Source organism: Amblyraja radiata, chromosome 24 (assembly GCF_010909765.2).
Source record: "Amblyraja radiata isolate CabotCenter1 chromosome 24, sAmbRad1.1.pri, whole genome shotgun sequence".
Lineage (NCBI taxonomy): Eukaryota > Metazoa > Chordata > Chondrichthyes > Rajiformes > Rajidae > Amblyraja > Amblyraja radiata.
The window spans coordinates 25,054,768-25,174,617 of record NC_045979.1 but is presented as its reverse complement, the minus strand read 5'-3'; the positions used below and the strand labels follow the sequence as shown (position 1 = coordinate 25,174,617).

Genomic DNA, 119,850 nt, shown 5'->3' with positions numbered 1-119,850 from the left:
ATACACATTGTATATAATGTTGCAAAGCTTTACTTTACTGGATGTTAATTGGATTAAGTATTGAGCCTTGCCTGGATTTCTTTAATATCAAGGCACATGTTATAACCATATAACCATATAACAATTACAGCACGGAAACAGGCCATCTCGGCCCTTCTAGTCCATGCCGAACTTGTTGCGATGTTTGTTTCCTCTTCGGAAACACCGTTTGAATATATTGTATTAGTCACTGTATTATTGGGTTAGGGAAATGTCTATCATATACTGTGTTAATCGATATCTGTTATTGGACTGTAAAGAGACCTATGTGGTTCAGCCCCTCAAGGTTCGGGGACCTATAAAAGACCGCTCCCACGAGGTCCTGTGTCGAACTTCTGGGAGAGCGCTTAGGACTGCGTGATCTCCTGAAGTGTCTCGGCTTGAGCGAGGCTAAATAGGGCTTGATCAGGCAGATACAAGGATCGAATCAGCAGCGGTCAGGTATAGTAGTGGAACTATAATTGTGTTTTGTCAAAACCACTCGCAAAATGTGCAAGTGCTTGACTCAGTGATTTTTGACTGAAACTAGACTGGGGGGAAGCTTAGAACAAGCTATTTACACTGGGTCCAGGAAAGATCTTCGGAAATATGCACGCCCACGAATTTGAAGTTTTTGACCCTCTCCACCACTACTTATACTGAAAAGTTGTTACATTTGCTAAATAATTGGCAAAAAGATTAAAGGGACATGAGGATTTGTTTTTGACCAAGAAGGTGGTTGGGATCTGGAATATGCTGTATCATAAGTGACTGGAGGCAGAAATTCATATCACATTTAAGTCCTTTTAACATGTACCTGAAGAGCTATGACCTGCAGAGCTCTGATTCTAACAATAGAAAATATGATCGCTAGGACAGTCTATTTTGATAATTGCAGACACAGTGGCCAAACTTCTTTGTCGAAAAAAATTCCCATGATTTTGTGATTTCAACGAGTTGCTCTGGTGTTGCTAGACCTAGCTACAAGGGTCGTCTCAGGTAGGCATTGGCCAATTAAATTAATTCTCAGTTTTGTTCCAATGATTTAGAAAATCTTATTGTGACATTAAGTAATTGAGATTATTGTGTTCATGATCTTTTTTGATCCTCCAACATACTTCATAGCGGACATTGTACTTTTTCCCTGGAACTGTTATACTACAATGCTGAGAATCATATATGGCTCTATAATTTTCTGTATGCTCTATATGTTTTGTACTCGAGTTTGGCTTGATGTGTACATGCATACTTTTATCTGATTAGATGGGATAAACAAAACATTTTCAGCCGATCTCATTATACATGACAACATTAAACCTAAACGTTGGTTGATAAATCTTTGCCTATGTGTCTATGCATCATAGAATATTAATTATTTTCGTTTTAATTTTCTTTAATTTGTTTTGGAGCACTAAAGCTAACTGAATTGAGCCACCAACTATGCTCTGAATCGAAAGCCTAGTGGTGACACCCCATGATTCAACACTTCAAATGTACTCCTTCAGCTGCAAATGGATTTGGGACCGCCTGCAGATGGGAAAATGTCCAAATCCTAACATTTTACATTTTACACCTTGGTCATTGCACCTGCTGGTCCCTCCTGGCCAAACACATGCATTTTAGGTCAGGGATATTTAATTTCAGCCTTACTTGGGAAGGTTGAAAAATAAACTGCTGGAGAAACTTTGTGGGTCAGGCAGCATCTGTGGAGGAAACCAGACAGACAGCCTTTCTGGTTGGGATATTTATTTCGATTGACGGAGTGGAGGGAAGGTGGTTGGGAGAAACTGGTGAGGGGAAAGGGTGGGGCCAGAACTGGCAAGTGATAGGTGGATGTGTGGGAAGGAACTGCAGATGCTGGTTTACAATGAAGATAGACACAAACTGCTGAAGTGACTCAGTGGGTCATGCAGCTTCTCTGGAGAAAAGGAATAGGTGACATGTCGTGTCAAAACCCTTCTTCAGGGAAGGGTCTCGACTCAAAACATCACCTATTCCCTTTCTCCAGAGATGCTGCCTGATTGGCTGTGCGTCAGATGGGGTAGTGGAGGATGGAGATGGTGAGAAGAGTAGACAAAAGGGTGTAAATGATTGTTGAGAAGAAAAGAAGCCAGGGATGAAATGTAGAACTGGAGGGAGCGAAGAAACACAAGGACAGCAGATGCTGGAGTCTTGTGTAGACACAAAGGCTGGAATAACTGGAGATGCCCTTCAGGGAACTTTACCGACTAGCCCATTCCTGACTGCAGGAGTACGTGCTGAAGCTCAGTGCAGCTAATGTGAAGACTCTGTGGGGCAGGACCACAGTGTAACAACATCCTTCTGTTGCTGGACATTGAGGGTCTGGGTCTGGTGGAGACACCCTTCAGTGAACGGAAGGGATATCACTATTGGGGACCTCATGAGTGGAAAGGTTATTTTGTTTAAAGACATCTACTGTGTAGAGAATGTATGAATAATTTATTTTGCAGATGTTTTGTTTTGTATATATATTTTATTCAGAATAAAGTTTATGTTTGAGAATTAAAGTTTTAGGCAGATTAGGCAGCCTAATTAGGCTTAGGCGGCATCTCTGGTGGTCTGGTGGTGGTAAGATCACGACCTTAAACGTCAGATGGGGTAGTGGAGGATGGAGATGGTGAGAAGAGTAGACAAAAGGGGGGGGGGGGAGATGGTGGACAACGTTTTGGAAGGCCAAGTGTTTCCCATCTCCCTGGACGGATAGGAGGGCAGGTGAGGATATTTATCGATGGGGACATTGGTACACAGGTTGCCCATGACTGAATGGTGGACACTGCGGCCCAATGGCCAGCCCTGACCCTCGCCGCACTTCCCCATTAACCCCACCTGCCTGCTCGGCAGCCAATCATCGCCGAGGAGAATGGCTTTTAAACAAAGAGTGCCGGGCGCCAGCCAGCGCCTCCTCCCCGACCGAAGATTGTATCAGAGCGCCGGCCACACAAACAACGGCAATCACTTTCCTCCCGCGGTTCCATTCCCTACCTTTCTTCGGTTCGCCGCGTGGATGTTGGCAGAGCTGAACCGGCTTCAGGCCGGTTGCCCGCAGGACGTGGGTGCGGGCCGGCGGCGGGAGCGCGCGGACTGGTTGGTGCGCGGAGGAAGCCGGTGGAGGTGGCGGCGGTGCTGCGTTGTTTGAGAGCGAGACGGAGCAACGGAAAGAAAGAGCTCGAACCCGACCGCGAGCCCAGCCCCCACCCGCCCGCCCGCCGTGAGCCGACCCAGGCCTCGGGGAGCAACAGTAGCCGCCGCTCGAGCCCGATCGCCCAGCTTCCGCGAGATCAAGTATCCCGAGTACTCCCTCCCCTCCCCTCCCCGCAGGACCAACAACAGCAGCAGCTCGAGGGCCTCGCAGGGCCAGCTCGAGCTCGAGGCCGAGCGCGAGGCCAAGGAGCACAGCTCGAACCAGAGCAACCGTCGACCGCCGCCGGCCGCGACCCGCACCGTAGGTCAGCAGCAGCAGCAGCAGCAGCAGCCCGCACCGCGGCAGGGTACGAACCCAGCCGAGAGCCGTCGGTGCCATGAGCCAGGCCGTGGAGTTTATCCCGCCACCCGAGTGTCCGGTGTTCGAGCCCACCCCGGAGGAGTTCGCAGACCCTTTCAAGTTCATCAATAAGATCCGACCCATCGCCGAGAGGACCGGCATCTGCAAGATTCGCCCACCGCAGGTAAGGCCTCACCCAAGGGCGAGCCCGGCAGGCGGCGGTAGCAGCATCCGTGCTGCACAAAACTTCCTAGGTGCCAGAGAGGCTCTCAACATGGCGGAGGCAGCGGGACCTTTCTTTGTGTGGGAGCGGGGCGGGAGGGAGGAGGGGGACTGGGGGGGGGGGGAAGATACTGGACGCGGAGGATGGTGGGGGGGGGGGGGGGGGGGGGGAGATACTGGACGCGGAGGATGGTGTGTGGGGTGGGGACGGAGGAGGGGTGATCTTTGGGGGGGGGGGCGCTGAGGGCGAGGTGGTGGAGGAGGGGGATGTGAGGGAGAGGGGGTTGTGAGGAGGGGGCGTGGGTGCAGGGGTTGGAGTGACGGGGGGGGGGGGGGGGTGAAATGTTCTTGGAAGCATTTAAGGTCATTAACATGCTCAATGGGTTTATGGAACCCAGTAAAATATATATTTTTTTAATATACAGGGCTGGCAGCCACCTTTTGCTTGTGATGTTGATAAACTACATTTTACCCCGCGAATTCAGAGGCTGAATGAACTTGAGGTATTTTTGCTTTTTGTGAAATATTTATAGGCCTTTGGTGAACTTTGCATCACATGTGGGCAAATTGTCTAGGTATTGTTTTGATATTTTATATGTAATATTTTATGTATTCTTTAAATATTTCTCATGTATGTTACCCCTGACCATTGTTTTTAAGTCTTAACGTGGGAGAGATACTCTAGTTAGGAAAACTCTACAGTGCAATAAGTTTTAATTTTACTTGTTTTAATTTGATCTAGTTTCCCCAGAGGTGCTACCTGTTGTGGTCTGATTTTTATGCATTATGTTGGCCTTTTTCATTCCATCCCCAAAATAAAAATAATTTCACACACTTTTCCTGTATGATTCGAATTACTTAATTTGATTAAATCTGGATGATCTGCAAATGGCACAGTGATATCCCCATAACACAACATCTGGGCGGGCGATGGGGAGAAAGTGAGTATTTTGTTGGATATGAAAAGATGACCCTTGCAAGTTGTGTTTCATTTTTCAATGCTGCCGATTAACTTAAATGTTCAAGCACCAGTTATCTTAAATTGGTAACGTACTTTTCACAAGCTGCTGCTGATTACTGTGTTGCTTTGGACATCACCCCCACGCCTTTGGCTCTATGTCCTGTGTGAACAGTGTATCATGTGAACAAAGGCACTGTCCCACCTACCTAGCCTGATCTGAAATCCAGTTGGGAAGAGTGCTATATTGAACCCATTTGGCATCCTTCACTGAATATTCTTGCTACACTGGGAAATGCAGACTCATAGAAACATAGAAAATAGGTGCAGGAGGAGGCCATTCGGCCCTTCGAGCCAGCACCGCCATTCATTGCTGATCATCCCCAATCAATAACCTGTGCCTGCTTTCTCCCCATATCCCTTAATTCCACTAGCCCCTAGAGCTCTATCTAACTCTCTCTTAAATAACTCTCTTAAATCCATCCAGTGATTTGGTCTCCGCTGCCCTCTGTGGCAGGGAATTCCACAAATTCACAACTCTGGGTGAAAACATTTTTTTCGCACCTCAGTCTTAAATGGCCTCCCCTATATTCTAAGTGTGGCCCCTGGTTCTGGCCTTGCCCAATATTGGGAACATTTTTCCTGCATCTAGCCTGTCCAGTCCTTTTATAATTAATAATGTTTCTATAAGATGCCCCCTCGTCCTTCTAAACACCAGTGAATACAAGCCTAGATGTTTCAATCTTTCCTCATATGACAGTCCCGCCATCCCAAGGATCAATCTAGTGAACCTATGCTGCACTGCCTCAATCACAAGGATGTTTCTCCTCAAATTAGGAGACCAAAACTGTACACAATACTCCAGATGTGGTCTTACCAGAGCCCTATACAACTGTGGAAGAACCTCTTTACTCCTGTACTGAAATCCTCTTGTTATGAAGGCCAACATTCCATTAGCATTCTTCACTGCCTGCTGTACCTGCACGCCAACTTTCAGTGACTAGTGTACAAGGACACCCAGGTCTCGCTGCACCTCCCCCTTAACTAACCTAACCCCATTGAGATATTAATCTGCCCCCTTGTTTTTGCCATCAAAGTGGATAACCTCACATTTATCTATATTATACTGCATCTGCCCACTCACTCAACATGTCCAGGTCACCCTGCAACCTCCTAACATCCTCTTCACAGTTCACACTGCCACCCAGCTTTGTGTCATCCACAAACTTGCTGGTGTTGCTCCTAATTCCCTTTTCCAAATCATTAATATATATGGTAAACAGTTGTGGCCCCAACTGTAAACAGTAAATATATGGTAAACAGTTGTGGTCTTGCATGAATGGGGTGTTCAAAAAGGCAAATTGAATTAATGCTTGAGTGAATTAATTTGATGCTGATTTTGGGGTGGGTTGGTTTGTGAAACTGGATTTTCAAAGAACCGACTTAGACTGGACAGACCAAATTACATCTTTCTGTGCTGTAACTATAATCGTTCTACCATTTCTGTGCTCACAGGCTCAGACCAGAGTTAAGCTCAATTTTCTGGACCAGATAGCAAAATTCTGGGAGCTACAAGGATCAACATTAAAAATTCCACATGTGGAGAGGAAGATTTTGGATTTGTTTTTACTCAACAAGGTAAGAGTTGTATAATGATAAAAAAAATCCTTGCAGTTGCTGGAAATCTGAAATAAATATTTTGACTATCCTATTTGCTTCTCATAATTTTATAAACTGCCGGACTCACTCCTTGGTCTATTCCATTTCGGTGAGAACCCCACCCTATGCAATCTCTCTTTATTCTTGTAGTACTTCATTTTCAGCAACATCCTCGTGAATCTCTTCTGCATTCTCTTTGCACATCCTTCCTGTAATATGCCAATCAGAACTGTACTTAACACTCTGAGGTGCAGTCTAATCAATGTATGGTGCTCATATCATCCCATTTCTTGCACACAATGCCTTGGCCTATGAAGGTAAGCAAATGTACCAAATGTCTTGTTCACTATTCTATCCTGTCTTGCAACTTTCATGGAGCTGTAGATTTGCATCCCTGTCCATCAAGACCCTTAAGGTACCTGCCTTTTAAATAATTTGACCTCTCATCTAGCATTACCTCACACTTGTTTGGTTTAAAGTACATTTGCCACTACTCCGCCAAAGTTTTCAGTTGATTCATGTTCTGCTGCACCTTTTATATATTTAAAAAAAAGAGCCTTCATTATCTGCAACCACCAATTTCTGTGTCACCTTCAAATGTACTAATTTCTAAACCAAGTGCGGGCCCATTCCACCAAAGCAATATTGGGCCCATTCCCCCAAGCGGCGTCACACACACTAACTCCCCCTCCCCCCCCACGCGCGCACACACACACACACACACACACACACACACACCACCCCCCCTTAATATTATATTAATATTATTCATTGGCTCCTTTTACCCCATCCCCGCCCTATCCACTGATGCATAGCCCCCAACAGTTATAGGCGCGGGGGGGGAGAAGAGAGAGGGGGAGGGGGGTGGGGCCAGAGACAGAGGGGAGTGGGGGAGAGAGGCCAGGGGAGGGGGGGAAGCGTAGTAGGGGGCGGGACAGAAGAGAGAGGCCGGGGTAGGGGGGGAGAGAAGAGAGAGGCCGGGGGGAGGAAGAGGGAGAGGGAGAGGGACTTGACCCGAGACGGGTTAGGGGTTCAGCAACAGATCTTTCCAATGGAGCAGGTCTGTTCAGTAGTCTGATAACAGCAGGGGAGATGGTATTTCTGAATTTGGTGGTACTTTCTTTCAAGCTTTGGTGTCTTCTGCCCAATGGGAGAGACGAGAGACTGATGAATGTGATTGGCTCTGGAATTATGTTGGCCGCTTTTCCGAGGCAGCATGGTGTGTGGGTGCAGTTATTGGAGGGAGGGAGAGAGTGACTGCAGCGTTCACGTGTTTGCAATTTCATGCAGTCTTGGGCAGAGTAGTGGCCAAACCAAATTGTGATGGGTCCATTTAGTATGCTTTTGATGTTGCATCTGAAGAAATTGACGAGAGTTATTGGAGATATGCTGAATTCCCTTGGACTTTCGAGGAAGTAGTGGTGCATGTTGTCATTGAAGATGTACAATACTTTGGAATCTTCATTAGTGCATTCGTTGGGTTATTGTATTTCAATTATATGGTGTTCTGATTTCTTTACAGTTGGTTGCAGAAGAAGGTGGTTTTGAAATAGTCTGCAAGGAGCGGCGCTGGTCCAAAATAGCACACAGGATGATATATCCACCTGGAAAAGCATTGGGCTCACTAATTCGATCTCACTATGAACGTATTTTGTACCCCTATAATCTCTTTCAATCTGGAGCCAGTTTATTGGTAAGTGTAACATTGTTAATTTTCCTTAAAGAAGCTGTTTTTTGTCAATGTGGAATTGATTTGATTTGAAAGATGGGCACAAATTGCTGGAGTAACTCAGCAGGTTAGGCAGCATTTCTGGAGAAAACGGATAGGCAATATTTCGGACTGATTGTACTGGTGGTGGGGGGAGAAACCTGAAGCAAGGACAAATTCAAGACATATTAGGGCTCGCAACAGTTTTTTTGAGGGAACGAGGCAGGGAAAATGAATGAATGAATAAATGTATTGGCCACATATGTACATCTACAAGGAATATGCCTTGGTGCTCTGCTCGCAAGTAACAACATGACATACAGTAAACAATTAAGAATAAAACATTAAAACATTAAGAATAAAACATTATAGTTTAAACATGTGAATGAAATAAAATACCAGAGCAAAAGGAGGCTACAGACTTGGTTATTGAGTAGAGCTACTGTTTGTAATGATTGTACTGGGGGTGGGTGGAGAAACCTGAAGCAAGGACAAATTCAAGACAAATTGGGGCTCGCAACAGTTTTTTAATGGAGCGAGTAAGGGAAAATGACTGAAATGTCAGTAGAGGAACACTTTGGAGTCAGTGACCTAATTCTATCAGTTTTAAAATGGGTATGGAAAGGATGGGACACGTTGGTCTTGAATTAACCAGGCAAATATTGAAATTATTAAACAGGAGCTTGCAGAGGGTGATTGGGAAATGGCATTTACAGGTAAAGGAATGTCTGGCAAGTGTGAGGCTTTTAAAGATGAGATTGGGTTTGATTTGAAGTTGGTAGTTTGTGTCTGCCTTGTGTGAATTTATCTTCAGTGTCAGTGCAAAATGGTGCCATGGAGATAGACTAACCCACCTGTCCGTATTCTTTAAAGGGGCTCCTTAATTCGTGATGTCCTTTGAAACACTGAATATCTAACCACATGATCTTAATGCTACATGGCACTAATTATTGCCACCTTCTCGAAAGAGAACCACTAGGCGCAACCTTAACTGAAACAGGCATAATTCAAGTTCAAGTGAGTTTATTGTCATGTGTCCCTGATAGGACAATGAAATTCTTGCTTTGCTTCAGCACACAGAACATGGTAGGCATTTACTACAAAACAGATCAGTGTCCATATACCATAATATAAATATATACACACATGAATAAATAAATTGATAAAGTGCATATAACAGATAATGGGTTATTAATAATCAGAGTTTTGTGTGAGCCAGGTTTAATAGCCTGATGGCTGTGGGGAAGTAGCTGTGGGGAAGTACCTGAAGGTAGCAGGGAGATGAGTGTGTGGTCAGGATGGTGTGGGTCTTTGATGATACCGCCAGCCTTTTTGAGGCAGTGACTGCGATAAATCCCCTCGATGGAAGGAAGGTCAGAGCCGATGAGGGACTGGGCAGTGTTTACCACTTTTTGTAGTCTTTTCCTCTCCAGGGCGCTCAAGGCTGGCAACTATAGGGAACCCCAGTTGATTGAGAAAAATTGAGGATCTAGGCAGAACATTCTGTCAGTTTTAGGCAACTGGGATCAAGAACATCCTTTGAGAAATATAAAACAGGTAGGAATGCATAAGAGTTGAATCATGAGAGCAAAAGGGTACACGAGATAGCTCTGGCAGACAAAATAGAGGAAAATCCTAAAAGATTCTACTGGTATAGCAAGAGGAGCGTAACAAGGGAGAGAACATCCCTTGAATTAGTCCCTTTAAGTATCGAATGTGGTTATCTGCATCCGACCAGGTGTTACATGAATGCTCCTGTTCTATTACTGAGAAGGCCATGGAAAGAAATGAATTTGGAAAATTGAATAGTGAGGTTTTGGACAGTATCCAAATTACAAAAGAGGTAAGTAAGTATATTGGCCAAGAATTCACATACAAGGAATTTGCCTTGGTGCTCCGCTCACAAGTAACAACATGACGTACAGTGACAGTTATGATTGACTCGGAAAACACTAAACATTAATAATAAGACATTAATAATAAAACACCATTGATCAAGCATGTGAACCAACAAAATACCAGATCAAAGGGAGGCTACAGATTTTTGGCTGTTGAGTAGAGCAACTACTCGTGGATAAAAACAGTTTTTATGTCTCGCTGTGGCAGCTTTGACAATCCGGAGTCACTTTCCAGGAGGAAGTGATTCAAAGAGTTTGTGGCCAGGGTGAGAGGGGTCAGAGATGATCTTACCCACGCGCTTCCTGGCCCTTGCAGTGTACAGTTCATCAATGGAGGGAAGGCAGCAGCCACTAATCTTCTCCGCTGATCGGACGATTCGCTGCAGCCTCCAGGTGTCGTGCTTGGTGGCTGAGCCAAATCAGACCATGGTGGACAAGGTGAAAACAGACTCTACGATGGCCATGTAGAATTGGACCATCATTGCCTGTGGCAGATTGTGCTTCCTCGGCTGCCGCAGGAAGTACATCCTCTGTTGCGCCTTTTTGACTGTGGAGTCGATGGTAGCCCCCCACTTAAGGTCCTCGGAGATGATGGTTCCCAGGAACTTAAAATACTCCACAGATGTGACTGGTGTTGTTGATTGTGAGTGGGGTGAGGGGAGGGGGAGCTCTCCTAAAGTCTACAATGAATTCTACTGTCTTCAGAGCATTGAGCTCTAGGTTGTTGCTACGGCACCAGGACGCCAGCTGTGACACTTCCTGTCTATAGGCAGATTCCTCCCCATCCTGGATCAGTCCAATCAGGGTTGTGTCATCCACAAACTTGGGAAGCTTGACAGAGGTGTCTGTGGAGGTGCAGTCGTTGGTGTAGAGGAGAGAGTACGCAACCTTGCGGTGCTCCTATGCTGAGCGTTTGCGGGTCAGAGATGTGCTTTCCCAGCCTCGCATGCTGCTTCCTGTCTGTCAGGAAGTTTGTGATCCACTGACAGAGGGGTTCAGGCACAGTCAACTCGGAAAGTTTGGAGTGTAGTAGCTCTGGCACAATGGTGTTGAATGCAGAGCTAAAATCAACAAACAGGATCCTCGCATAGGTCCCCTGGCGGTCTAGGTGCTGTAGGATGAAGTGCAGGCCGAGGTTGACTGCATCATCCACAGATCTATTGGCCCGATATGCAAACTGCAGAGGGTCCAGCAGGGAGTTTGTGATATTTTTCAGCTTGGCCAGCACAAGTCTTTCGAGTGCCTTCATGACTACAGAGGTCAGTGCAACAGGCCTGCAGTCATTAAAACAAGTAATCCTTGCCTTTTTGGGTACAGGGACAATAGTGGAGACTTTGAAGCAGGCAGGGACAGTACATGTTTGCAGTGACTGGATAAAAATGTCTGTATAGACCGGTGCCAGCTGTTTGGCACAGAGCTTAAGAGTAAAGGGGGAAACATTGTCGGGTCCTGTAGATTTCCGGCTCTTTTGTCCTCTGAAAAGCCTCCCCACCTCCTCTATTTTTATAGTTGATATTGGATAAGTTATGTTGTGCAACACAGAGGGTGTGGGTGATTGGAGGAGGGTGGGTGTAGAAAGGCCCAGTCTTTGCAGACTGAGGTCAGGCTGTGAGTGGGTGTGAAGTGTTGGTTGGGGTGGGAGATGGTCCAGGTGCAAACCATCTTATTATTAAGGTGGATAAATTCCCAGGGTCTGATTAAGCGTATCCTTGGACATTATGAGGCGCTAAAGAAAAAATTGTGGAGGCTCTGGCAGAGATATTTCTAGCTAAAGTGGGTGGGAGTGGAGTGCTACTGGAACTTGGGGATTTCTGAGGGCCATGATCTATCAGCATTGGGGAGGCAATGACTGATTGGGGATAGTCAGAACTGCCTTGTGAGTGAAAATTTGTGTCTCACCATTTTGATAGCCTTTTGAAGACGTTATTAAGAGGGTTGTCAAAGGTAGGGCAGTGGAGGTTGTCTGTGGACTTTAGCAAAACCTTTGACAAGATCTTGCATGGAAGGCTAGACCGTAAGGACATCACTTGGGATCGAAGGTAAGCTGGTCAAATCAATTCAAATGGTAGGGGAGGGTTGTTTTTTGATTGGAGGTGTGTCTAGTGTAGTGCTGTAGGGATATGTTCTGGGTCCACTGTGACATACATGTTAATGACGTAGTTAACATAGTTAAAATGTTTGCAGATGGTAGTGAAGACGCTAAGTTTACAAAAGGATCTGGATCAACTAGGGAAGTCGGCCAAGGAATGGTATATGGGAATTTAGCTGTAGATAATTGTGAAATGGTGTATTTTGGTAATTCAAGAACTTGCATAATCAATAGTAGGGCCCTGGAGAGTGTTGCCGAGCAGGACCAGCTGGAGGTATGGTTGTAGAAGACATTAGTGAGATCACATTTGGGATGTTGTGTGTAGTTCTGTTCACTGCAATAGGAAGGATGTCATTAAGCTGGATGGGGGTGCAAGATGTAAAAGAGATGTTAGGGGCATTTTTTCCACGCAGCGGGCGGTGCATATATGGAACAAGTTATTGGAGGAAGTTATAATTGGGTACAATGAGGCCAAGACGTTTAGACGGATACATGGATATGAAAGTTTTACATGGATATGGCCCAATCACATATATATGGGAATAATTTTGTTATAAAACCGGACTGTATGGATGGGTTGGGTTTTAGGATTTGGTTCCATGCGGTTTGATTATATGGTTTTAAAAGTCCCCTTAGATTTCATACAATAAGGAGAAATTTTCAGTGGCCAATTAATCTACTGAGATGTTTGAGGAAACTGGAGTGTCTGGTGGAAATCCATTCAGTCACAGGATGAAAATGTACATTCCCCATATGGTTCGGATGTGACCTACGTCCCTGGACCTGTGCGGCAGAAATGCTAACTGCTGCAAGAATGCTAATGCCATCAGCCCCTGTGTTGAGTATCTGTTCTGAATGAATGCCGCTTCAATGAGACAAGCATGGCGTTATTCAGCGTAAAGTGGCTTATTGCAATGATATTCTGCCCACTTTCTTGAATGTGTCTTCCCAATGCTGGTAAACACGTGTACAAATGTGAATTGGCAAAGTCTTTTCAAAATGTGTATTAAACATGGTTTTGTGATTCGGGAGTCGGGTCAGAAGCCGGAGCTCTTAATGGCCGGGGAAACGGTGGGAGCCTGGGATGGGTTGGCAGGTGCTCATTCCATTCACTTACATTTTATTTTTGTTTTATTTAAGTTTCTGGCGCTCCCATCGAGTTTTAGAGGCATGGCAGGGGTGTCATTAGCAGGCCAGGAAAATCGGATAATACAGAAAGGCTCTGAAACTTAGCGTACCGGAAAATCGGTGTTCAACCTTTGTATATATGCATGTGTACGTATATGTGTACATATGTGTGTATGCACGCATATACACACACACACACACACACATAATATATATATATATATATATATATAATATTATATATATATATAATATATATATATATAATATTATATATATATATATATTATATTATATTATGTATATATGTATATGTATGTATATATGTATATATACACATATGTATATACATGTATATATATATATGTATATACATGTATATACATGTATATACATGTGTATATATATGTATATACATGTATATATATATATGTATATACATGTATATATATGTATATGTATATATATATATATATATATATATATATATATTATGTGTGTGTGTGTGTGTGTGTATATGCGTGCATACACACATATGTACACATATACGTACACATGCATATATACAAATATATATATATATACATATATATATATACTAGACCAAGTGCAGACCCGTTGGGTCTGTTCCCCCAACGTGCGGTTGTGGGGGGGAGAGGAGGAGAGGGGGGAAAGGAGGGGAGGAAGAGGGGGGGGAGGAGGAAGAGGGGGGGGGAGGAGGATATATCATGGTATATGGACACATTTATCTGTTTTGTAGTAAATGCCTACTATTTTCTGGGTGCTTAAGCAAAGCAAGAATTTCATTGTCCTATACAGGGACACATGACAATAAACTAACTTGAACTTGAACTTGAACTTGAAGAGGGGGGGGGGGGGAGGGGGCCTTTTTACTTCAACCCAAACCACCATTTGCAGGCAGTGCTTTTTTACCTCAAACTAACCATATTTTCATTTTCAAACCAAATTAAGGGTACCCACAGTGCTGTAGACATTTGTCAGTGTCATTCAAAGCTTTGATTGAGGCACACCACTTGCAGAGACTGATTGAGGCACACCACTTGCAGAGACTGATTGAGGCACACCACTTGCAGAGACTGATTGAGGCACACCACTTCCTGGTTTTATAGTCCCTCCCCCTCCCTCCAGGAGGGGCAGCAGAGAGAATGGGGAATGTTGTAAAAACATTAATATCTCTGTCAATTTTCATCGACGGGAAAAATCCTCGGCACACATGCGGCGGAGGGGGGCTCTGAGCGAGGTGGCCAAAAATGACGGCCGTAGGTGGCGGCGTACTCTCGGAAACCGCAGCACAGAAAACCAAAACCGGTCAAGAACAGAGTTTTACTAATATAGATAGAAGATATATATATATATGTGTGTGTGTGTGTGTCTGTATATGTATCTCTCAACTAATTCTCAGCACGGGTGTCCAGCAATGATGCATTCTCATCCCCTTCATATACACCCAATACATAAATTGATACATATCCCCTTCATATACTCCCAATATATAAATTGATAAAAAATACATAGTTGCAGCCCCTGTTTGACCATCTGAAGGGGCTTTTCTTCAAGTTTTGGCTACATTTTAGCCCACATTCCTGATATTTGGGCACACAGGAGAGAGATTTGGGAGGGGGGGGGATCTGCCTGTCCATCTGCTCCTGGGCCTGACCAATATGGCCACGCACGGGTCCAGGCAGCAGGTAGTCGATGGCCGCACTAAGGTTGACTGCCTTCCCTTTTCCGGGCCTACGTCCGCGCCCGCGTGTCCCTGGAGAGGGAACCCGCAGTGTCTTCGGGGACTTTGGAGGCCTTCTGTGAACACTGGTCGCCGCAGGATGTTGAGTGTTTTGTTGATAAAGTTGCCGTTATATTTGATGATCGTTTGTTTGTAAAGCTGTTAACATAGGCAGTCTTTGATTGTGCCAATTTGTATATATATATATATTATTTTTTTTTGAATAAAAGTATTTGACATTTTTTTTTTTTTTTTAAACCTTAAATTCTGCTCTAACTCCATTTCCAAGCACTGATGAAGCCATATAACCATATAACAATTACAGCACGGAAACAGGCCATCTCGACCCTTCTAGTCCGTGTCAAACACGTATTCTCCCCTAGTCCCATATACCTGCGCTCAGACCATAACCCTCCATTCCTTTCCCGTCCATATAACTATCCAATTTATTTTTAAATGATAAAAACGAACCTGCCTCCACCACCTTCCCTGGAAGCTCATTCCACACTGAGTAAAGAAGTTCCCCCTCATGTTACCCCTAAACTTCTGTCCCTTAATTCTCAAGTCATGTCCCCTTGTTTGAATCTTCCCTACTCTCAGTGGGAAAAGCTTATCCACGTCAACTCTGTCTATCCCTCTCATCATTTTAAAGACCTCTATCAAGTCCCCCCTTAACCTTCTGCGCTCCAAAGAATAAAGCCCTAACTTGTTCAACCTTTCTCTGTAACTTAGTTGCTGAAACCCAGGCAACATTCTAGTAAATCTCCTCTGTACTCTCTCTATTTTGTTGACATCCTTCCTATAATTAGGCGACCAAAATTGCACCCCATACTCCAGAATTGGCCTCACCAATGCCTTGTACAATTTTAACATTACATCCCAACCTCTATACTCAATGCTCTGATTTATAAAGGCCAGCACACCAAAAGCTTTCTTCACCACCCTATCTACATGAGATTCCACTTTCAGGGAACTGTGCACAGTTATTCCCAGATCCCTCTGTTCACCTGCATTCTTCAATTCCCTACCATTTACCATGTACGTCCTATTTTGATTTGTCCTGCCAAGATGTAGCACCTCACACTTATCAGCATTAAACTCCATCTGCCATCTTTCAGTCCACTCTTCCAACTGGCATAAATCTCTCTGTAGACTTTGAAAATCTACTTCATTATCCACAACCCCACCTATCTTAGTATCATCTGCATACTTACTAATCCAATTTACCACACCATCATCCAGATCATTGATGTACATGACAAACAACAGTGGACCCAACACAGATCCCTGTGGCACCCCACTAGTCACTGGCCTCCAACCTGACAAACAACCATCCACCATTACTCTCTGGCATCTCCCATTCAGCCACTGTTGAATCCATCTTGCTACTCCACCATTAATACCCAACCATTGAACCTTCTTAACCAACCTTCCATGAGGAACCTTGTCAAAGGCCTTACTGAAGTCCATATATACAACATCCACTGCTTTACCCTCAACAATTTCCCGAGTAACCTCTTCAAAATATTCAAGAAGATTAGTCAAACATGACCTTCCAGGCACAAATCCATGTTGACTGTTCCTAATCAGACCCTGTTTATCCAGATGCTTATATATATTATCTCTAAGTATCCTTTCCATTAATTTGCCCACCACTGACGTCAAACTAACAGGTCTATAATTGCTAGGTTTACTCTTAGACCCCTTTTTAAACAATGGAACAACATGCGCAGTACGCCAATCCTCCAGCACTATTCCCGTTTCTAATGACATTTGAAATATTTATGTCATAGCCCCTGCTATTTCTACACTAACTTCCCTCAATGTCCTAGGGAATATCCTGTCCGGACGTGGAGACTTATCCACTTTTATATTTCTCAAAAGTGTCAGTACTTCCTCTTCTTTGAATCTCATAGTTTCCATAGCTACTCTACTTGTTTCCCTTACCTCACATAATTCAATATAGAAACATAGAAATTAGGTGCAGGAGTAGGCCATTCGGCCCTTCGAGCCTGCACCGCCATTCAATATGATCATGGCTGATCATCCAACTCAGTATCCCGTACCTGCCTTCTCTCCATACCCTCTGATCCCCTTAGCCACAAGGGCCACATCTAACTCCCTCTTAAATATAGCCAATGAACTGGCCTCGACTACCCTCTGTGGCAGGGAGTTCCAGAGATTCACCACTCTCTGTGTGAAAAAAGTTCTTCTCATCTCGGTTTTAAAGGATTTCCCCCTTATCCTTAAGCTGTGACCCCTTGTCCTAGACTTCCCCAACATCGGGAGCAATCTTCCTGCATCTAGCCTGTCCAACCCCTTAAGAATTTTGTAAGTTTCTATAAGATCCCCTCTCAATCTCCTAAATTCTAGAGAGTATAAACCAAGTCTATCCAGTCTTTCTTCATAAGACAGTCCTGACATCCCAGGAATCAGTCTGGTGAACCTTCTCTGCACTCCCTCTATGGCAATAATGTCCTTCCTCAGATTTGGAGACCAAAACTGTACGCAATACTCCAGGTGTGGTCTCACCAAGACCCTGTACAACTGCAGTAGAACCTCCCTGCTCCTATACTCAAATCCTTTTGCTATGAAAGCTAACATACCATTCGCTTTCTTCACTGCCTGCTGCACCTGCATGCCCACTTTCAATGACTGGTGTACCATGACACCCAGGTCTCGCTGCATCTCCCCTTTTCCTAGTCGGCCACCATTTAGATAATAGTCTGCTTTCCTGTTTTTGCCACCAAAATGGATAACCTCACATTTATCCACATTATACTGCATCTGCCAAACATTTGCCCACTCACCCAGCCTATCCAAGTCACCTTGCAGTCTCCTAGCATCCTCCTCACAGCTAACACTGCCCCCCAGCTTCGTGTCATCCGCAAACTTGGAGATATTGCCTTCAATTCCCTCATCCAGATCATTAATATATATTGTAAATAGCTGGGGTCCCAGCACTGAGCCTTGCGGTACCCCACTAGTCACTGCCTGCCATTGTGAAAAGGACCCGTTTACTCCTACTCTTTTCTTCCTGTTTGCCAGCCAGTTCTCTATCCACATCAATACTGAACCCCCAATGCCGTGTGCTTTAAGTTTGTATACTAATCTCTTATGTGGGACCTTGTCGAAAGCCTTCTGGAAGTCCAGATACACCACATCCACTGGTTCTCCCCTATCCACGCTACTAGTTACATCCTCGAAAAATTCTATAAGATTCGTCAGACATGATTTACCTTTTGTAAATCCATGCTGACTTTGTCCAATGATTTCACCACTTTCCAAATGTGCTGCTATCCCATCTTTAATAACTGACTCTAGCAGTTTCCCCACTACCGATGTTAGACTAACTGGTCTGTAATTCCCCGTTTTCTATCTCCCTCCCTTCTTAAAAAGTGGGGTTACGTTTGCTACCCGCCAATCCTCAGGAACTACTCCAGAATCTAAAGAGTTTTGAAAGATTATTACTAATGCATCCACTATTTCTGGAGCTACTTCCTTAAGTACTCTGGGATGCAGCCTATCTGGCCCTGGGGATTTATCGGCCTTTAATCCATTTAATTTACCCAACACCACTTCCCGGCTAACCTGGATTTCACTCAATTCCTCCAACTCCTTTGACCCGCGGTCCCCTGCTATTTCCGGCAGATTATTTATGTCTTCCTTAGTGAAGACGGAACCAAAGTAGTTATTCAATTGGTCCGCCATATCCTTGTTCCCCATGATCAACTCACCCGTTTCTGACTGCAAGGGACCTACATTTGTTTTAACTAATCTCTTTCTTTTCACATATCTATAAAAACTTTTGCAGTCAGTTTTTATGTTCCCTGCCAGTTTTCTTTCATAATCTATTTTTCCTTTCCTAATTAAGCCCTTTGTCCTCCTCTGCTGGTCTCTGAATTTCTCCCAGTCCTCCGGTATGCTGCTTTTTCTGGCTAATTTGTACGCATCATCCTTCGCTTTGATACTATCCCTGATTTCCCTTGTTATCCACGGATGCACTACCTTCCCTGATTTATTCTTTTGCCAAACTGGGATGAACAATTTTTGTAGTTCATCCATGCAGTCTTTAAATGTCTTCCATTGCATATCCACCGTCAACCCTTTTAGAATTAATTGCCAGTCAATCTTGGCCAATTCACCTCTCATACCCTCAAAGTTACCTTTCTTTAAGTTCAGAACCATTGTTTCTGAATTAACAATGTCACTCTCCATCCTAATGAAGAACTCAACCATATTATGGTCACTCTTGCCCAAGGGGGCACGTACAACAAGACTGCTAACTAACCCTTCCTCATTACTCAATACCCAGTCTAAAATAGCCTGCTCTCTCGTTGGTTCCTCTACATGTTGATTTAGATAACTATCCCGCATACATTCCAAAAAATCCTCTTCCTCAGCACCCCTGCCAATTTGATTCACCCAATCTATATGTAGATTGAAGTCACCCATTATAACGGTTTTGCCTTTGTCGCACGCATTTCTAATTTCCTGTTTGATACCATCTCCAACTTCACTACTACTGTTAGGTGGCCTGTACACAACACCCACCAGCGTTTTCTGCCCCTTAGTGTTTCGCAGCTCTACCCATACCGATTCCACATCCTGCAAACTAATGTCCTTCCTTTCCATTGCATTAATCTCCTCTCTAATCAGCAACGCTACCCCACCTCCTTTTCCTTTCTCTCTATCCCTCCTGAATATTGAATATCCCTGGATGTTCAGCTCCCAGCCTTGGTCACCCTGGAGCCATGTCTCCGTGATCCCAACTATATCATAGTCATTAATAGCTATCTGCACATTCAACTCATCCACCTTATTACGAATGCTCCTTGCATTGAGACACAAAGCCTTCAGGCTTGTTTTTACAACACTCTTACCCCTTATACAATTTTGTTGAAAAGTGGCCCTTTTTGATTTTTGCCCTGGATTTTCCGGCCTGCCACTTTTACTTTTCACCTTGCTACCTATTGCTTCTACCCTCATTTTACACCCCTCTGTCTCTACGCTCACACATTTAAGAAACCCTTTCCCTTTAACTCCATCCTCCACTAGCCCATTCGACACCCCACCCCCCTTATTCAGTTTAAAACCACCCGTGTAGCAGTGGCAAACCTGCCTGCCAGAATGCTGGTCCCACATCCTTCTCCTTGGTGAATACCGAAGAAAATAAATTGTTCAATATCTCCCCCATCTCTTTTGGCTCTGCAGATAGCTGTCCACTCTGACTCTCTAATGGACTAATTTTATCCCTCGTTATCCTTTTGCTATTAATATAGCTGTAGAAACCCTTTGGGTTTACTTTCACCGTACTTGCCAAAGCAACCTCATATCTTCTTTTAGCTTTTCTAATTTCTTTCTTAAGATTCTTTTTACATTCTTTATACTCCTCAAGCACCTCATTTACTCCATGCTGCCTATAATTATTGTAGATCTCCCTCTTTTTCCGAACCAAGTGTCCAATTTCCCTTGAAAACCATGGCTCTTTCCGATTTTTACTATTTCCTTTCAACCGAACAGGGACATAAAGATTCTGTACTCTTAAAATTTCACCTTTAAATGTACTCCATTTCTCTTCCACATCTTTCTCATAAAACAAAATGTCCCAATTTACTCCTTTTAAATCCTTTCGCATCTCCTCAAAGTTAGCCTTTCTCCAATCAAAAATCACAACCCTAGGTCCGGTTCTGACCCTCTGCCACCTGACCCGTCTGAACCTTTGCCACCTGACCCGTCTCATTTCCTAACAGGAGGTCCAGCACCGCTCCTTCTCTAGTAGGTACTTCTATGTATTGCTGCAAAAAACTATCCTGCACACATTTTACAAACTCCAACCCATCCAGCCCATTTACAGAATGTGTTTCCCAGTCTATGTGTGGAAAATTGAAATCTCCCACAATCACTACCTTGTGCTTACTACTAATATCTGCAATCTCCTTACATATTTGCTCTTCCAATTCTCGCTCCCCATTTGGCGGTCTATAATACACCCCTATAAGTGTTGCTACCCCTTTCCCATTTCTCAGTTCCACCCAAATAGCCTCCCTAGACGAGCCCTCTAATCTATCCTGCCAAACCACTGCTGTAATATCTTCTCTGATAAGCAATGCAACACCTCCACCTCTTGCCCCTCCAATTCTATCACACCTGAAGCAATGAAATCCTGGAATATTTAGTTTCCAATCACAGCCCTCCTGCAACCATGTTTCACTGATTGCCACAACATCATACTTCCAGGTGTCAATCCAGGCTCTGAGTTCATCCACCTTTCTTACAATGCTCCTAGCATTAAAATATACACATTTAAGAAACCCACCCTCTCTTATTCTCTGTTTATTGTCTTTTTCTTCTCTCTCCCCTACATTTTGGGTCAGAGTGCTACCATTCTCTGCCTCCTGCCTCACACACTAACTGCTAGCTTTCCCAATTTGAGTCCCTCCCCCCAACCATACTAGTTTAAAGTCTCCCCAGTAGCCTTTGCAAATCTCCCCGCCAGGATATTGGTCCCCCTCGAGTTCAAGTGCAACCCGTCCTTTCTGTACAGGTCACACCTTCCCCAAAAGAGGTCCCAATGATCCAGAAACTTGAATCCATACCCACTGCACCAGTCCCTCATCCACTCATTTATCCTCCACCTCGCTCCATTCCTACTCACTGTCGCGTGGCACAGGCAGTAATCCTGAGATTGTTACCTTTGCAGTCCTTCTCCTTAACTCTCTACCTAACTCCCTAAATTCTTCTTTCAGGACCTCTTCTCTTTTTTTACCTATGTCGTTGGTACCTATATGTACCACAACCTCAGGCTCCTCTCCCTCCCATTTCAGGATTTCTTGGACACGTTCAGACACATCCCTGACCCTGGCACCAGGGAGGCAAACTACCATCCGGGTCTCTTGTCTGCGTCCACCGAATCGCCTATCCGACCCCCTGACTATAGAGTCCCCTTTTACAATTGCCCTCCTCTTCTTTTCCTTACCCTTCTGAGCAACAAGACCGGTCTTTATGCCAGAGGCCCGGCCGCTGTCGCTGCCCCCAGGTAGGCTGTCTCCCCCACCTTTACTCAAACATGAGTACTTATTTTCAAGGTGTACAGCCACCGGGGTACTCACCAGTCCCTGCCTCTGCCCGTTGCCCTTCCTAACTGTGACCCAGTTTTCTGTCTCCCGTGGTCTTGGAGTGACCACCTCCCTGTAACTCCTATCTATGACCTCCTCGCTCTCCCTGAGCAGACAGAGGTCATCAAGTTGCTGTTCCAGGTTCCTAACACGGTCCCTTAGGAGCCCCATCTCGACGCACCTGGCGCAGATGTGGACATCTGGAGGGCACTCAGACTCCATGACCTCCCACATCTGACATCCAGAACAGTAAACTGCCCTGGCCCTCATTCTCCCCCTTAACCGAATACAATAAAGCCTTACCCGGGATACAAGCCAATCAGCTGCTTCCTCTAGTCCGTTTGACCAATCAGAGGCTTCCACCAGACTCCTTCTCTGGAAGTGAGATCTGCGAATGGAACGTTGCAGATTTTGGTAGTCCTCCCACTGTAGTTGGCTGAATTGCAAACAATGACAGTACAGGAAGGAGATAGAGCTTAGTAACATGGTGTCAAGACGGCAACCTCTCCTTCAATATCAGCAAGGTGAAAGCACTTGTTATTCAGGAAACGAGGTGGTGTATATGCCCAAGGCTACATCTGCTACACTGCTGAAGTGGAGATGGTCTTGAACTTCAAATTCTTGAGCACAAATATTATCAATCGTGTTGAAGCTTTGACTAAGAAAGCAACCCAATGCCTCTGCCTCGTCAGACTAAAGAAGTTCAACGTGTCCTATGACTCCTACAGTCCATCTGAAGATGTTGGTAGAAAGCATCGTATTGGGTTGCACAACAGGCTCATATGGAGCCCCCCTCCCCACTCAATTCCATTTACACTTTATACTGCTAGGGAAAGCAGACAACATAATCAAGAGTCATGTACACCCTGGTCATTCCTCCAAACCGCGAATGTGTTCCGATCCATTCCGACACTGAAGTTTCAATCATCCCGGCGAGAGGGCCTGCACATTGTGCCGTCCGTAGGGGCGACTGCGGAGGTTTCACGGCCCCGACCACGGGTGAATAAAGAGGAAGATGACTGAACTTTATTGCCTTCCATCACAGTGAGAAACGTTGATTCCACTGTGGTGGATGTTTATATTAAATTAAATTGTGTACTGTGTTCTTTTTATTCATATGGCTGTTTGGTAACTCAAATTTTGCTGTACCATTTGGTGCATGTGACAATAAATTGAACTTGAACTCCCTATACCAGACGACCAAAGCTTGGGAGAATGTACCACCAGATTTGGGAACAGCCTCATCCCTGCTGGTATCAATTGGACTGAACTGAACATTCCTCTTATCAACTAATGGTGACCTTTCTACCTTTTTTTATCTGCACATTCTCTGTCATTGTAACACTATTTTTCTCTTTGCACTCACTTGCTGTTTTACTTGTGTATGACTTGATTGTACTCAATAGTTTGTGTAGATACAGTGAAAAACTTTGTTTACATGCTATCTCAGTATATGAGACAATAATAAACCAATACCAATCATAATATTCTGCAATATTACTCTAATCAATGCAATATATAGCCTTTAATATTTTTAGCTTGCAGTAAAAAAAAAAATTGTGGGCCTGGAACACTCAAGTCCTAACCCCTTTTCCCTATTGATGCAATTGTTTTACAAACATTATTTTCTATAAAGTTAGGTTTCTTGAGAATGATCTGTCAGGTTATAGGATAACTACTTAAATACGTAAAAAGAATACCAGATGGGTTGATGAGCTGGAGTTCTGATGTAAATCCCAATGACAAGAGTGATGAAAAGTGGTTCTAGATATAATGCATATTTTCTTAACATTTTTCAATTCCGTAGATATTGGAATGTTAGCATATGTGGCCCCACTACTACTTTTGAGGAGGGTAGAAATTGAACTACCAATATGTTGCTTGTCAGGCAGCATTTTTGGAGAACATGGATAAGTGACGTTTCGGGTCAAGATCTTTCAGACTGATTGCGGGGTGGGAAGAAAGCTAAAGGAGAGGAGCGGCAGGTCAAAGCCTGGCAGGTAGTTTTGGTGGTGGGGTGGGGTGGGGGGGGGGGGTGGGATTGATGGGCAGATGTTGGACAAAGACCAGAGATGAAAAGACTAGGTGTGAGACAAAAGGCTTGAAGAATTGTGCTTTGTGAAGCATGGGGAAAGAATGGGAGGTGAGGGGGAGAAATGAGTGAGTCCAGGGGGCACAGGGGAGCGATTTACGAGGAGGTGTGAAACAAGCGTGAGGCAAGGAGGTGTGAAACAAGTATTGCGTTGCGAGCTGTGAAGCTAGAGAAAGGAATGTAGTGGAAGAGGAGTGGAGAAATTGGTATGAGTCTATGTGCCCCACCGGAGCGAAGGAAGGGAAAGGACGGGGCATCTTTCCATCAAAATTCCCCCCTTGCCTGTATCCAGTTATTAACTGCCATGCTTTATTCTGCCCCTCTGAACTTTCTTTCTCTCCCGATCGCCACAATCAGTTTCAATCAGTCCGAACCTATACCTATCCATGTTCTCCAGAGATGCTCCCTGACTTAGTAATAAAAATACTAACATTTTTATGATGTAACAGTACACCTCGAAAAGAATAATAGAATTGAGAAGAATCAGCTTGGGTTTAAGAAATCAAAATCATATTTGATTATTCTATTCGAGTTCTGTCACTGGTAAAATTAGATAATAGGGTACTATTGAAGCCATTAGGTTTTCAGAGGGTTTTGGTGAGATCAAAAGGGCTAAAGTAATTTCCAGTGAATACATCTTAATGGAGTCATTTTCTTAAACAGTTGACTGCAAATTCTTGATCTACATCTTTCAACATGATAGCCAATTGCTGCCTGCCTTGGAGCAGGTCGTCATACCTGTGATGTACATTTCCTGACTAAATTTTATTAGTAAGCACAAAGATCAAAAGTTTTGGCTCAACAAGTAATTCATCAAATGCTGCAGCAATTAATTACTGTATCCTTTTTTCAGTGTGTACAGAAGCCAAGTCTGATCAATGATGAGAAAGACCAAGAGTACAAGCCACATGATATAGTTCAGAGGCAGTCTGTGCAATCCTCAGAGATGACCGTACCAGCACGACGTGCAAAACGGATGCGTTCAGAGGTAGGTGTGATAGTCCAAGTGATGGAATAGTTTTACCTTGTTTGCCATGCAGAATGAATCAACAAATAAAAATTGATGTATGGAAGGATAACTTTATCTTAAACAGAATTTCAGACATGTCAATCTTATGTTTGTGTCATTTATTTAATGTTCTTCAAGTAGGTACACTATATTCCCATGGTGCACAATTTATTTCCAGGCAAAATCAGCTTTTCTTCTACTTATGCGATTTAATTTTTTTAAGTTGAAATACATTACCAGGTACAGGGAAGCCTGCAATACAAAGGCTTTGTGTTCCAAGAATACAGTCCATAGCGTGATTTTCTGTAACACATCAAGAAACAAGTGTTTTAAAAAAGATTTTTAATTAAAAAAATATATATACAGGTGCACAACCTTTTATCCGGAGTTCCGGAAACCGAAAAGCTCCGAAACCCAGACATTTTTTCCAGGATGTCGTCTGCACACCAAAGCTCGCGTTTGGCGCCAAACTTGACCCGAAACGACCCACGGTCAACCCAGGTCTGTACTACTGTAGCGGCTGCCTCCTCCCCGGAGACCGGGGAGACACTTAAACATCTGTAAATCATTGCTTAAATGTTAGTCAGTTAGTTTGGAAGGCTTTTATGTGAAGGGGGGGGGGGGGGGGGGTGAAGGGGGAAACTTTAATTCTTACTCCCCTACCTGGTTGGAGAGACGGGGAGCGGGCAATGCCTTACCGGGTCGCCGTGCAGCAAGCTCCGGAGCGCTGTGGCCGCCGACTCCCAACATCGCGGAGCTGGGGCTGCGGGCGTCCGGCCGTGGGCGGCGCCGGTTGTAGCTCCGACCCCGGCAACTCTACCCCTGGCTGCGCGGCGCTCCAAATCCAGCGCGGCCCGCGGCCAGACGCCCGCAGCCCCAGCTCCGCGATGTTGTGTGTCGGCGGCCACAGCGCTCCGGAGCTCACCGCACGGCGACCCGGTAAGGCATTGCCCGCTCCCCGCTGGTATCCCAGCGCTGCGACGCCGCCGACTCCCAACATCGCGGAGCTGGGGCTGCGGGCGTCCGGCCACAGGCGGTGCTGGATTTGGAGCGCCGCGCAGCCAGGGGTAGAGTTGCTGGGGTCGGAGCTCCAACCGGCGCCGCCCGCAGCCCCTAGCTCCGCGATGTTGGGAGTCGGCGGACACAGCGCTCCGGAGCTTACTGCACGGCGACCCGGTAAGGCATTGCCCGCTCTCCGCCTCTCCGACCAGGTAGGGGACTAAGAATTAAAGTTTCCCCCTTCACCCCCCCCCCCCCCCACCACATATAATCCCTCCAAACTAACTGACTAACATTTATGCAATGATTTACAATGATTCCCCGGTCTCCAGGGAGGAGGCAGCCGCTCCAGACTTTTCAAGCCGCCCGCGCTACCTACCTAATCTACGCTAAAAATCTTCCATTCGGAAATCTGAAAAATTCCGAAATCCGAGAAGTGTCTGGTCCCAAGGCTTTCGGATAAAAGGTTGTGCACCTGTATACATTACATGAGAACAAATCTTTTAATTTTTAATTTTTGAGTCGTGATTTGTGAATTCTGTAAGCGTGAATTTTCATTATGTTTTAACATGTGGATTGCCTGTAATGATAGTCTGAAATCAGAACTTGGAAAATGTATTAACAACTTTAAAATTCTGATCGCTAGTAATAATTGTCTTAAAATGAAGAGAATCATGTCAGCAGTTTTTGAGATTTAAAAAGAAACCTGAAATCATGTTTTAAAATACAAGAACTAGTGACAAAGTTTGGGTTGTTGATCCTACCAGTACCACACCTTTAAGTTTTAAAATCTACTACTATTTTGCAATTTAAGAACAGCTTTGCTAAGGATTTTTTTTAAAAGACAGTGTGCAAACAGGCCCTCTGGCCACAAGCTGGTCATCTATTTTCCCCATTCACACTAATTCTGTTATTCCACCCCTTACACATTACAAGGAATTTAGAGGCCAATTAACCTATAAACCCACATGTCATTTGGATGTGGGAGGAAACTGAAATCTGAAATAAGAACATAAAGCTGTCTGTCAGCATTTATGAAGGGGTGGAGCACAACTAAGTTATGGTTCCAGACCTCTTTATCTCCCACTCTCTCGCATCTTAAATTGCAGCTGCTGATTATTACTTATTACAATGATATGAATTATTGCGCAGGACACTGAGAAAGTACTTATGTCATTGGTTTGTCAGTATCCGGTAATATCTTGTCAATTAGCCTGACCAATTTCCAGATCATTTAATTAATTTGCGCAAATCTGTCATCTGTTTTGATTTACATGTGAAACTCTAAGCTTACTTGAAATTGCTGAATTTAAAAACATGTTCCAAATTTAACATACTATCCATTTATGACATTTGCATATCAATCTTAATATGAAAGGGTTTCATTGAGACAGAGTAATTTTTAATTTACAGGTGGGAGATATAAAGACAGAGCCCAGTGACATCACTGATGTTCATGCTCATGACTTGCGACCAAAAACAAGGAGTGGATCAATGAAGTGTGAAAATGGTATGAAGTATAACATTTCTTCTCTTCTGAACGGATTTTGGTCATATTTCGAAGAACAGTTCAGTATTTTCCCCTCAATTTTTCTCAATACATTTTGCATTAGAAACTGAACACGTGAATTTTTTTTGCAGGCTCAGTTGCTTGGTTGGTACCTTTTTGAGTTGGGATGTAAAGTTAAAAAAAAAAATGATTGGCACACAATTGGGTACAGCAATAACTTGCCATTAGATTCAATTACAAGTTAGAATTTATCAGCAACAAGGGACTGAAGGGAACGTGTACATTGTACACTTTGTCCAGTCTTAGCCTGTGTAATCTTCAGGTGTTTTGATGGGATGGTAAACAGGAACATTTTTCGCCCCAGCTAATTGTTATTCGTTGAAAATGTTGAATTCTACTTCAAGTTTCATATGTAATTGCTCTTTAAAACTGGTCCCTTGTTTCAGTAACTTTATCTTGACATCTGCTCAGCATTTGGCAGTTTGATTGACTTTGCTTTGAAACCACATGTTCCATTAACAATTCAGTTAACGACTTTGAAATCGGGCAAGCATTGAGTAACGGTGTCATAGAGTGATAGTGTGGAAACAGGCTCTTTGGCACAACTTCCCCACACCGTCTAACATGTCCCAGATACACTAGTACCACCTGCCAGCATTTGGTCCATATCCCTCCAAACCTGTCCTTTCCATGTACCTGTCTAACTGCTTCTTAAATGTTGGGATAGTCCCTACCTCCTCTGGCAGCTTGTTCCATGCATTTACCGCCCTTTGTGTGGCAAAAGTTACCCCTCAGATTCCTATTAAATCTTTTCCCTTTCACCTTAAACCTATGTCCTCTGGTCCTCAATTTACCTACACTGGATAAGAGATTGTGCATCTACCCAATCTATTCCTCTCATGATCTTATACACCTCTACAAGATCTCCCTCATCCTCCTGCACTCCCAAGGAATAGAGTCCCAGCCTACTCAACGTCTGTCTATAGCTCAGACCCTCTAGTCCTGGCAACATCCTTGTAAATCTTCTCTGTACACTTTCCAGCTTGACAACATGTGTCCTATAACATTGTACCCAGAACTGAACACAATACTCTAAATGTGGCCTCACCGACATCTTACACAACTGTAACATGACCTCCCAACTTCTATACTCAATACACTGGATGATGAAGGCCAATGTGCCAAAAACCTTTTTGACCACCTCATCCACCTGCAACTCCACCTTCATCACTTGCACTCCCAGATCCCTCTGCTCTACAATGCTACACAGAGCCCTAACATTCACTCTGTACGTCCTACCCATGTTAGACTTTCCAAAATGCAACAGCTCACATTTTTCTGTATTAAATTCCAGCCACCATTCCTCAGCCCCCTTGGCCAATTGGTCAAGTTCCTGCTGCAATTTTTCACAACCATCTTCACGATCTGCGAATCCTCCCACTTTTGTATCATCTGCAAACTTGCTAACCTTGCCATGTATGTTCTCATCCAAATCATTGATATAGATGACAAACAGTAACGGGCCCAGCACCGAACCCTGCGGCACACCACTAGTCACAGGCCTCAGTCTGAGAAGCAACCTTCCACCATCACCCTCTGCGTTCTTCCAACTTTTCTATCATTCCAACTATCTCTCCTTGGATCCCATACGATCTAACCTTCCAGAGCAGCCTACCATGAGGAACCTTGTCGAATGCTTTACTGAAGTCCATATGTATAACATCTACAGCTCTGCCCTCATCGAACTTTTTGGTCATGTCCTCAAAAAACGTAATCAGATTTGTGAGACATGACGTCCCACATACAAAACCATGTTGACTATCCCTATTCAGCCTTGTCTGTCTAAATGCCTGTATATCCTATCCCTCAGAATACCCTCTTGCAACTTTCCAGCTATGGACGTTAAGCTCACTGGCCTATAGTTTCCAGCATTTTCCCTGCAGCCCTTCTTGAATAAAGGCACATTTGCCACCCTCCAGTCTTCAGGCACCTCTCCTGTATTTAAAGGCGACTCGTAAATTTCAAGTTTGCTGTACAAGTTTTTCAAGCACTTTCAAGTTTTGCTGTACATAACTTGTGAGAAACATTGCTTTGGCTAGATTTTTGCAGAAATTGTCTTTACTTTGCAGTGTCTACAATTAAGTTCCATTCTAGCACAATTTCTTTCTTGCCCTTAACCAGTATTTTATGCCTGTAACTTTAAAATAAGTTTTCTATTATGTGAGATATCTAGATTTATGGAATAATTTTATTGCAAAGCAAGACCTTTATGCATCGAGTTTTTGTTTCTCCTGGATAGTGTTGCATTGCAATGTCTTCATACTCAATTTGTTCAGAAGTGAAAGTCGTCTTTCTCTAAATTTCAGAAAAATACAATATTACTGGAGTGAAGAAGGAAGGAAGTGAAAACCGCATTAATGATCCTGAGCGAACTAGGACACTGCGAAACAACAGAAATACCATTGCCTCTAATATTGTAAATATTCTCAGATTAATTTTTATTGATGGTTGGTTGGGGTGGGGAGGCAAGAAAAGGATAGTTGTAATATTCTTGATATAATTTATTTAGCTAACACTGTATTCTCTGTATGCTTATCACATAGGTCAGCATATGCATTTTAATGAATGAATGAATAAGTTTATTGGCCAGGTATTCACATACAGGGAATTTGCCTTGGTGCTCCGCCCGCAAGTGACAACATGACATACAGTGACAGTTAAGAATGATACATAAAACATTAAATATTAATAATAAAACATTGTTGATTAAGCATGTGAATTAAATGAAATACCAGAGCAAAAGGAGGCTACAGATTTTTGGTTATTGAGTAGAGCTACTACTCGTGGAAAAAAGCTGTTTATATGTCTGGCTGAGGCAGCTTTGACAGTCCGGAGTCGCCTTCCAGGGGGAAGTGATTCAAAGAGTTTGTGGCCAGGGGGAGAGGGGTCAGAGACCCGCTCACTTCCTGGCCCTTGCAGTGTACAGTTCGTCAATGGAGGTAAGGTTACAGCCAATAACCTTCTCAGCTGATCGGACGATTCGCTGCAGCCTCAGGCAATTAAACAGCAAATATACAGCTCAACTTTCAGTATGATAAAATAAATGGCACTGATGCAAACATCAATGACTGGAACAGATTGTCCATTTTTGGAAACTGTTGGGGAATTCAGATTCAGATTCAGAAAACTTTATTGTCTGTCGTAACAGAAAATCTTCTTTGACGTGGCTCAACATACAACCAGGACAATGTACTGATAAGCAGTCATACAACACAGATTTCTGTGAGCACACACAGTGTGTATAGATCTTAAAAGCAAGTATAAAGATTAAAAACTGTAAATATAGACAAGATAAAAGTTGTGGATACGTGTAAAGTGACAGTGCGTCAGGGTTAATTTGTCCCTTGTTCATTTTTTATTTAAACTGTTTATGGCAATGGGTTCTTTGGAATGCAGTCATAGCCAGAAGTCTGCTTTGCAAGTGCTTCAACTGCAAAGGAGGTGAGTAAGATGAGTGATAGTGATCATGGATTATGTAGTTAAAGTAGACCGTGCATACGGACAGTTATTTGCCACAGACATGTTGTGACCCATGTGTCAGGATCAAAATGACACTTGAGGGTTGTTGAACATCCTGAATGGCAAGATGTCAATAGACATAAGCTGTACAGCACAGGATCAGGTCCCTATGACCCATCATATCTGTGCCAAACACAATGCCAATTTCAACAAATCTCCTCTGCCTGCACTGACTTGTTTCCCTCCATACCCTGCATATCCATGTGCCTATCTAAAATGGCACTATCGTATTTGTCTCAAGGCAGTGCGTTTCCACCCATGGCAGCACATCTCCTTTATGCTTTCCCCTCTGACCGTAGGGCTATGCCATCTTGTCGTTGACATTACCATGGTGGAAAAGTCCTGATTGTCTGTCCTATCTATGCATCATAGTTTTTTTGGCTTCTGTCAGATCTCAACCACCTCCACTCCAGGGCAAACACTCCAAGTTAGTCCAACACCTCCTTCCAGCTAGTAGCCTCCAATACAAGCAGCATTCTCGTAAACCTCTTCTGCACCCTCACCAAAGCCTACACATCTTTCCTGTACAGGAGTACTCAGTCATCCACCTTGTTACCAACAATGTGGAGAAAAGGGGATAAAGTCTTCCAGGCAATTAAAATGCTCGACTTTCAAGTCATAATTTGAGGAGAACTCTCAATACAACTCTCACCTCACAAAGATTTGCTCATTCATAGATTAATTGGTACTGAAATTACCCCATGTCTAGGGTGAGTAGAGAATCAGGGAAGAGTTGATGGGCATGTGAGAGAGAATAGGTTACAGGAAAATAAATAAGGGAATAAGATTGTTAGGTGTGCTTTGGCTGATGGCATGGACTCGTACATAGTAAGAACTGAACACCCTCCTATGTTGCAAGAAAATGGATAATAAATCATGAGAAGTGGTAAGTGGTCAAATGAAATTTCGTGAACTGTTTATAATATTTTTTTGGATCGACATTGAGGAAAATACTATGGAAAAGGCCATTTTGGATCTCGAGTTAAAAAAAAAGCAAACTGCTGGAGGAAATCAGCAGGTTGGACAATATCTGTGGAGAGAAATGGATAGATGGTGTTCAGGTTGGGACCTGTGTTCAGACTAATGGGGTATAGGTGAGACAGTTGGTTGAAAAGGTTGAGGGCTTGGTGTGAGTCAAGATCTGGCATGTTGGGTGGATTGAGGTAAGCAGGGGTTAGTTGGCAGATGAGTTAGGTGGGGGAGAGAAGGATGGAGAAGGTAACCAAGGCTGGCGGTAATGTGGAGGTCAAAAGGGTGCGGATGTTGGAATCTGATTGGAAAGGTAGCAAATGATTGTATAACTAAAAGGAAGAATGGTCAGTAGAAGAGCCCTGGATGGAAGAGGAAGAAAAAATAGGGACCGGGAGTAAAGAGGAATGGCTGCGCAGTGGATAGAAGAGGTGGCGGGAAAAGGATTTGGGTGATGGCAGCAGCGAGAGTTGAAGGAAAAATCTATGTGGGGGGGGGGGATTTTGACTTGAAATTGGAGAATTCAATCTAACATAATCGTACAGTCTGCCCGTGCGAATTTAGTTACGACTTCGGCGAAAACGTGGCCCCTATCCACTAGGTCCACCCATAGCTCCCATTGCTAGCTATTTTAATTCCCTTTCTGATTCACATGCAGACTGCTGACCTGTCTGTTCCATGCCACATCCAGTGCCAGAGAGAGACCTCGGTCAAACTAGATGAGCATCTTATATTCTGCCAGTGTAGCCAACATCCCAATGGTGTGAAATTGAATTCTCCAATATTAGGTAAACCCACTCCTTACCTCTGATCTACATCTAAAAGGAGGAAGGATAAGTAGGTCATGTCAGGAAACCTTGGATGATGAAAGATGTAATTTTGCTCAAGAAGAAAATTGAAGTGTATGTAGGTTTAAGAAGATTAAATCAGACAGGGCTTTTTGTTGAAGTGATTCAGTAGAATGGGATGAGATTACAAAGAACTTGACAAGTGATATGCCGGGGAGATGTTTTCCTCCTGGCTGAGGGGTCTAGGACCAAGCTGATAGCTTGAGAAGAAGAGGCCATTTGGTATTGAGATGAGGAAAGATTTCTGCACTTGAGTGATGAATATCTGGAATATTTCTTACCCTTGAATATTGTGAAGGCTCCGTCATTAATTTCATTCAAAGTAGACATTCATGGATCTCTGGATATTGAGAATCAAGGAGTGTGGATTAGTTTAAGGAAAAATTAGCCTGAGATAGAAGATCTGCCATGATGCTCATGAATGGTAGAGAGTCAAATGGACTAGTCCTGATCCTATTTCTTGTGTTATGGCAGAACACTTTACCCTTCCATTGAAATCGAAGTGATTATGTTTGAGGGTTAATGTGCATATGTGGCAAACAGACTGAGGAAGGTGGATTTCATTGCACACTGTCTGATTTAGGTGAAACTTGAAAGTGAAAGGAAAATAGATAATACTGTTAATTAATATTCAGCAAGTCGAACAGCATCTGTAAGGAGAGAAACAGGTTTTGGGTCAATAACCTTTTAAGTCATTGATTGATTGAAGGATACAGCATGGAAAAACACTCTTATTTTCTTGCGTATGGCGTGCACAGCCTAAAGTTGTAGGACAACTTGATCTATTTGATCTTATTTGGTTGTGCACGCCAGGTTGATTGCATTCGTCGAAACAGGGCGGACTACGTGAAGGTTGCAATATCCCACCCCAACACTCTTATCAGGATTACTGAATCCACATGGACCACCGATCACCAGTACACATTGGTTTTATGTTAGCCCACATTTGCATCCACTCTACACATTACAAACCTGCACATATTTGAATGGGGGGAAACCAGAGCACCTGGAAGAAACATTTGCGGTCACAGTGAGAACGTGCAAACTCGACAGCAAATGTAGTATCTCTATTTGAGGAGGATGAACTTTGTGATTGGAAGCCTAGGACTAAGGTGTACCAAAGGAATCTCTGCTTACATTGTCTAATAGAAACATACAAAATTCTTAAGGGGTTGGACAGGCTAGATGCAGGAAGATTGTTCCCGATGTTGGGGAAGTCCAGAACAAGGGGTCACAGTTTAAGGATAAGGGGGAAATCTTTTAGGACCGAGATGAGGAAAACATTTTTCACACAGAAAGTGGTGAATCTCTGGAATTCTCTGCCACAGAAGGTAGTTGAGGCCAGTTCACTGGCTATATTTAAGAGGGAGTTAGATGTGGCCCTTGTGGCTAAAGGGATCAGGGGGTATGGAGAGAAGGCAGGTACAGGATACTGAGTTGGATGATCAGCCATGATCATATTGAATGGCGGTGCAGGCTCGAAGGGCCGAATGGCCTACTCCTGCACCTATTTTCTATGTTTCTAATGATTTAAGCTTGTAATCTAGACAAATGATTTAGATGTGAATATAAGAAGTATAATCAGCAAGCTTGCATATATCGATCACTCCGTGAGATGTGCAGAGGAATGGCAGATGAAATTTAATCCTGATAAGAGTGTGATGACATTCTTTGGGGGAGCTAATAGTCTAAAAGACATTAAATGGTAGAATCTTAGGGAGTATTGAAGAACAGAGGGACCTTGATGTAGAAGTTCAAAGATCCCTGAAGGTGACAGCGCAGGTAGATTGATGGTGAAGAAGGCACATCCGATACTTCGCATTATTAGCTGGCAAACAAAATAGGAGCAGGGAATTCATGGTACAGCTGTAAAAAACATTGGTTAGGCTACAGGTGTGCTATTGTGTATAATTCTGGTCTCCACAGTATAGGAAGGATGTGATTCTGCAGGACAGAGTACAGAGGAGATTCACAAGGGTATTGCCTGCTATCTTTTCAGTTATGAGGAAAGACTGGATGGTGTGAGAGCAGAGCAGAAAAAGAAGGGGCCGGATTGATATATACGAAATTGAGGGGCATTCAAATAATTGATGGTGAGAGACTTGTCCCCATTGCAAGGGGGTGTAAGACTCTAACAACAATTAAGTAATTAGATTAATACTTCAATCACCCAGACGTACAAGGCTGTGGGGTGCCGATAAATGGAACTAGTATAGGTGTGTCTATGACTTGGAGAATATCGCACAGTACAGCATAAGAACATGCCCTTCGGCCCACACTGCCGAACATGATGCCAAGACCATCTCTTATCTACCTGCACATAACCCATATCCCTCCTTATAGCTATCCAAATGTCTCTTAAATACCACTATCATATCTGCCTCAACCATCAACCCCAGCAGCATATTCCAGGCACTCCCCACCATCTGTAAATAAAAAAAGTTGCACTGCACATCTCTTTTAAAATTTGCCCCTCTCACATTAATGCTATGCCCTCTAATAGTTGATTTTTTGATCCTGGGGGAAAAAGGTTTCTGCCCATCTACCATATGGTGTCTCATAAACATCTGATGAAAGAATGGGTCGACTGGGCTTATATTCACTGGAATTTAGGATGAAAGGGTATCTTATAGAAACATGTAACATTCTTAAAGGATTGGATAGGCTAAATGCAGGAAAAATGTTCTCAATGTTGGGGGAGTCCAGAACCAGCGACCACTGTCTAAGAATAAAGGGCGGCCATTTAACACTGAGATTAGAAAAAAACGTTTTCACCCAGAGAGTTGTGAATTTGTGGAATTCTCTGCCACAGAAGGCAGTAGAGGTCAATTTGCTGGTTTGCAAGTGTTAGATTTAGCTCTTCGGGCTAAAGGATTCGAGGGATACGAAGGGAAAAACAGGAACATGGTACTGATGCAGGAGCCAGGATCATACTGAATGGCAGTGCTGCCTCGATGAGCCGAATGGCCCACTCCTGCACCTATTTTTCTGTTCTATGTCTCTCATTATATGCTTCCATCTGGTCTCCCTACAACTTCCTGCATCTAAAGAAAACAAGCCAAGTCTGTTTAATCTTTCCTTGTAACTAATTCCCCTTAATCCAGGTAAACCTGCTATGTACACTTTGCAAAGCCTCCACATCCCTCCTGTAATGTGGTGACCAGAACTGCACGCAATGCTCCAAATACAGCCTAACCAAATCCTATCAATGTACATCATTACTTCCTGACTCTTATACTTAATGCTCCACCTCTGAAAGCAAGCACACCATATGCCTTCTTTACCATTCTGTTGACTTTTGTTGCCACTTTTAGGGAGTGATGGACTTGGACACGTAGCATTTTAAATCATAACAAAACTATGATTCCTAAGTAGGCATATTGGCATGTAGTGTGGTGGTATCTTGCTAGAATATACATTGGAAATGCATCCAATTAATGTAAGTTGAACATGAGTTCAAGATGGGACAGTGTCTTGAATCCAAGTTTACCATTGATCCGAAGATGGAAGGCAATATAAGATGTACAGATGAAAGCATTAAATTACATTGGCAGGTATATTTTAAGTTTGGGTAAATATGAGCTCATCTAAAAATAGAATCCAGAAATTCTGAACCCTTGGGTACGTAGCACAAATCCTTGAGGCAAAGGATGTTTGGAGGAGAGGGATGCCTGTGGAAATGGTGGGATTTGCTGGATATTGGGGCCTGGGCCTTGGCGATTGCAATGCAGGGGCAAAAATGGAGAATGATAAGGCCTGAGGCTCCAATGGGTTAGTAGTATCAGGTTCAAATGAGGATTCAATTGGTTGGGGAAGTGTGTGTGAATGTGTGTTGCCAAATTAATGTAATAAAAGCATGTCACCCATAAATCAAATAAGGAATTCAAAATAAACTATTTTATTCAATGGTGAGCAGGTGACATGGTTGCATTTAAGGGATACTGGATAGCAGACTAGAGTAAAAATGCTACAACAATTTATTGAGGGTTTGGCTCGTAGAACTTCATGAATTATATTATTATTTTTTGTAGGTGGACATGTATGTTTGTCTGATATGTGGACAAGGTAATGAAGAAGATCGACTTTTGCTTTGTGATGGGTGTGATGATAGTTACCACACTTTCTGTCTGATTCCTCCCCTACATGATGTTCCCAAGGGCGATTGGAGGTGTCCAAAATGCCTGGCTCAGGTTGGTAACTGGAATGCAACCTTGGACATTTGTTGCCATTACTGCTTTTGCTTTCAGTTAAGTTTATTAATTTGCAAAGTTTAAAACTGAAATGTAGGCTGAAGCTAGTCTGTTGTAGGAATTCATGGATTTTACTAAATAATATGTTTAATTTCAAAGCATGACACTTTTTACCATTGTGCCCTGTGTAATGGGTGTGACTGGATGTATACTTGGTATGAAGATATTAGTAGCTGTCAGAAACACAAAGTAATTAAAATGTAATTCTAACACAGTAAATGTATCCATGATGTCAACATTGGCATTCAAGTTTCTTTTAACAAGCTCTTCGTTTTGGATCTGGCAGTCATTGACTTGCAGCACAAGGTTAACTAAATTCTAATTAGTTAAAACTGTCATGTTTAACTACCATATTTCCCAGCAATGAAAACGCTATATTTTTTTTTTACCCAAATATGAGGCACGAAAATTTGCCTGCGTCTTTGAGGCCGAAGGTTGGGTTCTTAGCCAAGAAAGATAGACTTGGCGATCCTTAAGTACAGCAACATCAAAAATGATGTTGCTGTACTGAGGGATAGCCAAGTCTATTTCTCATTGCTGCCAGCTGATGGGAAGCAACTGTAAAGTGGGATGTGGCTGTAAAAGGACAGTGCTGCTGGGGGGGGGGGGGGGGGGGGGGGGGGGGAGGGAAGAGTTCCTTTCACAGCGTGTGGGGAGTCTGACCCGGGTCAGCATGGCCTGGGCTGCACAAATTGACTGGGCTGCCAGGAGTAAAGTTGCGGGGAGGGCAGGAGCGTTGAAAAGCAAAGGGTCGGGGATCATGCCAGCAACTCACTCACCGCTGCCGCGGAGCCACTGCATTGTGGCCGGGGAGGGAAGTAGTTCGGGTGGCTGCGAGCGGAACCTGGGCGCTACAGCCAGACCTGGGGCAAGCGAGCAGACCTGGGCGCAACAGCCAGACCTGGGGAAGTAAGCCGACCTGTGAACCGCAGCCATTCGGGGGGGGCACTCAGCCGACCTGGGTGTCACAGCCAGACCTGGGGCAAACGAGCCGACCTGGGCGCAACAGCCAGACCTGGCGCAAGCGAGCCGACCTGGGAACTGCAGCCATTCGCGGGGCACGCAGCTGACCTGGGTGTCACAGCCAGACCTGAGGCAAGCGAGCCGAACTGGGCGCAGCAGCCAGACCTGGCGCAAGCGAGCCGACCTGGGAACTGCAGCCATTCGCGGGGCACGCAGCTGACCTGGGTGTCACAGCCAGACCTGAGGCAAGCAAGCCGACCTGGGAACTGCAGCTATTCGCAGGGCACGCAGCTGATCTGGGTGTCACAGCCATTCGCGGGGCACGTAGCCGACCTGGATGTCACAGCCAGACCTGAGACAAACAAGCCGACCTGGGCGCTACAGCCAGTCCCGTAGCACGCAGGCGACCTGGGAACTGCAGCCGTTCCCGGGGCACGCAGCCGACCTGGGAACTGCAGCTAGACCTGGGGCAAGCGAGCCGACCTGGGCGCTACGGCCACACCTGGGGCAAGTGAGCCGACCTGGGTGCAACAGCCACACCTGGGGCAAGCGAGCCGACCTGGGAACTGCAGCTAGTCCCGGGGACGCAAGGGATCTGGGAACTGGAGCCAGTCCCGATGACGCGAGGGATGTGGGAACTGCAGCCAGTCCCGGGGCACGCCGGTGATGTTGCCGACCCCTGGACTAAATCAAACACTTGATCCTGTCCCGCCATCGTCTTTTTCAAAATTTAGCAACTTAAATTGGGGGTGCGTCTTCGACCCATGTGCGTCTTCATTGCCGGGAAATACAGTATGTGTGGTCCTAAATCTTCACAACGCTACACTGCTAATTTCTTCATCTTGTGACAAAGTTTGCAGATCCCACAAAATGCACAGAAATTTAGTGGAAGCAAATCATTCTTAATCTCAAAGGACTGAATGTGAATTATTGATTAACTCGGTAATGACGATCTTCTATATGTGTACTTATATTTGATGCAGTCTATAGGTTTTTGATGCAATTCGGATGACGGGCTGGTCAATGAAGATGTCTGTGGGATCCAAGGTAGTTCCCCCCCCCCCCGGTCATGACTGACCATGGGTGACTCGGTCATGACTGACCATGGGTGATGCATCCTAGTTTGCAGGCGATGTGTGGTCGGATGCAAGCCTGGGCGATGTCATATGGAGGACAGGCTGTTGCCCATGCAGCACGTCCCCCCTCTCCACATCGCTGGTCGATCCAAAGGAACAGCAGGGCCGTTACAGTTTGGCACCAGCGCTGTCGCAGGAGCTGCCAGAGCGAGGTTGTAGACAACGACGAACTGCCTTAGGGGCTCCAACTCTGGATTTTCTTGAAGTTTACTCCAGGAGCCTTTTCCATGACTGGATATGGCCACAAGGCAGTGGAGGTTTTAAATCAGAATTTTCCCTCGCATAGATGGCTGACGAGCCCCATCTGCCCGAGACTCATGGGAGCAGGAGCATCTACCTTCCCGTGCAGGTCTATAGCACCAGCCCAAGGTAGCGTGGCAGAATGTATGCCAATTTATCCCATGGACAGAAAACAAAGATAAACGATTTGCAGGTGTTTTTGTGACTGGAAGATTGTTGCATCATTTTGGTTCCACGCAGCTCAGTAATTGGTTCCTTGGTTTGTGCTATAAATTATTTAGTAAGTTAATAGTGGCACAGTGGCGCAGCTGGTAGAGCCGTTACCTCAGTGCCAGAGACCATGGTTCGATCCTGACTTTGGGTGTTGTCAGTGTGGAGTTTGCATGTTCTCCCTGTGTCTTTGTAAGTTTGTAGGTTAATTGAAAAAAAATCCCTGAGTGTGTTGAGAGTGGATGGGAAAGTGGGATAACATAGAAATTAGTCTGAATGGGTAATCGACAGTTGGTGTGAATCAGTGGCCTAAGGACTTGTTTCCTTGCTGTATCTCTAAACTAAAGGTGTGGTCAGTAAGGTAAAAATGGAGAAGATTTACAAGGGTGTTGCTAAGACTAGACATTTTTAACAATGGAGGCTTGGGATGATTGAACTTTGAAATAATGAATGATTAGGGCAAAGCAACATTTTCTTTCGAGTGGACATGGGTTTAACGTAATTGATAGAAAGATTAGAAGGGGATGAGGGTTTTCTTTTACGTCTAGAGGGTGGTAGGCGTCTGCAACTTACTGGTTGAAAGGTGGAGGAAGTGAAAATGCTCTTTGCATTAAATGTGTACTTGGAGCAGTCACCCGTGGGGCTACAGCCCAAGTGATGGTAAATAGGACTAGGGTTGCCACAAGTTATTTTTCAACAGACAGGAGTGGAACAGATAGCTTCCTTACATTTTGGATTTTAGAAACATAGAAACATAGAAATTAGGTGCAGGAGTAGGCCATTCGGCCCTTCGAGCCTGCACCGCCATTCAATATGATCATGGCTGATCATCCAACTCAGTATCCCGTATCTGCATTCTCTCCATACCATACCAGTGCTTCAAATTCTGACGACTACATTTTGGCAAAGCTATATTTTGCCAAAATATGTGCACCTTTATTCCTCGGGTTCTCATGCTTATCTACTTTCCAGGTCAGTTAAATAAATAGTCTACAGTCCAGGCAGTTTAAGACTGTCTTGTAGGGAACATTTTCTAGCCCTTTCTATGTGAATTTGGGTAACATTGATAGATTTACTCACTTGTCTGCTTATTTCTCTTTTTAGGCATATTATTAGGCTGTTCAGTTGACAGAAGAAGTGACTCCATTAAATTGCATTTTCTTTCAGCAAGTATTTTTGCCTTGTTCAGTTCAGCCCTTAAAGGAGTCTTTGAACACGACTGTCACCTGATAAGCTGATTACCTTGAGATATCCTATCCTTCGCCATTAAACTTTGCATTTACAACACATTGTGATAGTGGTTAAATAGTTCTGTATATCCCCACATTTATTTTGATATATTATCTATAGCAGCAATTAATGTAGGAAGCCTGCCATGGGTTAAGCACTGCCTGAACATTTTTATTTTGATTATTACAGGAGTGCAGCAAACCTCAAGAAGCTTTTGGGTTCGAACAGGCTCCTAGGGACTACACACTCCGCGCATTTGGAGAAATGGCAGATGCCTTTAAATCGGACTACTTCAATATGCCAGTTCATGTGAGTGTGCTTTGTTTGGAAAAAAAATGTTGGAGCTTGTTACCCAAACTTTCTTTGTATTAATTTAAATAACCATGCTTTGCTCAGGCATTCTTGTCAGTATGTTGGGAATATATATATATATCAATGTTAAGTTCGAGCATAAACTCTTCAGTCAAATCTTAATGTAGAACAATGGATATTTTATAGTTTGCAAAGAAACAAAAATTCCGTACAGAGTAATTATTTTATTTCTCTCCTCTCACCCCATCCTAAATTATAAATCCGTCAAAATACAGATGGTTCCAACGGAGCTTGTGGAGAAGGAATTTTGGCGTTTGGTTAGTACCATTGAAGAAGATGTTACAGTGGAATATGGAGCTGACATTGCATCTAAAGAATTTGGTAGTGGCTTTCCCATCAAAAATGGCAAAATTAAATTACGACCTGATGAACAGGTATGGCTGTTGCTTTAAATTTATAAGATTCTGGGAAACACTATTCTTGGCCTTAATGTCAACTGAGTTTTTCAGTAAGTCTTACAATTTCCCTTTGTGATAATGGTAAAACTGCATAAGTAGCAAAATAACCAGTTGCTCAACCACAATTTGAAGCCCAAGTATGGCCAAATTACATGCTGAGATACTCTCTTTAGTAAATTCCCTGTGTTACTGTTTTCCCTGATACTAAACATTATGAAAAATTATTTGGTGAATTTCAACTAAGATTAACCAGCCGGATTATAGACATAATTCAACAAAATGTAATTCCAAATTCTTATTAACTAGTAAAGCCAATTGCAGTTGGCATTCATGCATCAGTGAAGGAACAGTAAGCTATAGAACACGTTAGTTTACTGCGTACAGTGACGCCTATTGCTTTTAATAGTTTTAATCTGTTCACTGGTAATATTTTTGGGTGTACTTATCAGCAAGGACATCTAAAATTTGAGATGAAGTTGTCACAGGTGAGACTTTCCTGTGCATAATTACTCTCAAGGTGACGGTGAGCTGCTCATGAATTGTTCTAATTCTTGTGATAAGTGTTGCACATGATTGATAGGTGTCAAATTTCAGGATTTGGACCCATTGATGCTGAAGAAGTTATTTTCATGTCAGGCTGTTATGTTGCTTGGGAAGATAATTTATAAGTGCTGCTGTTGTTTTTTGTCTGTTGACTTTGTCATACTTTGTGGTAAAGGTTGGATGGTTGGGAGACATAGTTGAAGTAGCTTTCATAAGTAACTGCCAATGAAGTTCCGAATGCAATTGTGAAGGGTGGTGGATTGGGTGGGGGGGGGGGGGCTTTTGAGCAGGTGGCATTATCCTTTTTTCTTTTATCACTTCACTGTTGTTAAAACTACACTTGTGTAATCGAGTGGAAGGTTTTCCATAATGTTCCTGACTTGTGTCATGCATTTGGTGCTGATATGGTGATAGGAGGCGTCCGAATTTGTATTTCATTTATCACAGTTGCATAACACACATTTAGCTTCTAATTGCTCAAAATCTGCACACAAAATGGTACAATCTTAAATTGGACGGAGGAACAGAAAATCTAATGATGTTTGTATTACAGAGCTTTGAAGATAGTAGGATAGATTGAAGATCTTTTGTTCTTCGAGGTGATAAGAGGCTCAAAACCATAAAAAGCAGGTTTTCATGCATTAATAAACTGATCAAGCCCCGAAAGGCGTATAGTGTCGAATTTTGGGAAACGATACTGTAGGAAGAATTTGTGGTCCTTGGAGAGTGCAAAATAGATCAAGAATCAGAGCAGTAATGAGGGCTTCATTCTGTTGAGGAACTAGGCAGATTGTTGATACTGTGCTTAGAATGGAAAACAATTAATTGTAGAGTGGAAAATTATAACTCGTTTTTTTTGGAGTAAAGGTGAGGAATATTTTGCAGCAGCAGGAAGATCATAATCAAGAAGAGATTTCAGGTGATCGACTTTTGTTCAGTGTTTTCATGCAACAAATTCTTATGACAATGTGGTGAACGTTGAGTTTGTTAAAATGAAGTAATAGACAATAGGTGCAGGAGTAGGCCATTTTGCCCTTCGAGCCAGCACCACCATTCAATGTGATCATGGCTGATCATCCCCAATCAGTATCCCGTTCCTGCCTTCTCCCCATATCCCCTGACTCTGCTATTTTTACGAACCCTATCTAGCTCTCTCTTGAAAGCATCCAGAGAACCTGCATCCACTGCCCGCTGAGGCAGAGAATTCCACAGACTCACCACTCTCTGTGAGAAAGTGTGTCCTCCTCTGTTCTAAATGGCTTACTCTTTGTTCTTAAACTGTGGCCCCTGGTTCTGTAATCCAGTGGTTGATTGTTGAAGTTGAGTTTATGCAGCGATGAACTGCTGATGTCCAGTTTTTTGGACACTGATCATGTTGAAGTCGTGTCAGTAACAGAAATAAATTATCCTAAACTATACAAAGCCACTGTAATTCTGAAATCTGATATTTTTTGTGTCTCTTTACTTGAAGGAGTACCTGGATTCTGGATGGAATTTAAATAATATGCCTGTTCTGGAACCTTCAGTCCTGACTCATGTCAGTGCAGATATTTGTGGAATGAAGTTACCTTGGCTGTACGTGGGAATGTGCTTCTCCTCCTTTTGCTGGCATATTGAGGATCACTGGAGCTATTCGATCAATTATCTACATTGGTGAGAAAGTCACTAACTTGCAAGAAGGTTTTGCTTCAGATGTAAAATTTAAGATTGTCACCAACTTTTTAAATTAACTGATCATGCAGAAATGAAGAGCAACAGTTTGCTCAACTACTCAACATTGATGGTATAAGTTTGCAGGGGCTAGAACCAAGTGCTAAGAACACAAGAAGCAGAATATAGTGTAAGAACATAAGAAGCAGGAGCAAATGTGGGCCTTTTAGCCCTGAACACAATTATGTCATTCAAAAAGGTCATGGATGCTCTTCAATACCAGTTTTCTGTATTAACATTGTGTCCCTTGATTCCCCTAATATCCAAAAATCACTTAATTGTTTATTCTTCCCAGAGCCACCACAGCTTTCTTGGAAAATGACATATTCACAATCCACTGAGTGAATAATGTTTTTTCTCACCTGTCATAAAGAGCTGACCTTTTAATTTGAAACTTACCTATGTCTAAATAATTGCACAGAATAATTGCACACTGCCTCACCTTTTCTCTTATAACAAAACTATAATTCCAGGAAACAGTCTGGTATACCAGTCTGGCATTCCCTCTATGTAGACCCACGTATAGGTGGGGAGTCCAAACTTTCTCTCTCTTCCAGGTGTGGTTTCACCAAGGCCCTAGCATGATTGGATTAAGACACCTTTACTCAAATAAACTTGTAATGAATGGAAATAGATTGTTTGCCTTCCTAATTGGTTGCTATGCCTGCATGTTAGCTGTCAATAATCTTTTATGTATAAGGATGGATAGGATGATCTGAACATCTTTCAATCTGTTAACGTTTACAAAATACTCTACTTTTCTATTTTTTTAACCACAGTGGATGACTTCTCATATGTCTACATTATGTTCTATTTGTTTTGTTCTTGCCTCTGAATTTTCCTGTGCACTCTCTCTGCATCATCACTGAATCATAGAGACATACAACTCTCACATTAAACAAGCCCGTTTTATGTCATTAATATATTTAAATATTATTACATTTGGTTCTTCCAAATCATTGATGGGAATTGTGCAACCTTAACGCTCGTATCTATGGCCTCCTATTCGTCACATTCTCCCACTCCCAATCAATGTATTCTTATGTGCTTATTCATAATCCACATCAGTATATTGCCCCAATCCTTGTGCACTGATTTTGTTTTATAACCTGTTGTGTAGCATCTCATTGAAGACTGTCTGAAAGTCCTTATACCCTATCTACTTTGCTCGCTGAAACTTCAAGAAACTCAGATTTGATCATGATCATCTTTTCATAAATCAATGTTGACATTCCCTAATCTTAATTACTTTTGAAGTTGCTGCTTGCCATTAACTTAATTATAGGCTTTCCTTTTGGCATGGAGAAAAAAGTAGGACCTTATACTTTATTCTTATCCTTAACCAAATTATAATTATACAAAAAATATTCCAAGCTGCACTGTCAGTATATGCTGTATTGTTCCAGAAATTACTGTCAGATGAGCTGGAGAAAGCTGGGTAATCTTATGATGTTATCAGTATTTTTGCAGGGTTTTTTTGGGCAGTACTCAGCTTGGATGCTTAATTGTGTATGTTGCCCACATGTTGAATATTGTGATAAATTAGTGTTTTAAACTTTAATTCTTTAGCATTCTGGGGGTTGAGATGGGGAAGGAACTTTATTGAGCCCTAACTGTCAACATCAATCATTTTTTTTACCGTTATTAAGTTTTGTAGGAGTGGAAGCAAATACAAGACTTTTTTAATAAAATAAATTCCATTATTTTTGTTTAAAATCTTTAACTTATTCCAAGGTATAAACTGTCTGAATGTTAACTAAATAATAGGGAAAAAACTGCAAGTGCTGGGATTATGAAATAAAACAAAGCATGCTGGAGTTACTCTGCAGGTCAGGCATAATCATGTGTAGAGGGAACCAATTAATATTTTGAGTCCATGATTTTTCATCAGTCGCAGAACAAGCGAGTCAAACAAATTTTAAATGCAGTGAAAGGTGAGGTGTGAGATAATTGTCAAAATGCCAATTATGTTGAATGCCTTAAAGGGTTACTCTGGTTGAAGTTTAAGGAAGGAATTTCATGGCTTGGTGACCAAATGTTTGAATTGGAGGAACATAAATGTTCTGAGGGTGGTAAACCACAAGACAACCAAATATGAAGGATTTTGTCACAATAGGTAACGTGGGAACTGAGAGCCAGTGTAGGTCAAACATTTGGGAAATGAGAATGGGTTATTTAAAGTATAAGGGTTGAATTACTTTTTAAAAATTTCATGGAGAATTGGGCCAAAAATGGTGATGGACATTATTACAAAGATTATAGTAGACCGTTAAACCTATGTTAACATAATAGTCAGGTTATTGAACTGGAGATTGAAGGTTTGAACTAAGTATGTAGAGAAATGTTCAAATCCCCCTGTGCCAATGGAGAAATTAAATTTGATTAAATACGGCTCTTATTTGTAATATTACCAGCGAAAAAACCCTTCTAGGTCTTAAGACAATGTATCCAAGGAAGGCAACCGATGCGACTTCAGACCTGAGGCAATATGGTAACATTTAACTAATCTCTGAACCGCTCCAGCAAATCTGACATTAACCGATATATATTAAAACAAACAAATGTAGAACCCCACCTCAGATTTAATGAAAACACAAATCCTTACAACTTGCCTTAACTATCTCTGTGGATCTAAGAAAAACTTGGGTAAGCTGCCCTGCAAAGCAGCTGCTTCATGTTACCATTGTCAAATATTGTAGACTCCCATCGTGATTCCTGGGTATGTCCTATCCATTAATAGTAGAGATCTACCAAGATGGTGCCAGTGATATATAGGATTACACTGAGAATCCTCATCATTGAAAATGTATTATTTAGTGAAATAAACTTGGAATAAATGCTGGTATAAGAAATTACCTGCAAATTACCATCCAATTGATAAAAAACAGAGCTGTATGCATTCAACACCATTCTGAAAAAGTATTGCGGACATTCTTTTCCCCATATGTTTTGCTTTTCACAATGGCAAACAGGCAACCAACTGACTGGAAATACTGATCATTTTGTTGTTAATGCTCATTGTATTTCTCAAAATGCTGGTAGTATCTTCAATACATAGACAGCATGAAAAATAAGCCATGGTCTTGGTGAATGACAGAATAGGCACAAGGCCAAATGGCCTGCTCCTGCTATAATTTCTTATGTTCTTCTTGCATTCCCTTCTCACTGACAATAAATGCTAGGTTTCTTAGTGATACCTATATACCACAAAATGCTTGGCAAGGAAATAATATAGTATCAATTGCTCAGATTAGATTTAAAATTACGCTATAGCTTTGAACATTCTGAATTCTCCAAGGCATTGGATAAGGAATGAAGTTCATGGCCGGAACCTAAATGGCTCCATCATATTTGTTCTGAGGAAACTTTTCCTCATTCATTAAAGTGTGTCTGTCAAGCAGCCTGAAAATGCTGATGTAGTGTAGGGATCCAAACATGGTGGATTTGTCATCCGCATTATGCAAAGTGTCACAATTTCAAATGTTTCTCAGGAATAGCATTTGGAGCTGTTAATTTATTCTGACATTTTGGGGTTTTTTGGTAAATTTCCATTAAAAATAATCTTAAAATCATGTGAATTTGGATTTAATGGTAGGAACGGAAGGATTTTTGAGGTGTAGCATCAGATAGAATTTGTTTTTTTAGAGAAAATCCACAGAAGGTTGCCCTTGGAATCTCTAAAATATAGAATGTATTGGAGATATGGATGGACTTGTCTATAGGTTTACTTGAATTAGTATAGTTTTCAGAATGCTTGGGTAAATAGCAAATTAAATCAGATTAGATGACATATCTAACATTGCTCGTGCAATCATAAATGTAAATGTATAAAATGGCTCAACTGTTCAATAGTTCAGAGCATTTAGAACTCAAGATTTTGTGTGAAATTAGGAAAAAAAGGAAGTGATTGTGGGTGGGAAGGTAGTGTAGGTAAAACAAAGCACACTTTCCATTTCTACAGAATGTGCGGAGATAAATGCATCTTGTCATTTGCAGATAATTTAGCCTGTATCTATGTCTCTTGCATCCCATTCTGATTTTAGTGTTCAGTTGACGGGTATGAAGGGCTCTGAATTATTGCCATATTTTTTTCTGTAGGTACTACTATCTTGGCAAAATATTTGTTTTTTATTTGAGTTGTATAGGGTTCTCTCATTAGGCAACAGATATAATTGTTTCAGCATTGGATGTCAACAATTTTTCAGAATGATCTCAAATCCACTACCACCTGTAATTTAAAAAGAGTCCTGATAGTTTATTTATATTTTGATCAGTTTTCCATAAACAGTAGAGTGCTTTATAATCTCAAATTCATGGATTCTAATTTTCTTTTAAAACTAATTAGGGGAGAGCCTAAGACATGGTATGGAGCACCAGCATACGTGGCAGAACAGCTGGAGAGTGTTATGAAGAGACTGGCGCCTGAGCTGTTTGAATCCCAGCCTGACCTTCTGCATCAGCTGGTCACCATCATGAATCCTAACACTCTGATGGCTCACGGAGTGCCAGTACGTATTGCAGATCTCCATGCAGCCCTGAGATCCTGATTTTAAACTTAGATTTTATATTTTAACAAAGAATTGCCAGAGATGCATCAGTTATCAATTTGAAGCAAAGCTTTGGCAAAAACGATTGATAGTCTAGGCTTATTTTGCTTGGGATGGAATTGGAGAAATATTATTTTAAAAGAGTGTACTTCTAAGTGGTCATGGTATTTGGCAACTGAAGTAGAGTTATCAGCAGTGATGTGACCAATGTAATATTTGAGTATTGAATGCACTATATAGTAATTTACCTTTATATCCATCAAATAACACAATTCCAATAATTTTGGCCACAATATTTCCCAAATATCATGCATAGCTAGAATTGGTTACATTGCAGTTAATAACATTTATATATTTTATGCAACTTTTCGTAGAATCACACACATGTAGTTGCCACTTGAATGAATTGCCGTGCTTGGTTTATTTTTTCATCCTTTTTCTTTCCACATCCTGCTCTCTTATTGCTTCTGAAAATAATACCAGATCTGCCCAAAATGTTGATTCTAATATTAGAACCTATTTTTGCAAAGAAACTTTAGAAGTTTTACTTCATGGTCGCTGTTTTCTTTTAAACTGAAGAATCATTATCCATGGTACAATATTGCTGTATTTAAATTGTGACTGAAGATCAGAATTATCTTTCAATGTCCTAAATCACTTTATAGGCAGGCGTCATGAATATGGCTATATAATTTAAGTATCTATTCACGACTTACCCATATTAAAAACAAAAGCAGCACGTCCAAATGTAATCATACTCTGCTTTTGCATTTAGTCTTTGTTTTGCCAAGTTTGTAATTTTTTTTAAGCCCCAAATCAGCCTTTTGGGCATTTGAATTGATTATCTTTTATTAATGTAGTCACCTTTTCAGACTCGATTGAATGGCTGTTCATTTTCTTTGTAATTCATAATCATGACAATCATAATCAGTGCCATGTACAATCTGTAGGTTTGACGCTTGGCATAAAGACTTTCAATGGAATACGATGAATCATTCAATGCCATTTTTCATTCCTCATTTGCTTTGTCGTTCAAGGGTTTCCTAATAATTTTAATTATCAATTGCAAGTCTATAATTCACCCAGAGGGCCAATTCTAAGCCACATTGTAATAAAGGGGGTGACTTGGAGTTCAGCTGTAAAATAGTGGGACGGATGGCTAATTACCACTCTAGCTTGACCCAAGACCTGACAAATATGTAACTTGCCAATGAACAGATCAAATATAGGATGTTTCGTTATATTTTAGAATTGGTAAAATTTTAGAATTGGTAAAATAAGCTCGTGAAGACTCGTGAAGATTTTTCAACATGTTGAAAAATGTTCACGAGAGCCCCAAGTATCTACGAGCGTCTTTTACCGTAATTCTCCAAGTTCGAATCGGGAAACTCGGGAGAACTCTTGAATTAGCTCGTACAGTGGGACAGGCCCTTTATGTTCTTGCTTTTAACTGTTCAGAATTGTATGGCGTACTCCACGTACATCGAGAATAGTTTTCTGCACATATTAATCAATTTTAGCAGCATGCCCAAGTCTGCCCTTCATTCAGAAACGAAAATTCAGTCCCTCTCAATAATTATGTAAAAATGCGCATTGTTCCTCGGTGCTCTGAATCCACCCAAGCAAGTCAAGTAAAATAATTTCAAGCTTCAACTTTGGTGTTGAGTGTTTCTGTCACATTAATCGTCATCCCAAATCATTTTTTCTCCTAACATTTTATCCTGATTTGTCAATTTGTCTGAAAAACCTTCAACTTTGCCATCCAATGTGCCATTCTGCACAACACAGCCGTTGGTCACCACAGTTAAATTATCTTCTTTTGTGTCGCCACCTTTTATCCCAAACCAACCACTTTGCTCTTTCATAACCCACTTTCCATGTTAGTTTCTGTAAAAACCCCTAAATAATTTCCCAATGCAATTCAAAATCTCATTGTGTCTATGGCTCACCATTTTCTATATAGTAATTTTCAAGATGTTTGTTTGCCCTGTTCCTCTTTCACTGTCACTACCGATGTTTTTATTCTTATAAATGTTCTTGTTCCCCCTGATGTTTACCCTCTTGGTTCGGGTTCATGCCATGACTCTTGGGTATATCTGGCATACAACTAATACAGTCTACCAAACGTAGACTCAGTGACTGCTTCGCTAAACACTTGCACTCTGTCTGCCTCGGCCTATGCCAACCGTTTCAACTTTCCTTCCCATTCACATTTTGACCATTTTGTCCTGGGCATCCATTGCCAGAGTGAGGCCATGTGCAAATTGGAAGAACAACACCTCATTGGGTAACTTACAACCCAGCTGTATGAACATTGAATTCTCTAATTTTAAGTAACCTACTTACCCCCTATCTCCACCCTAGTCGTTGTAGCAGTCTCCACCTTTTTTTCCTCTTGAGATCACACCTTCATTAGCCAACAATGGGCTGACCTGCATCTGCGATTCCTTTGGGGGAAGCCCTGGCCCGGGGCGGCTCCTGGTCCGTTCCCTCCGCGGGTGCCGCCTGGCCCGCTGAGTTCATCCAGCACTCTGTGTTTTTTGTTTTGCTCTGGGGTTGAAGGCGGACACGGGGGGTTGGGATGGCTCAGCGGGACAAGCGGCAGCACTGGGGAGAGGGAGTGGGTGGCATTTCGGGTCGAGACACTTCTTCAGACAATCACAAGTGCTTTCACTGACGAGAGTTCAGTTCAGTTTGCACCAACGTTTACAAACCTCGGTCTCCGCTCACACCCGTCCGCACGGACCCCGGCACCTGCTCCTGCTGCCGGCCCTCTCCCTCCCTTCTCACCTTCCCTTCCATTCTTTCCTTCCCACCCTCCTTCCTCTCTCTCTTTTCCCTTCTCTCCTTCCCTCTCTCCCTTCTTTCTCTCCTTCCTCTCCCTCCCTCCCTTCTTTCTCTCCTTCCTTCCCTCCCCTCTTTCTCTCCTTCCTTCCCTCCCTTCTTTCTCTCCTTCCCTCCCTCCCTGCTTTCTCTACTTCCCTCACTCCCTTTTCTCCTTCCTCCCTTATCTCCTTCCCTTCTCTCCTTCCCTTTTTTTCCTCTTGAGATCACACCTTCCCTAGCCAACAATGGGCTGACCTGCCTGAGGTAATTTGTGGCCAGCCATGATTGGTCCCAGTCTTTTTCTGCTTCCAGCTTCAGCCACTTTCAGTCAGAAGAAGGGTCCCAACCAGAAACATCACCCAGCCTTTTTCTCCTGAGATGCTGCATGACCCGCTAGGTTACTCCAGCACTGTGTCTTTGGTATAAACCATCATCCGTAGTTCCTTGTTTCCACAATACAGTAATACAACTCATTAAACTATTTCATGGTCATAGAACATCGACATTGTGGCTCTTTGGCCCACTGTTTTCATGGCAACTATTGAATACATCCATCGTCTATTATATATTAAAACTGTGTGCGTGTGTTTGTGGATGGCAGATTCGGCCTTTGATTCCTTGCACTCCGTCATTTTTTCCATGTCGCTAGCTCATTCACTTTTACATTCAATTTTGCACTCAAAACATTTTTTCTTTTTATGTACCCATTTTTTAATAAAATCCTCCCCCCCCCCCCCCCCACTTGCTCATTTTGTCGCCTCCTGCTGGCCAGCGACCATAACGGCTGCTGACACCCGCCTCTGCTCCAAAAACGCCGACATTGTTCCCTGCCGCTGGTGCCCGGCCCGGCTCTGTCACGCTGCCTCAAGCCAAACATCGCAACTTCAACCGCTGCTTTGCCAGCGGGGAACAGCCAGCGCGACAGAGCCGACGTCTCAGAAGTGCCGAGGATGCGAGGCCTCACACTCTCTAACCGCCGCTTTCACTAACTTCATTCCACAGTGAGGTCAGTTCGGTAACAACACCCCCCACTTCACCTCTCTCCCCCATCCACTCCGCCCTCTCCCCCCCCCCCCTCCCCGTACTCGGAGTCTGAAGCGCCGAGTATGCGAGCCCATGGAGCTCTGAAACATCCTGAAAGTTCTGCAGAAGCCCGCCCGCCGCGGCCTTGCTCGGGGTCCACGCCCGTCCACATCCTCGCTCGGGTCCGGCGCCTGGTGGGGAGGCTGCTGCCGCAGGCCAAGCCCGGTTCAACGACCGCCCGCCCGCCGCCTCGCTCGGGGTCCTCGGGTAGATCCCCGCCCATGGCCTCCCTCCAGTCCGTGTCCGCCGCCCATTGCCTGGTGGGGAGGCTGCTGCCTGGGCTGGAGCAGAGCCTGGAGCTGGAGTGAGGGCCGCACCTCTCTTCCCCCTCTCCTCTCTCCTCCCCCCTCCCCATCTCCCTCTCCTCCCCCTCCTCCTCCCACCCCCATCCCTCTCTCCTCCCACCGCCCTTCCCTTTCCCCCCACCCCACCCCCCTTCCCTTCCCCCCCACCCCTTTCCCCCCCACCCCCCTTCCCTTTCCCCCCCACCCCCTTCCCTTTCCGCCCCCACTCCCCTTCCCTCCCCCCCCACCTCCCACCCCCTCCCCCTCTCTTGCACCACTCCCCGCTCCCCCTCACTCCCCACTCGTCCCCTCCCCCTCCCTCTCTCTCCCTCTCCCTTCCGCCTAACCGTCTCCCCCTCCTGTGTGTTTGGGGGTGGTTATTGTGAGTGTGATGCCGCAGCCCCCCCCCCCCCCCCGCAAACGCGTGTTGGGGAAACAGACCCAACGGGTCTGCACTTGGTCAAGTATCTATTAAAACTGTGTGTGTGGGTGTACAGCATTTTGCATTTGAAACGTATCTCCTCGAAAACCAGACGCAAAAACGCGGAGATTTTTACTATTTCGGTAGGGATTTAACTTACGATTGCATAAATGCACTCCTCTCTAAATTCGGTCAATTCTTTCCCCATATTTTGGTCACACAGCCCCCTCGTCACACACTCCCCATTCTCCTCCAGGCTTCTGCTGCCTTTACCGTTGGCAACTTCTTCAAGCTGTTTCTGCCGTTACCGATGGCAACGTCCCATTGTGATGTCATTGTCGGACTCGGCAGCTTGTGTAATTGAGAGCCCATTGTGATTGGTGGACTGAAATGGTATTGTGGCATCTTCACCAGAAGCTGCTGGAAAACTCTCTCAGAAGCCATTTTGGGCTTTTTTAAAAAACTAATCATCAATAACGTGAAATATAGCATGAAATCTGAAGGGAACCTGATTATGGCGTGGACGGGGAAAATGTAAGTAAGAATTTGGAACATTTTCAGCGCTGCCACATAGCATTTTGATGAAGATACAAATACACGGAGACATAGATACATACATCAGAGCTGCCAAGTAGTACTGATTTTCCGTATTTTGTACGGAAATACGATAAGAATACGGATGTACGGTTTTGCGTTGTTAAATACTGATTTTTTTAAAGTCCGTATTTAACAACGCAAAATCGACCATGGATAATCGTAACAACGAGGTGCAGCGGGCAGGTGGGAGCGGCAGGGATCGGCCCAACTTTCGTTGCCATGCCACTCGCCAATGGAGGGGTGGTGGCCCAATGGGATTGACTTGGGATCTTGCTGCTGGAAATTGCAGTGATGTGGTGGGTCATGCTGTACCTCTGTGGATTGTAACAGATTAAATCTGTTGGTGTTTTGGGTTTCAAGATCTGGATTGTTTTTGTGGGCGTTGGTCTGCCACTGTGCTTGGTTTCGGGTCTCTCAGTCTCGTTCTTTCGCGTTCTCCGTCCATCCCTCCCTCTCCCTCTCTTGCTGTGTCTCTGTCTTTCGCTCTCTCGCTCCCTCCCTCTCTCCCGCTCCTCATCTCGTGTCTCTCTCGCTCCCTCTCTTGCCTCGGCATTCCCGGAATCATTTGCCGATTTTGCGGGGACGGCTGCATCTGCGATTCCTTTGGGGGAAGCCCTGGCCCGGGGCGGCTCCTGGTCCGTTCCCTCCGCGGGTGCCGCCTGGCCCGCTGAGTTCATCCAGCACTCTGTGTTTTTTGTTTTGCTCTGGAGTTGAAGGCGGACACGGGGGGCTGGGATGGCTCAGCGGGACAAGCGGCAGCACTGGGGAGAGGGAGTGGGTGGCATTTCGGGTCGAGACACTTCTTCAGACAATCACAAGTGCTCTCACTGACGAGAGTTCAGTTCAGTTTGCACCAACGTTTACAAACCTCGGTCTCCGCTCACACCCGTCCGCACGGACCCCGGCACCTGCTCCTGCTGCCGGCCCTCTCCCTCACTTCTCACCTTCCCTTCCATTCTTTCCTTCCCACCCTCCTTCCTCTCTCTCTTTTCCCTTCTCCTTCCCTCTCTCCCTTCTTTCTCTCCTTCCTCTCCCTCCCTCCCTTCTTTCTCTCCTTCCTTCCCTCCCCTCTTTCTCTCCTTCCTTCCCTCCCTTCTTTCTCTCCTTCCCTCCCTCCCTCCCTCCCTGCTTTCTCTACTTCCCTCACTCCCTTTCCTCCTTCCTCCCTTCTCTCCTTCCCTCTCACACACACAACACACAGACAACTAACACACACATCATGCACAGACAACACACACACACACACACACACACGCGCAGACGCACAGACACACACGCGGATGGGATAGAAGCCCATAGGGTAGGATGGGGCTCAAGCCCAAAATTTAATGCCTGCACTGGTTTTTCGCCAATAGTTATTGGTTTTCCAGGATCTAGTTAATTACACTTTTTTTTTTCATTTTACAGTCACTAAAACAAGTGGTTTTGTAACTATGTACTTTTCAGCGGTGATCTACACATTTTGTTTGTTATTTGTAGGCTTACATGTATGCAATTTTATATTAAAATGTTGCCTAGATCTGTTTGGTCCATTAACTCGCAGGCACTTTTTACGAGCACATTTTGATTACTTTCCATTCTACCATAGATATAAAGTCTATAATATACTTGATTATACAGACCTTGGCTGGGAACCTGGGGCTCAACAAAATTGTTCCCAATTGGGCCCCGCACCTCCTAAGGCCAGCCCTGAAAGCAGCTATGACATATAATACACAAAAAACTGTATTACAAATACACAATAAACAAGTTATGCATTCTTGTACTCTTACATGGGTATGACCACACATTAAAAAAAAATTTAAATTAAAAAAAAAAAAACAGCAAATTGGTACCGCATAAATATACTGATTTCCTCAGCAAAATACTGATTTTCAGGTACTAGAATACTGAAATGCTCTGACAAAACTTGGCAGCTCTGATACATAGATACACACATACATACAAGATGAAAGTTTTATAAATATATACATATATGTATATATATTGTATATGTGTAGACAGAGAGAGATATCAACAACGTTGGCTCCTTGTAACTAATTGGCCCTGGCTTAGTTTGAGATCACACCAGATTTTGCAGCTCAAGCAGTGCCATTTTGCTGTTGTTGATTTAACACTGCTGTATTTTGTCTATTTCTACAATGTCACTTGACTAACATTGCTGGAACATTTAACTTGTTTCCTTTATCGGCCACCTCAGATTATCCAATATTCTGCTGCCCATATCCTCACCTGCTCTGAAACTTGACTGACATTTGTACACTTGGTGACCAACATTGCATTCCATCTGTGTATTGTACCAAAATTAAAGATCGCATACATTGTTTAAATATCTCTGTGGCCTTAAAGATTCTTTTTCACTGTACTCCTCTTCAGCGCTCTGTACTTTGGAGCAGTGCATTCATCTGCTGATCCGTTTCCCTGTCACTTGCCCCATTGTTTTATCTTTTGAGACCAGATATTTTTTTCCCTTAAACTCCATTTCCACCCAACAAAAGTTATTAACTGTTGCTGTATTTTGATATATTCACCCATAAACAAAGCCATATCCAAACAAAAATACATGAATATTTCCTTACAATGTGACATTAGTTTTATTGGATTTTAACAGTTTAAAGGGCAGCTCAGCTCATCAGTGAAACTGTCTCCTTTATTTATTGATTATTCCTGTTGGTATGAAAGTTAGGAAACGCTATTGTATTTTTCCACCAAATTTATTTAATTTGAAGTATATCTGATTTGGGATTGTTGTTTATGAGACCCACTATTTGTGTTTATATACTACTGAAAAGCAAACTTTTGGAAATGGAAATCTAAAATGAAAATGTGGTTGCAGAAATCCAATTAACATGGTAGGCGGTATCTGTGAAGAGGACATCAGATTTAACAGTTCAGGCCATTCAGCCGCTTAAGTGTGGCAAGGTTGCACAATGGTAGAGCTGCTGCCTTACAGTGCCAGGGACCCGGGTTTAATCTTGACTACGGGTGCTGTCTGTATGGAGTTTCTCCCCGGGTGCTCTGGTTTCCTTCCACACTCCAAAGACGTACAGGTTTGTAGGTTAATTGGCCTTGGTAAAAATTACCCCGAGTGTGTAGTGTGCGCTAGTGTGCATGGTGATCGTTGGTCGGCGCAGACACAATGGGCCGAAGGGCCTGTATCTGCGCTGGATCTCTAAATTAAACTAAATCTCCACCCTAACATTTTGTATTTATGTTTCCTTTCAACATTGAAAGAGGCTGCTCAGCTTACACCAGCTCAAAGCAATCTCATCCAATCCATTCTTTTTTTTAACCAGTCACCTTTCTCTCATGGCTATTAAAAATCCCCACTACCCTCCACTGATTTTCCTACCATTCACTAACTTTCGGAGTAATTGATAATAGACAATTAACCTACCTGCAGATCTGGGTCTGTAGGATGAAACCAGAGGACCTGGGGAAACCAATTTGGTCTCAGAAAAGTTACTAACATACAGATAGTACAGGAGGTAAGAGTTGAACATGGGACTGGAACTGCAACGAAATAGCATTATTTCGTTGCACCATTGTGTCCATTTGTTCTCTCCACCCTTGCTCTTTTTTTTGCATCTTAAAAATATTTGTGAATTTTAACTTTTCTCAGATCTGTTGACAGCTCTCTGTCCAGATTGAGTATTTCTGGCATTTTGTGTTTTCAGTTCATAAGGTTATTGAAATGGGCCTGCATTTAGTCCATTTAAGTAACCTCATGGATTTGTTACCACATCGGTTTTTCTTTATTTTTTTCCCTCGAGTGGATGTTCACAAGAAAGTAATCAGAAAACTGAATTCATTTTTCATTTGTAATTTGATAAATTATACCATGCACAAACGCATTTTTAAATAGTCACATTTTTTTCTCTGCTAATTTGCCCCCAGTATTGAGTTAAATTAATGGAAACCTTCCAATCAGTGGTGAAAGTTTGCTAAGCCCCCATCCCTTTCATAGAAACCCTATAGAGAAAGATAAATTGTTCATAGATGTTATCACCAGCTGAATATTTATATACGCATTCAAGAGAATTGGAGATAATCATATAAAATTTCAACACTTAATCGTTCAAATTTCTGTATGAAATCTAAGAGGGCAGATCAGGTATGTTTATCAACATACCAATCATTAATTGTGTGTTTGGCATTATGTTATGGCATCGCAACAATGGTGCTTTAAAATTTTGATTTTTACTTGTTTAATGGTGGCTTTGAATCATCCATGAAGTGCAATATTATGGATCTGCACAATTAAAATGTTACGTTTGTGAAAATAGGATTTAAATGTCAGTCACCTGAGATTGTTGTAAGTTTACGTTTTTTTCTTGCAGTTAAGTATCTTTCTGGATGTAACTGTTAGTGCATGCATGTATTCTGCATACCTATCCTCCAACCAGTGTTTTTTAATTTCTGCTTTCCACATGGTCCTTCTGTAGTTTAGTTTATTATTGTCATGTACAGTGAAAAACTTTTTATTGCGTGCTATCTAGTCAGTGTAAAGAATGCACATGATTACGATCAACTCATCCATCGTGTACAGATACAGGATAACTGGTATAATGTTTAGTGCAAGATAGTTTAGTGCAAGATTACAGATAGTTTGAAGGTCTCCATTGAGGTAGACGGGAGGTCACAACTGCTCACGAGTGGGTTCAGTTGCTTGATATGGCATCAGCCATGGACTTGTTGTGATAAGAAAACTACAGTGGATCAAGGCGGCTTGGTAGGCTTGATTTATAGTGTTCCATAACCAACCTCGAAGCACTTCATGATGGGAAATGTTAAGGCCACTGGTCGGTAGTCATTAAGGTATGAGATCTTACTTTTCTTGGCACTGGGATGATAGTGGTCTTCGTGAAGCACCTCAGAACGGAGTGAGGAATGTAAAAGATGTCTGTAAACACTTCCGCTAGTTGGTTCTTGTAGTTCCTGTACACAGCCAGGGACACCGTCTGGACCAGTTGCTTTCTGTGGGTTCAGCCAAGTTTGATGGAATGGATGTCATCACCCTGTTAGCCTTCTGCTCAAAGCGAGTGTAGAATGCATTAAGTTCATCAGGGAGGACCGCACAATCACCAGCGATACTGACTGTGCTTGCAGCCAGTTATAGTATTCAGGCCCACACTGTAGGCGTCCGAATGATTATTCTGGGACTCAAGTTTGTCCCAGTATTGTCTCTTGGCCTTTCTGATGGCTTTGAAGATTTTAGCAAGCTTTCGTGTTTTCTTTGACTTGACTTTGCCTTCACCTGGGAATGTACTTCACGGTTCATCCATGGTTTCAGTTTGGTGAACACTTGGATTGTACCGGATCTTCCCACTTCAGTTTATGTTTAGCAGGCAAGGAGTAAACGCACAGCAAGATAGTCAGATTTCTGAAATGGGGCTGGAGAATGAGGCAGTGGACATTTTTTATGGATGTGTAGCAGTGGTCGAGGATGTTCTGGCCCTTGGTGGGACGAGAGACACTGATAGTATTTTGGTAGTACACTCTTGAGGTTGGCTTGATTGAAGTCTCCGGCTACAATGACCAGGGCTTTGAGACATTTTATCTCACGGCTATTGGTAGTGGAATACTGTTCATTCAGAGCAATCTTGACAACCACATGGGGAGGGATGTAGGTGAGATGAATTCCCTCGACAGGTAGTAGAGATGGCACTTCATAGTTAGATATTCCAGGTCTGGGGACCATGAAGTCTCTAGGGTCACCATGTCTGATCACCAGGAGGTGTTCATTAGGAAGCAGACTCTCTCCCTGTAACCTTGCCCGAAGACACCGTGCAGACCATCCAGTGATGGGAGATGCTGCTGATGTCACTGTGCTAGTTTTCTCTCTCGAATTTCATTTGCTCAAGTTATTTTTCCAGATGTTTTTTAATCTTTCGTTGTTCCTCTGCATTTGCCTATTCTTTTATTTTGACCTTTAACTGTCTATAAAGCTTTTTATTTGATCTCATTTATTTCGGCTTGTGCTTCTGTAGATTTTGTACTCTTCACATAAAACTAGTTGTTTTTATAAATTAGCCTGTTCTGCCCCGAGCTTGAGAAAGCATGGACATTCTGCTAGCACTCTGTGGTATGACTTGATATCTAATACTTCAGATGGTCAACGCATGTTGGTTATCCTGCTGTCGGGCATGTGCACATAGCAACACGCACATTATCTCCAGCTATTGCCATAGATTTAATCAACAAAATGCTGCTGTTTTTCAGTGTATTACAACAGCTAATCATATCTGCATAAAAAATGTAAATTAACATCACTTAATCATATCTGCCACTTTCTAAGGACATCTGTCAAAATCAAATTTATGATACACTGGCTAGAACTTTGACATGACCTGAAAAGGTGTGGATTGCAATTCAAAACAGGTTAAGAAAATTGTTAAGTGATATTCAGTATGATAATTGCAGCAACATGTAAAACATTGTCACCTGAATAGGGAGTGACTATGCCATTGCAGTCATAGACTTTCGCCAGTAAATGTGTGGAGGACTGCATACCAAAGACGACAATCCGAATGTTCATCAACTGAAAACCTTGGATGACCTGTCAGTCCATTCCAGAGTGAAGCTCAAGTCTGAGGTGTAATCTGCATCAATGGTCCTGAGCTGTGCAAGAAATCTATGTATGATCTTCGCATGGCTATCGATGATACTAAAGAAAAATTTCAGACTAAGCGAGAGTGCCAGAATTAGAACATGGACATTGACAATTATGGCAAGGCTTTTTGCTGTAATGCACTAAAAGATGAAGTCAGGCAATATCTTTGGCAACAACGCATGAGCACAAGGTATCCTATGCTTATTTTGAAAGGCAGGTCAGTGGAATGACATCACGTATCCTGACAGCCTTTGAAGCGCCTGTAACCAAAGTTCCTAACGGAAAAAATAAAGTTCATTGAATTGAATCCACGATCATTGTTGCAAACGTCAGAGCAGCCTGCAAAGGAGTTAAATATTGACTTTAGGGAGCAAGGTGGAGTCTGTATCAATGGTGCTGAAGTGGAGATGCTCGTGAGCTTCGCGTTCCTTGGTGTAAATATCATCAAATATCTGGTCCAACCATGTTGACACTGCAGCCAAGAAAGCATATTACAATGGCTTTACTTCAGAAGATTAATGAAATTGGCATGTCTCCAGTGATTCTCACCAGTTTCTACAAATGCAACATAGCAAGCATCCTGTCAGGTTGCTTCAAATTTTTGTTTGGCTACCACTGCCCAAAACTGCAAGAAATTGCAGAGAATTATGGACACTGCCCAGCAGTCCAACACACGTCAGTCTTCCCCACTATTGACTCTCAATAGCCTTCACACTGCTTTGGGAAAGCAGCCAACATAATCAAAGACCAATCATTTCCCAGTCATTCCCTCTTCTTCCCTCTCCCATCTGGCAGAAGATACAAAATCATAAAAGTATGTACCATCAGATTCAAGAACAGCAGTTTCCCCGCTGTTATGAGATTATTGACTTTACAGCTCAATGCTGAGGATGTTTTTCTGATCTCCCAATCTACCTTGATGCGGCCATTGCTTTTTTAAATGTAGTAGTTATAACACTATTCTGCACTCTTTTTCTTTTTGCACTACCAGTTGTACTTGTGTATGGTATATCTTGCCTGGACAATACATAAAGCAATGTTTTCACTGTACATTGGTACACGTGACAATAATAAACCGATGCCAATGTTAATATTAAGTGAAGTTCTTTACTTTCATGACACTGTTATAGCTATCAGCTTGTTATCCAAGAAAAAGTGATGAGAAAATATTTGATTTAGTATGAAATAAAACTACTTCAGATATTTGCTTAATGGTTAGAAGGTTTCAGTTCTTGTGCAATTGGAAGTAAATGTGAGAGTCTATACTGTTTCAAAGTGGATGTCAATCAAAAGTTCCTGTCAATGATTTGCAATATTATGAAATGATCATGAGTATGCATTTGAAACTAGGTTGACTGTCTAGGTAGCAACATTAAGTTATGCTGAATGCCTGTGCATATCATTTTTTCTATCTATGAAGAAACTTGTTATTTCTGATAATTGCTTTATTTTTACAATGATTCTGCAAAATGTTTATGCCTATTAAGCATACTTGCTTTACCTTACAATACAATAAATAATGTCAAGAAAAATGTAAGGGAACGGGAAAACGTTGTATTTTGGCATTGGCGGAGTCTTTGACTGGTTTAATTGTTTCGAACTGTTATGAGTAAGATATGGAATGTAGATAAAAAATAAAAACAACAAAGAAAGCATAAAGTTGAGCCACAGACCAAATATTGAAAAGAGAAATACAAAATCAATAATGGTATTTCTCATCTTTGATTATAAAGCTGTTTTCTTGATGTGCATGGCAATAAACAGCTTTAGAAATTTTGGATGGAACCATAAGAATTTATATACTTGAATGGACATTGATCTTGGGATAGAACTTCCAGTTACACACGAACATTTTCTTTTTGGGCAAGAACTCATTTGAATTATTTTAAAATCATCTAATTATAGATTGTGTTTAACAGAAAATTTGTTTGCTTTTAAGCTTCACCATGGTGTATTGAAATTAATGTTTATCAATCATATCTTGTTTCCTCAATACAGGTTTACAGAACTAATCAGTGTGCAGGGGAATTTGTCATCACATTTCCTAGAGCCTATCACAGTGGTTTTAATCAGGGATTCAACTTTGCAGAAGCAGTGAACTTCTGCACAATGGATTGGGTAGGTGTATTTATTCAGTGGATGCATGAGGGAAATGTGAAATTGCTTTTTGTGAATCTTGTGTTGAAGAAAACCGTTTTGTTTAAATTTTGAATTCTACGTCTTAAATAAATGTGATACATTATCTTTGTACACCCCTTAATCCAGTATTCTAACGGTGAGCCAAAATTATTTTACCTCTTGCATACAGACTTTACTCAAAATTCAGGAATTTCTGGTTAATTGTGTTTGAGGCATGTGTTATGTTGAGGATGTTTGTCTTGCAGCTGCCAATGGGCCGTCAGTGTGTGGAACATTATCGTCTCTTGAACCGTTACTGTGTTTTCTCTCATGATGAGATGATTTGTAAGATGGCATCCAAGTCCAAGGATCTGGATGTAATTTTGGCATTTGCTGTCTATAAAGATATGATCATTATGATGGATGAGGAGAAGAAATTAAGGGAAACAGTTCGCAAAATGGTAAGTGGCACAAAATGTAGTTACTTTTAGTCTGTTGTTAACATTTTTGTCAATCAAACAGATGGTTTATCCAACACTTTTTTGCTGCTATTGAATCTTTGCCTGTTACTTGCAAGTTTTACTAATCATATCCCTTTGCCAATTCACCATCCTCTGTTAAAACTGATGACGTGCACTCTATCCCGCTCTAAATCCCACTTGTTCATAACAAAAAAGACTTTACCTATATGGAAACGCGGTAACGTTTCTCAAATTTTCTCCTTATTCCCTTCATAAATTAAAACAAAGCAAATTGCAGGCTGATTATCGATGAGGATGTTATTCACCGGCTTATTTTTGTTTTGCCTTAAATGTGTTGTTCATTTCCTTATAAGATAGCAAGATTTCTTGAAGTAAATTATCTTCTCCAAAACAGAAAAAAAAATTGCAACAATATCCTAGATTGTTTAGCATGCATACCATTAGCACAAATGCTTGTTAATGTACTTTAGCTAGGTGCAGGACTTTGTCTTCTCTACACTGCTATAATTGTCATCTATATTATAAAACTCTGATCTTGGATGTTTACTTGTGTTCAAGAAGGAACTGCAGATGGTAGAAAATCGAAGGTACACAAAAATGCTGGAGAAACTCAGCGGGTGCAGCAGCATCTATGGAGCGAAGGAAATAGGCAACGTTTCGGCCCGAAACGTTGCCTATTTCCTTCGCTCCATAGATGCTGCTGCACCCGCTGAGTTTCTACAGCATTTTTGTGTACCATACCCACTAGTGTCTCAGTAGAAGTACTCTGACCTCTGAGTCAGAAACTTGTGGGTTTATACAGTATTCATTTCATGGAATCAAGCAAATAATCCAGGATGAATCTTTAGTGCAGACGACAAAACCATTCATGAGAAGTAATCAAGGGAAAAACAGAGGGAAGAACTTAAAATGATTAATGTTATTAAGTGAACAAATACCAACCTAACTGCTCAACCCACAAATGCACAGCCGCCATATTTTGGCGCTGTTTGCAAAGAAAAAGTCAAAAGTCCGGTCAACATGTTGGAAGTCCCGGATCCAGGTAAGTCCAGGAAAATGCAAGGCTGCTGCAGGCCCGTGACCCCATGCCCCTCTCCTTGCCCGGCCGCCTTTGTGACCCGGGGTGCAGCAAGTCTACATAACACCATTGACTTGAATCATGAAAAAATGGTGCCAAAACATGGCGACTCTTGAATACTGTCTCGGTGTATTATTCCTATACAGTCATACTTAACTGTGATTGTGCTTATGTACTTTTACTGAACTGTGTGCAAGAAAGGAATTTCACTGTACCTCGGTACACATGACAATAAAGTACTATTGGGTGAAGTGGGCCATGTGGAGCCATTTCTGTTTTGTACGATTCCCCCTCAAAGACTCTATGAGATAAAATGGATATATTTTTAGTGTGTTTTAAAAAGTTTGTGTTAATTTTCTCTGGTTTGCTTTATGTGGGGTGTGAGGCGGGGGTCGGGGGAAACTTTTTTCTCAATCTCTTACCTTGCCTGAGATGCGATTATTTTCCGGATCGTATCTCCGGTCGCTCTGTGGCCTAACATCATGGAGCTGGTGGCCTTGCTTGAAACTGACTTTGAGCCCCACCGCAGAGTCGTGGACTTACCATCGGAGCCTGCGATCCCTTGCCTGGGATCGACGCTTCAACTGCGGCCTACGGATTTCAACATCGAGGAGCTCGCAGTCTTGGGTAGAGACTGATGTCAGGATGCTCCAAAGTCTCAAGAGGTTCGACTAGCCCCGACCCCGGGTCCGATCGCCCGGCTCGGGGGAGCTGAGATCCCCCCGGTGCGGGAGCTTGATCGCCCCGACGTGGAGGGCCCGACCGCCGGCTACGGGAGCCAAGATCGTTCCATCAACGGAAGGCTCGAGGCCCCTGACCGTGGGAGAACAAAGAAGGGAAGCAATTGAACCTTTGTTTTTGCCTTCCATCACAGTGAGAAATGTAGAGGAGTCACTGTGGTGGATGTTTATGTTAAAATGTATTTTGTGTGTTTTGTTGCTTTTTATTGGTATGACTGTATGGCAAATCAAATTCCTCGTATGTTGCAAAACATACTTGGCTAATAAAGTATGACTGATTATTATGATTATGATCATCTTCCAAAGTTCCCTGGATTCTTGAAGGATTCCAATGGGTTGGAAAGTGCAAATACAATGCGAAGACAGATAAAACAGGGAATTCTAGGCCAGTTTGTTGAACAGAAAGGGAGAGAGAGAGAGAGGGAAAGAAAGAGAGGGAGAAAGAGATAGTAATAACAGGAGGGTAATCTTGCTAGAGATAGAAAGGGGCTTCAGTGGGATCACACCAGGACCATGGTGCACAGATTTATTTACGGTTGGGTATACATGCTTGGGAAGTAGTCCTTGGAGGATTCATTAGATTGTATCCAAGCATGGAGGAGTTTCCTAGTGAGGTAAGTCTGAGCAGAATGGTCCTTTTGTTTTGCATGCTATCCAATAAATTCAGATAATGCTGTGCATCAATACAATCAAGTCAAACAAAAGTGAAACGTTAGGATTAAGAGAAAAATACCAGGGTGCATAATATAGTTGCTCAACATTATAGTGTTACAGTTCCAGTGAAAAACTCCAATGTCTATAGTTGGGTAGATTGGAAAATTGGGACCCTGCACTAGTTTATGGAAGAGCCATTCAGAAGGCTGATAACAGAAGGGAAGAAGCTGCTCCTGAGTCTGGTAGTACATTCTTTCAAGCTTTTGTATCTTCTGCCCGATGCTTACCATTTTATAAATAGGTTGGGGCTAATGCATAATACAAAAACATTTGAAACCTAGATGTACAACAAATCAAAATGTATTTTGTTCTACTTCTCCTGAACATGGTGCTATTCAGACCCACTGGAAATTGACACTCTTGCCCCTGAAATTTTAACATTGTTTGAGGAACTTCTGATTTCATCCTCTGTGCTTAGTTATTAAAATATGATCAGCATTAAACAGTGCATTCTGATGGGATCAGTCACGGGTTTGGTTCCCATATTTGTCTTTAAGGATATTTCAAGTTGGTTTCATTCTGGATTTTGGGTGTATCATCTGAGCCTCTTCTTCTTTAAAATATATTTTTGGAAATAAAGTTTAATTGAACCTGTATAAAAATTTCCACTGCAAATAAATGAATCTTTTTTTCCACTTTCTAGGGAATAATCGATTCTGTGAGAGAAAATTTTGAGTTATTGCCTGATGATGAGCGACAGTGTACAAAGTGCAAAACTACTTGTTTCTTGTCTGCAGTCTCATGCCATTGTAAATCAAATCAACTGGTTTGCCTGCGTCACGTGAAGGAACTCTGCTCATGTCCACCTTACCGATGTCATATGAGGTAAATAATGCACAGACGTTCTGTTCTGCATTGAACCTTGTCTGCAATCCAGTTGGGGAAATCCACCATTGTTTGCTGAAGTCACAGTATGACACATGTTGCCTTAAACATTTGAACTCTTAATCTTAGGTTAAACTGAACCATACAGATGGGCTTCATGAAGGCCACAAAAATCTAAGCTGGCAAATAATTTCCAGGAGTTGCAAGTTTATTTTAGTAACCAGAATCCCTAATGTCTTTAGCTTATTTCCGCTCATTTTTCCTTTCTCTAGATATTTTTGGCTTGCATATTTCCATCAGTGACCTCAGGATTCACCTATGTTTCAGAGTATTTTTGCTTTCACGTTTATCTTTACAAAATTTGTAATACACCTGGTTTGTGGATTACTTCAGCCAAAAGTACTAAGCCTGATTTTTTTTTTGCTTGGCGGTTGTTGCCTCTGTCACTAACTTATTGTACCGCTGCTGACAAATTCATTTCACTTGCACTTTATGTGCAATGTGACGAATAAAACTGATTGTTGATTGTTGTTGTTAACTCTTGAAGCCATCTGCCTTGACTAAATTCAGTCAAGGGTCCTAATTTGGGATCATAATTTGAAAGAGTTAGATGATAAGTTGCCTTCAGCAAACTAAATTTATTTATTTTAAACAAATTAGTAAAATCTAAGAATATTTCTCTAAAATATATTAATCAAAAGATTCTGGAAAATGAGTAAAGATTTAGAGATGCAGTATGGCAAAAGGCCCTTCGGCCCACCAGGTCCACACTAGTTCTTTATTATCCCATCTTCTCATCCATTCCCTACACGCTAGGAGCAATTTACAGAGGCTAATTAACCTACAAACACGCACATCTTTGGGATGTGGTGGGAAATCCATGCTATCACAGGGGGAATGTGCAAACTCTGCACAGACAGCACCTGAGGTCAGGATCGAACCCGGGTAGCTGCTAGCTGCCCCACTGGGCTGCCCACCAGCTTTGTCAGTTTTTTACCAAGAAGGCCATATAACTCCATTCTGGAAAAGAAACTCAAATGTGTCACAGGCCACTTTCATAATAATATCAATGTGGTTTCCAGAGCTATACATTTAGGGCAAATACATTTCAGACTGATTGCAAGTGCAATGGCACCTTTGTAAAACTATGTGTGCCCAAACACACCTGAAGACTCCTGCAGAATGCTGTGCAGGCAGATTAAGTCAATAAAAGTGTTGAATTGGTATCAGCTCCACCATGTCTGTGAGCAGATGGCGGGCCACATCTATCACATGTACACATGGATCCTGCCCCGGATGGCAGGCATCAAATCACGTGTTCACATAGATCCCGCACCTTCGAGGACGCCACTGGCCCCTAATTACGGGCTCTCACGAAAATGGCATACCTACGGACCATTGCCATGGCTCTGTCCAGAAGGCGGTGGCTCAAATACTCATACTCACTCATCCCCGGCCTATTGAGAACACCGATCCCAACAGTGAAGCCTAAACACAGAAGGTGCGCGGCCTTGCCGGCGGCTTTGCGCAGGATGCGGTACAGCCAGAGCTCGGCGGCTCCGCCAGCGCAGGCCTCCTTGCGTCACCGCGCCTGGGCGCCGCGGCCTCAGGCCCGCGAGGTACCGGAGACGGAAGTCTGCAGGCCGGATAATTACTGGGGAAAAAATACGCCTGCTGGCGAATAATTTTGGGTTATGGGCCGCATTCGTTGCTGACCCTTGCATTAGGTTGCTGACTCTTGCATTAAGTATTAAAGTGACGGGTTCACTTTCCAATTTCAACACAATCCAATATTAAATTTGCATTTTGTTTGTAGCTTCTAGCTAATGATGGAATACTCAAAATTACTTTTAAAATTCTGTCAACAGCCTAGGTAATTGCTTAAAAGTTGCATTACTAGAAAGTTAGTCAAACCTGCATACCTTATACTAGGAATTGTTGATTTTATCTTAAATATTTCATCGTGGAATGTGGATGCCAATGACCAGGTTTGTTGGAAGCTAATTCAGAGAGTGGGTTGGGGGATGAGGATGATTTGCTGGGAGAGGTTAATGGACTGGGCTGTGCTGAAGCTTTGCGAGTCGTTGGTTATGGGGGTCTCAAAGTCTTGCAAATAAAACAAGAACTGTAAAGAAAAAACAAGAACAGTAAATCTGTGGGAGGTGTTAGAAACTATTTTGTTTGAAAGCTTAATTTTATCCTGTTGATGAGTACATTCAGAAGAATAGATGTGGATGGAGAATGCTGGTTGGTACAAAATGGTGACTGGGGTGAGTCACTAATAAAATGGCACCTGAGCTCGCAGGAAACATGATTTATACATGATATAAAATGTTATTTTTAAGTCTACTTTTAATTTTAATTTGAGGGGTGCAATTGTTAGTCTTATATAAATTTTATATTCTTATTGTACACAATTAACAGAAATCAAATTTTCTGTCGGCAATTTTAAATTTATGATGGCTAAAATTAATTTGTAACAAGAAAAAGTCACCAGCAAACGGGCATTAGCTAGTTTTGAGACTTATATTGTGTCTGAAGAATGATGATTCAGGTTTGGCAATCGTTTCGCTGAATACCTCCGCTCAGTCTGCCTAAACCTACCTGATCTACCGGTTGCTAAACACTTTAACTCCCCGTCACTGACCTTTCTGTCCTGGGCCTCCTCCATTAGAGTGAGGCCCAGTGCAAATTGGAGGAACAGCACCTTATATTTCGCTTGGGCAGCTTACACCCCAGTGGTGTGAACATTGACTTCTCTAACTTCAAGTAACCCTTGCTTCCCCTCTCCCTCTATCCCTCCCCTCCAACCAGTCTTACTGTCTCCGACGACATTTTATCTCTATTTGCTTTGTTACCTTCTCTCAGCTAACAATGATCTATTCTACATTTTCCTTGAGCTCCAATTCCTTTGTCCTATTTTCACACTCCACTTCGTTATCTATGTATCTCCCTCTCCCCTGACATCAGTCTGAAGAAGGGTCTTGACCCAAAAAGGCACGCATTCCTTCTCTCCAGGGATGCTACCTGTCCCGCTGAGTTACTCCAGCATTTTGTCTGTCGTCTATCAGCTCTGTTTGTTGATATTGATTCTTTGATTACATTTTTCAGTTATTTCTTGTTTTTTATCTCCAGGTATCGCTATACCTTGGATGACCTCTATCCTGTTCTGAGTGAATTAAAATTACATGTGGAAGTATATGATGAATGGTGTTCCAAAGCAGTTGCTTTCCTGGAAGCAAAAGATGATGAAAAGAAAAGTAAGTGAAGACATTTTATAGAGTCAACTCAAGAGTTTACTTGTCATTGTATGGACAATGGACCAATGAATGGTTACTTACAACAGCTTAACAGACCCATCAGCATAATATGCACAGATATGTAAAATGTTAAAAATCAACAATGAATAACTGTAATAAAAAAACTCTAAATCTGTAGTGCAATCAAAGACACAATTCATAAAACTTCATAGTTGCTGAGGTTAGTGTAGTGTAATATTCAAGAGCTTAATGGTTGCTCGCAAGAAGCTGTTCTTGAACCTGATGGTCACTGTTTTCAGACTCCTGACCCACCTTTCCGAAGGTGGAGCAAAATGAAAGTGTGACCAGGGTGATGTTGGTCGTTGATCATGGCTGCCTTTTTGAGGCAACGCTTCCTGACGAGATCCCTTCGATGGTGAGAAGGTTCGTACTGCGGAGGACCTGGCAGCTTCTACCGCTTTCTATAATTTTGTTCCTGGATGTTCAAGTTGCCGATCCAAGCTATGACACGGCCAATATGTGTGCCCTCTACTGTGCACCTGTAGAAGTTCAGGAGGTTATCCGACATACCAAATCTTGATATTTCAAGGAAGTAGAGGCATTGATGAGCTCTGTGACTGCATTAATGTGCTGTGCCTGGGATAGATATTTAGAGGTGTGCATAACCAGGATCATGAAGCTGTTGACTCATCACCACCGTCTCGATGAAGACAGGTTTGTGGATCCTTGGCTTTCCCCTCTGAAGTCAGCAATCAGCTCCTTGGTCTTGACATTGACAGCAAGATTGTTGTTATGGCACCACTCAATCTCTCCTGTACTCAGACTCATCATTAACCTTTATTTGTCAAACAACAATTATCGTCGGCAAATTTAAAGATGGCATTGGAACTGTGTCTGATGGCATACTCATGGGTATAGAGAGTAGAGTAGGGGACTGAACACACAGCATTGAGGTCTTGCTGCGTAAATTGCTATCGAGGTGGAAGTGTTGCCACTTTGTTCTGATTGTGGTCTGCCGTTGAGGATCCAGTTTACACAGGAATGAGGAAAGATGCAGTTTCCTGACTTATGATGTGTTTGGAGGGAATGATGGTGTTGAATGCCTAGCTGTAGATGGTGAACAACGTGCCTGGCACACGTGTATTCTCCAAGTGGTCCAGTGCAGAGTGGAAAGCCAGTGGGATTGCATCCATTGTTGATCTATTGTGGCAGTAGGTGAATTGTCATCCATCCAGGTCCTTACGAAGGTAGGAGTTAATAAGCATCATACCAACTTCTTAAAGCATTTAATCACCTCAGACATTAGTGCCACTGGCCAGTGGTCACTGAGGCATGTCACCTTGCTCCTTTTGGGCACTGGTATTATTGATGTGTTTGTGGTATAATGTTCTGCAGCACCAATTGGTTTGCTCCATTGACAAGATCTAAAATGCAGATTTCCGTAATGCAGGAATTGTAATGCAGCAGGGTGTGGACAGAAAGGTATTTCAAGACAGAAGTGAAAGCAATTCCAACAGTGTTTCACAAAAGTTATATACATGCACTTGTTGCATTAAATGATAGAGCAATATGATTCAGAAATTTGGGAATGGATCAATGTTTTTGTCCTTGCTTCCAAATAGCTGAAATAAAACAGAAAATGCTTTATGCCTGAGTTGACTTGAACAGACTTAACATTGCAGGTTGTTTATGAAAGAACTGCAGATGCTGGAAAAATCGAAGGTAGACAAAAATGCTGGAGAAACTCAGCGGGTGAGGCAGCATCTATGGAGAGAAGGAATAGGTGACGTTCTTCAGACTGATGTCGGGGGGGGGGGGGGTGGGGTGGCGGGAAAAAGAAAGAGAGAGGCGGAGACAGTAGGCTTGTGGGAGAGCTGGGAAGTGGAGGGAAAGGAGGAAGAAAGCAAGGACTACCTGAAATTGGAGGTCAATGTTTATACCACTGGGGTGTAAACTACCCAAGAAAAATATGAGGTGCTGTTCCTCCAATTTGTGCTGGGCCTCACTCTGGCAATGGCAGAGGCACAGGACAGAAAAGTCGATTTTGAATGGGAGGGAAAGTGCTGAGCCACCGGGAGATCGGGTTGGTTATTGCGAACTGAGCGGAGGTGTTGGGCGAAGCGATCACCAAGCTTGCACTTGGTCCCAACAGTATGAACATTGACTTCTCCAATTTCAGGTAGTCCTTGCTTTCTCCCTCCCCTTCCCTGTTCTCCCATGCCAGCCTTCTCCTCGTATCCCTTGATTCCGCTAGCCCCCCAGAGCTCTATCTATTTCTCTTTTAAATTCATCCAGTGAATTGGCCTCTATGGCCTTCTGTGGCAGAGAATTCCACAAATTCACAACTCTCTGGGTGAGTTTTCTTTTTTTCCTCATTTCAGTTTTAAATGGCCTCCCCTTTATTCTTAGGCTGTGGCCCCTGGTTCTGGACTCCCTCATCATTGGTAAAACATTTCCTGCATCTAGCTTGTCTAGTCCTTTTATAGTTTTATATGTTTCTGTAAGATTCCCTCTCATCCTTCTAAATTCCAGTCTTTCCAATCTTTCCTTGTATGACAGTCCCGTCATCCCAGGGATTAATCTCGTCAAACCTGCTCTGCAATGCCTCAATAGACAATAGGTGCAGGAGTAGGTCATTCGGCCCTTTGAGCCAGCCATTGAATGTGATCATGGCTGATCATCCACAATCAGTACCCCGTTCCTGCCTTCTCCCCATATCCCCTGACTCCTATCTTTAAGAGCCGTATCAAGCTCTTTCTTGAAAGTATCCAGAGAACCGGCTTCCACCGCCCTCTGAGGCGGAGAATACCACAGAGTCGCAACTCTCTGTGTGGAAAAGTGTTTCCTCATCTCCGTTCTAAATGCCTTACTCATTCTTAAACTGTGGCCCCTGGTTCTGGACTCCCCCAACATCGGGAACACGTTTCCTGCCTCTAGCATGTCCAAACCCTTAATAATCTTATATGTTTCAGTAAGATATCCTCTCATCCTTCTAAATTCACTGAGCGGAGGTGTTGGGCGAAGCGATGAACCAATGGATGAACGATGAAGCGATGAAGCAATGGATGAACTTTCAGATCCGCACTCTTCTGAAGTCCAGACACAGGGCATTCACTTCCAATGATACAGTGGCCTACATGAAGTCCAGATACGACCTTGGTAAGGCCATCAAAAAGGCCAAAAGGGACTTCTGCTCCAAACTGGAGGATGAGACATATGTTCGGCAGCTGTGGCGGGGCCTGAATGCAATCACCTCCTACAAGGCGAAACCAGGAGGCAGCTCGAATGTCGGCGAAACATCACTCCCTGACGAGCTCAATGCGTTTTACGCACGCTTTGTTAGGGAGAATACTGATGTGCCTTCCAGATCCTCCATTCGCTGTGATTGCATTTCAGTCTCAGTCTCAGAGGCCGACGTCAGGAAATCTTTCAGAGGGGTGAACTCCCAAAAAGCACCTGGACCTGATGGTATACCCGATCGTGTTCTAAAAACCTGTGCGGACCAACTGGCTGGAGTTTTTACAGACATTTTCAACCTCTCACTTCTGAGGTCTGAGGTCCCCACCTGCTTTAAAATGGCATAAATTATACCAGTGCCCAAGAAGAGTAAGGTGACGTGCCTCAATGACTATCGATCAGTGGCACTAACGCCGGTGGTGATGAAGTGCTTTGAGAGGTTGATCATGGAGCAAATCAACTCCTACCTCGACAATAACCTGGACCCACTGCAGTTCGCTTACCGCCACAACAGATCAACGGTGGATGCGATCTCGCTGGCCCTCCACTCCGCTCTGGACCACTTGGACAACAAAAACTCATATGTCAGGCTGTTATTCATCGATTACAGCTCGGCATTTAACACAATCATCCCTCCAAGCTGGTTACCAAACTCGCAGAACTGGGTCTCTGCGCATCCCTCTGCAATTGGATCCTCGACTTCCTCATTCACAGACCACAGTCTGTTCGTATTGGTGGAAATGTGTCAGCCTCGATAACAATCAGCACGGGAGCACCTCAAGGCTGCGTGCTCAGCCCCCTGCTGTACTCACTCTATACTCATGACTGCGTAGCCAGTCACAGTGCGAACTCCATCATCAAGTTCGCTGACGACACCACTGTTGTGGGGCGTATCACTGATGGGGATGAGTCAGAGTATAGAAGAGAGATCGAGCAACCGTCCATATGGTGCCAGCGCAATAACCTGGCCCTCAACACCAGCAAAACCAAGGAACTGATTGTGGACTTTGGAAGGAGTAGGAGGGGGACCCACAGCCCCATTTATATAAACGGGTCGATGGTTGAAAGGGTCAAGAGCTTCAAATTCCTGGGCGTGCACATCTCTGAAGATCTTTCCTGGTTCGAGAACACTTGATAATGCAATTATCAAGAAAGCTCATCAGCGCCTCTACTTCCTGAGAAGATTACAGAGAGTTGGTTTGTCAAGGAAGACTCTCTCTAACTTCTACAGGTGCACAGTAGAGAGCATGCTGACCGGTTGCATCGTGGCTTGGTTCGGCAATTTGAGCGCCCTGGAGAGGAAAAGACTACAAAAAGTAGTAAACACTGCCCAGCCCATCATCGGCTCTGACCTTCCTTCCATCGAGGGAATTTATCGCAGTCGCTGCCTCAAAAAGGCTGGCAGTATTATCAAAGACCCACACCATCCTGGCCACACACTCATTTCCCTGCTACCTTCAGGTAGAAGGTACAGGAGCCTGAAGACTGCAACAACCAGGTTCAGGAATAGCTACTTCCCCGCAGCCATCAGGCTATTAAACCTGGCTCGGACAAAACTCTGATTATTAATAACCCATTTCTGTTATTTGCACTTTATCAGTTTATTTATTCATGTGTGTATATATTTATATTATGGTATATGGACACAGTGATCTGTTTTGTAGTAAATGCCTACTATGTTCTGTGTGCTGAAGCAAAGCAAGAATTTCATTGTCCTATACAGGGACACATGACAATAAACTCACTTGACTTGAATTCCAGAGTGTACTAACCCAGCTTCTCCATTCTCTCAGCATATGACAGTCCCACTATCTCGGGAATTAACCTTGTGTACCTACGCTGCACTCCCTCAATAGCAAGAATGTCCTTCCTCAAATTAAGGGACCAAAACTGCACACAATACTCCAGGTGTGGTCTCACTTGGGCCCTGTACAACTGCAGAAGGACCTCTTTGCTCCTATACTCAACTACTTGTTATGAAGGCCAACATGCTATTTGCTTTCTTCACTGCCTGCTGTACCTGCATGCTTACTTTCGTTGACTGACGAACAAGGACACCCAGATCTCGTTGCACTTCCCTTTTTCCTAATCTGACACCATTTGAGATAATAATCTGCTGCCTCGTTCTTGCCACCAAAGTGGATAATCTCACATTTATCTACATTATATTGCATCTACCATGCATCTGCCCAATCACTTAACCTGTCCAAGTCACACTCCAACCTCCCAGCATCCTCTTCGCAGTTCACAATGTCGCCCAGCTTTGTGACATCTGCAAATTTGCTAGTGTTACTTTTAATCCCATCATCTAAATCATTAATATATATTGTAAATAGTTGCGGCCCGAGCACCGAACCTTGCGGCACTCCACTCGCCACTGCCTGTCATTCTTACAGGGACCCGTCTATTCCTACTCTTTGTTTCCTGTCTGCCAACCAATTTTCTATCCATGTCAATACCCTACCCCCAATACCATGTGCTCTAATTTTTCCCACTAATCTCCTGTGTGGCACCTTATCAAAGTATTTCTGAAAGTCCAGATACACTACATCCACTGGCTCTCCTTCATCCATTTTACTTGTCACATTCTCAAAAAATTCCAGAAGATTAGTCAAGCAGGATTCCTTCCCCCTTCATAAATCTCTGTTGACTTGGACTATTCTTTTACTATCCAAATGCACCGTTATTACTTCTTTTATAATTGACTCCAGCATCTTCCCCACCACCAATGTCAGGCTAACTGGTCTATTTCCCTGTTTTCTCTCTCGCTCCTTTCTTGAAAAGTGGGATAACATTAGCTACCATCCAATCCACAGGAACTGATCCTAAATCTATAGAACATTGGCAAATGATCACCAATGCGTCCACGATTTCTATAGCCACGTCCTTAAGTAACCTGAGAAGCAGACCATCAGGCCCTGGGGATTTATCAGCCTTCAGTCCCATCAGTCTACCCAATACTATTTCTCGCCTAATGCAAATTTCTTTCAGTTCCTCTGTCTCCCTCGATCATCTGTCCTCTAGTACATCTGGGAGATTGTGTCTTCCTTAGTGAAGACAGAAGCAAAGTACCTGTTCAACTCTTCTGACTTTCCCATAATAATTTCACCTGTTTCTGCCTTCATTTGTCTTTAATAATCTTTTTCTCTTAGCATACCTAAAGAAGCTTTTACAATCATCCTTTATATTCTTGGCCAGCTTACCCTCGTACTTCATCTTTTCACCCCGTATTGCCCTTTTTGTTACCTTCTGTTGTCCTTTGAAAGTTTCTTGCAACTGTTTGCTATGTTATACACCTTTTCTCTTGTCAGCCACGGTTGCCTCTTACTCCCCTTAGAATCTTTCTTCTTCTTTGGAATGAAATGATCCTGTATCTTCTGGATTATGCCCAGAAATTCCTGCCATTGCTGTTCCACCGTCATTCCTGCCAGGATCCCTTTCCAGTCGACCTTGGCCAGCTCCTCTCATGCCTTCACAGTCTGCTTTGTTCAACTGCAACACTGACACTTCTGATTTAACCTTCTCTCTCTCAAATTGCAGATTAAAACATCATATTATGGTCACTACCTCCTAGCAGTTGTTTTACCTTGAGTTCCCTTATTAAATCTGGTTCATTAGACAACACTAAATCCAGAATTGCCTTCTCTCTGGTAGGCTCCATTACAAGCTGCTCTACGAATCCATCTCGGAGGCACTCTACAAACTCCCATTCTTGGGGTCCAGAACCAACCTAATTTTCCCAGTCTGCATGCATATTGAAAATCTCCCATAACCACAGTGGCATTACCTTTGTAACATGCCAATTTTAACTCCTGCTGCAACTTGCACCCTATATCCAGGCCACTGTTTGAGGGCCTGTAGATAACTCCCATTAGTATCTTCTTACCTTTACAATTCCTCTATTCTATCCACAGCGACGCTACATCATCATGTTACCCCTCGCAAGGGACTGAATTTAATCTCTCAACAACAGAGCTACCCCACCTCCTCTGCCCACCTGCCTGTCCTTTCTATAGGACGTATAACCCTGAATATTCAGTTGCCAGTCCCGATCCTCCAGCTACCATGTCTCTGTAATCCCCATAATGTCATTTTTACCAATCTCTAACTGAGCCTCAAGCTCATCCACTTTACTTCTTATACTTTGTACATTCGTATATAATACGTTTAATCCATTACTCACGTCACCTTTCACATCGATTCCTATTTCACATGGCCATACTCTCCTATCCCTTCGTGAGCTTTCTGCCCTGTTAATTCTGGTTTATTTCTTAACTTTTCCTCTACTGTCTTTCCCTTTAACTCCATCCTTGTATTTCCAATTGATGAAAAGCAAAAGAGGGAAATATTAAAGAAAAATTAGAGATGAAGCGAAACCTCATTCCATGTTTCCCTTAATTGAACAGACACACATAGAATGGAACGACCTTTAGTCTTTGCTTCCCATTGGATAGCTTCTTGCATGATTTTGTTACAGAATTTCAAATTTTCAGCATATGATTTATTACCTTTCTCGTGGCATCTAAAATTGGATGGCAAAGAAGTTTAGAAAAGAAGTAAATTATATTGCCATACTGTGGCTATGCCTAATCTTCAGATATGTCAGTCATTAAAAAAAGTTGCAAGTTAATTTATCTTTATTCATTTCAGGTTGTTTGGTATTTCTCAACTAAGGCATTTTTGCACATCACTTTTATGTCGTAATCAATAAACATTAAACAATACTTTAAAGGGGAAAAAAGCAATTTCCTAGTTCTAAAATATTGGCTTGGTCTTTCAGAAAAAAACTGGTTGGCTTTTTCTTCTCATTGTCTTTGTCATCTACGTTTTATCAGGTCTCTCGGAATTCAAATCATTGTTAAAGGAAGCCGAGAACGAAAAATTTCCAGAAAATGATTCATTGAAACAGGTGTGGGAAGCTGTTGTAGAGGCAGATAAATGTGCCTTTGTTGCCCAGCAATTACTTAATGATAAGCGGCAAACCAGGTGCGTATGTTTTACACAACATTGAGTGTAAAGAATGTGCTGACAATATTGGGCAATATTTTCATTTACTGCTAGGATACTTTCAACTGACAATTACCTTTAAAACTGGTCTAGTTGCAATTATTAGTTTGTAAAACTTTCCTTTGTAGCCCAAACTTTCATAAAACATGAATAGACAGCTCGGGAACAAGCCCTTCAATCCACCATGTCGTGCCAAATTGGATGCCAAATTAAACTAATCTATCCTCCATTCTCAGTATGAAAAAACTTTCCCCACCTTTAAACTTTGCCCCTCTCACCTTAAAACCTATGCCCACTGGCCTTTGACATTTCTTCCCTGGAGAAAAATATTCTGACTGTCCATGGTACAGATTCTGACCATCTACCCTTTCAGTGTGAAGCAGAATCACATCCTTAAATTTTCACTCAAAAATATTTTTTCCTTTTGTTTCATGTGAGTGAGCAGTAGTTTAGAGTTTAGAGATACAGCGCGTATACAGGCCCTTCAGTCCACCGGGTCTGGTCTGACCAGCCAGCGATCCCCGCACATTAACACTATCCTACACCCATTAAGGACAATTTTTACATTTACCAATTAACCTACAAACTTGTACGCCTTTGGAGCGTGGGAGGAAACCGAGGATCTTGGAGAAAACCCATGCAGGTCACGGGGAGAACGTATAAACTCCGTACAGACAACACCCGTAGTCGAGATCAAACCTGGGTCTCCGGCGCTGCATTCGCTGTAAGGCAGCAACTCTACCGCTGCGTCACCATCACCACCCTTGTAGGAAATATTTGTTTATGACTCAATACACAGAATTGTAATGCTTGCCATGTGTAGCCTTGAATGGGAATATGTAGTGTTTTTACTAGGTATGGGCATGAAAATTTACATTTTCAGAAATTACTCGTGCAGTGTGAAGAATTGAGGGATTTTGTCTAGAAAGTTGGCAAGAGAAGCTAATGTTCTTGAATCAAATTTGATAGAGATGTACAAAATAATAACTGGTTTAGAACATAAAACACAGAACAGTAAAGCACAGGTAAAGGCCCTTCAGCCCAGAATGTTTGTGCCAAATATGATGCCAAGTTAAACTGATCTCACCTGTTGGTATATGAGGCATATCCATCTACTTCCAGCACTACCATGTGCCTATCTAAAAGCATCTTAAACACCGCTATCGTATCTACCTCCAACACCACCCCTGGCAATACATTCCAGGCCCTCGCCACACGGTGTAAAAAAAAACTTGCCCACACATCTCCATTAAACTATTCCCCTGTCAATTTATGGCTATGCCTTCTAGAGTTGGACATTTCCACTCTGGGGGAAAAGGTTCTGATTGTCTACCTATCTATGCCTCTCATAATTTTCTAAACTTCTATCAAGTCTCCCTTCAACCTCTGATGTTCCAGAGAAAACAATCCAACCTCTCTCCGTCCCTGAAACGCTCTTATCGGGGCATCATCCAGGTTTAGATGTGGTCTTTCTCATTAACAGTTCAAGGTCCAAAGACTGCATTTAAAATAAAGCTTAAAAGATGTGAGGAAAGGATTTTCTTTTACATAGGTATGGTGATGATTAAGATTAAAGAGCTGTTCAGAGGTTCAGAGAAAATTCTTCTGAGGCTCATGAATCTTTTGAATTCTCTAAATCTGGAGGGATATACAAGCTGTGTTACTGAATTCATTTAAGTCTGCATTAGACAAATTTATAGACTGTGGGGCAGTCCAGGATTAGAGGAAAAGGCAGAAAAATTTAAGCCAAGGTTGGATCAATGGATATTATTAAATATGCAGCAGGCTCGAGAATCAATGTCTTACTCTTGGTCCTACGTCTTGTGTACATAACGATTTGGAATTTTATCAGTAAGGATAGTGAAAGTGGTCATCTGGGTGTTGAAATTTAATTGGGGAAAAATAATGTAAAGAATCAGGAGAACAAGGCTCAATCTATTGCTGTATGGAAAGTGCACACGGTTCTGATTGGACTGCCTCCTGCTATAAGTAAGGCAAGTGGGAAATACAAATGTTTTTTAAATATGCAGAATCGGGGAAGATGCTCAAGAACAGTTGTATTTAAGAAAAACATTTGTGGTGGGATCAACTAGCCTTGAACAATCGACAATTATCACTTTTGATCCTGTTTTAAGTTGCTGCTCCAGATAACAGCATTAACGAATACTGTATTTCCTGGCGCCCCCATTTTGAGTTGCTCAATTTTTTAAAAGGCTGGTGGGGCATAGAATTTCTCCCGCTCACAAAAAATAAATTAATTAATTAAAATAAAGAGAGTAACAATTCAATTTGCCCAAGGCTTCCAGATCTCCTCCATTCTGAATGACTGAATGGGTGGGGGGTGGAGGGTGACGGCAGGTGGAGATGGTGAAAAACGGGAGCACACCGGGACAAGTTGAATCAGTTGTGATCTTAATGACAATACTAGTTCAAGGGACCAATTGAAGTTACTCGCGCTGACACAGGAGTAAGCTTCACCGCCCACTGTCCTGTTATCCATCGCCCGCTGACCCGCTCCGCTCTATGATCTTTGCTCTTGAAAGACACAGACCAGGCAGTGAATGACATGCCGTGTCACCCAGTGCAGCAAGTGAGGCCATGACATGCTCCCGTCGGCAGTCGGAATTTAAGGATTTGCGGGAAGCGGTTGACATGAGTGAGGCCGGCGAGCGGCAGGAGAGAGGTGTTCAGACGGAGAGCACTGCCAGAGGTGAGCGGGCCGGCAGAAGGTGCTGAGGTGGCGGCCGGTTCTGCTGACCGGTCCATGCGGCTGCTCGCAGCCACCCGAGCTACTTCCCTCCCCGGCCACAATGCGGTGGCTCCGCGCCCGGAGCGCCGTGGTGAGTGAGCGAGTTGCTGGCATAATCCCCGATCCCCGATCCCCTCCTTCTCAACGCTCCTGCCCGTGCTGACCGGGACCAGACTCCCCACACGCTGTGAAAGGAACTCTTTCCACCCCCCCCCCCCCCCGCGACATTGTCCTTTTACAGCCGCTTCCCATCAGCTGCCAGCAAGGAGGGATAGACTTGGCTCCCTCAGTACAGCAACATCGTTCTTGATGTTTCTGTACTGAGGGATAGCCATGTCTATCTTTCTTGGCTAACAACCTAACCTTTGGCCAAAGCTTTTGGTATGCTAGCCTTTATAAATCAGAGCATTGAGTATAGAAGCTGGGATGTAATGTTAAAATTGTACAAGGCATTGGTGAGACCAAATCTGGAGTATGGTGTACAATTCTGGTCGCCCAATTATAGGAAGGATGTCAACAAAATAGAGAGAGTACAGAGGAGATTTACTAGAATGTTGCCTGGGTTTCAACAACTAAATTACAGAGATAGGTAGAATAAGTTAGGTCTTTATTCTCTGGAGCGCAGAAGGTTAAGGGGGGACTTGATAGAGGTCTTTAAAATGATGAGAGGAATAGACAGAGTTGACGTGATCAAGCTTTTCCCTTTGAGAATAGGGAAGATTCAAACAAGAGGACATGACTTCAGAATTAAGGGACAGAAGTTTAGGGGTAACATGAGGGGGAACCTCTTTACTCAGAGAGTGGTAGCGGTGTGGAATGAGCTTCCAGTGGAAGTGGTGGCGGCAGGTTCGTTGGTATCATTTAAAAATAAATTGGATAGGCATATGGATGAGAAGGGAATGGAGGGTTATGGTATGAATGCAGGCAGGTGGGACTAAGGGAAAAAAGTTGTTCGGCACGGACTTGTAGGGCCGAGATGGCCTGTTTCCGTGCTGTAATTGTTATATGGTAATATGGTTAAGGCGCTTACGTAAATTTTCGCGCCTTATTTTTGGGTAAAAAATTGCATCATTGCCGGCAAATACGGTAAGTTTCAAAACATGGGAAATTAATTCCAACAAAATTCCGATAAATTGTTCCTTGAAGAGAGAAGAAGAGTATTCTTTGCAGGAATTGAATTAGGATAATGCGAACTTTGGTTATTGTGTTTTAGGTACCGTTCTTGTGGAGGAAAGTCCCAAAATCGACTGACTGTTGCAGAGCTTCAAGCTTTTGTTAAGCAGCTCTATGACCTTGCCTGCATCATTGACCAGGCTCCCTTACTGAAGGTATGTGTAGCTCAGAAGTTTAGCAGGAAAAGTAATATTTTTAAACTATCTACAGTTGGATTTTAAAGGTAATTAAATATATATATTTTTCTGTAACATTCTTAATTCACTGGTATAAATTTTAAATTTGTAATTCTTTCTACAGGAACTTTTAAACTCAGTAGAATATTTTCAGCTGCGCTCTGCAAAAGTGCTCTCTGATGAAATACCCAATACATTTGAGCTCCAGCAACTGTTGGATATCAGTTTTGGGTTTGACATAGAGTTACCACAGATACAATATCTTCAAGAGCACCTGGAGCAAGCACGATGGCTGGATGAAGTTCAGCTAGCTCATTCTGCACATGAATCTTTTGCTTTGGATGATATGAGACGGCTGATTGACTCTGGTGTGGGATTAGCACCTCATCCAGCTGCAGAGAGGGCCATGGCTCACTTGCAGGAACTCCTCACTGTTTCAGAACATTGGGAGGAGAAAGCTCACAAGTTGCTAAAATCCAGGTGAGAGAGACTTAATGATTCATATAAAGCTGCAAACATACCTTCATCTGTACAGTTGATCAGATTCACAAGAGACCTTTCACGGCCTCGAAGTTTTGCGACCAGTGGAATGTTTGGTGTGGCCACTTTTGTATTGAATCAAATGTAAATAAGGTTGTAAACTGCAAGGTTCATAACAGGTGAACAGTAATTACCATATCATCTTTTGTTTGTTGAGGAAAAATATTGACTAGAAGGCTTATATTAAGTAGCCTCATTGGATCCTTTTGATTTACCCGAGTTTTAGGCAGTTTTAATGTTAAAGGATGTTTTTATTTGTATGCGTGATGCAAGTCTCACTTGAAGACCAGCATTTATTGCTGATCCCTAATTGCCATGTAAATGATGTTGGCTGCCTTTTTGAACTGCTGCAGTCTAGATCATTCTATCCAACAGTATATGATTAGTTGTTTGCTTCCAAGATCTGAAGTAGTCGTTTTCCCTAACATCTGCTGCCCTTGGTAATACCTCACAAAGCCCCAATCCCGACTACTAAGAAGTAGTCGGGATTGGGGCTTTGTGAGGTATTACCAAAGAAGAGTGCAGTACTGCTGCAGTGCATCTTGAAGATGACCAATAAGGCAGCAGCTGTGCTCCATTAAAGGAGGGAGGGAATGTACAGGATGGTGGATTAGATGCCACTTTATATTAGACACATGCTTTATGATTGTTGTTTCATTTGCACTTATTGAGGCATGTAGCAAGTATTATAACAAGAGGATTTCAGTATAGGAGTAAAGAGGTTCTTCTGCAGTTGTATAGGGCTCTGGTGAGACCACATCTGGAGTATTGTGTACAGTTTTGGTCTCCTAATTTGAGGAAGGACATCCTTGTGATTGAGGCAGTGTAGCGTAGGTTCACGAGATTGATCCCTGGGATGGCGAGACTGTCATATGAGGAAAGATTGAAAAGACTAGGCTTGTATTCACTGGAATTTGGAAGGATGAAGGGGATATCTTATAGAAACATATAAAATTATAAAAGGACTGGACAAGCTAGATGCAGGAAAATGTTCCCAATGTTGGGCGAGTCCAGAACCAGGGGCCACAGTCTTAGAATAAAGGGGAGGTCATTTAAGAATGAGGTGGGAAAAATCTTTTTCAGCCAGAGAGTTGTGAATTTATGGAGTTCCCTGCCACAGTGGGCAGTGGAGGCCAAGTCACTGGATGGATTTAAGAGAGAGCTAGATAGAGCTCTAGGGGCTAGTGGAGTCAAGGGATACGGGGAGAAGGCAGGCACGGGTTATTGAGAGGGGACGATCAGCCATGATCACAATGACTGGCGGTGCTGGCTCGAAGGGCCGAATGGCCTCCTCCTGCACCTATTTTCTATGTTTCTATTCCATCACAGTAGATATATAAATTGAAAATACTAGATGGATTAATTATTTATCTCAAAAGAATGGACTTCTGACCTGTTATCATACCACAGAAGGTATGAGGTTAATCGAGTAAAGCTTCAGAATGCTGTTGGCGGACTGGGAATATCCTGTTGTTGAATGACAAGATAGTAGTCAGAGACTCATTGGGTATAATCATGATATGGCACTTGAGTGCTGTGGTTGTTAGTGTCCTATATCTACCACAAATGGCGTGTTTCATTTAGTGGCTGGATCTTCCTGCATTATTTAAGAAATTGATGATGGAACTAAGCGCAATGTAGTTCATAGCATATGGATGCAGTTTTTAACAGCCAATATTTATTTAAGGTTCATAATTGCTCCTTGAACTGAATGCTTCTTAAGATATTTGAGCAGTCTGACAGGACTCGAATCGTACTGAGGTTTTGGAGTTATGTGAGGCTAGACTGGGTTAGGAAGACAGATTTCATTACCTGAAAGGCATTTGCAAACCTGATTAGGTTTTTACAACAGTCCGTTAAGGTCATAGTTGCCATCACTGATGATTCATTCAAAATGTCTTCATTTGCTGGGATTTGAATTCCTCAGCTGCTGTATTGGGATTCAGTGTTCAGTGTCAATAGTTTTGTGCCCTGGATGGTAACCATTTTTTAGCGATTAGTTTACTGCCAAGTGCATGCTAAAACGTCAGAAAATATTCCAATTTCTGACCTTATGATACAAGGAAAGTCGTTGATGAAGCAACAGAAGATGTTCATTCTTGGGGAAATTGCAGCAATTTCCTGGCACTGAGATAATTTGACCTTAACAGGCATGGCTGGCTGCCTTTTTGTGTGACTCCAGTCAGTGATAGAAAACCTACCCCAACCCCTTCCTCTGCCCCACTCACCACCATAAGCCAGGTTTATTAGACCTTCTTGATATTGTACGGTTGTACCAAGTATTTTTCTGAAAATGAGCTCTTGTGGCTGTGTTCAATAATATTACTTGTCACCTCAAAGTTCAAATTCAGTGTCTTTGTCAATTTACATGCATTAATTACTGATAATTGCAGCACTGTTAATAACGGTTTCTGGTTTCTATTGTCGTATGTACTGAGGTACAGCAAAAAGTTTTGCTTGCATGCTATCCAATCAATTGAGATAATACTACACTAATAAAATCAAGCCAAACTAGAGTACAATAGATAGAGTGGAGGTAGAGGCTTTGGTGTGCCTTCTTGGGTGTTACATCATTGTGATTGATACACAACAGTTTGTGTAATATTTATTCCAAGGAACTTGAAGATCTCAACCATTTCCTCTTTGGCACCATTGATGCTGATTGGGGCATGTATTCTACCACACTTCCTGAAGTCTAATTAGCTCCTTCGACTTGTTGACATTGAGGGAGTGTTTGTTGTCCTGACAGCATATTACTATGTTCTCTATCTCCTTCTTGTACTCCATCTCATCAGTTGTACTTGTTGGTCTGATGGAATGGGCAAACACACAGCAGGTTAAGTTTAATGTAGAGAAATGTGAGCTGGTGCATTTTGTTAGGGAAAACGTGAAGAGGACATGTACAATAAAATATACTGGGAAATGTAAAGGAGCTTTGGGACTTGTGGGCATGTGTATACAAATCATTGAAAATGGCAAGGCCTATTGAGAAAGCAGCTAAGAAGGTATACATTTTTGGGCTTTATCAGCAGATGCATGTAGTATAACAGTAGGCACGCTACACTTGACATCACTAAAGTACAGGTTCATAGTCAATTAGACTATTATATTCAATTCTGTTCACCACATTATAGAAAATGGTGACGGCATTAGAGAGACCCCTGAAAAGATTGAGAATGGTACCTGAGATGCGTGCAGTTGCAAGGATAGATAAGAGGGGCTGGGACTGCATTGTTTGGAGGAGGGAAAGGTTAAGAGTAGACATGATAAAAGTAGGTGAATTATTGAGAGGTCTGAACAGGGTAAATAATGAAAAACTGTTCCCTTTTATGGACAAGAGATGTAAAATAAAGGGGAAGCGAATTAAGCGTGACAAGAACATAACATTTTTGCAGAGCGTTGGTTGCAATCTAGAATGCGCTGGTTGCGGATGTAGTGGAGACGAATGTCACTGTCCTTCAAGCAGGAATTGGATAAATAAATAATGGTGCAGAAAATATGCGAAGCTGATGAATAAAGGCCAGTGGGTAGAACTAGATTTTTACTCTTGCGGATATCCAATATGGACATAGTAGGTTGAATGGCATCCTATGCTGTATCCATTCTATGATGCAATGTAATATTTAAATTTGACATCTCATAATCTTATCAATTTTAAATAATTATGAGCACATGGTTTGGACACTAATTCCATATTTTGGAATTGTGCTGGTTGAACAGGTACTTCGGATCTGTCTTTACTAAGGAAGACACAAACAATTTCCCAGAAGTACTGGAGGACAGAGGATCTAAGGGGGTTGAGGAACTAAAATAAATTTTCATTAGGCGAGAAATAGTATTGGGTGGGCTAATAGGACTGAAGGATGATAAATCCCCGGGGCCTGATGGACTGCATCCCAGGGTCCTCAGGGAGGTGGCTCTAGAAATAGTGGACGCATTGGTGATCATTTTCCAATGTTCAATAGATTCAGGATCAGTTCCTGTGGATTGGAGGATAGCTAATGTTATCCCACTTTTCAAGAAAGGAGCGAGAGAGAAAACGGGGAATTACAGACCAGTTAGCCTGACCAGTGGTGGGAAAGATGCTGGAGTCAATTATTAAAGAGGTAATAATGGGGCATTTGAATAGCAGTAAAAGGATTAGTCAAAGTCAGCATGGATTTATGAAAGGAAAATTATGCTTGACTAATCTTGAATTTTTTGAGGATGTGACATGTAAAATGGATGAAGGGGAACCAGTGGATGTAGTGTATCTAGACTTTCAGGAAGCCTTTGATAAGGTCCCGCACAGGAGAGTGGTGACTAAAATTAGAGCACATGGTATTGGGGGTAGGGTGTTGACGTGGATAGAAAATTGGTTGGCAGACAGGAAGCAAAGAGTAGGAGTGAATGGGTCCTTTTCAGAATGGCAGGCAGTGGCGAGTGGAGTGCCGCAAGGCTCGGTGTTGGGGCCGCAACTGTTTACCATTTATATTCATGATTTGGAAGAGGGAATTGGGAGCAACACTGGCAAGTTTGCGGATGACACAAAGCTGGGTGGCAGTGTGAACAGTGAGGAGGATGTTAGGAGGTTGCAGGGTGACCTGGACAGGTTGAGTGAGTGGGCAGATGCATGGCAGATGCAGTATAATATAGATAAATGTGAGGTTATCCACTTTGGTGGCAAAAACAAGTGGGCTGATTATTATCTCAATGGGGTTCGGTAAGGGGGAGTTACAGCGAGACCTGGGAGTCCTTGTACACCGGTCACTGAAAGTTGGCGTGCAGGTACAGCATGCAGTGAAGAAAGCTGATGGAATGTTGGCCTTCATAACAAGAGGATTTCAGTATAGGAGTAGATAGATTCTTCTGCAGTTGTATGGGGCTCTGGTAAGACCACATCTGGAGTATTGCGTACAGTTTTGGTCTCCTAATTTGAGGAAGGACATCCTTGTGATTGGGGCAGTGCAGCGTACGTTCGCAAGATTGATCCCTGTGATGGCGGGACTGTCATATGAGGAAAGATTGAAAAGACTGGGCTTGCAATCACTGGAGTTTAGAAGGATGGGTGGGGGACTCTTATAGAAACATATAAAATTATTTTTTTTAAAGCTAGATGCCGGAAAAGTGCAAGATCATACTGCTCATCAATTTTTTTTTTTTAAATATCAGCTATGTCTTTGCCAAACAGTTTTTGGTTATGTCTGTACCATGCTATTTGGATAAACTGTTGTGATTAAAACAACAGAAAATGGGTAGAAATCGATTAGGTTAACATACATTTGTGAAGAATGTACTATGCAATGAACAATGCTGAGCTGAAGATGTTTTCTTAAATTATCTTGATATGGTACATAATTAGACACAAATAACAATAACTTTTTTGTCTATAATCAATAGGAATAGCACAATCTCCTTGTAGAACTGCAAACTTTCTTGGATGTTAGATATCCTCCACAACATAAATAAGATGATATCAGATGACCTGGTTCTGATAAATTGTTTTGATTTTATTTCTGGTTCTTAAAAAAGAGTTAAGAAGAGATTACTAAAATATTATGTAGTTAAGGTGAGGATGGGTGGGGATTCACAGCTGGCATCCCGGTGCCATCGCAACAACCTAGAGCTCAATGCTCTTAAGACAGTGGAATTGATTGTAGACTTTAGGAGAGCTCCCCCTCCCCTCATCCCACTCACCATCAACAACACCACAGTCACATCTGTGGAGTATTTTAAGTTCCTGGGAACCATCATCTCCAAGGACCTTAAGTGGGGGGCTACCATCGACTCCACAGTCAAAAAGGCACAACAGAGTTATGTAAGGTACACAAAAATGCTGGAGAAACTCAGCGGGTGCAGCAGCATCTATGGAGCGAAGGAAATAGGTGACGTTTCGGGCCGAAACCCTTCTTCAGTTATGTACTTCCTAGGGCAGCTGAGGAAGCACAATCTGCCACAGGCAATGATGGTCCAATTCTACATGGCCATCGTAGAGTCTGTTCTCACTTTCTCCATCATGGTCTGGTTTGGTTCAGCCACCAAGCACGACACCTGGAGGCTGCAGCGAACCGTCCGATCAGCAGTGAAGGTTATTGGCTGCAACCTTCCCTCCATTGATGAACTGTACACTGCAAGGGCCAGGAAGCGAGTGGGCAAGATCATCTCTGACCCCTCTCACCCAGGCCACAAACTCTTTGAATCACTTTCCTCTGGAAGGCGACTCCGGACTGTCAAAGCTGCCACAGCCAGACATAAAAACAGTTTTTATCCACGAGTAGTTGCTCTACTCATCAGCCAAAAATCTGGCCTCCCTTTGATCTGGTATTTTGTTGGTTCACATGCTTGTTAATGGTGTTTTAGCATTAATGTTTTATTATTAATGTTTAGTGTTTTCTGAGTAATTCGTAACTGTCACTGTATGTCATGTTGTTATTTGTGGGCGGAGCACCAAGGCAAATTCCTTCTATGTGAATACTTGGTCAATAAACTTACTTAATTAAACAAGTGTTTCTGATTCCTGCAGGCCGCCACACTCTTTGACAACTTTAACTGCTGCCTTGGAAGAAGTAGAAGTGATTCCTGCTTATTTCCCCAGTAGTTTTGCACTGAAGGATGCTGTAAAGAAAGCTGGAATCTGGCTTCAAGAAGTGGAGATTTTTCAGGTTATTCATACCAAAATGCAAATGGTGTTCTATGTGGTTTTTAATCTCATTTATGCCCTGGGAGGTGGATCCATGACTATAGTTAGTAATTGAAGGTAACAATATGAAGTTGTGCATGAAAAGGGGGCATTTACATTTTAAGTGTGCATCATAAATAACCAAACTGATGCTCAATTTCAGTTAATTACAGCTGGTTGTGTTATGATCTATGCCGGATCTAGTTTACATTAAGTCCTGGTGCCAGTATGCTCAGTCCTCTATTTTAAATTTGTACCTCTTGACAAGGATAGAAGGTGTGCAAATTATGATGCCACAGGAAGGAATACACTGCCTTCCATAATGTTTGGGACAAAGACCCATAATTTGTACATGGGTTAAGGGGAATGTCCTTCTACGTAAGCATATCCCACCTATCTCACCTTGAGATCAACCAGTCAACAGGTAGTTGAGCTTGAGACAACACCCTCGCTCAGCTACAACAGCAATGACATTATTATGTTAGAGGACCAAACTGCATTTCGAACCTATTATCTCACTGAATAAAGCAACTGTTTAGTCACCAATATTATAATATTTAATGCTGAACTCTGGACAAGCACTGTGCACTCAGCTTCTATATCGTTCAATGGATTTGCAAATAACTTCAGTTTAGTAGTTTTGGTAAGCTTTCAGGAGAGATGCAAGTAATCTTTAAAATAAAGTTTGAGACTGAAAGACTGAAATTTGTATTTGGTCAAGTATATTTCCCCTCTTAATTGGCGTTTCTTAAAAAATTAACTTTAATGCATGGGTTTTAATAAATATAGTTTACTTTAACAGAAAATGTAATTTTTATCAGTGATATCCATGAGATTTAAGGGAGGGTAAAATTGAAGATTCCTTTTAACAAAAAGAAAATGTTTCCAGCTCTAACATTTTCTGATATGTGTGTATATATAGATATAGATATAGATATGTGTATGTGCATTCAGAAAGTATTCAGACCCCTTGACCTTTTCCACATTTTGTTACGTTACAGCCTTATTTTAAAATTGATTAAGTTCATTTTTTTAAAATCATCAATCTACATACTATAACCCAGAATGAAGAAGTGTAAACAGGTGTTTAGTGTGTATGTGCTGGAGGAACTGTGCAAAGAAATGGACAGACAGCATTTTGGGTACCTTCAAACTGGAGAGGAAGGGAGATAGCTGGTATAGAGTGTTGAGATGCTAACATATGATGATCGTTTGATGGCACTGGGCCTGTACTCACTGGATTTTAGAAGAATGATGGGGGACCTAATTGAATGGTACTGAATAGTGAAAGGCTTGGATAGAGTGGATGTGGAGAGGATGTTTCCACTTGTGGGAGTCTCGGACTAGAGGTCATAGCCTCAGAATTAAAGGATGTTACTTTAGGAAGGAGATGAGGAGGAATTTCTTTAGTCAGAGGGTGGCGAATCTGTGGAATTCTTTGCCACAGGAGGCTGTGGAGGCCAAGTCAATGGATATTTTTAAGGCAGAGATAGATAGATTCTTGATTAGTACAGGTGTCAGGGGTTATGGAGTTAGGAGGGAGAGATAGATCAGCCATGATTGAATGGCGTAGAGTTGATGGGCCAAATGGCCAAATTCTGCTCCTATTCCTTATGAGAGGGTAGGGGTGGGGTAAGAACTGGCAAGTGATGGGTTCATTCAGATGAGGAAGGGTTAATTGCCAGGTGAGTTTAGTCAGGGAGAGATGGGTGGAGGTGGTAACCATAGTTGTAGTTGAAGTGAAGTTGAAGTGGAGAAGGCAAGGATGAAGATGTGGAACCAGAGGGAGGCTTAGTTGTCAGAAGAAGTGGGTAGAGTTGTTGGCAGAAGAGGTGGGCAGAGGATTGGTGGGAATGAAAATGGGGTACGAGGAGAAGGAATGGGTGGGAGATGTGCATATGGAGGATGGGAAAGCAACTTGGTGATGGGAGCAGGCCTTGTGGAAAGAAACATGCATGGGGAGGAGTAGACTGGGTAGATGAGGAGGTGAGTTGGTTAAATGCAATTGGAAAATTCAATGTTCATACTGTTGAGTTGTAGGATACCTTAGCAGAATATCTGCTGCTATCCTTCTAGTTTGTGTGTGGCCTCTGGTAATGGATGAAGAGGACAAAAAGGTTGATTTGGGAAGGGGAATGGCTAGCAACCAGAAGCTCCAGCAGGCCATTGCAGGCAGAGTGTGAAGGTTTGACGAAGCATGTGCCTATTCTACACGAAGATGGGGGGCAAAATCATGTGTTTCATTTATATAACATCTACTGATATTAGATGTCACATTAGATGACGTACACTAAATGGAAGATATTTGCAAGCACAAAAAAATAAATTGCCAAGAGTCTGGTAAACATGCAGTGTTCAAAAATGAATGTGTTTTCAGAGCTTCTCTATTGTAATTTATTTTAGCACAGTGCTGAAGGAAGATATTAATGCACTCAAACTGAATCCTCTGATATGAAGATTTGAATGCATTTGGGACCCTTTATTCAAATATTTTAATTTTATTGTCTTTTTATTATTAACTACTGAAATATAAAAACTTACACTCACTCGGGCTGACTTTTGAGAGTTAATAAACTTAACAAGTTGACCACTTTTAACGGTATAATTCTATGTGTAATTAGTTTTTGTTTGTATTTACTTTTAGAGCTCTGGCCAACCTCACCCTTTTGAAACCTTGATGGAGCTTGTGTCACGAGGCCGTGCACTCCCAGTAAATCTGCATCCACTTCCTCGACTTGAGTCCCTGTTTGAAGAGGCTGAGAGTTGGAAAGACCGTGCAGCTAACATTTTTCTGACTAAGAACTCTAATTGCTCCCTTTATGAAGTAAGCAACGTTACAATACATTATTCATGTTCTTTATTCAGTATTGTAATGTATGAATATGATTCAATGGTCATTTATTGTCGGTGAAATTCATTTTTATATTCGGTGCAAGTATCACTCTACATAAGCACTTGGATACATCTTTGATAAGCATCTCATATACAGTACAAGTGTGTGGTAGTACACTGAAATAATATACAGAGTCACCGTATTTTGGCAACATTTTCACGTCCCGGTTGTTGTAAGTGCCGGATTTTTCTGGCCAAACCATGACGGCCCGTAGTCCCGATGGCATTGCAGTGTCGGTCTGGCTAGGCATAGTCATGGTGTCCTCCATCACTACTCCACCACTGTAGGCCGTGGCCTCTTGGAGCGACACTCGGTCCAGCCACACCCCAGGCAGTTGCAAGACATCCAGCGACCCACTCCACCATCGAGGTACTGCAATGCCTCCCGCAGCCGGTCTGCTTACCCTCCCTCCTCTCTGGGTGGGCCAGCCAGGTCTGTTATCGGGTTTGCTGCTGCACGCTAGGATCAACCTTCTGCCATGAGAGGTGATCGGTCTTGCTCCTATTGACTGCAATCGCTGATTCTCTCCTCTACGGTATTCCAGTCTTTGGGGGACAAACGTGATGGGCTCGGCGGCTTCCTCCCTACAGGCCATGTGGCCCGCCGGATGCTGGTGGTTCTGTCTGCAGCTTGCTAGAATTCTTTCACCACATTGCCTGCTGGTTTTCTCCTGGCAATATTACTGAAAAGCAATCTTTTATCTATTCATTTTTCAGGATCTGGATATCAATTGAGAGGCCAGCATATATTACTATTGGTCTACCCGATATATGTCTTGAATCTTGTATACCTCTTATCGGATTACCCCTCACTCTCTTTTGCTCTAGTAGAAACAAATCCAACATTCAGTTTCTCTCCCGTTGCTCTAGTCCACGAATTTCCTCTGCACTGGCTCCAGCACATCCTCATCCTTCCGTTAGCTCCCCTATATTCTATGTTTTGGCCTATGAAGCCACATGCTGCATTTACCACCCTATCTACGTGTTGTCACTTTCAGGAAACTCGGGACTTGGGGACCCAAGTCTTTCTGCTTATTAACATTCCTTCGTGCTCTACTATGTACATGTGCTAACCCTATTTAAACTAAATGCATCACCTGCCATTGTTGGGATTAGATTTCAAATACTAATGCTCTGCCCAACTGTTTTGTATCCAGCTGCAGCCTTGGAAAACTTTCCGTGCTATTCAAAAACTAGCCATTTTCATGTCACATACAAACTTAGTAATCATACCTCTTACATTCACATCCAAGTTGCTAATATATATTGCAGATAACAAGGCATGCAGCATCATTATTTATGGTACAGACTTCTATTAAGAAAAGCATCCTTCTGTCACTATCTTTTGCCCCTCTGGCGCAAATGATGATATCGTTTAAGTGATTTCGCGATTGGATTTTGGCAGAGGGTCAGGCTATATGATTGGCTAGGGCAGGAGAGTGCAATGGGGGCAAATGTCAGTTAGAGAATTGGGGGCATGAGGCCAGAGGATATCAGCAGTGGGAGAAGGGTGGCACAGTTACTGTAGTAGCACTGGAAGGTAGATGGATAACGTGGACATTTTTCAGTCACATTTTCCAGGCCCTCTAATGCTTAAATTATGCTTTAAATATCTGCATATTTCAGCTTCAGTATTCAGTTTCTGTGTGTGGTAAAACATTGTGCAAGTGAAGTCAGGTAACATTGCATGCCATTTAACATATATGCATAGTGCAGTAACAGAAGTTGCAACCATCAAGTTCTTGTGCAACACCTCCCTGATCTGTCCTGGGTCCAGAACATTGATGCAATCACAAAATGCCTTTGATTCCTCAGCATGTTACCGAATACTCTTATCAAACTTCCACAAGTATGTGGTGGAGAGTTTATTGATTTGTTGCATCAGGGCTTGGTGTGGAAATTCAGAACAAAGCAGGATTCAGAAAAAAGCAGGATTCAGAAAGTACAATACAATACGGTTTTATTCGTCACATTGCACATAAAGTGCAAGTTAAATGAATTTGCCAGCAGCGGTACAATGAGAAAGAACACACAAAATCACAATAAAAATTTAACACAAACATCCACCACAGCATTCATCGCTGTGGTGGAAGGCACAAAAATTGGCCAGTCCTCCTCCATTTTCCCCCGTGGTAGGGACCTCAACCCTCCGCAGTCGCCGCTGTGGGCGTCCAGATGAATGAAAGTTAAAGTAAGTCCTGAATCGGTGCCTGGCTCATCATAGAGTCTGACCTCCCGTCATCAAAAGGATTACGAGGACCTGCCTCAAAAAGACAGCTGATATCACCAAAGACCCACATCACTGGCCATGCTCTCTTCTCTGTATAACCATTACCAAGAAGATACAAGAACTTGAGAATTGTTACTTCCAGGTTCAAGAACAGCTTCTTCCCATGTCCTTGGACTACCCAGCACAACCATAACCACAACCCTATCTCAGCACTGCACCAATACAAACTTTGCACTGCTACGGTTGCTATGTGTATTTTGGGTTTTGCACTACCAAAGTCTTGTTTACCTATAATAACTGTAATTCATTGTTTATAAAATGTTTTCATTGTGCCTTATGTGCCTGTAGAGCTGCTGCAAGTAAGAACTTAATTGTTCTGGTTCATATCTGATGCATATGAAAATAAACATAACTTTCTACTCCAATCTAAAAATTACTGTACAGAGCAAAATATAATGTGGGTAGTTTCAATGCTATTGAGCACCAGACCTGCCTGCTTGGTTTAGAGTTTGATTTAGAGTTTGACCTTGTGTAGCAATTTGATGTAAATCTTCAAAAATATGGGATATTTAACACTGTTGAATAATCTTTGAGATTTTGATAATAGTCGATCATTAGAGTCTTATTCTGATAATTGAAGTTTGAATCCTTCTCTCATTGTTGTATTGCTGCTAAATTAAGTTTTTATGTTTGTTAATTTAGGTGTTGTGTCCCAGGTCAGACACTTGTGCAACTGGACTGAAGAAGAGAGCCAAGAAATCAAAAGAGCATTTGCAGAATGGAAAATGGAAAAGTCCAAAGCTGGAAAATGTAAGTAATGTTGGTCAGTGAGTGCAGGTAGATGGGACTAGGGGAGAATAAGTGTTCGGCACGGACTAGAAGGGCCAAGATGGCCTGTTTCCGTGCTGTAATTGTTATATGGTTATATGGTGTTGTTGACGGTGGCCTTTTGTGTGTAGAGTTGCTGCCTTACAGCGCCAGAGACCTGGATTCTATCCTGACTACGGGTGCTGTCTGTATGGAGTTTTACGGATGTAGAAAAAGTACTAGATGAGTACTTTCGACCTGTATTCATCAAGGAGAAGAACAGTAAAATCATTCGGGAGATACTAATATGCTAGGGCGGTTTGAGATCAAGAAGGAGATGGTTTTGGGATGTTGAAGAGTATTTGAGGTGGACAAATTCCCACGGCCTAATAGGATCTATCCTAGGTTATTGAGAGTCAAAAGAGGAGATTGCAGGGCTTTGACGAAGATCTTTATATCTTCTCTGGTGGTCAGAATTGGTCATTTTAAAAAATTTGTTTAAGAAAGTAGAGAGATTCTAAGAAATATCGGGAGGAACAGGGTTCTGACTATCCTATCTATGCCGTTCATAATTTTACATACTTTTATAAGGTTTTTCCTCAGCCTCTGTCATTCCAGAGAAAACAGTCCATCTTTATCTAACACCTCCTTATACCTAATATCTTCAAGTCAAGTCACATTTATTTATATAGCACATTTAAAAAAACAACTCTCATTGGCCAAGGTACTTTACATTTGTTATAAGAATAGTATAAACAAACAAACTACATACATATATACATATAACCCTCGCTCAGTGGATGTCAGGAAAGGCTTGGGAGTATAGATAAGATTTTAGTCTTGACTTAAAGGAGACGATGGAGGGGGCAGTTCTGATGGGAAGGGGGATGCTGTTCCACAGTCTAGGAGCTGCAACTGCAAAGGCGCGGTCGCCCCTAAGCTTATGCCTAGACCGCGGGATATTCAGCAGCCCCATGTCGGACGATCTGAGGGACCTGGAGGTGGAGTGGTGGGTGAGAAGACTTTTAATGTAGGAGGGGGCAAGCCCATTGAGGGCTTTGTAGACATAGAGGAGGGTCTTGAAATATATACGGAACCGCACAGGGAGCCTAACAAAGGCAACAATCTGGTAAACCTTTTATGCACCCTCTCCAAACCTTCTACATCCTTCCTGCAATGGATTCACCAGAACTGCATTCAGTACTCCAAATACAGTCCAACCAAAGCCCTATAAGGTTGCAAAATGATTTCCTGACTTTTATACACAGTGCCCCGACTGATGAAGGCAAATATATCTTATGTCTTCTTCACCATTATCTACTTGCGCTGCCATTTTCGGGGAGCTTTAGACTTAGACTAGATCCATTTGTAAGTCAATGCTGTTAACAGTCGTGCCATTAATAATATACTATAGTTATATAATTTCCTTTTACATTTGACCCTCCAAAAGACGCAAGTAATTCATTTCAGAATGATTTCCCTCAGTAAGACCCCTATATTAACCCCCCTCTGATTCAGGGACTTCTGTGGTCAGGTTGATATAATTGGGGGTCCTCTGTTTATCCAGGTATTCCCATATTTGAAAATTGAGATTTTTCGTAGCCTTGGATCTTTTGTGGAGTTGGTAATAATAATTCCAGCAAAGAGCTGGAGTAGGTGCAATGGCTAAGGAGATCCTTTATACAATACTTTGGTTTCTTTGGTACTGTGCAGTGCCATAAAATTACTTTGTTGTGCAGTTAGTACCCAGGAATGGGAGGAGTTCCCTTTATTATCATGTTTTTGATTGAAAAATTGGAATCTAAATGTAGAGAATGGTGTAAATATTCAGCAGGTCAAACAGCATCAGTGGAGAGAGAATCAGAGGTCATCAACCTGAAACTAACTCTTTATCTGTATATTGATGTTGCCTGGCCAATGTAACATAAGAAACGGGAACAAGAGCAGACAAATCCATGCTCTGCTCTTCATTAAGATCATGGCTAATCTAATCTTGGCCTTAACATTGTTTTCCCCTCTCTCCACCTATGCCTCTTGAGTCTGTTATAATTCAAATGTACATTAATCTTCTTTTTGTATATTTTCAATTATGATGGGTCTGCAGTGCTCTCTAGTAGAAAATTGTAAAGATTCATGATCCTCAGAAGAAATTTGTGAGCTCCAGTTTCATGTATATTTCTATCAAAATATATCCTGCTAATCCCCCTCAATCTAGTGTTCAATGCGAGTACCTATCATTCTTCTATAATCTAATGTGTATAGGCCCAAATTGCTCGCTAACTCTTTATACATCAATCCCTTTGTCCCAGTAATTACCCCAATTAAACTTGTCTCACCATCTACAATGTAACTATATCATTCTCTAAATATGGGGGCAATAACTGCACAATTTTCCTAGTACAGCCTGTCAAGTTGGATCTAAATTATATACTTTTATATTTCATATTCTCGCAATAAAAGACAACATTCCATTGGCTTTCACAATTACTTGTTATATCTAACATTTTGCAATCCAAGTACCAGACTTCCCCATCCCATTTTGCATCTCTCTCCATGTAGTTATTAATGTGCTTTTTCTTTCATTCTTCCAATGTGGATAACCTCATGTTTCCTCACATTTGTAATTTATTTGCCCACACTTAATTTATCTAATTTTGCTGGCTCTTGACTTGACATGGTAATCCAACTATTTTTGTTTTGTCAGTAAATCTGACTATGGTGTAATCTGTCCCTGTCAAATCATTAATATAGATTGTTTTCCATCACTTGCAGTTTTAAATTTGGTTGTAATGCTGGGGCATGTTAACTAAATTTATTTTAGTTCATTGCTGTTAACATAGCTAATGTTTGGGGAAATATCTTATTGGCATAGTGTCATATAACTTTGCAAATATAATTTATTTTTCTGATTTATAGATGGAAACTTTCAATGACGCCAGGCTGAAAGAAATGGAATCCTTTCGTTCCCTCCAAGCAACAAACTCCAGAAAGTACCTTTCTGATACAGAGTGCATTGAAATCAAAATGTGTGTTTGTCAGAATGGTCCATCAGGCTCCATGCTGCAGTGTGAGCTTTGCAAAGACTGGTTCCACAGCCACTGTGTCTCAGTTGCTAGTGGTTGCCATGAGGAGCTGCCATGGCTCTGCCCACTCTGTCTGCGATCAGAAAAGCCATCCTTTGAAAAAATCATCCCACTCCTCTCAACACTGCAAAAGATTCCTGTAAGACTGCCAGAGGGTGAAGCACTAAATTATATTTTTGAACGAGCTATGAACTGGCAGCATCGGGCAAAGCAGCTTCTTGACACAGAGGAACTACATTTGGCCCTTATCACCTCACAAGTAGCAACCCAACCTTGGCCAGGTATTACAAAACAAATGGCTGCTACTGAATTAGAGAAACAAGTAGCTGAATGCAATTTGCAGGTAGGTCACAACTACTTTTTAATTCAACTTCCCTTTCCCAAGAAATGAAATTACTATTTTTCTTAATAGCAACTTCCTTAATAGAAAAATTGACATCTTGAGTTCTTGTGGGTCATTGTCTTTCTAGCTACCTGCAGCAGAATTCATTTTAAGTTTAAAGATGCTAATTGTTACATATTTCAATCCTTGCTTCTCTTAATTGCTATTAAGGTGAAAGACTAAACACAAAATTGCATGTAATGATTTTGATAATACCAAACTCAGATTTTAAAAGCTTAAATATTTGCAAATATGCTGGGCTCCATTATTGGAAGCCTGCAGTGAAAAAATGGTGTGCCCACTTTGATTTCGATACATAAGAAAAAAAACATATTTCCAAATTCAGAGGAACAATACATTTAAAGCAACTCTCTGTATAGAATTGATAAAATTTACAACTTTTAAAAATGTTACTTTTTACAATGCTCATGGAGCTCATTTGACATATTTGGTCTAGTCAGGATCCCAGTGGAAAATTGCCATCAGTTATATTTCCCTAATCCCTATTTCCTTGAACAGTACTGTAAAAAACATTCGAGCATAAAGACTATGTTGCACATTCCAGTTAAACTGATTAACTCTGCCTGCGTGTGATCCATGTCCCTCCATTGCTTAGTCATGCTCCTCTCTAAAAGTCGCTTAAATACTGTTATATTGGACCACCACACCTATCTGTTTAAAAAAAAAAAAAAAATCTCCTTTAAACTTTGCTTTCTCACCCCAAGGATATGCCATCTGGTCTTTGATCTATGCACCTGTTGATCTATGCAGAGCCAATTCTGAATCCCAATGACAAAATCACCGTGGATCCCTTGCATATTTATCTTCAGGATTGGGCTACATAAGGGAGTTTATCAAATGCTTACTAAAATCTATGTAGATAACATCCACTACCCTCATTGATCATCTTTCTGGAAAAACAGGCTCAAATACATAAGACGGCCTCCTTTGGGTAAAACTATGCAGCTTGTCTTCCAAATATGAGTTAAAAGAATCCTCTACATTAGCTCCCCCACCACTGACATGAGGCTCACTGGCCTATTATTTTCTCTACTTCCTTTCTTAAACAAGGGAACAACATTCGCTACTCTCCCATACTCCGGGACCTCGTCAGTGACTAGAGAAGATACATAGATGTTCATGAAGGCCCCTGGATACGCCGCTCTTGTCCCTATCAATAACCTGGTATCGATCCCATCAGGCCCTGGGGATATACCCATTTTAATGCTCTTCATAAGGAATAGGAGTAGAATTAGGTCATTCGGCCCATCAACTCTACTCCCCCATTCAATCATGGCTGATCTATCTCTCCCTCCTAACCCCATTCTCCTGCCTTCTCCTCATAACCTCTGACACCTGTACTAATCAAGAATCTATCCATCTCTCGGCCGTGAAAATATCCACTTTCTATGACTTGACCTCCACAGCCTTCTATGGCAAAGAATTCTACAGATTCCCCACCCTCTGACTAAAGTAATGTCTCCATCTCCTTCCTAAAACAACATCCTTTGATTCTGAGGCTATGACCTCTAGTTCTAGACTCTTCCACTGGTGGAAACATTCTCTCCACATCCACACTATCCAAGCCTTTCACTACTCTGTATGTTTCAATGAGATCCCCCATCATTCTTCTAAACTACAGCAAGTACAGGCCCAGTGCCGACAAATGCTCATCATAGGTTAACCTACTCATTCCTGGGATCATTCTTGCAAACCTCATCTGGAACCTCTCCAGTGCCAGCACATCCTTCCTCTGATATGATGCACAAAATTGCTCAATATTCCAAATGCGACCTTACCAGGGTGGGATAACACAGAACTACTATGAATGTGTAATCCACCGTTGCCGTGGACATGGTGGGCCACAGGGCCTGTTTCCATGCTGTATCTCTAAATTAACTAGTTATGGATTTTTCACGTATGACTTGGAATTTTCTGGTTGTGGTGAATGTCTGTGCATGAATCGGATATCCATCTAATAAAGCTATTGCTCATTTGCCAACGTCATCAAACCAATCAATAAAATGGTTTCAATTTACCAATTTGATAATTTGACTGAGCATTTCTCTTTTTTAGTATAGTTATTCTCATTCTTTGGTGGAAATTATTATTCATTTAATACACATTTCAACCATTATTTCTTATCCCAGAAGCTGTGTTTAATCTATCATCCCATTTTTTTTCTCTTCCCCATCTTTGACACGTTAACCAATTGAAATAGATTTATTTTATTCATGGATGAAATGTATTCATGGATTTCATTTCTCTTATCTATTCAGATGAATTCAGATGCAGAAGAGATTAAGTTTTATACTGCAGTTTGCAATAGGAATGAATCGGAAGAAGAGAAGACAGAAGATTCCAGATCTTTATGGCGGAAGTGCATCCCAGCCCAAGGTTTGTAATTGTATATTTAACTTGCAGTGGAGTTGCAGCTTACTTTTCATTAAAGCTCTTCTATGAAAAATAATTTATTTTGATGAAGGCTGTTTTCTCTTTATCTTCCTGCAAAGGTGCGCAATTATATATGGAACTAGACCAAGTGCAGACCCGTTGGGTCTGTTTCCCCAATGGCGTTTGCGGGGGGGGGTGGCGGGGGAGGGGGGGGGGGGGGCTGTGGCATCACACTCACATTTACCACCCCCCAAACACACAGGTGGGGGGAGGGGGAATGAGAAGCTTACAAAAATGCAGACCTTGTTGCAATCAGTGGTAATCATGTGTAGAGGATATATTTCTGGGAAGTGAAAGGCAACAGTTTATCTCTGATTAACATACGTTACCTCATGGTTCTTAAATTGCACAAATGATTTTTCACACATTACCTGGAAAAACAAAAGGAAATCGAGTGCAAAAGTTAAAATTATTGTCACATCATCTAGTAATGTCTCAACAAGAAGACTCACTGTAATTGGATGACTATCCATTGCTTAGTATAAAGTCCCAAACTGACCCATTTCTAGCCCAAAGGATGGAAATTTCCATTTGATAATTAGTAGACATGAAGTATTAATTATTAATGAAAATGTTCAAAAATCGGACAAAACTTTGAAATAAAAACGACTGTCTTTCGCTGATGACGTCACAATGGATCTGCGTGCCTGCTGTCTTCCATGCGTTGCGAGTGACGTCACCCTCCCACCTCTCGCTACCCCCCTACCTCCTCCCCCCGTTATTCAAAAGACGCAGCCCTCCCCCCCACTCTCAGTTGCGCAGTTGGGGGCTATGGATGAGTGCTGGAATATTGTGTTGGGGGAACGGGTGAGTGGTGGAATATTGCGTTGGGTGACCAGGCCTTCCGTGGGGGCTATGGGTGAGTGGTGGAATATTGCGTTGAGGGACCAAGCCTCCCGTATGCTGAGCCTCTTGCTGTTTGTTATCTATAATCATATATCATATCTATATATTTAGAAGTCTGATCTTGGATGTGTGTGTATTTATTTGTTGTTTGTGTATAATCACATCTCGAAAACACGACGCGCTAAATGTAACATTTTTACATGTTTTGGTAGAGATTTTTCCTGTGGAGTCCGAAATCGCCTTATCTGAAAATTTCGTGCTTTATTTCACGAGTTATTACTGAATATGTTCAAAAAACTTTAATTTAAAAACAACTGTCTTTCTCTGATGTCACAATGGGCCTGCATGCCTTTTTCCTCGAGTGACGTCACCCCCCCCCCCCCCCCCCCCCCCCCCCGGTTATTCAAAAGACGCAGCCGGAGATGAAGTCGAGCCCTGCACTGAAGCCGCTGAACTCGCAGTCCTTTGGTCACCACTGCCAGAGATGAAGTCGGTCCTTGCACTGAAGACGTATCCCGCTCTGTGCCTCTGTGCCCCGCTCTGGGCCTCTGTGCCCCGCTCTGGGCTTCTGCACTCTCTTTCTCTCTCTTTCTCTACCCCCCCTCCCTCTCTAGCCCCGCCTGCGAGTTGGGGGCTATGCGTGAGTGGATCGGGCGGGGATGGGGTAAAAGAAGCATATGAATAATATTAACATAATATCAAGGGGGTGGTTAGTGTGTGTGTGGGGTGGTTAGTGCGTGTGTGTGGGAAGTGGTTAATGTGTGTGATGCCACAGGCTGCCCCTCCCCCCCCCCCCCCCCCCCCCCCCCCCCCCCATATACCAACTCCACGGAGGACGATGACAGATCCTCCTCGGGTTCCATCCTCTGCGACGTATCCACTGGTCAGCCGAGGCCTATCGTTCCGGCGGACTGGCGCCGCCACGTCTTTGAGGTGATCCATGGGCTGGCCCACCCATCCATCCGGGCCACGATCGCTATGGTGGCCGCAAGGTTTTTCTTCCTGCGTTTTGCAATGGAACAGTCATTTAGTGTAGCGGGGGATTCAAAGGAGTCCAGCCAAAAGCTAATCGGACACGAGTTGCGTGCACTACACGTGTTTATTCTCTCCAATACAGCTCCCTACTCCTCCCAGGTCACGGGCGTCGCCCGGCTTTAAATACCAACTCGGGTACCGACCCAGTGACTAGCGCCTCACACACCAAGATGCTGCCCTCCAGTGCCAATGGTTTGTTGTGTGCTTGGGTTGCCACCAGGTGCCGCCACAATACGAGAAATATATAGAGATCAGTGATAGCTATCATGCATTTGGTTGGCTGAAGGGAATGTTTTTGTTCAATGTCACTGATTCTGAGTTAACTAAACATAGTTTGCCTTTAACAAAGCCATGCTGCTTTTCTCCCAACTGTGTGTTAATCATGACTGTAATTGTTGCTTCTGGCACTTTCCCCACCACCAAGGTTAAACTGACTGGTCCGTACTGACTGTTCCACGCACCCAATTTGAAGCAAGTTTGTAACCATTGCAGTTTTCAATATTTGTAGGCTGGTGCACCATTCCAAACCTACACATTTGAAGGATTATGGCCACAGCCTCACCATTTTACTCCTCTCCAATCTGACGTGCCTCCCATTATCATGCTTTTCCCTGATAACATTAACTCTATTTTTCTTCTCACTGATGTTTTTCTGTTTTTATCACAGTTCAATTTTGCTTGCCAAGTTTTGAATTCTCTGACATCCCATTGAAATTGACTTTTCTCCCGTTTTCATTGTGGCATGAATTGGTCTATGTCATTTTAATTGCAATTCTTGTATTTAGTATCTTTTTCATACAATAATTGGTGTACCTAGACGATTCCCCAGTGATCATAAAGTGAACTGCTGGAGAAATTCCCTACACAAATGAATTTCTCCAGGTAATTTTTTTTTTTGTTCAGGATTCCTGAATCTGCTGTCTCATATAATTACCTGATTATACTTGCTTCACTTTGCCTGGCTCATTTTCTAAAACCAAGTGCAAAGATACTGGCTTCGTTGCTAGATAAGAAATGTGCTAATCAATAAGGTTTTCAGAAGATAGACACAAAATGCTGGAGGGGCTCATCAGGGCAAGCTATGGGTGATGATTTAGGTCGGGACCCTTCTTCAGACTGAGAGTCAGGGGAGAGGGAGACAGAGATAGATATAGAAACATAGAAAATAAGTGCAGGAGGAGGCCATTTGGTCCTTCGAGCTAGCATCGCCATTCATTGTGATCATGGCTGATCGTCCCCTATCAATATCTCGTGCCTGCCTTCTCCCCGTATCCCTTCGACTCCACTAGCCCCTAGAGCTCTATCTAACTCTCTTAAAACCATCCAGTGACTTGGCCTCCACTGCCCTCTGTGGCAGGGAACTCCATAAATTCACAACTCTCTGGGTGAAAAAGTTTTTTCCCACCTCCGTCTTAAATGACCTCCCCTTTATTCTAAGACTGTGGCCCCTGGTTCTGGACTCGCCCAACATTGGGAACATTTTTTCCTGCATCTAGCTTGACCAGTCCTTTTATAATTGTATATGTTTCTATAAGATACCCCCTCATCCTTCTAAACTCCAGTGAATACAAGCCTAGTCTTTTCAATCTTTTCTCATATGACAGTCCCGCCATCCCATGAATCAATCTCGTGTACCTACGCTGCACTGCCTCAATCACAAGGATGTCCTTCCTCAAATTAGGAGACCAAAACTGTACACAATACTCCAGATGTGGTCTCACCAGAGCCCAACAACTGCAGAAGAACCTCTTTACTCCTATACTGAAATCCTCCTGTTATGAAGGCCAACATTCCATTAGCTTTCTTCACTGCCTGCTGTACCTGTAAGCCAACTTTCAGTGACCGGTGTACAATGACGCCCAGGTCTCGCTGCACCTCTCCCTTACCTAACCTAACCCCATTGAGATAATAATCTACCCCATTGTTTTTGCCGCCATATAGATGGGTAAGGTCTGAAAATGAGACATCAAAGGGGACGAAGCTCAAGGAAAACGTAGAATAGATCATTGTTAGCTAGGGAAAGGTGAGAACAAAGCATACAAAAATAAAATGTAAACAGAGGGACTGGTCGGAGAACTAGGATGGGGGGAAATGTAGAGAGAGAGAGAGACTCCTCTGTTTCCATCCTAGTCCATGTTTAGATTGTTGACCTCTACCATTTTCTTTGTTGCTTATTTTCATCTACAATTTCCTTGCAAAACTTTGGATTAATATTATTCTCTTATGCATATAGAATGGTCCCTGTAGTTTTCAAATGGATAAATCCTGTCCTCGATTATTCCAGAAATCTCCCAGTGGCACAGCAGTAAAGCCGTTGCATCATAGCACCAGAGACCCAAGCCTGATCCTGACAAAGGGAGCTGTCTGTGTGGAGTTTGTTTCTCCGTGTGGTTAATTAGCTTCTATAACTTGAAGTGTGTAGGAGGTGGATGACAAAGAGCATAATATAGAACTAGTGTACCGGGGTGGGGTAAATCGATAGGTGGCGTGCAGTTGGTGGGCCAAAGGACCTGTTTCCACATATACTCAACTAAAATATTCTCAATCAATCTGAGCGATCCCATGATACAAAAATGAGTGGTTTTGCAGATAGTGAAGATGGTTGTGAAAGATTGCAGCAGGATCTGGACTGATTGGCCAGTTGGGCAGAGGAATGATTGATGGCATTTAATAGAGAAGTGTGAGGTGTTGCATTTTGGGACGTTGAACAAGGGCAGGACCTACACAGTAATGGTAGGCCTCTGGGTAGTAATAGACAATAGGTCCCGGAATAGGCCATTCGGCCCTTCGAGCCAGCACCGCCATTCAATGTGAGCATGGCTGATCATCCCCAATCAGTACCCCGTTCCTGCCTTCTCCCCATATCCCCTGACTCCGCTATTTTTAAGAGTCCTATCTTGCTCTCTCTTGAAAGCATCCAGAGAACCGGCCTCCACCGCCCTCTGAGGCAGAGAATTCCACAGACTCGCCACTCTCTGTGAGAAAAAGTGTTTCCTCGTCTACGTTCTAAATGGCTTACTCCTTATTCTTAAACTGTGGCCCCATGATCACATTGAATGGTGGTGCTGGTTCGAAGGGCCGAATGGCCTACTCCTGCACCTATTGTCTATTGTCTAAGTGCAGGCCAGTGAGACTAATGTCTAAGTCTAAATGTCTAAGTGCAGGCCAGCTACAGAATAATCAGCCTCTTACCCATTCATATAGTCACAGTATTAATGTGGCTGGTCTACCTCAGTTTATGATTACTCATGATACTCCAGGATGTTGATGGTGGGTTATTTGGAAATGGTAATGTCATTACTGTCAAGGATGGGAGAACAGACTCTTATTTTATCAGGATTGGTCATTGCCTGGCACATATGGGCCACAAACATAATATACTGCTTATCAGCCCATGCCTGAACGCTGTCTAAGATTTTTATGTATGCTGGTATTCATTTGCTAAGGAGTTGCAAATTGATTTGATTATTGTCTTATATAGCGCCTTGAGTATTAGAAAGGCGCTATATAAATCCCATCCATTATTATTATTATTATTATTGTGCAAATCATCAACAAGCATCCATGCTTCTGATCCTGCAATATAAGGGAAGTTAATTGATGAAGTAGCTAATATAGTTGGCTCTAGGCCAATAAACTCCTGCAGCCATGTCCAGGCACTGTGATGATTGATCTCTAACAGTCTTGGATACTTCAATTTGCAACATTTGATTTCCAATTTTGAATGGTGGACAATTAAAAGCCTAATGAAAGAAAGTTCTGGAAGCGGACAACTCTATCCTTAACAATGGCTGCGCCTATTGCCTTTGATTATATTTGATTGGGGGGAAAAATGAACGTGAATTCCAGCCAAATTTATATTCGGATCAAAGACTGTTTATAACCAAAAGATACCAAGTGGTTTATTGGACATCTTGGTCAACCCCTATGGTGTTAAAACTTCAATTCCAATTGAATTGCTCACAACACTTGATTTTGAGTAAGGCATTGACTGCAATAGTTGTCTTTTATTTGATACCAACATGTTATCAGTCACAAATCAGTGGTTGATGTATATATCTTTTGTCAATTGTTTTATTTTACAGGACAAATTTGATAGAACAGTGTTACTTGGGGAAACTTGTCTCATCTGAAAATATTTTTAGACTGTCTTTGGAATAAGGAACTTGCTGTCACAAACTTTTAACTCTTCCAGGGCTGTGCCTGTCTGATGATGTGACAGCCCAACTTGAAGAACTGATGATGGAGGGTCTATTAATGCAGGTCACTCTACCCGAGATGCAACACATTTACCAGATCGTATGGCTAACTCAGTCCCCTGTGGTAGAAGATCACCAGCAACAATCTGAACGACTGAGCTATGAACCATTGGATGTTATGCAATGTCTTACGGAGGCCTGTGATGCTTCTACAGCTGAGGTATGGAACTGCAAACATTTGCAGCAGAAATATGTTGTGGAATTCGACTTGCATTTACTTCTAAAGCATACATGCTTGGTGTCAATTGGCAACTACTATTTCTAATATTTTTGTTGAATAATAATATCTATGGCTGCTACAGTCTACAAGGAGCATGCAAGATCTTAGCTCAATAATATTATTGTATATTTTGCTTTTGCCTGTCTTTGATTAATTATGTATCAACGTAATGTAAACTGAGGGAGCTGGAAATCGGAGCTACGAAAGTTGAGCAGAACTTTGATAGTGGTGTACAAGATCATGACAAGTTCAGATATATAGGTAACAAAGGTAAATGGAAATAAGCTGTTTTGAATAACCTTTGCAAGCAAATGATTTGGGGGTTGTGATAAAGTCATTTGAGTTAGAATAAGCCTTTTAAATGAAAGGTAAATGGACATTTAATGAAAGAAAATTTGGGGGTGTAATGGCAAAATGTGTGAATGGGTCTGATGTAATTGGTTTTGAAAGAACTAGTGAACACTCGTTGAGTCAAGCGGCTCCTGTACTATGAGAATGCGATTGTATATTTTGCCACCGTCTGGTATAATGCACCAGCATCATTTCTATTTGCTTCCAACAGTTTGTTTACTTAAATTTTCTTCATTGAAGGACATTCTCACTTGCTATGTACACTTGCACCATGACCACCTCTCTACAACCCCCCCCCCCCCCCCCCCCCCCACCACACCCACCAGTGAGAACATGCAAACCACACAGACCGCACTTGATGTCAGGATTGAACCCAGGTCTCTAGTCCATCAATTTATGAGGTCATGGATCTCCTGATGGATATATTTATTTGTGCCACGTTGAACACGTGAGACGCAGAGGATTCTAAAGCCAGAGTGCAAAGGTTCAAGGCGAGAGAACCTGGAAGGACCCCAGGGGAACTTCCTGCCCAGAGGTTAGATCGCATTTGGAAAGAGCTGCCAGAGGAAGGTGCAAAGCATATGGGATTATGACCTGTAAAAGATTTTGCGTGACTAGGAGGGTCACCGGCCAAATGCAGGCAAATGGGACCAACCCAGTATGCCAACCTGGTCAGAATAGACCAGGTGGGCCGAAGGATCCACAGCTCCCTGACTCTACAACATTTAATTCATTGACTCCTGTGCCTTTGCTGCTGTTGGGCAGCCCCATGCTTGGCTGTGATCCTCGGTGAAGACCCTGTCCAGGTACCGAACATCCCTGAAGCCGACTCCCCTCAAATGCCCCCAATATCTCTCAAACAGGGAAATGACAGCAGATGGTCCTTTTGCTTATCTGAGACGGTAATCTGTGTTCTGTTTCAGGATGAAGATTGCTGTTTTAAACCAGTGAAAAGAGAAGGAAACTGTGAAAGGAAAAAGAGACGAATTGAAAAAGATGGCTCAATGGGTGAAAAAAGAGAAAAATTGAAAAGATTAAGCACCCCTAAACAAAGAGGGCTCAAATTAACCCAAGAGAAATTAAAAGATCTGAGTTTTGGAAGTCTCGAGGCAGACAAATGTTTTGAATTTCCACACCCAACAGAAGAACCATTGGTGATAATGGAATCTCCATATTCCGAGCCAGAGGACTCCGAAGATGAGGATGCAATCTGCCCTGCGCAAAGCTGCTATCAACCAGAGGGGGATGAGGTCAGTATTCATTTTTTCAGCTTTTGCAGGCACATGGTGAATACATGTTTTGCTGGAGACGGTATATTGTGGAAAATGAGGAACAGAAGCATAGTTAAAGTGTAAATTTGTTTTAATCTAAGATTAACTTCAAGAAGTTCATTGAGCTGATGCCTGGGTTGTATGGTTTACAAATGAAAATTAAATGCAGTGTTTTTAAAAAGAAATAATGAATTTTACTTTTATTTTATAACCTTGCAACCCAGACATCAACTCAATTAACTAATTCAAAGAAGGCACTTATATATTCTCGTTGTTTTCCAGTGTCTTTTTTTTCTCCTTTTCTCACCCTACTTTTCCTCATCCTGTTTGCGTGTCACATACTTTCACTCGGACTTCATCTGGGTGCAATATGCAAATATGGAGGTTGGACACATAAAACATATCACTTTTAAATAAGAACTTTCATTCTCATTAATTGCTTTTGATTTTCCAGTGAGAAGAAGAAAAAGAAACTGAAAAGTCCCATTTATCTCAAAATGGAGATGTGCGATTGTGACCCCAGGGCAAAATAAAGACCGTTTGATGTTTCTGGTTGCTGGAAGAGAATTTAGAAGCCAGTAACAGATCATTATGTAGAGAAATGAATATTATGTAATAGGATTCAATGTAAAAATTGAAAAACGAATTTAAGAGTTTAACTTGGTGCTGATCTGATAAAAGGCTCATTGTTTGACTTCTGAAAGTTGAGAAAATAATGCATTGGATGCATTGCTGGGTTTTTTTCATGAAAGTACATGCATGTTCAGCCACAGCTGATCATTTTTGTCCTTGCGCATTTATCAGCCATATGCATGACCAGTATTGTTTCTGCCTCACAACTATCCTTAAGAAATAAAGTGAGTCTGTGCCTGGGGAAACAGTCATACCTACCAAAGCCACGAACCATCAGATACATTGATTCTGAAATACTATCCATCCAACTAATGAAATATGTAATAATGCTGTTTGGATTCTGGCAATAAGTGTCTTTCGCAGCAACAACAATGAAACGAACGCATTGAAAAATTACCTCAACATCTCAAAATTTAGTGTAAAACATCTTATTAATTTAGAAATATGTACCCTATAACTTTGGGTGCAGGTTCCAAGGTTTTTTTTAATTTGAAGTTCATTCTCCCCATGACACCTTGTTTTAAAATTCTTACCGTTTCCTTCTAATCCTTCCATGCACATGCTGCTCCCTGTTTCTGTACAGTTCAGCAGCTCTCTAACTTTGCCAAGTCCCTTTAAGATATTTCAGGTGCGTATCTCTGTCAGCACTTCTGATTTAATAGTTCCATTGCTGTTGGTTTTCTTTCACCAAGAATTCACTCCTAAAACGTGTCTATCTCACCACTTTTTCCTTAGAAACCTGTTTCTTTGACCTCAACCCATTAATCATACATCGGTGAGACTAAGCGGAGGTTGGGCGATCGTTTCGCCGAACACCTCCGCTCAGTCCACAATAACCTACCTGAACTCCCGGTGGCTCAGCATTTCAACTCCCCCTCCCATTCCCAATCCGACCTCTCTGTCCTGGGTCTCCTCCATTGCCAGAGTGAGCAAAACCGGAAATTGGAGGAACAGCACCTCATATTCCGCCTGGGTTGCTTGCGTCCGGATGGCATGAACATTGAATTCTCCCAATTTTGCTACCCCTTGCTGTCTCCTCCCCCTCCTTAACCCTCGAGCTGTCTCCTCCCACCCCCCCGCCCTCGGGCTCCCCCTCATCCCTTTTTCCTTCCTTCTCCCCCCCACCCCCCATCAGTCTGAAGAAGGGTTTCGGCCCGAAACGTCACCTATTTCCTTCGCTCCATAGATGCTGCTGCACCCACTGAGTTTCTCCAGCATTTTTGTGTACCTTCGATCTTCCAGCATCTGCAGTTCCTTCTTGAACAATCATACATCTTTGTGTCACTTTGCTTCAATCTTTTGTTTGATAATACCCATGTAGTATTTTTTTTGCTAAATTAAATAGATATTGCTGTGATTGTTGTGAAGAAATTGTATACGCCTTTTTATATCTCTTATAATATTGAAATGAAGCTCTTGTCCATGTTCAATTTAAATTTTGCTTGCCTCTCCTGGGGCAGAAAAGAGGGCTCATCCATTTGATCTCAGCCAAATTTAAAATGAGCTATTCCCCATCAAAAAGGAGCCATTTTAAGCGAATGTGAATACATACATTTGTGTAGACATTTTCATGGCAATACCCCATTAAAGGATATGGTTTTGTCTTCACTAAATTCATCTTTTTCCAATAAAACACAGATGTAAATAAAAAATGTAGTTTTGATATGTAGTTGTGGTAAAAGTTTCTTCCTTTTGTGTAGGTTGACTGGGTCCAATGTGATGGTAGCTGCAACCAGTGGTTTCATCAGATCTGTGTTGGCGTGTCCTCAGAAACAGCAGAAAAGGAGGACTATATCTGTGTCAACTGTACTGTAAGAGACCAGATCGACAGGAATCAGATTGGCCAGGGCTAGCCTTGGGCACAATGGTGGCAAATCAAAGATTCCACCAGAAGCAGTGGATTTGATAGCTCTACAGCCCACAAATGGTGCTATATCTCTACTCATGGGATCATCTACGAGGACTCTCAAACTTTTTCCACCTTTGTATCTTCTCATTCTTGTATGATCTTTTTGTCTGTTGTTGTGAAAATGTATGATGCTGACTACACCCCAGGACTTTCTACCCATTATGAAATCTATTGGCTCTTTTTAAATAGTGCATACTTCCTTTACCTCAGTTTGAGATTTCCCTGAAAACATACCCAGCCTCATTGGGTCTTAAGGACCTCCAGTCACCAAAAAAATACTATTTTTCTTGGGACCCTCTGTTTAGTACAGGCATCTTTATCTTAAAGAGCGATTCTGACTTGTTTTGTAGGTTAGTTTTATTTATCTGAGCAATAACAGATTTGTGAGTTAAAGGGCCAGACATGGTTTTCTGAGAGTGTTGGTTATTGTACAGAATGGAGGTGTTTAAGTTCCTTGTGGCAGGGGAATATTAGAGATAGACAATGGACCCAGGTCTGTAAACTTACTGCCTTCGCTGTACTTTGGCTTTTTTTGGTAGCTTGTATCTAATGTTAAAGTCTCCTTTGTGAAATAAACCTTTGGTTACAAATGAGCATTTTAGACTGTAATTTGTTATGCACCACTTAAATTTCTGAACCAGGGACAGTCTTTCACAATTTTTGCATCAATCTGATAGAGACTAAGTGGCTTTCTTCAGATCTCAGTGAAACCTTCACCTTAGAGTGGATGTGGAACCGTGTCTGGGATATTGTTGAAGTATTGGAGGGTATTGGCAGAAACTTGGGAACAGGTCGCTGTTGGTCTATTCTGTCACATGGCAGAGGTGAAATTGGAATATTGGAAAAAGATCGTTTTGTTTTTTGTTTCTGTCATGATACATATGGAGAAGGCTGATTTGTGATCTAACTCCCTTTCACACATTATTTATTACCTTTTGCTTAACAATAAGCTATCAATCTAAGATTTAAAATTAACAATTTATTTAGCATTAACTTGCCTTTTGTAAAAATCTGCATTTCTTAGGCTTTGACTATTTATATGCCTATCTAACAATACTAAGGCTCCTGGAGACCCTTTGCACGTCCATCGATTCGAGCTTTTCATATTTAGACCCTCCATTCTATTATTTCATTCTAAAGATAATCTTGCATTTGGCTCACATTGACTATGTATTCACTCAACTAAATAATGATCCAAATATCAATGTTACCCAGAGATTTCCCTACCAAATAGCAAATTTAGGGCTTCCATATTTATGTTGAAGTCCCAAAGTGGCTTTTCAATAATTAGTTCATAGTATGAACCACACACAGACTGGCAGAGGAGTGCAACGTTTTATGATTGGAAAAAATGCACATTTTAAAGTTGCGACAGTTTGTTGTCAATTTATATGGGACATCCACACAAGTTACCAGTGGCAGGAAAGTCTTGCATTCATTCACTGAAGTGGAAGTGCCACAAGGAGCAAAGGTGAGTTTTAGCTAATTTACATTTTATTTGAATTGTTGTAATTTACATAAATCATTTTAATGGGCTTTGGACTTTTAAACATTGGATATTTATCTTTTGTTTTTAATCGTGTAAATAAAATGCTTTTAAATATCAGACATTTGGATCATACTTTTAACAGTTGGTGAATATTAGTGCGTTTTTCTTTAGCAGAAAATGGGGATAAACTTGATGGGAAACATTTTTAAAGTACTGTTAGTCTGTCTGACCCTTTATACGGTGGCTGGTTTCTTGTTGATTCTATGTCCAGAAGTTCGAAATCCAGAAATGTTCTAGCTTACTAGCTTTTTAATCAATGAGTAATCTGTTTATCCAAATCTATGTGAAAGTTATTACTTCATGTTTGTTGAATATCTATTCATTGACCTACCACTTCACACTTGGTACATGGGTATCAGTACATAACTCCCATTTTTCTATTGCTCCTATCCTCTGTAAAATTTCCTAAGATCCTGGTGTTTGCTTTATTGACTGGGAGGCAGTTTGGCATTTGTTGTGGATTTTCATATAGTAGGGTGGGCGGTAAGCAAGCTTCCAGTTTCCAATTCACCACTTGGTGCCCCTGAAGATTTTTTGCATATACAGATAAACTGGTAGAGTACAATTGTGCAGTAGCCTGGCAGAAAGGCTGGGATGAAACCACCAAGTGCAATAAACATTTAATTTCCAGCCCATCAGTGGAATTACATGTCGTGTTTTTACCAATAATCAAATTTGATCAATTTTTTTGAATTCACAGAATTTTAATATTGCTGATTAAACTACTGTCTGAGTTTGACATAAATGTTATGATACTGATGAACCCAAGAGCTCTAAACTGGTAAATTAGCCTCAAAACTGATTTATAGCTGTTGCTCCAAACCAGCACAGGGAAGAAAAAATGAAAAAGCACAAACTTTATCACTGCCGCAATGAAAAAACAGCAAATTAATCAAAGGCTAAACAAAATAAATTGGTAAAGGATAACCAGACAAATGTAATAGCCTTGTAAAGTTGGTAAACAGCCCTCAATCCAAAATGATAGTGACTAAATAGTTGACTTGCTTTGAGAGGATATTTACACACAGAATTGATGTGAAATCATATTCCTTTAGAATTTTAAATATATAAGTATACCAAAGTAATTGAAAAATATTGACATAAAATATACATAATTTTTTTTCCCGAATCCAAGATTACACTGGGATTAGTAAGTAACCATGGAATACAAAGCTAAGCTCTTTGAATGGCTCGGGTATCTTCTGCCAATGATTGCTTGAAGTATGGCAGATGTTAAACTAATACTATCAGCTCTATGGGCCACTTGGGAGGAAGAATAAAGTTAATTCTGATTCATCAGTAGCAACCCCTTCTGAGTGTGCACATGCGTGCAGCTGGGCAATGCTTGTTGGACTTCACTACAATGGATCCTAATCCAACTCCCTGTGAGCTATTATTGTTGGCATTCACATCACTAGTTACTTGGTTCAGTGCGTCTTAATGACCCCGTGACTCCAGCTGTCAGCGAAGTGCACTGAAAACATAGATTTGCACACCAGCAAACACCATGTTTCAATTTAAAAAAATAGTAAATGGAGTGAACAGTTCTGTGATTTGGATCAAAGTGCAGTAAGAATCTTAACTGCGCCCAACATATACCAATCCAACCTGGGAATATTACTGTGGAGAAATAAAATGGAAATACTCAAATGCCCAGTTCAAAATTCCACATTTGAAATTATGGAAGATTACTTTTTATGGAAAAGTAATATTTCATAATTTTTATACATTGGGATCCAAATAATCAAAATGTTTAATATTATGAAACATGACAGACATCTCTAAAACATTAGAGGAAATGACTCGTAAAAATGAAGTGTTGATTTTGCCCACACAATTGAAACCCGTCGGTATCTGCATTAGACTACAACACAGATGGGAAAGTAGAGAGCGCATACATGGATCAATCTTGAGGTGATGGTGTTAAGATTCTACCTGCTCTGAATCCTGCCAGCCAAGTGATTTTTTTCCCCTCTTAATCTGCAATAAATCATGTTAAAGATAGCCTATATGTTGCTAATATAACAATATGCATTAAAAGCAAAAAACTGAAAATGCTAGAAATTGGAAATAAGAACATGTGTTGTTTTCTGGCAGTTTCTATCTGTGTCAGCCTTAAGTTGTCGTAATAAAATTATTTTCCCAATTAATTCCAGTGAATGAGTAAACATAATCATGAGTAGTTAACTTTATTTTACACATGCTTTGTTCTGGATTTTAAAATAACATGTATATCATTGAGCTTTCTCATATCCATAATTATTTTTGTACTTTAGTAACAGGAGGGGAATGGATGTAACTAATAGTGGGACTAACTTTTCCTGGGACTGCGAATTGCAAGTCTAAGTAAAGGATGTCCAAATGTCAGTGCTATGAGTTTGTATTACTGCAAGCAGGTTCAACCTATTTTCCCAACGTTCCTGTATTCTCCAATTTTACTGTGCTGTAGCCTGTGCTTTTTATTTTTTTTATTTCCCATTAATGGTTACAGGCATACAGTAGGAGTGTTACCATTCTACTCTATACACAGACTCTGGAAAAACTTTATTATAATAGTCATGAAGAGAGATGGTGTAGAACCAGGCCCTTTGGCCCTCTGATTCTGCTCCAACCACCCACTACCATTACTGATATTAATCTGTTTTTATTCTCCCTGCATTCTCATAAAGTTGCCCAGATTCTACCACGCAGTGACAAAATGGGGGCATCTCAAAGTGGCCAATTAACCTTCCATAGGTCAAGATGAAGGAGAAAAACAGAGCATTCAGCGATAGCCTATGCAATGAGACTGGGTAAATGTGCGATGTGAGGCAACGACTCTACTAGCGGCACCAATGGAGAGTACAAGCTCAGGAATTCAACCACAATGCTTTATGTGATGTAAAATTAACTCAGAATAAATGGATTTTGCAGCTATTTCCATGTCGAATCACAACTAGGCCTGTGGCTACCCTTCCAACTCCTGCCATGGAGAGGAGGACAGCCTCATACATTTCTGAGAATGAGAGTGATCACAAATCTAAACATGGAACAGAAAACAAATGTTGATTTAGAGTCCTTGTAATAATAAAAACCTCACATCATGTCAGGTTATACACTGTTTATTTAGAATAAACAACTACAAGTTCTCACTTGAGAGTTCACTTTAGACTGCCGAGTGCAGTACACCGCGACACTAACACGCTAGTGGGCGTAACTACAAAAGCATGACTCAGCATGAGCCACTCAGTAACTCAGTAAAGAATCAATAACACTGTATACCCATAACTACGCAAAGCAAATATCACAACCGATGACAGAAGTATGTAATGTCAAACATAGTCTGGATACTACACAACCGGCACGTGTACGATAGAGGCCATCTCCATTCCTCTTCTCTGGGGACAGAGTTGGTGATTTCACCACCGTGGGGGAGTGGACCAACGCCTCTGGGGTCGAAGTAGGAGACTGGCGCAGGCGAAGATGGGACAGACCGAGGAACTGTCACGGGCATGGATTGTTGTGCTGGCAAGAGCTTGCGAGGGTCACCAGATGCAGATTGAAATGAACTTGTACGATCCGGATAATAAGGAGGAGGGATTGGCTCCTTCACAGGCAGAAGATGTCTGTTTCGTCGGTAGATGCCGCCATCGGCTCTAACAATGTACGAGTGTCGCTCTGAAGCTAGACCAGAAATTACCCCAATACGGTCATGGCCTTTGTCAGTGTAAGCGGACCACCTGTCCTTTGGTCAATGGCGGCAGAGGCCTGCTAGTCTTGTCTTGGCCTGGGCGCTGAACCAGACAAAGCGTGCACATTAATCTCTGTGCTGTCATCATCTGTTTGTGGGAACTGGGAGCTAGGATATTCATCCTGGTTTAACAAGCTGACAGACTCGTTTGAAATCTGTTTTGCGATCTACAGCATTTTGCGAAATGGTTTCTTTTATTGCAGACCCTCGCAGGATGGAGCAATTGTTTTCCGGATACCCTTGCTCCATCGTAGTGGACGATATCCTCATTGCTGGGAAAACGATCGAGGAACACAACGCCAATCTGACAAAAGTATTGAAGCGTGCCGAGGCCATCCATCTCAAACTCAATCCCAAAAAATGCAGATTCAGAGTGAATGAGGTAAAATAACTAGGCCATATATTTACCAAAGACGGCCTGAAAACTGATCCAGCGAAAACCAATGCCATTAATGAACTCCCAGCACTCAATGATGTGCCCAGCTTGCAGAGGTTCCTTGGCATGGTGAACTATTTGAGCAAATTCATTCCTAATTTCAGCTAAACGTCAGCCCCATTACGCCTTCTCACACACAAAGACACTGCTTGGACCTGGCATGAACAACAGACAGCATTTGACACTCTTAAATGGCAGATGTCGGCCACCCCTACTCTTGCATTCTTTGATCATAGACTGCCTATTACACTTACATATGACGCCTCACAACATGGCCTGGGCGCTGCATGCCTTCAGAATGATGGCCATGGCAATAAGCCTGTCGCCTATGCCTCGCGCACCATGTCTGACACAACGATACGCCCAAATCGAAAAGGAATTGCTAGTGGTTTTTGCCTGCAAAAAGTTCCAACGATTTCATCTTTGGTCGCAGTTACAATTGAAACCGACCACCAACCTCCTATCAGCATTTACAATAAACCAATTCATAACTCTCCAGCGCGCATACAATGGATGTTACTGCAACTTCAAAAATATGACACCGTCCTCACCTACAAACGTGGAAAGGGTATGCACCTGGCAGACACTTTCACGTGCACCTCGGAAAACCTGCGAGGATCTGCCCTTGCAGGATGATGACTTTATCGTGATGTCCTTATCCTTCATCCCTTCATCATGGATGGAGGACTTGGTTGCCCACACTGCCACCAACAAGTCCCTATGGTCCCTAACCTCTGTCATTAATCTTGGCTGGCCAGACAAGCACTACAACGTTCCTTTGCCAGTCCGACCTTTCTTCCCTGTTCGAGGATCTGCTGGAGTAATTCAGCAGGTCAGGTAACATCTGTGGAGGCCAATGGACAAACGATGTTTCTGGTCTGGACTGATGTGGGAAGAATCGAGTTTTCTACTCATGTTCCGAGCATCTGCAGTCTATTGTGTCTATAAACTTAACATTAGATTAACAGATTTTGTCAAATAAAAAGTTAACATTTATTTCTCCAAGTAATTATTTTTGGCTTGTTACTCTGCATCCACCTAAGCCCTTTTTCCCATTTTAATCTTCAGGCCTTTTGTAAAAAAAATTCTCTCAAGTTTCATTTGTCATCTCAAGTTTAAATCAGAATTCTTGTTTTGTCTTCTTGTATTGTTTCCCTCCTCGATAATAGTCATGCAGTTTCAAAGCTGTTTGAAAGTTCTTAAAAGAGGAAATCGATTGCAGATCTGCATAAAACCAAAATTCTTTATTTGTATCAATTCATAGTTTCCCGTTGGCAATGATGGACAACTACCAACTTAAATTAAGAAACCATCATAATATCAGGAAGTGTTGTTATGCTAATTTCAGAATTATAAGATCAAAGAAAAATTGTTATGAAAAGGAAAGTTTTGATCATTTATAAATACATTCAGATGTTGTAGTCTTTCATTGTTTAAAAAAAAAATTAAGAATTTAGTTGCATTTATTTTCTACTGTTTCCATTATTAGTAAAGCATCACATCACCATAAGGCACAATTTCAGTCATGCTGTGTATGATAAATCACATTATCCAGTCTCCAAGCTGTCCGACCTAGGCTTCGAACACAGCATCTGCCTTTGGATTAAGGACTTCCGCAGTCAGACCGCCGCAGTCAGTCAGGATGGGACCCCACCACTCCCCCACTCTGACACTCAGCACAGGAGCTCCACAAGACTGTGCTGAGCCCCCTCCTCTACTCCCTCTATACCTATGACTGCATACCGACCCACAGCACGAACACCATCATTAAATTTGCAGACGACACGACTGGCTGATCACTGAGGGTGATGATGAGTCAGCTTACGGGGAGGAGGTACAGAGGTTAATAGGCTGGTGCTCAGAGAACAACTTAGCACTCGATACCACGAAAACAAAAGAGCTCATCATTGACTTCAGGAAGAAGCAGGGTGACCATTCCCCTCTGCACATAAACAGAGAAAGAGTGGACAGTGTCTCCAGTTTCAGGTTCCTGGGCACCCACATCTCAGCAGATCTCAAGTGGTCAACTAACACAAACTCCCTGGTATAGAAGGCACAACAACGGCTTTACTTCCTAAGATCACTCGGGAGAGTCAACTTGCCACAACAGCTGCTCGTGTCATTCTACCGTTGCTCCATAGAGAGCGTTTTGACACATGGCATCCTGGTATGGCATGGCAACAGTTCTGCGGCTGACAAGTAGGCTTCTGCAGAGAGTCATCAACACAACCCAGAAGATCACCAACACACATCTGCCTGCCCTGGAAGAGATCTATAGCTCTCATTGCCTGCGAAAGGCATCACGCATCCTAAAGGACTCATCTCATCCTGCACATGACTTTGCCCTTCTGCCCTCACGGAAACGTTACGGGTCCATCAAGTCACACACCACAAGATTACCAGTTTCTACCCCAAGGCCATCACCACTCTGAACTCTGCACTGAACACACCCCCTATAGCCAATATTTTGTACTGCTATAACAGTATACCTGTACTGTGAAATATTGCACATTCTGAATTGACTTGATGTTTT

At 42.4% G+C, this 119,850-nt stretch overlaps 1 protein-coding gene across 2 annotated transcripts; it reads left to right on the top strand.

Annotated features, from left to right (window-relative positions):
• Positions 1 to 2,907: 2,907 nt before the first annotated feature.
• Positions 2,908 to 112,196, top strand: kdm5b (lysine demethylase 5B). Of its 2 annotated transcripts, none has more exons than XM_033042666.1 (27): positions 2,908 to 3,704; positions 4,168 to 4,245; positions 6,216 to 6,338; positions 7,882 to 8,052; positions 24,990 to 25,124; positions 27,558 to 27,654; positions 30,021 to 30,130; positions 37,082 to 37,240; positions 41,269 to 41,388; positions 41,667 to 41,825; positions 43,864 to 44,045; positions 48,448 to 48,610; positions 62,472 to 62,591; positions 62,858 to 63,052; positions 66,249 to 66,430; positions 69,566 to 69,690; positions 77,763 to 77,913; positions 81,897 to 82,011; positions 82,157 to 82,512; positions 89,075 to 89,213; positions 91,875 to 92,054; positions 95,055 to 95,162; positions 98,076 to 98,585; positions 100,904 to 101,021; positions 107,155 to 107,378; positions 108,713 to 109,039; positions 111,394 to 112,196. In XM_033042666.1, exons 1-27 carry the CDS (start codon positions 3,558 to 3,560, stop codon positions 111,544 to 111,546), a joined length of 4,647 nt encoding a protein of 1,548 aa, XP_032898557.1. In that variant the 5' UTR covers positions 2,908 to 3,557; the 3' UTR covers positions 111,547 to 112,196. The 2 variants fall into 2 exon arrangements, with proteins under 2 accessions (XP_032898557.1, XP_032898559.1); XM_033042668.1 differs by lacking the exon at positions 111,394 to 112,196 and adding an exon at positions 109,515 to 110,560 and having other exon boundaries at positions 2,951 to 3,704.
• The last annotated feature ends 7,654 nt before the right edge of the window (positions 112,197 to 119,850 follow it).

What these genes read in the sequence shown, in the direction of transcription:
- kdm5b (XM_033042666.1), top strand. Translation starts at nt 3,558, where the DNA reads ATGAGCCAGGCCGTGGAGTTTATCCCGCCACCCGAGTGTCCGGTGTTC. An exon ending in CAAAACGGATGCGTTCAGAG is followed by an intron (nt 25,125 to 27,557) that starts GTAGGTGTGATA and finishes TTTAATTTACAG; the next exon opens with GTGGGAGATATAAAGACAGA. An exon ending in ACTTCAATATGCCAGTTCAT is followed by an intron (nt 41,389 to 41,666) that starts GTGAGTGTGCTT and finishes GTCAAAATACAG; the next exon opens with ATGGTTCCAACGGAGCTTGT.